At 40.2% G+C, this 137,438-nt stretch overlaps 1 protein-coding gene and 1 non-coding gene across 2 annotated transcripts; both read left to right on the top strand.

Annotated features, from left to right (window-relative positions):
* The first annotated feature begins 16,242 nt into the window (after positions 1-16,242).
* efnb2a (ephrin-B2a) lies at positions 16,243-78,138 on the top strand. Its single transcript, XM_080196883.1, has 5 exons — positions 16,243-16,934; positions 47,004-47,287; positions 67,885-67,977; positions 69,517-69,615; positions 74,802-78,138. Exons 1-5 carry the CDS (start codon positions 16,816-16,818, stop codon positions 75,203-75,205), a joined length of 999 nt encoding a protein of 332 aa, XP_080053009.1. The 5' UTR covers positions 16,243-16,815; the 3' UTR covers positions 75,206-78,138.
* Positions 38,963-39,069, top strand: LOC145349573 (U6 spliceosomal RNA). The gene has a single exon (XR_013888097.1). It is a non-coding gene; the product is annotated as a U6 spliceosomal RNA (small nuclear RNA).
* Positions 78,139-137,438: the final 59,300 nt, after the last annotated feature.

Below are 137,438 nucleotides of genomic sequence, written 5' to 3'. Positions count from 1 at the left end.
GTCATCTTTCACTGACACCATGCATCAAACATATTACTTTAAAGACCATTGTACCTCAAAGCATGACAATCATTAGGGCAAAATATAAATAATTGGCAAAAATAAGCTAAATTGTAACATTTTGAAACATCTGATTGACTAAATCTGAATGAATTTTAAAAATGTTTTTAAAAGTCCTAAATGGAATGAGTAATTAGCAATAATAGTTTAATCAAATTTCTTTTTATTTATCACCCATAAGCTAGCTAAATCAACATATTGTATAATTTGAATAATTTCTTCACAATCTTGAGCTGCTGCCTTTACTTGGGTGACTTTATACAACGGGAAACATCAGAAAAGATAATGAGAAAATTACACCATTCTGGAAAAATAATCTTTTCATTTACCCAGAAAAGTATAATGTGGAGAATGTCCATTATAAATTTTACATACATAGGCCTACTATGACTCAAATTTAGCCTTTCTGATTAATTTTTGATTTGGTATTTGTGCCTTTACATCTAGTTAATGGAACATAAGTTGTTTCAAAAAAAAAGATGGAGTTCAAATTCCTGTACCAAATGGATTTTGATGTAACATGCAAGGTTTGATGGTTGTGGGTTGTTGAATTAATTCAAACTTAATCCTGGTTGATTGTGTATTTTGTATTGGTCCTTTCTGAATATGAGCGGTGTGATTTTCATCTGAGAAATCCCAAGCTACATAAAGGAATGAGTGGATTCAGATGAACGAGTTTTCTTAAAAGAACCAATCAGTTTGAAACACCTGAGACAGATATAAAATATATTTATGCATCTTCAAAATCCGTGTAAATTTAATAGACTCCAAGATATAAGAAATTCAAGGTTAGGAATTATTATGCATTATTTAGACTACAAAGAACCAGATTGTGAGCAAAGTTATTGCTCTGGGATAAAAGGGACAGTAACAGCATGAATACAAAATTGGTTGAGTGACAAGAAACAGAGTAGTAGTAGTTAATAGATGTTTTCAGACTGGAGAAAAGTTTGAAGTAGCATTCCCCAGGGGTCAGTATTGCTCTTCCTGATATATATTGATGACCGAAACCTTGGCATACAGGGAACCATTCAAAATTTGCAGATAATGCAAAATTTAGAAACAATGGGAACTTTAAGGAGGAGAATGGGGAACTTTAAAAAGAATAGACAAATTGGCAGAATGAGTGGACAAGTGTTAGATGTAGTTCAATGCAGAGAAGTGTGAAATGATTCATTTTGGTAGGAAGATAATAGAGATATATTAAAAAGGGTACAATTCTAAAGGGAGTACAAGAGCGGAGAGACCTGGTCGCATATGCACATAATTCATTGAAGGTGGCAGGGCAGGTTGAGAGAGCAGTTAATAAACCATGTAGTATCTTAGGCCTTACTAATAGTTATATTGAGTACAAGAGCAAGGAAATTATACTGAACTAATACAAAACACTAGTTTGGCCTCAACTGGAGGATTGCATCCAGTCCTGGGCACCACACTTTAAGAAAAATGTGACAGCATTAGAGAGAATGCAAAAGAAGATTCAGGAGAATGGTTCAATGGATGAGGAGCTTCAGTTAGGTAGTAAATTAGAAAAGCTGGGATTTTTTCCTTGGAGAAGAGAAGGTTAAAAGGAGATTTCTTAGTGGTATTCAAAATCATGAGGTCTGGACAAAGTAAAAGTATAGGGAAAAGCTGTTCCACTGGTGGAAGGCTCGAGAAGCAGACAACGCAGATTTAAGATAATTGGTAAAAGAAGCAATGGAGACATGAGGAAAAAAATTTTTTGCGCAACCATTTCGAATACTCCTTGTGTCAATTTAAAAGAAAGTTTAGCTTTTTTACTGAATCTTCAATGCCATAATTACATGTCTGTGATATCTACAATCCTGCCACATCCAGTCAGAAATGGTGGTGGCCAATTAATGGGAGGAAGCAGAACCTCAGTGAACATATCCATCCTCAATCATGATGAAATGAAACATCTCGCAGTGCTATTAGATAGGGATTTCCAGAATTTGGACCTGACAGTAATAAAAGGGCTACAATGATGCATTCAAATCCAGGTGGTTGTGACTTGCAGGGGAACCTAGAGATTACTATATTCTACTGCTTTTGTCCTCTAGGCAGTGGAGGTGCTGCTTTGGAAGGTGTTGCCAAAGAAGCCTCAACAAATTGCTCTGGATAGAGTATATCACTGATATACTCAGCACTGATTTGCTGATGACACCAAAGTCGGAGGTGTGGTAGATTGTGAGGAAGGGTGTCGTAGTTTGCAGGGTGACTTAGACAGGTTGCAGAGCTGGGCCGAGAGGTGGCGGATGGAGTTTAACGCGGAGAAGTGTGAGGTAATTCACTTTGGTAGGAATAACAGATGTGTTGAGTATAGGGCTAACGGGAGGACTCTGAATAGTGTGGATGAACAGAGGGATCTAGGTGTATGTGTACATAGATCCCTGAAAGTTGGGAATCAAGTAGATAAGGTTGTTAAGAAGGCATACGGTGTCTTGGCGTTTATTGGTAGGGGGATTGAATTTAGGAGTCGCAGCGTCATGTTGCAACTGTACACAACTCTGGTGTGGCCGCACTTGGAGTATTGTGTGCAGTTCTGGTCCCTACATTATAGGAAGGATGTGGAGGCTTTGGAGAGGGTGCAGAGGAGGTTTACCAGGATGTTGCCTGGTATGGAAGGGAGGTCCTATGAGGAGAGACTGAGGGATTTGGGGTTGTTTTCGCTAGAAAGAAGGCGGCTAAGAGGGGATCTTATTGAAACATATAAGATGATTAGAGGTTTAGATAGGGTGGATAGTGATAGCCTTTTTCCTCGGATGGAGAAAGCTAGCACAAGGGGGCATGGCTTTAAATTAAGGGGGGGTAGTTATAGGACGGATGTCAGGGGTAAGTTCTTTACCCAGAGGGTGGTGAGGGATTGGAATGCCCTGCCTGCTGCAGTTGTAAATGCACCTAGTTTGGGGGCGTTTAAGAGATCCGTGGATAGGTTTATGGATGAAAAGGGATTGGTTTAGGTTAGAGGGTCATTGTTTTTTAACTGGTCAGTGCAACATCGTGGGCCGAAGGGCCTGTTCTGCGCTGTAATGTTCTATGTTCTATCACTGCAGCTATTGTGCACTGGCGGAAGGAGCAGGCATTTTAGATGTTGAATGAACTGGTGGTCAAACCAACTGCTTTGTCTTGGATGGTATGGTATTTCCTGAGTATTGTTGCGGCTGTTTCCATCCAGGCAATTGAAGACTATGGCTTACAGGTTATGGAAAGGCTTAGAGAAGTTGTAAGGTGATCTACTTACCACAGACTACTAAGACTCTGACTTTTTGTTATAACCATAATATGTTGCTGATTCAGTTAAGTTTCTGGTCAATGATGTTGATGGTGGGTTTCAGTGATGGTAATGCCTTCAAATGTTCTGAGGCAGTGGTTAGACTTCCCTGTTGGAGATGAACGTTGCCAATCAACAGCTCAAAACTGATATTTTGGATATGAGCAAAAGTTGTTTCATTATCTAAAGGATTTGAAATTAGAATTGCATGTGGTTGGAGGCCAATCACCTCAGCCACAGGATGTTCCTAAAGGAGTTCCTCAGGGCAGCACACTCACCCTAAACAAGTGCAAAAGATAAAGCTTGAAGTGTTCACAACCATCTTCATTAGGAGGTACAAGTGGATGATCTTTTTTGGCCTCCTCTTTTGGGCCATCACTATCACAGATGCAAATCTTCAGCATAGTAATGAGTGCACTTGGCACAGGAAAGGCTACAGGACTCAACCACATCCCCTCTGTAGTGCTGTGCTTCACAACCAACCATGCTTTTGGTCAAATGTTCTGGGACAACGACAGCATTGGTGCCTAACTAACTATGTGAAAAAAATTCCCTTATTATGCCCTGTTTGTAAAGAGCAGAACGATTTCTATCTAGCCAATTGTGGTGCTGTTAGCTTACTCCTAATGACCAAAGAGTGCAGCATTCACTCACCAATAATCTGCTGATTTTGGTTTCTGTCAGGATCACTTAGCATCAAACGACAATATTTGGTCCAAACATGGATTAAAGACCTGAATTTCACCAGTGAAGTGAGAGTAACATCATTGACATCAAGGTGGCATTTGACGTTATGAGTCAACAACAAAGAGCCTCTGTAAAACCAAAGGGGATCAAGAGGGAAACTGTCCAGTGGCTGAATTCACAACTAGCACTAAGACAGATGATTTCTGTTTCTGACAGCCAATTATCAGTAAATATTCACTTCTCTTCAATGTTAAGGAGAAAGTCATTGATGAGTCATCTGCAAAAATTTAGGGTGAGTGTGCTGCCCTGAGGATCTCTTTCAGGAATATCTTGCGGCTGAGGTGATTGGCCTCCAATCACATTCAATTCTAATTTCAAATCCCTTAGATAATGAAACAACTTTTGCTCATATCCAAAATGTCAGTTTTGAGCTGTTGAGCTATAAAGTGATTGGCAACGTTCATCTCCAACAGGGAAGTCTAACCACTGCCTCAGAACATTTGATGGCATTACCATCACTGAAACCCACCATCAACATCATGTGGGCGATCATTGACCAGAAACTTAACTGAATCAGCAACATATTATGGTTGTAACAAAAAGTCAGAGTCTTAGTAGTCTGTGGTAAGTAGATCATCTCACAACTTCCCTAAGCCTTTCTACAACCTGCAAGTCACATAGTCTCCAATTGCCTGGATGGAAACAGCCGCAACAACACTCAGGAAATACCATACCATCCAAGACAAAGCAGTCGGTTTGGTCGCCAGTTCATTCAACATTTAAAATGCCTGCTCCTTCCACCAGTGCACAATAGCTGCAGTGATTTATCCTATCCAGAGCAATTTGTCAAGGCTTCTTTGACAACACCTTCCAAACCAGCACCTCCACTGCCCAGAGGACAAAAGCAGTAGTTGCAAGGGAATACAATCATCTCTATGTTCGCCTGCAAATCACAACCACCTGGATTTGAATGCATCATTGCAGCTCTTTATTACTGTTGGGTCCAAATCCTAGAAATCCCTACCTAATAGCACTGCGAGAGTACTTTCACCACATGGACTGCAATGATTGAAGAATGTAGCTCCCCATTATCTTCTCTTAGTTAAGAATGAGCATTAAATGTTGGCCTTGCTCATGATGCCCACATCCAAAGAATTAATTTGAAAGAATATATATGAGGGAGATGCCTCGTGGTAGTTATAATTTCTATCTTATTTATATGAAAATGGAAGACCTTGAAGCACTGTAACAATATAGTTCAGCAGAATTAATAAAATAGACCAATTACAATTGATGTTGCATAAGTAGCAAGCACTCTAGATCTATTATATGAGGTATTATATGTAAATAGAATATAAAAATGTGGATTAAAGGAGAGTCCTGGGAATATTTATTTGCATCATGAGCAAGTTTTATAAAATTGTAGGTAAACAGCATACAGTTATGACTGTGAGACCCTTATTTAATATCAGTTAAGTTATAACATATTTTTACTTGATGTTCTGTCATGTGATATATTGCTTCAACAAATCCTCTGCTCGACAGTGATCTGTAAAGCATTGTCATGTTTGGCCTGACGTGACTCATGTTAAGCTTCAGATACTTCATTTCATGTCCTAGACTGCCCATGTACAACAGGTCTATTAGTAGAAGCACACTAGGGCGGTGGGGTGGGGGGGGGGGGGGCGGTGTGCGGGTAACTGTTTAATTGTTGGGCCGCCAGCTGAAATGTAACCTGAATTGCATACTAGTTTTGGTTGAGCTTGTGTGTATTTGCTTACTTGATAGGAGAAGAAGAGAAAACTAGTTTAGCCGGGATTATGTCATTCCTGTCCATTCAAACACCTCCTAGTGCATTGACAAAATAATACCGTGGGACAGCAGTTACGGAGACATTTCAGGTTTGGAATTTCTCAACCTCCTGACTGAACACTGTATAGAAATTTTAGAGGATGGGAAAGATACATAAATTAAAATATTTAATAAAATAATTTGCAATCCTTTTGTCTCACAGTTTGAAAGCCATAAGGTGTACTTTCTGACCTTCCCATGGGAGGCATGACAGCTTGTATTCTTTTGCTGTTATATTTCACACTTGGGTTGCAGCACACAGCAGGCTTCAGCAGTTGTTTATTGATTGTGACAGCCAAGCATCTGACCACATATTCAGTAAGGACTTCTACAATTCAGAATAGCAGGGTTTTTTTCTTACTGGAAAGATGAGCTCTTTCAATTGCATTAAGCTGAACAGGAGGAGCGAGGGATGTAAAAGAAGATCCACTAAGTTGGTATTATTTGATAATCATAGAAGATTATTGATTTGGTTTTGCACTCTGTTGAGGGTGCTGGTCAAATGTGAGGTACGGATATTAACCATTAGAGTGCCCAGCAGCTCCAGGGAATCATGTTCCCAAAGTCAATCATTTCCTTCTGAGATTCATGTCCCAACACACTGGCACTGAAAGATTTCTGGTGTTGCATTCACACATTATTATATTAGTAGCACTCTGACTATAACACTGGTGTTATAGCAATAGAAAATTCCTTTTAATGAAATGCTAAGTAACAACTGCTTTAATAATTTTATTTCTATCCTTCTCCGCTGGAAACAGTGGAGAAGGATAGAAATTGACTCCATCTAACCCCTTCAATTGAACATTGCTATCTAAACTCTTAATTGTCTTTGTTCGAAGGAGAACAAACCCAGCTCTTCTAGACTCTCCATATAACTGAAGTCTCTCATCTCCGGCATCATTCTAGTATACCTGCTTTGCACTCATTCTAAGCCTTGATATCATTCCTAAAGTGTGGCACCTAGAATTGGACACAATACTCCAATTAGGGTCTCACGCATGATTTATAACAATTTAGCATTGTTATGATGCAGGTCAGAAACTCCAAGATGTTTTATAAAGATAGCCTAGATCCTAAGTTTTTGCCTTTGAATTTGACACAGGTGAGCATAACGTGGTTCACTCCTGGTAAGATTCAAGTGACCCACAAGGAAGCTTTTATCAAACAAAGTTTGTTTAAGAGCACAGTTAAAATATAATAAAAAGATTTAGCATAACTTTCAACACTTACAAGAATTATACATGACACAGTATAAACCTTAACAAGAAGCCAACTACAATATTCCAAGTCTAACAACCATCTTATAAACATACACCCATTTCTAGACTTGGCACAAAAAGCAATTATGCTCACATGATGCTAGATTTTGCAGCTTTTTTTAACACCTGTTGTGAATTAGTCCTTTGAATGTTGGATTAAAACTCTGAGGTTCCCAGTCCAAGAACTTTCAGCATACCTCTGGAAAGAGAGAGGGACAGAAACACACTGCTTTTGACCACTAGCAATTCACAGACAGCAGAAGTTCCGACTCCAGAGATAAGGGAAATCAAGAGACACTAGTTTCTGTCTGCAGTTCCAACAACATGAGAAAAATTAAACTAAAACATTGGACTTTTCTGTGTAAAAAACTGTCCCCAGGCAGCATCTGACCTGTTGGTCATGCTCCCCCCAGCAATTCCAAAAGGTTCATAAAATCTCAGGATACCACATCAGGCCAGATTAAGAATAAACAAGAGATCCATTATATTGCTTCAGCAACAATTAGTGGACACCAGCTATGGCAACAATAAAATCTTGTAAAGGAATTGCTTGAAAACCTGCAAAGAAATATGATTAAAATATATTTCTTAAAGGCACAGTACTGTCATAGTTGGCAATGACATTGTTGCCAACTTTATCCATCTCCACATTTTTGAACAGGGGTGCAAACTTTGCAATCATCTATTCTTCTTGCACCATTATCATAACTCAAAAGGATCCAAAGACTGTGGCCAAAGCCTCCATTATCTCTAACCTTACTTTCTTCAGCATCCAAGGATTCACCCGTCTGCACTAGGAACTGTTCTACTTTGAGTGAAGCTAACTTTTAAGTACTTCCTCTGTTTTTTCCACCCTATCCACTTTCTCTACCGCATCCTCCTTTAATATAAAATTGTCAACATACTGTTCATTGGTGAAGGCAAACTAAGTACTCAATTAGTACCTCAACCTTGCACTCTACCTTCTCAAGATCTCCGTTTTAGATCCTAAGTGGCTTCACCCGATCTTTGACTGCCATTTTATTACTTCTATGTTTATGAAAAATGTTAGGATTTCCTTATGTCCCTTTTCAGTTCTTCTCTGCACTTACTGAATTCAGCTTGGTTGTCCACAAAATTAAGAACCTGATATTTATTTTAAACTTTCTTTTCTTTTTATCTTACTCTTTACATTTTTTAGTCTAGTTCCAGCTCAGATGTTTGATATTCAAGGTAAATGTCTCAGTGATCCCAGTGATGGGACCAAAACTGTTCAAAATCTATATCAATGATTTGAGTAGAGGAACTGGATGTTTGGTTGCTATATTTTCTAATAGATAGGAGAGTAGTTGTGAAGAGGGTATAAGAGTCTGAAAAGGGATATAGATACTTAAGTGAGTGGTCAAAAATTTGGCAGCTGGAAAATAACGGTGGGAAAATGTGAACTTGTCCACTTTGGCATGAAGAACAGAAAATTAGTATGTTATTTCAATGGAGAGAGAATGCAGAGCACTACAACACAGAGGGGTCTGAATGCTCAGTACATGAATCACAAAAAGTCAGTATGCAGGTACAGTGAGACAATTGGACTGTTGTCATTTATTGCAAATAGAATGGATATATAAAAGTAGGTAAGTCTTGCTAGAGTTATACAGGGCATTGGTAAGACAACATCTGAAAGTACTGTTTTGATCTCTTTATTTAAGAAGGGATATAATTTTAATAGGAGCAATTCAGAGAAGGTTCACTCAACTGATTCCTGATATAAAGAGGCTATCTAATTGGAAAGGTTGGACAGGTTGGCTTGTAGAGTTTAGAAGAATGAGAGGTGATCTTATTGATACATATAAGGTCCTGGGGGGACTTGACAGGGTCTGTACTGAGAGACTAGAACTACAGGACACACTAGAACTAGGAGATTCAGTTTGAAAATAAGGGGTCTCCTATTTAAGACAGACATGAGGAGAATTTTTTCCCTCACAGAATCATTAGTCTTTGTAATTCACTTCCCCAAAGAGCAATCGAGGCTGCGTCATTGAAAATTTTAAAAGCTGAGTTAAGTAGTTTTTTGTTTGACAAGGGAACCAAAGATTATAGGGGTATTGCAGGAAAATAGACATGAGATCACAATCAGATCAGCTATGATCTTAACATATGGTGGTGTGTGCCCCCATCCAGAGAAACAGTGAGACCACACTTGGAGTACTCTGTACAGCATTTGTCTCCTTATTTAAGGAAGGATCAAAATGCATTGGAAGCAGTTTAGAGAAAGTTCACCAGACTAATATATAGTATGGGTGGATTGTCCTATGAGGAAAGGATGGACAGACTAGGCTTGCATCCACTGGAGAGGCAACTTGATTGAAACATATAAGATCCTGAGGGGTCTTGACAGGTTGGATGTGGAGAGGATATTTCCTCTAATGTGAGAATCTAGAACTTGGGGTCATTGTTTAAAAATTAAGTTCATCCATTTGAAACGGAAATGACACAAAATGTTTTGTTCGAGGGTAGTCTTTGGAACTTTCTTCCTGAAAAGGCAATGTAAGCAAATTCTTTGAATATTTTTAAGGTAGTGGTGGATAGATTCTTGGTAAGCAAGGGATGATAGGTTATTGGAGGATAGGCAGCATGCAGATTTGAGGTTATAATCAGATCAGCCATGATCCTATTTAATAGCAGAGCAGGTGCAAAGAGCCAAATGACCTGTTCCTGCTCTTGCATACAGAACATTTCTAGTCTGGACCCAAACTAGCTACTCTTTGACACCATCCCTTTAGTCATTTATTGTTTTGGCTTGTTACACCCATTCTGCCATTTACTTGGAAATTCTTGACCAATCAAGAATTGTCACCAATTGACAATGAAGACAATGAATAGGAAATGTTTTAGCTGGATTTTCTGTGCCACATGAATAGGTGGCACTGGGAAAGGACAGGGAAGCTTGTTAAACACTTGGCCTGTTCACACAGTTGAAGTCATCATATGAAACATGCTATTTTAGGCTGCAATCCAGAAGTCTGAACCAACCATGAAAATAATTTGCCTCAATGTAGGAAGCTTGATAAAACAAATGACTCAGTTGGCATTATTACTTCCTGGAACAAATTGTGCAGTGATTATATCACAAGCATTATTTTCTCAGTGTAGGTTTCTTCGTACATTAGCAACATGGTCAGTACTGTATTTTGTCATAGACGCCACTACGAACAAATCAATGGATGTAAATTTGATACAAACACTCCATAACATTCTCCCTTAATTTCAACGAAAAGGATAAAAGGGAGTGAATTCTGATATGACTACTAGTTGTACAAACCTCCCAAACTCTAGTTTGGATTATCCTGCAAGTATATATTGACACTCATATGGCCTGGAAACCTAATGCCAATCATCATTTGATAAACATGCAATCATTAAAGCTTCAGATTGGACATCATCCTGAATTAACTGCATGGTGTGTAATGATGCTAATGATGTTTGCCAGGATAGCTATAGTCAATACAAAATAAAACTACCCTACCAATCAAGATAGATACATGGGAGTAATTGCTGGCAAAAGTTATCAACAACTTTTATTTCGTTCATAACTCTTTATGAAGCCTTCAGGAGGTTAATACTACACTGTTTCTGGCAGCCGTCCTCGGTATGTATTCTTCGTGTAACAGGAGCTCACAGCTTCTCTTTCCAGGATACCTGTTAATGGTTGTGGCCTATAGACATCTCACGGTTTTCGAAGCTGCAAAAGATAAGTTATTTTAAAAAATCAGGTGAACCGATTTAAGCTGAGCCAACAAATGACCCCCTCGTGCCTTGGGAAAGGGGATCGTGTTTACATTTTAGTCCTAAAAGCAACAACAGAAGGTGTCTGAAATAACAAGGCGGGGAAAGAGGAGATAATGACAGTGTTCAAAACGAGGTTAATGGACTGTGATAGATTTTAGTCTAGAACGTATCCAAGACATTAATGCTTTGAAATAATGGCCTCTTAAAGTGGAGCCTTCCTTTCTGTTTGGGTTAAGTGACCGTCTGCCGTCTGCTCTTCCGTCCGATCACCATCCGTCCTCTTTGATGAATTCCATGGAAAAAGCATAGCCGCCCTCCAAAATTATTAAATATGGAAACAATTGTTATCAATTTGTATATGATTCCACCAGTGTATGGAATGCATGAACCTTTCATAAAATTGCCCTAAAGAGATTTGCAAACTTGGAAGTGTAAATGATTCTCAGCATTTCCGGGTTAGATCTCAAATCGATTGCTGCTGGCACCATGAAACCGGGTTCACTGAACAGGAAATCCACCTGTGTAACTTTCCAAAACCTGCTCCACCTGTCCGAACTAAACTTACTCTCACGTTTTCACACACTTTCTTTTCCTCATTCCCCCTCTCCTATACATACACACATATTCAGCATCGGTGCATACACTTGGCCTCAAAGATTGCAGGGATTTAGTTTTGGGATTTAAATCACAATCGAGTAATATCACTAAAGAAACATTGGAATTACATTTGAGGTGATAGATGCGAATCTTGTCAAGCGGGTTTCATAAACCTGTTCTTAATAATTTAGACCTGAAAATGGGAGAATACAGGGGTTTATAGGGCTAACTTACTCAGAGTGCCAGCATTGTGCTACATTACGCGATGAACTCACTATCTAAGTTTAAGATTATTTAATAGTGTCACAAGTAGGCTTACATTAACACTGCAATGAAGTTACTATGAAACTTGCTTGTTCGGTACACCGAGAGCGAATGGTCAATGCGCCTAACCAGTTATAATCTATCAAGTTATAATCAATCGGAAATAATCCAGTTATACATTTTAAATAGTCGGGTACGTGAAACCTTGGAGGAAAATAAACATTTTATTTTCTATCACATTGCAACAATAAAACGGATCTGTTAAAAATAAGTTTCTATCTGAGCGGCTTACAGATTTATATGATTTATGAAGATTGTAGATGGTCAAAAATCATCTTTCGCTATAATTTAAGATTTGGGTGTCGACAGACCCCGTTTCACGTGCACTTCATTCCTGAGCTGATCTATAGCAACTTTATTTTATGGAAACCCAGCATTTCAGCATCACAACTTCACAATCCAACTACCCAATGGATTGTTTATTTTAGCAAAACATACTTAGGCTGAATAACATACATGGAAAACATCTCGACAATGTCAGAACAACAGGGATATAAAAGTAAAGGTATTTAGTTTGAATTGGACTTCAATTCTGCGGGGAGTTACATTGAACAATTAAGGCTTGTGATCAAAACATATCAAAATGTTTCATCACCAGTATATTAGAAACTTTTCTTTAATTGTTTGCTTTCTGTTCTAGTTGTGATAGATTTTTGAGAAAACAAAGCATACGGATTATGTTGACCAACTAAAAAAATAATTGAATTGGTATAAAGTAAGTTTAAAATAAATATGACGTTTTGAAAATCCGGAATTGTAATAAGAATTTCTTGTACATCGAGTGGCTTAGATGTTTAGAAAGTGTACTCACTAATTCAGTGTGTTTTGATTTTTAGATTTTAACTGTACTGCCGTGGGTTTATTCATGACAGTATTACTTACTTTGAAATGTAATATCTTACCAACATGCTATCAAACGGTTTTAGAAAGGTTTGTGTTATTCTGACGGGTGTTAAATATTAATTTATGGTACACCACTTTGCATAACAAATGCATTGAGGAAGATTGTGGGAAAATGACGAAATGCAATTTAATAGATTTGCGAGTTTGCTTTGAAATGGGTTTTTGGATCTTGTGCGAAGAGTAAAGGATACGTTTTCGAGATCTCGCCGAGCAGTTACTTTATAGATCGGACGCGGTGGTCAAATTTCCTATTTGTTCGGTTTCACATTGCTGCCAATTCTTCTCGTGGTAAAAGGGAAAGATCAGACACTTTGCAACGCAACTATTTCCGGTACTTCAGAGGCTAAAACTTAAACGGTAGCCGGAAAATATGAACACTTCTGGCGACCTGTTGTGAGAAAAATAAATAGTTGCTTTCTTTTTCAATTTGTGTTTTTCTCTGTGCCAAAATCGATTATTTAAAAATAAATCAACAATTTGCGTTAACTAATGTTTCAATCTTTTCAATAGTAACCGGTCCTCACTGAGTTTCGAATGGGGTTGGACGCTACAGCCGCGACTGTACATAGAAGTTTGTTTTATTGTTTACAAAAACATTTTCTTTAGGTTGCGCTAGGAACTCAGTTCATTCAAACTAACGGGAATGCGAGGCTGTTCTAGTTAAAAAAAGACTTCTAAGAGAACACGGTGCTCTTTACTTCGAAGTTGCATTTGCGCGTAACTGGAGAAGCTAAACGCTTCTCAGGGCGTATTTCCCCTCCCGCGATCCATGTTATTAATTACCGGCAAGAATCGTTTCATCGACCCTCATGATCACCGTGAAAATCACCGCATTAAAATGCTGCAGTAAACGTGTCGACAGCTGTAGTGGTTAAGGGTGATGTTGAAAAGGTTTACGATGGTTTGTAATCCTTTGCTGTTGTTGGGAGACACGCGTGACCATTTCTGTTTAACTCATTTCTTCTCGGGATGGTGGGCGGGATAGACAAACGCTCAGAATGGAAAAGTCAACGCTCCCGCAACTCGGATTTAACGATAACCGGGTTATCACCTCATTGCTGGCGGAAAATGTGAACATGTCCTGGTGTCTATCTATCCAACCTTTTATTCACCATCGCCCCTGTTGATAACAAAGCGTTACTATATCTAATATCGTTGCTTTTAAATTGTCCCTCTCCCCATTGAAAACGCCAAAAAAAGACCTAAAATCTGGGTCAAAGCGACATTCTAGGTGGGAGGGAACTCGTGGGAGAACAAAGCGTGTGCATAGGAAATCACATTGCTTTGGATGGGTCTAATTTCATTGTTCAACATTATCGCATTAATTATGGAGAAAAGTTACAACATTACAACATCCGTCGATCCAACCTGCCGAGGGTTAATTTAGATAAACTAGTACACTGAGTGGACTTTCTTAGAAGAAGTCTTACCTTTATTCATTACTTAAAAGTTATTAACTGGCATTGTAGCATTTGGAATGTGTTTTAGTAAAACGCTAGCTTCCTTTTCTTTTTTTTACATGGGATTTGCAGGAGAATTCAAATTTCATCAGATGAGTCCGAAAACAAAGGAGAATGTTGTTTCATTGATAATTCGTCGCCGTTTGAGATGATTCAATCACCTGCCCAATATTCAGAGTAACACTCTGATCAGATTAGACACTCCATTTTTGTTGCTTGATTTTCTCATTATGAAGTTCATTTACTGTCACAATTCTGAGTCATCAATAAACTCGTTTAAAATAAATTGGATTAATTGCTCAGGATTCCGGACACTCGGGATCTCGTGGCTGTAAATTAGATTATGTCTGGCATCTTGACAATTTGTTTGCTTTATAAAACTAACACGCTCTTCGTACCTATTCCTCCCTTGTCTGACATTTAGTTACAAAATACCCTCATAGAACAATACGGAATCTCTGCAAAAAATAGGTACGGCTTACGTTTCTCACCCCAACGTATACTTTTTCACTTTTCCATTAACTTGCATTTTTCCCACTAAGTGTACATTGTTTTCCCATTAATTGCATCTTCACTTTCTGTTCTCTGATTGCACAGTTATCCTTTTTCATTTGCTCAAATGTCCTATTAATAGAGTTTGGAGATTTACCGCTGCATTAAAAGATTTGCATAAGGGGTTTACGGCACAAACTGATTTACTGGCTAAAACATCAACTTTTTTTCTCTCTAAACTAAACCTGGGGTTCGTTGTTGCGTGCCCAGTTTAACGTCTCACGTTAAATAAACTTGTAGACCAGTCAAACTCATTTCAAAAGATGCCTTGTCCCTTGAAAAGATATCGTCTGAAACGTAACGTATCCAAGACACCGATCTCTTAATGGAATCATTTAAATATTATGTGCAGAATGAACTTCAGAGTCAGAATTTCAGCTTTCCCTGTGATTAGTTCCCACGAATTTCAAAAGTTATATACAATTATCTTAATGGCTTTAAAAGTTCTTCAAGAAGCTAATTGTGCCCGTCAAGTTAAGACGGTCTGCATGATATTTTAGTGAATAGGTATAATCGTGAAAAGTTTGCCGTGACAATGATTATGCCGCGAGAATACATCAAAACTTAGAAGGCAATAAAACCCAGAGGATTTTGATCGCCGGGGTGTTCTTGAGAGAAATGCGCATTTGATCTCTAGTGGGCGCTGTCGATCCATGGAAAAGACCAAAGTTAACCGGGATCCTGACTGGCGCCTTGCATATCATACCTTCACATCACTGCATTTAATGCCCAGCCCAGAATGAAATATATCATTGCCTTTAACCAGCCGTGTAATCCTTTAAACAGAACACAAACGCAAAGAATTATAGCAAATCAATGGATCTTGCATAATTCTTTATTCCTCGGGTTAGGTGCCCATTTATTTATCTTTAGAGTGTATATTTCTCAAGATTTGCACCCCCCCCCCAATTTGTTTAGTGCAAATATGAAATCTTGCCTGTGCAGTCGAGGTCCCAATCCCCAATGCCATGTTACAGGATTGACCAGCCAGAGGAAATTTGTCAGTGAAACAACTTTATGGCAAAATAGAAACTTTATCAGTTCATTGAGGTCAGTATAGTGGATTGTGGAGAATAACAATCCCCACCCGACCACCTCTTTCCCATAAACCCCCTCCGCCCAACCTCCCCCATCAGCACCTTCATCAAATGATAATGAGATTTGTGTTAAACCACAATTTCAATTAGCAAGTGTAAATGAAATAGTGTGAGGGTTTACACAGGGACTATGTTTACTTGCAGTGTTTTTATTTGGTTTACCTGTGCTGTGGGGCTGGCTGACTCAGAATCAGCCTTTCAGGCCAATGTCATAACAATGGAGAGGGGGTTGTGGGGAGGCTTTGATAGACAGCTCCGGGGACCAATGAGAATGCAAATGTGCCTGTCAGTCAGGCTGCAGGTGGCTGTCTGAGCCAATGGGAGGCTGTTTCGGTATTCCCCCAGCTGGTGGCTGGCTGGTATATAAGGTTCCTGCAAAGCGCTGCCTCATCACGTCCTGGACCGTGTAAGTGGCTAAGTGGATCGCTGAGCCAGACAGAAATATCTACACTTACAGACATATATAACACACAGACACGCATAGAGCGCGGTGTGCATACACATCGCTCCACACTTGTGCTTAATATCCCAGCGGACACACTTGGACATATTTCGCCAGCAACAACGATTCATTAAACGAGGAAAGAAAGAAAGGTTTGCCATCACTGAGATTGTGTTTTTTTTTCTCCCCCTCTTGCCTCGTTCTACCGGCTGCGTTGCAAGCAAGTGTCTAAGGTACAAAAACAGAGTTGCAGCGATTTAAAGTAACAGAGCGGACGGGGAATGAGGAGGGCGATCGGAAGAGTGTGAGGGCGAGTTCTCTCCCCCTCCGTTCTGCAGACAACTACTTCAGCGGATCAGCAGCAACAGCGAGCGGAGAGTCCATCCAAAGTTTCGGCCAGGCAGTCTCGGATCAGAAGTGCGCTTTTGGTTAAAATAAAAAAAAGGGATACCGTTCAGACAATTGAGCGAGGGGCCACCCAGCACCGGGATAGCCGTAAAGATATATTTCGATCTCCAACTGGACAAAGTGATCGGTGACGATGGCGATAAGGAACTCGCTTTGGAAATACTATTTGGGAGTTTTGTTCGCTTTATGCAGGATGGCAATATCAAACTGTGAAATTTTGGCACCTATATACTGGAATTCCTCAAATCCCAAGTAAGTGAGCAGCTGATGGTCTTGTTCAGGTTCAACACCTGCAGTTTTGGATGTTTTATTTCTTGTGTTATACACAGAGAACGCAGTACATGGTGGAATCAACTGTACAGCGTAGCTCCCCCCCCCCACACACACACATATCTCGGTGTTACTGTAATCACAAAGGTGTGATCATCCTCACAGTTTAGAAGCGGCTCCTGTGATCTGTGTGTGTGTGTGTGTGTGTTTTGGGGGGGTGGTGGTGAGGGGTGGGGGGAGCGGCTCCTGTGCTCAGTGTGTGTGAGGGTGGATGGGTTTGGGGGGGGTGTGGTGAGGGGTGGGGGGGCGGCTCCTGTGCTCAGTGTGTGTGTGGGGGGGGGGGAGGGAGGAGCTCCTGTAATCAGTGTGTTTGTGGAGGGGTCTCCTATGATCAGTGTGGGGGCAGAGGGAGTTCCTGTGATCAGAATGGAGGAGGAGGGGGCTGCTGTAGTTAGAGTGGGGGGGGTGGAAGAGTGTTGTACCCAGTTAGATGGCTGTTTATACCGAGGGCCGCGATTACAGAAGGATCTCGGGGACTGAGCTATGAATTGTTTGGCCGCGCTCTCAACGCGAGACCAAGGTTGCTTAAAGCTGACTGCTCTGATACATTGAGTTTATATATATATATATATATATCAGAGTGGTGAGGGCAGGTGGGATGTGATGAGCGCTGGGGAAGTAAAGGGAAGCTGGTATCCATATGGATCCAGTCTGTCTCTCTCTCTGGCGAGCCCGGGCTGGGAGAGCAGGAATATGGAGGTGACCAGGAGGGTTGCAATAGGAACCGTGTGGTGCTCTTCCTGGGGGGAGGTTGTGGCGGGGGGAAGCCTCAAAAGACGCGGGTCTGAATCCTAGCATGAGCAAGCAGTCAGATAGAGAGGAGCAGTTGACGTTAGTGGGAGATTGTACTAATGTTGGTCGGGGTGGGTGGCGAGGCGGTGGGGGGATAAAGCGACTCTACCTGTCAGTGTGGTGGACAAGACTCCGCAACCAGCAATAAACCTAGGAGGCTTTGGCCAAGTTTTTCTCTTTAACCCGTAAGGCGATTCTCTGCAGCAAATCAAATCAGTTCCACAAGCCCCGAATTACCCCCAAATCCTCAGGTTAAAAGTTGGTACAGAAACACCGAGTGCGGAGCAAGTTGTCTTATCAGTCCTGCACGGGAGGCACACGCGTTTGGAAATGAAGGCATTGAATAGGAATCAAAATGAAGTAACCCAGCCGCTCGTCCCTCCTGTCCACTCAACCCAAAAATTCCCCTTCCAGCGACTGAAGCTGCTGCGAACGTAATTGGTGCAAGTGCTAAAAGCAAAAAAAAATGAACCCCCACCCCACTCAAAGAAAATGTAAAACCAAACTATAAATTCTAATGTGAATCCCCAAACCTGTCCCGCTGTCAGCCCAGGCTGCTCCCACCCCTATGAATGAGCCTTTTAGATTCCTGTTAGCACTCTATCATTCCAACGCCTGGAAGGAAAGGCAAACAGCTAAAATCGTGTTGGCCCGTGAAGTGTTTTGTCCGTGATCCAGCCTCTTCTGGCGAGCTGTGTTAAACCTTTTCGGCTGGAATTCACTGAGCAAATGTTTGTTTAAAGTGTTAAACTAAATAGAGTGTCCCAGCTACCAAAAAAAGCAGGGCAAGATAAAAAAAACTTGATGACAAATCTAAATAAGCCCAGTTTTGCCTCCACCTTTTTTTCAGACCTGATACTTTCAAAAGAGTGACTCACCCCATCAGCATTTAAAGTTAATAGGGAATTTTCCGAGGTAGTTTTATCGGTTGATGATTTTTTGCATTTTCATCATGAATCTTAAAGCGCCAGACGGAGATTTTTAAAGCACTTGCAGCGTGTTTTATGACAGTTAGTAACAGCTTATTCAATAAAGTGGGAAAATATTCCCTTGTTACCAAATTCTCAAGTCCTAAGTATAACTTTTTTCTTGCTTCTGAACTCGGTCAAGTGCAGACTCTGGAGGTTATTGCCCGAGTTTTAAACGTACATAACGCTGCGAGTTAGTGCGGGGTTAAGACTGCATGTTCCTCTAAATCAGGGATCGATGGAGTCTGATCGAACCTAACAGGGTTTGGATTAGATTTAGGCACACAATAAAAACTGGAACATTGATTGAGAAATCACATTACGGCCTCACCATTTATCTTCAGCCAAGTTGACACTTTCGCTCAATAAAAAAGAAAGCGTTGGGAAGCGAGAAAAAGTTGAGAGTTGCTCTGAATGAGCCATATGGTCCAACAACGTATAAACTAACCTCCGGAAACTGCTCAGGGCGCTTCTGTTCTCTGGTCCCAGACCTACAGAAAAAGATCTCATCAGCATTTCGGAGTGAATCGGCAGGTGCGAACTTTTTTGCTCGGTAGGGTTGGGGGGGTGGGGGGGCGGGGAAGGACTGGTCAATTTAAATTTTAAGAACATAATACAAGTGCTAACTACGTTTGTTGGATTGGAGAATCGATTTGAGAATAATAGGGAGGGGGATACATTTCTCACTCTCCTACTAACCGCTCTTTGAAAACTATAGCTATTTTCCCGGACCATGTAAGTACTCAAGTCTTAACTTTCAACAACTCTGAGAAGACAGATTATCGAAGTAACCCCGTCAGCAGCCACTAGAAGGAAGAAAGTTGCGAGAAGATTTGAATGAATCTTTCTCCAGCTATCTCTCCAAGCGAGCACAGTCACAATCTCCCTAAGAGACAGCAGCAACAGGTAACTGGGTTAATACCTATACTGGATGGTGAAAGAAATATAAACCAGAGCCATAATCATCAAATAGAGACAAATTAAAGTCTGATGCGGAACGTGCTTGAGGCAGTGGAGCATTGCACAAGTACCCGGGGGCATCCTGTGCGAAATGAAACATTTTAGTTACAGCGTGTTGTTGGAACGGTTTGGAACTGAAAATGATCATGGTCATGGCAAATAAGGGAGCCGTGCAGAGCAAATGGTGCTTGCAGTAAACCTGAGAACATTTTCCAATTCTTCTTAAAAATAAATAACACAAAACTCTTTAACTCAGGAATTTTGCGAACGGCGTGTGATTGGAACCTTGCATCCTGTTTGCGAAATTCAAATCTTGGCCTGCATTAATATTTTGCGGTTAAAATGAGTATTCATGTTGCGCCCTGGCGCCTTTGCGTGTCTCAACACATGCCCATGGATGTTTAATAAACCCTTGAACTTTATATAGTCATGTTGATGTACCACTGGCGCGGTTCCTGACAATACATATAAAACAAATAAACTTGAAACTCATTCAAACTGAACTTAGTCTAATTGGTGCACTCAAGTTAGAACCAAAAAAAACTCCTAATGTTAACAAATTAGGAACTCTGGTATTAGTTTTTTTTTTCAAATTTGAAGGACTTCTGATAAAAATGAACGGAAATTTCAGGCGGACGATAAGGTTTATTTCTGAAGCGCCGCATTTTAGTTCATGAGGAGGTGGGGAAGAGATGCAGACCTTTCCAATCCTTACAGAGGTCACTCCTGATGTTTAAAGCAGCAGACCCTTTCACCGAAATCTCAGTCGGTAGCTGTCGTAGCTTTTCTTATATATACTTCTTGGTTTTTGACATTTTTCTTATTTCTGAAAATCATCGTATTTCCCACAACATAGACCGGGGTTGGGGGCTGAACAATCGTCTTCCTTACCGGGGTCAGATTGTACAAAGCATTCTGAGACAATTTTACAATCTAAATCAATAATTTCCCATCAGGATAATTGGAATGTTGCACCTGATGATGCATCACCAATATTTCCTTATTGGGTTTAGAGACTTTTGAGACTCAGACTTATGAGTGGTTGATGGCTTTGTTCAAAGCATAACCATTATGGACCAGGTATCTTAATATATACAGAGTAGCCAGCCTGCTAGGATTTCCCTGGAATCTCCAAGATTAATGACTAATCTCCACGAACACCACTGCCAGTTCAGGAGAAAACAAAATCATAGTGTCATGAAAAAGACCCTTCTGTTGATTACTTATTAAAAAATTGGAGATGGGAGTAAAGACACTTTGATTAAATGGGGCAGTTGATGATACAAAGTGATGAATTGAAACCTGATGCAATATATTCAACTTGAAGTTGGCCAATTTAAGGAGAGTCAAATTTTGCTTTGAAGTTATTGTATTTTCACTGTGTTGTGCATCTGTTTACAAGGGCCTGATCCAAGGTGGCACTTAAAACTGTCTGACAAGGGCAGGCTTGTCAGATCTGCAGTCTGCATTGTAATGAGTCAGAGTGTCTTCATGCATTGCAGGGAACTGATAATTTTCTACAGCTCATTGGTTTGATGCAATAAAATCCCACCAGAGAATGTCCATGTAGTATGTTGAGATTAATGAGCATCCTGTTCATAAATACACTGGTTTAGATGGAGCATTTGCACAAGTACAGGTTCATTGCTTGTTTGCTCACCAGGAAGGAATTTTTGCTAGCTTGATGTAATGTTACTCCAGTGCTTCTGCTGTAATTACAGGAAGCAAGGATCAATTATAGTTAAATTCAGTAATACATGTAACTTATAAGATCCTTATTCCCTAAACTCAATTGTTATCTCCATAACTCTGTTGGAACTCAAAAGAGTTGGAAAGATAATTCACATTTTCAATCAATGATATAATCAGTCATTTATTCCACAAATAGTGAAATAGTGTATTTAAAATTAATTCAAACAAATTTCCACTTTCCAAAAAATGTGAAATAGGTTTCAATATTACTCAAGGGTTTACAATAATTATTTATCATTATGTCCCAGAATTATATTACTTCACTTCAATCCCATTTCATCATAAACTTAACTGCCTTATCACAGTGGCAAGGGTATAGTTTTCTGCTTATTCACCAGTGCTGACAGTCAATGCCAATTGTAGTAGAGAGAACTATACAGCGTTTGTGGTTTGCGTCAGGGGGTTTACTTATACAGAAGGCATAATAAACACACTTAGCACCCTCCAATTACTGTTGCTTTCTCGTTTTTACAACAACACTGATGCTTTAAATCCTCAGAAAATGGGCAGAAACTCCTTAAGTTGGAATTGTTCAACTAGTAACATTATCCAGATACACAAGTGCACAAAAAAGTTATTTTTTCTGGTGTAGGTGTACTGCTTATACATAACCATAGAAAGATTTATATTTTTCATTCACTTTTTCATTGCTGCTTAATGCAGATGATTTGATCAACATGCCAGCTAGGTATTCTGTTCAACCTGTGTTCATAATATACTGAAACAGACCATATTATTGTATCGACTTTAGAACAATGCAAATTACAGCATACATGGAGGTCACTCAGGCCACTTACTATGTGTTCAACTGGAGCTATCCATTTTCATCTAATTTTCCTGGCCCTTTCCTTATAACCTTTTCATTTTTTCTTTCCAAATTCTTATCCAACTCTCTTCTTAATATTGGAATCTATATTTCAATAGTTGCTAAGGTATTCATGTTCTAATGATAATCTTTAAAATAGAAATATACTTGTTGCTTGCCTTTTTTGATCTTTCATTGATATTCTTGAGTTTCTCCTTCCTTGTTATCCATCTGCCAATTAGTAAAATGAATCATTCATTATTCACTTCTTTCTAAACCCTTTGTAATTCTGAAAGCCTCTATCAGACCCCTTTCCTGTGCCAGTGCAAAAGGCCCCAATTTTTAATGATAACCTCTTCTTTCTGGTATAATTCCCTGTTGTACCTTTTCTATAGTACTTATACCTTTCCTACGCGCGGGGGGTGGGGGGTGGAATTGATAAAGAAGGATGTCGCTTTTACTATCACAAATCCTTGTTTCAAATTTCCCTTATCGGTGGAAGTTTTACAGGCCAGCAGGTGGTAGATTAAGAAAGAAAAATGCAGGGACCAAACCAATCTCTTCTGACCAAACAACAGGACATGGTGAACTATAATTATTCATGATTTCAGAAAATTAAAATAAAATGGTAAATCATTGGCATCTTTAGGGATTATAGTGTGCTTTTAAGAGGAGATTTGAGAGAAGCTGTACAGATACCATTAGTGGGATTTCTTTTGAATCTGGCTTGACTACCTCAGTAAAAGATGTTTTTTTCTAATTCCTGTCATAAATAGTGTACTTAGAGGATGTTGGAGAAGGTTGTTATTTGCTCTGTGAATCTCACCGCCACAATTGTGTTTTCTATCTAAAAGCAATTCAAAGAGACGCGAGTAAAATATAATTTCTACCAATTGCCTGTGCACAGCACATTTTACCTCAGCCTGTCTGTTTAGTTCAAATCATCAAAGGTAGGGGCAACACCCTTGATATTTTTCGATAAAAGCAGATTCTGGACAGGATCCAGGTTTACATCATAATAATCCTAACCGCAAAGAAAAAAGACTCGTCATTATTTTAGACATAATATCCCAGCCATTAGTCTCCATGGAGGTCGGGGATAGCGACCAGGCAGTAGCAGCTCATGGCACACAGAGCATGAGAAATGCAAATGCCGACACTGGTACTGAGATGGAAGACTGTGCTTTATGCTCACGTACCCTGAATGGCCAGGCAGTGGATTTAACTTCATTAAAAAGCATGTCACTTTTCAGAGAAAGGACAGCTCTTCGATGACAAGTTATTCCATTTGCATTTTGAAAGCCCATCAGCATCTGTATTATTGAGGCCTTCAAAATTCACAGGCATAATTTAAACTAGAGTATGCTGTGCACTGATGTGGCTATTTGATGGCAGGATGAAATACTGAGATTTAATTTGATTTCAATGAACATATTCTCAGTTCTTGGCCAAGATGAAGTAGCCCAAATGATTCATTCCTGGCTATTATGCTTACTGTTAATTCAGAAAGGCAGTTTTCCCGCAATGCAGTGTCATTTTTAATATTGTTACATTGTCAAACACATTTGGTGACTTGATTCAGTAGATAAATGCAACATTGTGATTAAAATGTCAAGAGATGTGATTTGAGGTAACACTGGAATGTGATCATTAGTTTCTGTTTCCCTGAGTTAGGGAGGATAAAGAGCCAGGGTCCCATAAAAGTCCCTGTTGGAAAAGTTTGAGAAGAGCAGAGATCAGATTATCTGGCATTATGCTTAAAAAAAATTTCCTTCAGTAACCAATTTAAATGATCACATTTTATCCATAATAACCTATAGGTAGCTTCTTTGGTGTAGGTAGAGACATGTAAACTCAATTTTGTCAGTATAATTAAGTTTTCTGGAAAAATAATTCTTTAAAACCATTTTAAAAATCCAGTGGTTCAGGATCTTTGGATCCAAATGTTGTTTAAAAATTAATTTGCTTCCTTATACTTGAGAAAGATCCTTCCTTTGTTATCTTAATTAAATACAAGTTCCAATTCTCAAATTCTAATTATTGCTGAGACCAATCTTTTCTCTTAATGAACCAACATATCCAAGTTCAATTAATAAATTGATTCAAGTTCAAGAGCATCATTGTACAAGGAATACATTGATATAACCAGATTTTAAAAGCGGAAACTACCTCATGCATTGTGACAACTGAAGACACACGAGCCTGGGAATGATCTTGGGTAAAATTATACAGACACTTAACATGGGCTTGCAACAAATTCATCTTTATGCAACATTAAGGGAGACATTACATTGTATAAAATAAGCATGTTCATGCTTTTTTTTAAAACTTGATTGGCTTTGATATAATATGCTACACATTCATACAGCAATATCTTGAGAGCATGTGTAGGCTCATTGGGGAAACCTCTGTTAATTACCTCTAGGGATTATTCTTGTGTCAAGCAGTTTTACATCAAATAGGGTTGATGAGTCCTTTCATACTGATCATTGAACGATACCAACTAATCTCAATGTATTAAACATTTGTAGATAAGCAGCTGTATATTGATTGCATTTGGAATTGGCCACAGAACTTGCATTTATATCAGGACTTTTTCTTTCCTTAAGTACTAAAACAGTAGAAATTTGCTGTCATGTGGTACAATAAGTATATGCACCTTATGTATATTTTTACAATATTCTGTGAAACAATTTGTATACTATATGGATAAATTGAACTCATAAGTACATAAGAACATAAGAACATAAGAAATAGGAGCAGGAGTAGGCCATCTGGCCCTTCGAGCCTGCCCCGCCATTCAATAAGATCATGGCTGATCTGTCGTGGCTCAGTTCCACTTTCCCGCCCTCTCCCCATAACCCTTAATCCCCTCTCTTATCAAAAACCCATCAACCCGCTTCTTAAAAATATTTAGCGAGGCAGCCTCCACCACTTCAACGGGCAGAGAATTCCAGAGATTCACCACCCTTTGAGTGAAGAAGTTCCTCCTCAACTCCGTTCTGAACCGCCCCCCCTTTATCTTGAGGCTGTGCCCCCTAGTCCTACTGTCTTTTTTGAGCGGGAAGAGTCTTTCCACCTCTATCCTATCCATCCCATTCATCATCTTATACGTCTCAATGAGATCTCCCCTCATTCTTCTAAACTCTAACGAGTACAAGCCTAGTTTATTCAGCCTCTCCTCAAGTATGATCCTTGTTTTCTTTTATGGGAAATCTTTAATTCCAGTAGGAACCACCATTATCCAGGATGTAAGCTCCTGCAAAATAATGGTGCATTTGACTCTCCAGGGGTGACAGTAACATGTGATAGGAGGGGCGGGTCAATAAACATAGAACAGTACACTGTTGTCCTCATATCTTTAGTGTTCACAAATTGATTAACACGTCTTGAATTCTGCAGATTTGTATCTGATTTTTAAAAGTGCTGCTATGCTTATTAGAACCAGTCTGATGTGTTATTGTCAGGAGAATTTTAAGTTGTTGCACTCTGATGAAGAAACCAATAATTTGGTAAAAATAAATTGCCACAAAGTACTGAGCATGTAAATCAGCAGGAAATGTGAAACAAAGCCGTAAATACCAATTAAGAGTATAACAAGATGAATCTGTACTTGCTAACAGCAGTCACATTGTTATCGTATTTGTGCTATGTTCTTGTCTGTAAAATTGCATGAGAATGCAGAAGGTTTAGCTGCCTTAAAGCAAAAAAAGTCACGAGAAGCCTGTCTTCACACTTTTACACTCCACCTTCATGCTTAACCCCCGAGGAATTTTAATTTTGGCAAATATGCAATCTATTTCTCAATCCTACCTACCTCCAGATCAATCGTGAGAAAGGCAGTGCACTTAGAGATCTGCCTGACAGTACAATATGTATTAAGGGGTGAAAATGAGTCCATTTGCAACATTTGAGTCTTGACAGTTGAGCTTTTATTGGAAAGACAACCTGCTAGTCTGCTTTTATGTGGAGCGATTTCAATATGATTTATGCATCGAACTGTTGATTGAAATTATGTAACATTGAAGGAATGTGGGTGTAGATCATTCTTTAATTTCTTTCAGTTTGCAAATGAGGGAAGTAACAAAAGTAATTGCGGCTTCATGGAAGTTAGGTCAATCAAAAACTGTCTTGATGTTGGCTGATTTTGAGCTTAGGTAGAAAAGTTAGAGAAACCTTTGAGTTATTGCAATAAAGTTGAGGCTTTACCTCAAATTGGACAGTCGTGATGCATGTTTGTATCACAAACCTTCTGTTGAGGTTTTGCATCTCAAAGAATGATATTTATATGGAAAACCTGCAGAGTGAAGAGTTGACAAACAGGTTTCCCTAACTGCTGAGAGTTAAACTGTAATAGTTTCTTGATAGACATGTTTTCTCAGCCAGTATGCTTAGATTCAAATTATCATAAGGCAGTTCATTGCACTGTATTTTTCTGTTTAACTGGAGTTGAGAATTTAAAAAGTATGTTCGCCAGAAGTAATACTGCATCATGTTCTCCATAGAATCGCTGTAGTGCAGAAGGAGGCCGTTCAGCCCATCAAGTCTGCACTGACTCGCTGAAAGAGCATATAACCAAGACCCACCCCTCACCCTTACCTTACCCAATCTACCTTACCATCTTTGGACACTAAGGGGCAATTTAGCATGGCTAATCCACCAAACTTGCGCATCTTTCTCCCAACACAAAAGCAAAACACTGTGGATGTTGGAAATTTAAAAGAAAAACAGGCTGTAAATACTCAGCAGGCTAAGCAGTGTCTGAGAGGAGAGAAACAAAATAAGTGTTCCAGTTTGATGACCTTTCATCCATCATGACCATATTCCCCTTTTTGATATAAAAGCTTTAGATATAGATTTGACTCTTTTTGACACATTTAAGTGTTTGTTTGCTGATGCATCTATGTGTTTTCTTCAGAGACTTTTTTAAGTGTGGAATCAAAAATTAGGAGAAAGCCATAACACAATCATCTTCTATTTAAAAGGAAATCAGCCCTCAAGTAATTGACAATGAAAGGATTACACTGCAGATTGGAGCTGTAATGTAAATCAAAGGCCTGAATAGAAAGAGCCGGATCTAGCACGATTGAAATAAACAGTCACAAAGACATCAGCTGTAGTAATCTGATCGTTTCTAAAGCAAACTACCAATCCATTCCTTTCTGATTAATAATACAGCAAATGCACCCATTTTATATACAAAATATAAGCGGGAACCAGGAGTTGCCAAGGCAACATATAGATTTTGTTCATGTCCAAACTGACACATCTATCATTGTAATTTGAAAAGGAAAGGAGAGAAGCAGTGTTTAGAGCTGTTGAGCATTTTACTCCATAAGAGAAGGCTGGGATTAGGATATATAAAAGGCCTGTTTTTTGGCTTGGATTGGAGGATGGTAAAGAAAAGCTGCTCAGTTCTTGCTCATTCATTGTGTGTAATATGAAAAAGGTAGATTTAATTTGCTGCTTTATTGAAGTCCTGTATGCCTAACGCTCTAGATTGTACCATGGGCTGGTTAGTTTTTTTTAACTCCTGGCCCAGCAGCAGCTATTCGGTTGGATTAAGCTCGCTTTGAGATTGTTTCTTTCATCTATTTGTGCCACAGACAGGAACATGCTGAGTCGCAACAGAACGCAGGAGGATTGGTAGGGCTGAGGTTATCTGAAAGGAAAACAGAGCGCTTTTGATGCAGCCATCTTTCAGGCACTGGCTTTGGTCTCACACTCCATGAGAGGGGTAAAGATAAACATAGCACATTGTTCTTGCAGCGCTCTGTTAACTATATTTCTGAGTGCTGCTTCTTACCCAGTATAACTGGTCTGATCTTCAGTATCCAAGCCAGCCATTTCCCACCATGATCCCAGTAATATCCAGCTGGTCTCAGGAAATGGGAAGAAGATGCAGTATCAAATGCAGAATCTTTCATAAAAAGACTTTTACGTTCGATATTGAGGAGATTGTGGAAATGGGGAAGTACAAGAAATTCCTGCCAGTGCAAGATGGTTCCTTTTCGTTGACTTTTCAAGAGCCTGTTGTATTCATGCATCTTAATTTTTGTTCCCATGTGGAATACTAAAAAGACTTTGGTAGAAGAGAGCAAATCTGAGTTTGGGAGTATCTTTGTGTTTCACTAGGCAAAACAAGTTTTATTGGCTGTTAATTTGTATTTCAGCTGGACAATTCCATTCTGTGCCATTTGGAAGGAGACTTCTTGATTTGGACCTAATGATAACATGAGGTTGAATTTTGATCGTCAGATTTTAAATAGTTAGTGAAAGTCTTAGAGGTTCTGATGAGGTTTTAAGATTTTGTAGAGTCAGAGATACCTAGCTCAAAAGAGGCATTTCGGTCCATCATGTCTTCACTGGCCATTAAGCACCTATCTATTCTAATTCCATTTTCCAGCACGTGGTCCATTGCTGTGTATGCTATGGCATTTCAAGTGCTCTTCTAAGTGCTTCTTAATGTTTTTGTGTCTCTAGACATGCAAGAAAAGGTCAAGAAAAATTGGGCAAATGCATTCTTGCCAATAATCTTCACTATTTTCCTCCATCCTTTACTGTCCTGAAAATATTGCCGCCTTTGGGAATAGAATGATCACTCTCCAGCTCTTTACTCAAATGAATATCGTTCATCTGTGAGCTTTGGAAATAAATAAGGATGAGAAATTTAGCCAAATCTGATCTGTCCTGACTTAATGTCCACACAGGCATTTGGTGAATGATAATTTGAAGCTGGATGATTTTTGTCATTTTTATTTGGCCTGGCCTACATATAAATCCACAGCAATGGGATTGACTCTTAATGACCAAACAAACCACTCAGCTCAAGGGCAACTAAAGTTGGGTAACAAATGCTGGCCCAGTCAGTGACACCCACATCCCATGAGTGAACAGAAAAAAATCAAAGCTGGGACCTTCTTGTTCTGTACAGTCCACTGAACAAACTCTCGTACGCACCCTCAAATAGAATGCAAACCAATCTCAAGAAGAAATATAATCTTAATGTCACTTTGCCATACCACAAATATGACTTGAACAATCTGCTCAGAATTTTGTTCTGGTTTTGCTCTGAATGAGGTAGCAGTAAAACTAATTCAAGATGGAAATAGAAACAAAACTATTCGTGTAAACAATTTGCCAGGTTGTGAGCTGAGAAACCAAAACTTTCCCATTGTGTCAATGCAACTAAAACGTAGAAATCTATGAACAATGCTGGAATCTGGGGAAGAAATGCTAATCAATAATACCTGTGTATTTAGCACTTCTGATGATTCCTACCCTTCCAAAATTAAACCACTGAGCCTTAAATCCAATGGGATGAAGTAGAAAGGGTCGAGAGCTTCAAGTTTTTAGGTGTCCAGATCACGAACAATCTGTCCTGGTCCCCCATGCCGACACTATAGTCAAGAAAGCCCGCCAATGCCTCTACTTTCTCAGAAGACTAAGGAAATCTGGCATGTCAGCTACGACTCTCTCCAACTTTTACAGATGCACCATGGAAGTATCCTTTCTGGTTGTATCACAGCTTGGTATGGCTCCTGCTTTGCACAACACCATAAGGAGCTACAAACCATCAATGAATGTAGCTCAAACCATCACGCAAACCACCCTCCCATTCATTGACTCTATCTACATTTCCTGCTACCTCAGCAAAGCAGCCAGCATAATTAAGGACCCCACACACCCTGGCCATTCTCTCTCTTCCATCTCCTTCCTCCGGGAAAAAGATACAAAAGTCTGAGGTCAGGTGCCAACCGACTCAAGAACAGCTACTTCCCTGTCAGACTTATGAATGGATTTATCTTGCATTAACTTGATCTTTGTCTACACCCTAGCTATGATGTAACACTACATTTCTGCACTCACTCGTTTCCCTCTCTATGAACGCTGTGTCTTGTCTGTAGATTGCGCAAGAAACAATACTTTTCACTGTTTTTAATACATGTGACAATAATAAATCAAATCAAATTGGCAAAAAGATAGCTGAAAAAGCATCTTGCACTTGTGGAACTTGCTTAGACTTCCACTCCAGTGCAAAAAAAAAGTGAGTTTTCACTCTTAGATAAACTTATCTAAACAGCGAGCATAGATTTTTATCAAAGATTTGCTGATGAATTACCTAATCAAAGATTCAGGCAGCAAAATAGTTATGATTTTAGTCTGTCAGCTAGAACTGAAATATTTCAAATAGTCTCAAAGTTTGAACAAAATAATTTTTAAAAAATGTTGATAAACTAGTTAGCAGATTGCAGCCCGCTGGTGTAATGTTGAAGGCAACATTCTCTTGTGTTAGATATAGAGGCTTCTAAAGCAATACTGCAAGTGATTTGACCTAAAGCATAACATTCTTCTTCCTCTCCCCAGAAAGTTGTGAACTTTGGTGTATTTTCTTGCAGTTTTATAACTCAAAACAATTACATTTTCTCTCAATTTATTAACTATTATTTTCTAAGCCTACACCGTTATATAGAAATTCCATGTGTCTTCAGTTGATGTGATGCAGCAAATGTGATAGGTGATGTGTAGCGATCAGTCTGTTTCTCACCTCTTGCTTTCAGCTCTCATTGCTGGTTAGCAGTGTAACTATTGTGGAAAAACAGAGCTAAGTGTATAAGTCTCTCCTGTTAGTATGTAGCCTCTTCATCAGCCAACCCTATTGTAGTGTCTTCCTGTGACGGCATATGTGAACTGGGGACATTGTGGACCTAGGCTAAACTATAGGGGCCTCAAAGGAGGCCTGACCCTGCTGCCCGTCATAAAAAGGCCCACCGACATATGGTTTTGCCCTGATACCCATGAACCAAACCCCACAAATGTGGATAAATAGCCCCACTCTTGTGCATGTCGTGGGAGAGTAGAAAACTAAGGGAGTAAACCGTAGCAGAAAATCTGAGGTGGAGTCCCTCAGGCAGTAATCTGTCATTTATCAGGCAGTTTTTCTGGCAACTCTGCTGCGGAACAATTGCCAAACAGTAATGATTTCATCTTTCCTTTGGACATTCTTAGCAATGCTAAGAGGGGCCTGATGCTAAGGCAGCTCAGGATATCCATGCTATCTACCAAGACCTGAGCCCTGGAGAGGACACTTCAGCGTCAGGGTTTCCCCAGCTCTCTTGAGTCAGTAGTGACTTTATCGACTGGGTCATATGAGCCAAATGGATGGCCGCGTGCCCAAAGACATGTTGTATGGCAAACTTGCTGTTGGCATGACACTGAGACTGCCCACATCTCCAATGTAAGGAGACTTCAAGTAATTTGAGTCAACCATGGGATATCTTCACTACTCACGAGTGCCTGGCACAACTGGTCAGAAAGAGTGAAGAAAAAGCAGAAGGCAAAAGAAATGACAAGATGGTGGGAAATAGGGTCCGCAGGAAAGAAAAAAAAATCAGTCGACTCAGGACAATTATTTATTCTTGTGGGCTGTGGAGAGGATTGCAACTCAAATGCTTCAGTAGCCACAACAGTACAGATGCTCAGTACAGAAATGATTCACACCATGGGCACAGTCCATCGTCTTCTGAGATGGACGGATGTCTAACTAACCAAATAGAAATTTCCACCCCTTACATCATTTAACATTTGTTAATTTTTATGTGTTTCTCAATGTACTCTTCTCAAAACAACACACACGGTAATTGTCTAGTGACACATTAATTCTATCAGCCGCTTCTGAATTATATCTTATGCATCACTTATTCTCTTGATTACATTTATTCTGAGTCTCTGCAATAGCTAGATTTCAAAGCCGTAGCCAAAATCTTTGTCCTGTAAGCACTGAATGCCGCTTATTCGGTGTGAGATTGGGACCTTATTGCAAAGGAATTAAATAAATTTAATATAGATTGTAACATAGTTAGGAACAGGACTAAGCCAATCATCCCTTCAAGTCTGCTCTGCCGTTCAAAGCAATCATGGCTAACATATCTCAATTCAGCCTTCCTGTACTATCCACCTATCTCTTGGTCCTTGTAGTATTCAAATATCTACTGACCCTGACCATCTGCAATATGCCAAGGTAGAAAATTCCACAGATCTACAACCAAACACATGAGCAAAATATTTATACATGTAAGTTAGTGACACAAGTGCACTTTCATTCAAATATGAAACAGATTTGATTTCTTAGCATTGTGGCCTATAAATCAGTTCTGCCTCTCTACAAGATCACTAGAAAAACAGTAAGATCTACAAATATAAACCTCTTAGTTTGAGTGCTGTATAAAATCTGAGGAAATTCCTGACTCGGGGGTCTCAAAGTTGCATTAGTGAATTCACAAAATGTACAGAGTTTTAGATTTCATCTTTGCTGAAAAAAATGAATGTGCTGCTTAAAATATAAATTCAGAATGACTACCATCCAAAATCAATTACTGTCAAAAACGTATGAATTTTGGGATACAAGCGCTGACTTGACAACTCCTGGTCCACTGTAGGACTACAAGACTTCAAACTTATAAACATTCTAGTCCAGAATACTCCTCTAAAATGGACGGACAGAGCAGAAGGCCTTGAATGTATAATTATATGCTACCCACTCCCTGGTATGTCTTAGGTGCATGATGTGGATATGCACCTGAAGAAGAGGGAAACCTCTCAAAAGCTGGTGAGTTTACTATCAAATAAATCAGCTGGACTTAAACCTGGTGTTGTCAGACTTTTTACCATGTCTTAGGTGCGCCAGCAGTGGAATTTGTTTCATTTCTTCATAGCCACTGCATGTGTCTAGTTACAAGCGCAAATAAGAGAGGCTGAGCACATGCAATAGCTAGTAGGTAAATCAATATTTTCACTACTGGCTTTGCCCAATGTTTATGCACTCCATGGCAAGATGAACAATTTTGCTCACATTTATGTAGATTTGGCACCTCACGAGAACTGAGAAGTAATCATTGGATTCAAATTGTAAATAGTTGATTTACTGTTATTTTCATCTTCATCCTTGCGGACACAGAATTCCATCTGCCGAGAAGCTCCCATATTGGGAACCCGGACCTATATGCCAATGGACATCAAATCAGTAGTATTGTGCTTACTCTGCTTCTTGCAGGTGAGCCTCTGAGGAAGATGTTCCAGATGAAAAATTGCCATTGACTTTAACAATCCTCATTCCCATCCCACCTCATAATGTCACTACAAGATGAAGGAAACAATTGCTTTTGTTTCAATGGTGCCTGAACTGTATCTTTTTTATTATTTCCATTAAACAAAATTAATGGTATTTAAAACCATGAAAATTAGCAAGTTCTGCAGAAATACATTCCCTGTTGGATGGATTCTTTCTGCACTAAGTCACCATCTACTGTGGAACCGCTCGCTGAATTCCTTTTTAATCTTTACTCATGCATATCAAAGGCTGCTTTTCCCAGTATGATGCGGGAAAACATTGTAAGACCTATCCTTTCTGTTTGAACAAATCACATCCAAACAGTTTGTATTAACCTTATTGACTGTGTTTGGTCAGGGGCAGCTCACAAGGTATTTGCTTTGTAGCACGGAGCAAGCCATGTTAAATATCAAAGGGAGTGGCAGTTCTTGCTTCTTGAAATCCTTGTGTTTTCATGTTTTTAGCAGGCCAACTTGAATTTGCCATAATCTTTGAACAACCTTTGAGCCAAGGTTACAATGATGACTAGCAGAATAATCCCCTGGCTCTATTCATTGTCCTCGTCAGATATATCATTGCACACTTCGCTCCATGGTCTTGTCAAAGCAACATGAAGATAAAATGATGTTTGTATCAATGCTATTAGTGATAGCTCTTTCTACCTGAAATGGATGATTTTCAGTGTGATACCTGTATAGGTTATGTTTTTGATAGCATCTGTATGTCATCAATAACAAAGAACTTAAAATTACTATCAAGTTTATTGTCTTAAATATGACTTAAATTGTACAGTATCCAAAATCTCGAGTTACCTTTCAGTTTACAAATTATTTTATGCAGTCGTTTCTCTATACATTTTTAAATCATACACATATATAAAATGATGACTTCAATTGAGACTTAAATTATGACAAATTTTAGTTGTAGCAAGAGCAATGTTATAGACCTTTAAAAACTAACTTAGCTCATGTCTGATTTTTTTCTCTTGTAATTAAAGCAAAAACAATTCTTATAATCTCTGTGGTGAAGGCAGCAACAAATAAAAGTTGCAATGGGAATCCCATTTTAAGTGTCACCCAGTCACTCAAAGACTGGGATGTTTTATGGTCACAAGCATTAATCTTGAAGAGCCAAAACCTTCTGTGTATTTCTAGCTTCAAGCATTTAGTCTTTATTAACCAGCTAAACACACTGAAATAAACTGTTTGGTTTGGCCGAGCAATTTAAGTAAGTGTCTTGGGAATTTTAGGAGTAATTGTTTATGTAAGAACATTTAATAGTTTAATTTTTTTAACCACATTAATAGATTTTTGTCATGTTGAAGAATTCTTGTTGTAATATTAATTTGTATAAATATTTATATAAGTACATTCTTTGAGTCTGTCTCATCACTGGAAATTAATTTGTTTCCGAACTGTTGATAGTCAATGTCTGGAATAATTGTATTGTAACTCATCAAAGTAAACACAGAGCCATTTCACTAGCTGCCACTATATAGTCTAGGCCTTGGGAGCTGTGCCAGGCTGTAGCTTGTTGGAGCTGAAAATGCTGGAATCACGTCCAGACCTATTTCTCCATCAGAGCAGGAGGCTGCTTCCATGCTTGTGTAATACTTTCATTAAGATCCATCTGGCTTCCTTTGCCCTACAACGTTAGACACTTTGTTAAAGGAAAGCTCATTGAAGTCCATGTGGAGTTGTTTGCCCCTCTACACAGTTCGTTAGAAGGCAGCTTTCAGTTCTAGTTATAAGCAGCTATCTATTTACGTTTTGTAAGAGCCTAGCATCTGCTGCCTTTCTGTATAAGCAGCAGTTGGTCTCCCTGACTGGATCAGAGCCTCTGTTCAGAATGTCCAGCTTCGCCTCAGAAGCCTTGTGCTCCTATCACAAATCCACAGCAATCCATTAACTTTCTGGAACGTGGCTTAATATCAGTTGGGAGGTGTCTCACCAGTTTAATTTGCTATGTTACTTCACCTTTGTTAATCCCCTGTTCTTTTAAATTATAATGAAGAGGAACCATAATAAGGATACTAGCTAACAACATTTGGGATTTTTCTTTTGGACAAGGACAACAAATCCTTGTCTTTCAAAGTGACACGTGTTTGATGAAAGCTCCAAAAATAATTGTTGGAATCTTATTTTTGTGGAAGGTGAAGTAATCCAGCTACTTTCTCTCAAGCGTTCGCCTGCTCCTTTCTAGTGCCTTTTGGCAAAAAGGATACCTGGAAACATGACAGTACAAGGGAGAGAATAGTGAAGTGGAGAGTATTTCTTTATCTCTTTATTTGCTTTCTCCATTTTGGTTTTGACAGATTTTTTTTATCCATCTCACTTTATTATCATTCCAATTCTCACTTTGTGTCTTTTCAAACAAAAATAATACTTTCAAGAAGTTATAACTACACACATTTCGTGAATCCTTTTACAATGTAGTTATATGGACAAGGTGGGTAGAGTGTATGAACATGTCAGCATTTGCTTGGAAAGGTTTTGTTCCATGCCATTTATAATTAAATCCAATCACTCCTGCAAAAGTTTGCTATTGTTATTTAAGGGGTGGGGCAGTGGTTAGCACTACTGCCTCACAGCGCGAGGGACCCGGGTTTGATTACACCTTGGATCACTGTCTATGTGGAGTTTGCATGTTTTGATTTGATTTACTGTCACATATAATAGTATACAGTAAAAAGTATTGTTTCTTGCATTCTATACAGACGAAGTGTATGTACATGAAGCAGAAAAGGAGAGGGTGCAGAATGTAGTGTTTCAGTCATAGCTAGGGTGTAGAGAAAGGTCAACTTAATAAGGTAGGTCCATTCAAAAGTCTGATGGCAGCAGGGAAGAAGCTGTTCTTGAGTCAGTTAGTATGTGACCTCAGACTTGTGTATATTTTTCCTGATGAAAGAAGGTGGAAGAGAGAATGTCTGGGTGCGTGGGGTCTTTGATTATGCTGGCTGCTTTTCCGAGGCAGCAGTAAGCATAGTCAGAGTCAATGGATGGGAGGCTGGTTTGCGTGATAGACTGGGTTTCGTCATGACCCTTTGTAGTTTATTGCAGTCTTGGACAGTGCAGGGGCCGTACCAAACTGTGATGCAACCAGAAAGGATGCTTTCTGTGGTGAATCTGTAAAAGTTGGTGAGTGTTGTAGCAGACATGTCAAATTTCCCTGGCCTCCTGAGAAAGTAGAGGCCTGGGTAGGATTGTTGTTGCTGCAGGCTTGATGGGCCAAATGGCCGCCTCATGCATTGTTGGAATTTTATGAAGTCATTTCCTCACATTGTTATGGCCTCTGTTTAATCACTCAGCACAGGTTGGACATTTAATAATAGCACGACTTGTACATTTAAATTCACCATTTTTATTAGACATAAATGGATACAAAATTATGCTCAGAAGACAGTATGCAGAGCAGAGCCTTATGTTTGCCAAGCAAAATGGAACCTTCTGGCTTTGAATTTTGGCCTGTGGTTTGCCGACAGTGATGTTGGGTGATTCTCCCAGACCTCTGCACTGCTCCAGCAGCACAGTGGTTTGGGATTTTTGAGAGCAGGCCGTTTAGCAGGCTTCCCAGAGGGCACCATGGCCTCCGCGTCTCCTGGCTGCTGGATTTTCAATGTTGACAACTCCATGCCAGACTGAATAAATTATGTTAATGTGCACTCTCCTATCATTAGCAGGCCTGGCCCCTGGCACTGCCCAAGGGGGCAAAGTGGCAATGCCCAGTGGGCACGTTGGTACTGCCCACCAGGTATCAATAGTGCAGGAGGGTGTGGCCTGAAAGGGGATGGTGCCTAATGGGCCAGGCTCTCGGGGGGTTAGTTCGGCAGAGGTGGGGGGGTCCCACTGCCACTCTGCACTAGGGATCGTGGACAGAAAGAGGGAGGCCAACAACTGGGGCTGGCCATTGAAGTATTGGGGGGGGTGGAATCGGTAGATCAGGAGTACCGGGACCGGAGGGGGTGGGTTGTGGGGGGGGTGGTTCAGAGCTGGCCTGGACACACCAGTAGGCCAGCGATCAGGAGTGGGGAGGGGGTCTGGGGGTGGGGTGGGGAGGTGGAGAGTATGGGACATTCATTTTGAAAATCCCGCTGACAAAAATCTGGATTTACTCCAGGTTATACGCAAATTTGGCACTTAAAATATTTTTGGGAGAACCCCACCAGTTGAGTTGAGAATGTCTCCATCATTCCAGGACTTGTGTGCAGCATACAAGAGGATTTTGTATTTAATGCAGGCAGAAGTTTCCTGGATATGCCCAAAAAAAGTCAGATTCTGTGCCAAAGTTGCCAATCAGTATCTGTGCCAAAATTACCAATCTCATTCGTCTACATCAGATCGTAAAACCAAGCAGAAATCAGCATAAACAGCTGGGGCCTGAGGAAAATACAGAATTAAATCAATACTTTTTTCATGACATCCCTCATTATCTATGAAAATTTAAATTTAAAGCCATCAAACCACTGTTACATACCTCAGACATCATGGAGGAGAAATTATTTGCATTACGTTCCAATGATACTCCTTGGATCACATTGGTTTCCCGGAACAGGCAATATCATGGCCAGCTACATGTATGGCCCACATTGCGATCCCCATTGATGTTTCTAAATGCCACTAGCTGTACAGGTAGCAGCCCATGCACTGTCCCTGGGAGCTACTATATGTCTACAGCATTACCAGAAGTAGCACTCCACAAACACAATTTAGAGAATAAATTTGGAGTTGCTTTTCAATTTTGAATGTAAATTTTATGATGGCATGAGAAAACAATTGAAGAAATGAGTGCTAGTTGAAGTAAGAATTTTAAAGAAAAGTTGTGAAGCACCATGTATAGGGACTGTGGACGCTGCTAATCTAAATGGTTTAGGTTTGTGTCTACACTAAAAAAAACTAGTATAAGTGCAGGAAAATAGCATGAACTGCTATTTTGTGTGGAGAGATGATTTTAATAAAGGTGGATGTTTTCTACAATCAGTATATGACATTGAGGCATTTCGATGGAGTTTAACAAATGATGTAAAACCTTTGCCCTGAATGTGAGCATTAGGCTGATGTTTTCGTGCAAACCTGCAGAAGACTGGGCGCTTGCCTTTGGGAAATTTTAATTCTGTGAAAAATTTGCTTTCATGCCGAATGACTCTCATTGCAAGTATGCTGCTCACAAACCTGCGTGATTTAAAAATGAACAGCTTACAGAAATAGTTAATCTTCTGCTGTACAGCTTTCTTGTCTCTAATAAGAGCCATGTAAACTCTATCTCCTAGGATCAGTGCTGAAGTATTTATTGGCTATACTGAAGAGAGGGCACCTGACCTCATGAATGTAAATGCAGAATAACTCGATAGGGCTTCAGGAAGGATATTGCAACATGTTCTGGCATTGCTTCATATGCTCCACATTGAAAGCTGTAGTACATTCTTTTAATTGTGGATCAACACTTAAATTCTCTGCAAAAGAGAACACACAGGATTGTCCACCAACAATTTTAGCAGCCAATAAAACAATAAGATGCCTGTCATGACTTCGAAAAGGTCCATGATTTGGACCTGCTGGAATGTGAGGTGTTCGCTTTGGCAGCACTTAAACTAAAATTTGAACGATACAGAGAAGATTAGCATGGCCCCTGTGCAAGGACAACAAAAGATGTCCCTAATTGAGGCCTGTTAAGGCTGTCCAATCATGGAGCTCTACAGAGGTATGGAATGTGCAGTGTCTGGGTCACTGGCACTTGGGGTGAATACTCTGCACTGGGAAGTACCTGCCTGAGTATTGCAAACCATTTGTAAATCAGTTTCGGTGAAGGGACACTGGTCTCTAGTTATTTCAATGTCACTCCTTACAGTTACAAAAATTGTTTCCCCTACCTTCCCCCCACCGCACCAATAATCAGTAAGAATTGTTGAGATTAATTCATTTATTGTGATCAAACCTACTAAATGCTGAAAGGTTCAACATTTCAGAAAATGAAGTGGTAGTTTAAATTACAATTACTGAAAATTTGAAGGGTAACTAGGAAGAAAAAAGATGATACCATGTCTTTTTTTGTTGGAATGCAGCCCCTGAGGAGGAGTGATCCATGATCCCTGGTTAAGCTGCCACTAGCAGACTCTAAAAATAGGACTGACTTCGTACATTGAGTCCCATTTCATTCCCAACTCCCTAACTGTAAAAGATGATGATCCAGATTACCAGTGGTAATTGTTCAAATGCAAATCATATGCTGACAGGTAACTAATTACAGAGAGGCCCACAGTTACGTAATCACCAATGTTAAGCATCTACAGAGACAGTCAAATACACTAATCAGTTGCTACAGCCGGAAATGTTATGATATAGAGATGCTGGCGTTGGACTGGGTCCAACGCCGGCACCTCTACATCTTGACTACCATCGACACCACAAACTGCCGGATCCAAGTGGAGAGGATCCGCAAGAAGATTGCGCATATCGACACACACATCAAGTTTTTACAAAGATGCAAGAAAGCAGATGAGATACCGTCCCCAGTCCGCCGGAAATGTTAACTGAGCTAGAGTTTTACAGGAGTTTGATCTTCCCATTCCATCTTCTATCGGAATAGAAATAGTCTCCTTGTAGCCTCCTGCCTAAATGATGTTACTAAACTAACAAATGTATTTAATAACATATCGTCCATCAGGCCAAATGCATCTTCTGGCAGTTAAAGAGACAATGATTATTTTCTTCAAACAGGCTAGTTTGCTGGTCAGGCATCAGTGTTATGCTATGTTACTGCAATTCAGTATCACAATGCCACATTTAAATTCACTAAACCAGCATTGTTACTTGTCAAACCGACAGAGAGCAGTAGTCTGGCAACAAATTAAAGTGTAGCAGCTGGAGTTGAGGCAACGAGATCAGGAACATAGAAAGTGATCTGTTTGCTGGCCCAGTTCCAAATACTTCTGCAATTGCACTTCAGTTTCGTAAATTTCGGAAGAGTCCATTGAACTCAGATAAAAGCTAATCCCGTTTAGCATCAAATATAATCTAGACAGAAAAATAATTTCCATTTGCATTGGCGGGGGGTTGGATTTTGAGTCTTTCTTGTGCAGGATCGCTGGCGTGGGTGCAAAATCTGGAGAAAATCGGGAAATGTAGTTCTCTTCGGAGAGATCACGTTTCCTGATTTTTTTTTTTTCCCTGCCCCTTGCCAACAGTGCCACGAAGTTTATGTCCATACAGAGTGGGAATCTCATCTAAATAGATTTGAATGATTTATTAACAGCGCCCCCCACCGCGCCCCCCCCCCCCCCCCCCACCCTGCCACCCCGCCACCCCATCCCACTACATGAATTCACCTCATGGTTCACAACAGGTTTGGCCAAACGACATGGTTGGGGGCGCAGAGGTAAGCGTAGCCCCGAGGGCTGGGGGAAGAGGAACATGACTGGTCACTTCCCCGGCACAATTTGGCAATGTCAAGTAGCCCGGCACGGTAGCGTAGTGGTTAGCACTGCTGCTTCACAGCTCCAGGGACCTGGGTTCGATTCCCAGCTCAGGTCACTGGCTGTGTGGAATTTGCATGTTCTCCTCGTGTCTTCGTGGGTTTCCTCCGGGCACTCCGGGTTCCTCCCACAGTCCAAAGATGTGCAGGTTAGGTTGATTGGCCATGCTAAGAAATTGCCCCTTAGTGTCCAGGGATGCGCAGGATTGAAGGATTAGTGGGTATAATATGTAGGGATATGGGGGTAGGGTCTGGGTGGGATTGTGTTCGGTGCAGACTCGATGGGCTAAAGGGCCTCTCTCTGCACTGTAGAGTTCTATGATTCCCATGTCAGCCTGGCAATGCTAACCTGTGCTGGGGTGGGCTGAGTGAGAACCCAATGGATGAGGGGTAAATTTTGTGTGGTCAGGAGTGGGGGAGACAGCAGGGGGAGAGTGGGCACTGAGAGTGATGGGGATGCCAAGGATAGTTGGGGTTGGTGATTGGGAATGCTGGCAGTGTTTGTTAGTGGGGGGGGGAGAGTAGATAGGAATGCCAGCGATGTTTGTGTGCATGTTGGGGGTGGGGTGTGGGTAATGGGAATACTGGTGACAATTGTTTGGGGGGTGGGGGGGAAGTAACGGAGAGAGAGGACCTGATACTGTCTCTGTGGTAGAGCGAGGTAGGGGGTGGGGTTTAGCCTTTTATTCGTGTTTGGGTGCCTTGCCTGCTCTGAGGCTCCGCCCTCCCAGAGCTCACTCATTTCTTTTTTGACTATTCAAAATCGGGAGAGAACTGAGTCTGTGGAGTTGAAGAACTTCGTGCAGGTTATCTGTCAGATCCTGACACCGATAAGATTCCCCCCAATGATTACATAGAATGCCCCAGGACAGAATTGGGTCCCTGTCAAGTCTGAACTGGTGGTGGTCTCCACCTAAAACGCCCTCTCACTCAGTTTCCATTCTCTTTTAAAAGAACAAACAAGGCTGCATTTTGACTTTGTGCTATAGTAAACTGGGTAATAATAGCTAAACAACGGCTCAATTTACATCTCGATTTTTCTTTTCTTTTGCCGTCAATTGTACAGAGTCAAAGCCTACCCCACGGACTCTTTTTCAACAAAAGGTTGGGAACAGAGAATCCAACATTCTTTCCACCTTCCATCTAAGGGTTTTTGTTCTAACCTTTCCTTTCATTCTTATTGCCATTATCCTATTCCCTTTTGTTGCTGTCTTGCCAACCAGTGGAATCTGACCCTAGGCTTTGCTATCAGATGAGTGTGCTACAGGAACTGGGCATTCCAGTTCATGTTGGCATTGATAACCATTTTTGGCACAAGTTGGGTGACATTGTTCAGTTGGTGCCAATGTACCAGTGTTACTAACCTATGTATAAGCTTTCTAATTCTTCACCAATCTTTATTGTAATCAGCATTTGCGTTCTGGCAATTTTCTCATACTGGTTAAGATGAGGAATATTAGTGTAAGGAATGTTTCTGGCATCTAGTATTAGCTTCAAGTATTTCTGGCAGAAGTGTAAAAATAATTCTTCATACTGGGCCTTAGCAGTGATCTTTAATCCCCAACTTTAGAGAGCATTTCAGTAGCTGATATTTTATATTTCTACAACAAGAGGTCCTTTCTACTTCTGAGTTTGCCAGCTTAATGCTGACATGTACTGCATGAACAAAAGTAGGAGCAGGTGAAGGTCACTCAGCCCTCCAGCCTACTCCGCCATTCAATAAGATCATGGCTGATTGTTATCTCAACTCCACATTCTCACCTACACTCATAACCTTTCACCCCCTTGCTTACTAAGAATCTATCCAGCTCAGCCTTAAAAATATTTGAAGACTCTGCTTCCATCGCCTTTTGAGGAAGAGAGTTCCAAAAAACTCTCAACCCTGTGAGAGAAAAGAAGTCAGTTCATCACTGTCTTACATGAGTGACCACTATTTTCAGTGACCTCTACTGAATAGAGCCAATGTTTCGAGTCTGCTTGAGCTTTCGTCAGAGCCTCTGCCATTGAGCTCTGACAAAGGGTCATCTGGACTCAACATTAGCTCTATGCTTTCCCCATAGATGCTGTCAGACCTGCCGAGATTTTCCAGCATTTTCTGTTTTTGTTTCAGATTCCAGCATCTGCAGTATTTTTGTTTTTACCCTTCAGAATCTTGTATGTTTCAATCAAATCACCTTTTACACCTCAACTTCAATGGATAGAAGCCTAGCCTATCCAACCTTTCCTGATAAGACAACCCACCCATTCCAAGTATTAGTCTGGTAAACCTCCTCTGGACTGCTTTCAACATGCCATGGTTTAGGAGTTTATGTGCCATGGCATAAGCACATAAGCGAGGTGGCACGGTAGCACAGTGGTTAGCACTGCTGCTTCACAGCTCCAGGGACCTGGGTTCGATTCCCAGCTCGGGTCACTGTCTGTGTGGAGTTTGCACATTCTCCTCGTGCCTGCGTGGGTTTCCTCCGGGTGCTCCGGTTTCCTCCCACAGCCCAAAGATGTGCAGGTTAGGTTGATTGGCCATGCTAAAATTGCCGCTTAGTGTCCTAAGATGCGTAGGTTAGAGGGATTAGCAGGTTAACCTGTTGGGATATGGGGATAGGGCATGGGTGGGATTGTGTTTGGTGCAGACTCGATGGGCCGAAGGGCCTCTTTCTGCACTGTAGGGTTCTATGGTCTATGGATTGAATGTGTCCAAGTTCCACACCACATGCATCCATTCTTGTGGATTTGAATTCTGGATTTCATAGATAAAATGATAATCTGAACTAACCCACTGAATCACTGACTTCCTGGAACTTGAAGATGAAATAGGAGTCCAGAGCTTAGTGATTATCAAAGAATGTCTTGCTAGCTGTGATCGAATCAACAAAATGAGGTAATCTTTTAAACTAAAAGTAATCTGTAAGTGTTGTCTGGACAGTTATCCCAACACCTCTCACCCTGATTAGATTACAGCTTCCAGTGACAGATTAGATAATCACAAGCCAGACATCCTGATTGCTACTTTTTTGTACTTGCAGTTTGGAGAATCATTTTTAGCATGGCAGTTTCTTTGAGCGATATTTCATGGCAGTGAATGTGAATGAGGAAGGCAAACCCGGATAGTTTTGATCGTCACCATTTTGTTACCAACAGTAACCCATTTAATGGGCTAGTTCTGGCATTAAAATTTTGATTCGGTAATGGGTCTTCTACCACACAGTGATGTTTATCAGTGGTTGCTAACCTCTTGTGTTGCTATCAGCAATGATTTTTATTTTGTAGGCGATTATTAGAATGAACAATCTTCAGCAAACATTATTGAAACAATTGGATTGTTAGAGAGTTAATCAGCACATAATTGTGCATCAGAAAGGCAAGCAGGCAGTTTGATTTAATTATATGAAATGATGCAACTGTAAACTAATTAAAACGGTGGATAAGAGTAATATAATCTAGTCGGCCACTGATGTACAATTTTCCGTGAGCTAACATTTTTGAATGGAAGAATGTGACACTGCTTCCCCTGCCACTTGTTTCCGTACCTCTGATTAAGGTATGGTAGACAATTTAATATAGATTGTGTGCTCAGCACTCAGATTTTGATATCTCACACATTGCCACATGATGATATCATTTTGGAAGCTGACTTGGAGCAGAGGAGATTAGATCCTCCATTAAAAGAAGTCCCAGTATAAGATTGTATCAGGCTATAATACTAATTAAAAATTGTGGAGCATAACATGAAGATACAAGGAACCCTCCCATTGCTTGGCATTAAGTGCTTCCCATGTGATATGAAATTACTGTGATTCAGCACCGTTCTCAGCGCACTGGGAAATTTAAGCCTTTTATCAATTCATAGATTCCTCTTTCTCACTTAAATCAAATTAGCCTTGAATATGTTGATTCTAAGCAGGAAAAGCCTTGCAAAACTGATCCTGATTTTGATTTCTTACGCTGCAGTTAATGGAATGATTTTCGTCATGTGTTTGATCATAATATCCTTTCGAGGATTCCAATTTTATTTCCAAAGTGAGAAATAATCCTTAAAATATAGCTGCATTGTTGGATAATTTCATAAACAAAGACATTTGTGATTTGTAAGATTTTAATGCTGTGCAGGGATATTGCAGCATTAACCAGCAGTCTAAAACAAAAATAGAACAAGGTAGCTTAAACTGAAGTATGTCAATGAAGTAAACTTCATTGCGTTTTGTTTTGTGTGATTAATGCAGACCAGCATGGAACACAAGGTTTCCAGGATTTACAATAGTTAAATCCAGAAACAGTTGGACCCAATTTGAACCCATTTAAAACCCAGTATTAAAATTGGACCCAATATCATCAGTGATGAACAAGTAGGTTTCACGTGGACAGAGAGCAGGTTTCTATGGCTTCTGCATCTCAAAGTATCCACCATCAAGATTGGCTACATTTGTTGCCAATGATGTTTTGATTTGGCGATAATTGCACTGAAAACTCAGGGTAAAAGGATGTACAATTGGACAAAACTGATTCAGCATTTTGCCTAAGATGTAAATTGAGTAGTAATCAAGCAGTGCAATGTTCCAAACGTAACTTCAACCAGTCAGTGTGAGCACTGTCCCAACAACAATACCATCCATTCGCTTAGCATCTTTAATGTAAAATGCCCCAAGGTGCTTGACAGAATGTCATCAGACAAAATTTGGCCCTGAGTCACAGAAGACGTACTAGCAAAGGTTGGTCTAAGGAGTAGGTCTGAAGGAGCACCTTAGAAAAGGAGTGAAATATAGAGATACAGAGAAGTTTAGTGAGAAAATCCCAGGACTTGTGGCTTGAACAACTTAAGACATAACAATGGTGGGGCAATAAAAATTGGAGATATGCAAGAGGCATGGAGGAATGCAGAAATCTGAGGATTCTAGGCCTGGAAGAAGTTAGAGGTAGGGACTATTCAGAGTTCAGATAATGGGCAATTCTGTAACATCATCTGGTAGTCTGGAACATGCACAGAGGGATAATTTAATTGGATCATCTAAAACCTATACATTCCTACACAGTGCGGTCAATTGTTGTGCAAGGTAAAGGGTATGGAAAGTAACAAACACTAACACACCTCTCATTGTGAAGTGATTCACTCCTACTAGTCTCCATTCTGTAAAACAGAATATGATTAAATTGGAGAAGATGAATCCCTTTAGGAGACATTCAAAATGCTTAATATGCAATTAAACTTACAGGAGAAATAGATTAAGAAGTGACTAAGGGTGCTGACTAATGGTTAAAATGTTCCTTTGTGTTGTAACCTTTGACAAGCTCTGGAGTTTTTCTTGTGTACAGCTATGGTTAAATCCTTTATAACATTGTATAATTCCATACAGCAAAGGCACTTTGCTCTGGACCTTGAGGAAATTGTACCAATAGCAAAAGGTTTAAGGAGCTGCTTCCAATTATTAACTCAAGCAAACATATCTAAAAGTAAGGCTTGGTAATGGTGAACATATATGAGTGCTGAAAGTGCAATTTATGAAAAATGCTCCCAAGACAAGTCTGGCCCATATACCAGGATGTACTTTCATGAATAAAATAAATTGCACAACATATCCTTTATTCCAATTTCTAAAATCCTTTTGGGTGGAACCTTTTTAAGGAATGGAACTGTTTTGAAAGGTGTTCCCCAGTTCAATTCTAACTTAGGAGACCTCGCCAAAATGTAGCTTAACTTTTGCCTTTTGTTCGAGGATCTGCTTTCACCACCTTGCTTTTGCACAATGGCAATCTGTAAAATTATAATACTGAAGAAAAGAAAAACATATTTCTCAAATTTTATTTTTTGAATTGCTTATGTTTATAACACTGTTATTAACGTGACAAGTGAACTTAAAATGCATAAATACAAGTTAACTATTTGGAGTGGGGAAATTAGGGTGGAGGGGGTTTGTTGGTTTAAAAGGGACCCTATCCAACAAAAAGAGTTCAATGGAAAATATTTTTCTTTGCTTTCATTTAATATTCCCTCCATGTACGTTGTTATTGCAGCCAGTTACTTATCAAGTTCCAGCTTCCTGCAAAAACTTGGGGAAAAAAATCCTTTGCAAAACAGAATATTTGTATATGTTCTTTGGCAAACACACACTTATTTACATGTTCTTCTCTTGTGTTTCCATTTTTAGGTTTCTACCAAGCAAAGGCCTGGTGATGTACCCACAGATAGGAGACAAACTGGACATTATTTGTCCCAAGGTGGATTCGAGGATTACTGGACAATATGAATACTTTAAACTGTACCTGGTGTCAAAAGACCAAGCTGACAGCTGTAATGCTGTGCCCAGCCCCACACCATTACTCAATTGCAACAAGCCAGATCAAGATGTCAAGTTTACCATCAAGTTTCAGGAATTTAGCCCTAACCTCTGGGGACTGGAATTCAAAAAATATGAGGACTATTATATTATTTGTAAGTACTCTCAATTTTGTATCTTGCCATACTAACTTTGAATTATTTACAAACACTTTAAAAAATCAAAAAGAAAGACCTGAAAGAACTTGCATCTTTTATTATCATCCCCAAACACCTCACAGCCAGTGAAGTTCATTTGAAGTGCAGTCATTGTCGGAAACCTGATAGCCAATTTGTGTTCAGTAAGGGCAAGTACCAATGAACCAAATGACCAGCAAATATGACTTCTGGGGGTATTAGAAGATAATTATTGACCAGGACACTGGGAAAAGCACATCTGCTCTTCAGTATTTCGACTAATAGGAGCCTTTGAGATTTATGATAAAAGCTGGAATTCTCTGTCCTCGTATGTCCGACTACCAGTGAAAACGGAGATTTTGGCACTGAGCCAAACCTCTGTTCACAGCAGCGGTACTGGATAATTCCAGCCACAGGTGAGGTTAGAGAATTCCAGCCATAGTTTTTTTGCTGTTTGGTTTTCCACCCCATTCGTTTGAACTTTTCTGCCTCTGTCAGTTCCCAGTATTGCTGTAAATCATTGTGTACATCCAGCTGATTCTACAAATAAGCTGTTATATTCCTTTTGCAATCCACATTAAGTTAACAGCTCACTTTGTTTATATAAACTTAGGAAATTAATAAAAAGGTCATTACCTTATACCCAAATGTGCTAAGGGAATAAAACAGGCACAGTGGGCCAAGATGGATGGCAGCTTATTCCACACGTTAATCACTTAAGGTGTAAACGAATGTCTTGCCTGAAAAATGCCTCATGCTGAATTTCAATCCTTGTTAAAATGTGAACAGAATTTTCTTCTGTTTACAACTTAACCACTAATTCTAAAGTAGAAGTCTACTTACTGCCTTAGGTCTTGGCTGTTTAAAACAATGTGAACAGGGACTGAGCACAAAGAGAAGTAATATTCAAACATCAGAAATCTTTAACCAAAACCAACTGACTATAATAAAATATGGAATTATATATATAGCAATAAATAATTAAGTCCTAATGTCAACGTTAAGTATTAATTTCTTCAGTTTTAAAAACAATCTTGACATTACTAATATTTACAATTTCAAGATAGAATTGGGTGAGAAGTAATTTTACCCATAAGCTAAAACAATGCTGCAATTAATAAAACAATGCCAGAGCAACACATTTCTTACATCGGAAATTATTGACAAAGAAGTGTTCTTCAAATCCTTGGTGAGGCCCTGCTGGAGGATCAACTTTGGAATGATATTTGGATCACAAATGCTAAGAATATTAAAATGTCGGGTACAAGCTAAGTTAAACTAAACATTTCCTTCCATGAACCATGTATTACCTACCTTACCATTGGCTCTGTCTGACCCATTTTAACTCGCTGACGGAAACTTTGCATGGAAACTCAATGATTCTTATTTATTAAATACAATAACCTACACTTGTATAGCATATTTAACATTGTAAAACATGCGAAGGAGTTTTACGAAACTGTGAGACAGAAATGGACCTGAGCCAAAGAAGGAGACGTTAGGAGAGGTGAGCAAAAACTTGGTCAGCGGGGTAAAATTGACAGAGGGCCCGAAAGGAAGAGAGGGAGTTGGAGGGATATTGAGAAGGAATTCTAGGGTATGAGGAAGTATTGCAATGTCAGAAGTGCCATCTTTTGGATAAGTAATTGAACCGAGCTCTATCGGCCCGCTTGGGTGAAAGATCTCATGGCAACATTTATAATAGAGCAGGAGAATCCTCTCCCCATTGTCCTGGTCAACATCTATCCTTAACAAAACTAAAATCTGGTCATTTATCTGATTTCTGGTTTGTGGGATCTTGTGTGTGCAAACTTGCTGCTGTCTTTTCATATACTACAACAGTGACTATACTTCAAAAGTGTTTCTTCGATGATAAAATACTTTGGGATGTCCTGATGGCATGAAAGGTGTTATATAAACTCAGACACTTCTTTCTTTTTCACCCTAGCAATATATTGCCCCGATTCCAACTGTAGTTATCCTTGCAACTCTTAATCTGAACAAAATATTTTCAGCTGTACGAGAAAGAATTCCATTTGGCTATTTGAGAAAATAAGAGTATGAGAATATAATCAAGGTGTTCGGCACTCTTTTGATGATTTAGGATGTGTTTACTGTTGAAATTTAAGACAAGCTGAAGAAGAATGTTGATACGATCTTTAAAATTTACTTACCAACATTTTCAAACTTGCAGTTCAATTTCTTTTCCACTTCTTTTAATGAACATTTGCGTTCATGGTAGAACATGAAGTATGCAACTATACGGTTTTAATTAGGATAGAGCAATGAAGAGTTGAATATGAGTATACTTCACAGCATTTTGCTTGTACAGCATGTCTATTAATAGCCTATAAGCAATGCTTCTCACACTCCTCCTGTAGCTGTATGTCATGCTTTGTATAAATTCCCATGCTGGCGAGCTGTCTGTTTTCCTAATCAGTCCTAAATTTATATATGAAACAACCTTATAACAATCTGGATTTAACAAGCTGAGTCCTGGTTTGTCCTTGGCTCACAAATTACCAAGGCTGTGAAATTGGCCTTTAGAGTTTCTCCTAGCCTTGCTCAGTCTCCAGTTACAGCACCTTCATTAGTTTACAGTCCTTTCATTGCTCTAGCAGGACACATTTCTGACTCTGGGACTAAAAATGACGGAGCATGCAAATACGTTGGTCAGCAAGTAGACCTCATTAGTTCAACTTACAGTTGGATGATGATTACTAGCTATGACAGTATTCAGAACATGTAACATTTTGAAGTGTTGTATGAAGGGTTGTCTGATGGTGCCTGACTTAATTAATGGAACCTGGTGACTGCACAAAACCAAACCCTAGAGCTAACCCAATCCTAAAATTGGGAGACTGGTGAAAACTTTTCATTTATCCTTTCATTTGTTGATGGGTCCCAGCGGACACAGGCCAAATCAACCAATTCCAGTGATGATTTTAAAGATATCCTGGCCTTGGCTTGAAGCAAGAGACACTTGACATACAGCTCATGATAAGGCTTTAAGCTTCTATCTTGCACAAAACATTTAAATGCTCTCATTTAGGCAGCACAGTGATAAGGAATAGCCTTTATATGATGTGAGGAATTATACTTATTTCTTAGGAGAACTAATGACAGGAAATATTTTTAGGCATGGATAGAAAGCTTTAAGTAGAAACTGCTGTACTAATGTGAAGTTCATGAAAAACTGATAATGAAAAGAATGTGGGCATTATTTGGAGCGTAAAATTGTTTCTCAAGTACATTTTTATGTAACTGGCTACATTTTAAATTCAGTGACATCCGTTAGGTTAAGGACTGCCAGCACAGATGAAAAAAAGTACATAAAAATATAGAAAGTAAGACTTACAGTTATGCTTTCACAACCTCAGGCATTCTGAAGTGCTTTACAGCTAGTGAAATGTAGACCCTCATAATGTAGCCAATTTGCACACAAATAATAATCAAATCTGTTTTTTAGTGATATTTGTTGAGGGATTGTTCAGGGAAGAACTCCCTGTTGTTCCTCAAATAGAACATAGACTATTTTACTCTCATCTGGCAGGGCAGAGTGTCAGCTCAATGACTTCAAAAGATGGCACCTTTGACATTGCAGCGCTCCCTCAGTACTGAACTAGAATGCCAGTCTGAGTTATATATTGAAGTCTCTGGAATGGAATTTAAACTACAGCTTCTGACTCTGAGGCCACTACTACTAAGCAACAGATAAAAATGACTAAAGCAAATAAAAACCTGCAGACTCTTGTGGCTGACACCTTTGGAGATCTATAGAATTTACTGGCGTTATTTTGTAGTGGAAATTGATCATTTGGAGTTTAAGTGGTGATATGTTATTGTCCAGAATCATGCTAAATGGTGGTCAATTTTAACTCACTTTGCACCCAAGTGTCAGAAATCAGGCAACTACAATGAAATGGGGACATATCAATCCCTTTCCTGCCATGATCAGGCCAACAATTGTAAGTTGTAATGGCAAGGTCATGCAATGCACATTCTCAGACACTACATTAAATACATATGCAGGCAGCCAGAGTTGGAAAAGGCACAGCAATGTTGGGTTTTTACTGTTTTTATTGTTTTTGAGGCATGTATGTTCCACCTGAGGCTGTAAGGAAGCTATCAGCCTCTCATATTTTGGGCTTCCCAGCCCCTCTCAGCCAGGATTGCCCTCTGTAAGAACTTGCCTTGTGCCAGGGACAATTTTCCCCTGTCCTTGGTAGCCTTCTGATGTTCGACATTAACAGGTTGGTAACTGATTCCTGCTAAGTCCCTGGCTCTTCTGGTCAGCAAATGAGTACGTGATACCTTAATCAGATCCTGCTGCTAAAATTGACAGAACCTTCCTGCTTCTGATCCCTCAACGTTCACTCTTCCATCACCCCCAGGAGTTAAAATCAAGTCCCATTTTGTTTTAGACAATTCACAAATACTGTTAGAGAAAATGCGTAGGGTCGCAATGAAAGTGGAATATAGACCTGCCTTATAGGGAATGATGAAATTGGTCATAACTTAAACTACTCTGGAAAACTGATCAAGGTGTATGGCTGGCAATTAAGGTTGTCAGATCCAACTAATTAAGCATGAAGCATTTCCACACATTGTGACACTAGAGGTGGCTGAGTTTGACATCTCTTTCTAAAAGTGAAAGCTCTGCACTGTTCCATTAAATATATGGTCAATGCTTCAAAATTAACAAAGTCCAACTGGAAAAATCCATTCAACTTGGATGTCAAACTGAACAAAACTAATGATTCCACATAACATAATAAGAACATAAGAACATAAGAATTAGGAGCAGGAGTAGGCCATCCAGCCCCTCGAGCCTGCCCCTCCATTCAATAAGATTATGGCTGATCTGTCGTGGCTCAGTTCCACTTTCCTGCCCTCTCCCCATAACCCTTAATCCCCTTGCCTATCAAAAACCTATCTACCCGCGTCTTAAATATATTCAGCGAGGCAGCCTCTACCACTTCAACGGGCCGAGAATTCCAGAGATTCACCACCCTTTGAGTGAAGAAGTTCCTCCTCAACTCCGTTCTAAACTGCCCCCCCCCCTTATCTTGAGGCTGTGCCCTCTAGTCCTACTGTCCTTTCTGAGTGGGAAGAGTCTCTCCACCTCTATCTTATCCACCCCATTCATCATCTTATGTCTCAATGAGATTTCCCCTCATTCTTCTAAACTCTTCCGAGTACAAGCCTAGTTTATTCAGCCTCTCCTTATAGTTCAACCCCCTCAACTCCGGTATCAGCCTAGACAAAGGTAAGAAATGAGGATGTAAAGAAAGCAGAACGTTGCCTCAATTCTCTTCTTCAATCATTTTCTGTGAGAAGAAATTTACTTGAAGTCTCCAAATTATGTTTCTTATTAGCTTACCATTGTATCATTAATAAAACGAATAACATCAATCAACCTGTTCACATGACATCTGGGGCCATATTTTATAGCCCTGTCATAGCAAGGACAAAGGTGGAAAATGTACGAACCATTCAAAGCTCCATTGACCTCAGCAGGACCGTAAAATCTCAGTGGTGGGAGGGTCTGTAAAATTCACGCCTGGTTTCACCCTTAGTAAAATTGGACGACATGTAGAACAGTTGGCCGACTGGGTCATATCAATTTGCCATCAGGTGACTTCAATTAAAATTACTCCTTACCTGTTGTTGGCTGATGTCATTCATTTTATTAATGATACAAAGGTGAACTAATAAGAAACATAGTTTGGAGACTTCAGATAAATTTCTTGCAGAAAATGATTGAAGAGGAGAATTGATGCAACCTTCTGCTTTCTTTACTTCCTCATTTCTTTTCTTTGTGGAATCCTTAGTTTTGTTCAGGTTGACATACAAGTTGAATGGATTTTTTCCAGTTGAACTTTGTTAATTTTGAAGCATTGACCATATATTTAATGGAACAGTGCAGAGTTTGCAGCTTTAGATATTGAAAGAGATGTCAAACTCAGCCACCCCTAGTGTCACAATATGTGGAAATGCTCCATGCTTAATTAGTTGGATTTTACAACCTTAATTGCCAACCATACACCTTGATCAGATATGTTTTCCGCAATGCTGTAATGATCAGAGTGACAGGACCCCTAGAGATGACATTGAAAAAAAAGATCTGCACTCGCAGTAGTTGAAGAAATATCCCAGAGATGTAGTGAGATGTGGTTGATTTAGTCATCCACTGAAGATGACAATGCAACATTCTGATATATGCAAACATCATCTGTTTAAATACAACGTAAAGACAGCTACATGATATCAATGGCAGTTTGTGTTGTACAAACATTATATTGTTGTCTTTGATCTAAAAACGCACGACAAACACATGTTTTATTGAAGCAGACAAGTGGAAAATTACTCTAGATTCCCACCGAGAAAAGATTCTCCTTGTAAAGCAGTAAGGTTCATCAGTGGGGCACAACCTGACTGTGGCACTTTATTAACTTTACTGGAGGACTGTTTGTAGTCAAAGCAAATAGCTTCATGTACATCATGGTTTTAAAACCAGCTATTGTGCGGGAGAGCGATGTGTTTTCTCATTAGTTATGTTGTATTCCAAACTGTCAGTCGGCATTAACTCAGTGAATGTAGACATCGACTAACCAAGGGATGACCTCCCGCTTAAAATGCTACATTTTGCCTGATTGGAGTCTACAGGGTAATCATTGGGTCATTAATATCATTGCTTGTGTTTGTGACTGGATGGTTTTCAAAAGTAAAAACCACTGGATTGAAACTGGTTGATTTTCATGCTTCAGAATTATTTTCTAATTAACCCTTTGATGACCAACTGGTCTTTAATTTCTATGTAGAAGCCCAAATCATTATCAGATTACAAAGTTACTGATTCAAATGACTCTAGAGCATTAAAGGTATGGATTTTCAGAAATGCCTGGCTCTAGATGATCAAATTCAAGGATTTGTGATCCATTGCTTTCCAACTATTCATTTTATAATTGGGAAACTGTGGGTAAGGAGAGCTTGATTTTCTGATTCACTTTCTTCTGTAATTAATTTGGGTATATGTATTTTTTATAAATGATAATCTGTGCATTTGTTTCCAAAATAGCAAAACTGGTCACAAGATAAATATTTGGGACTTGATTTTGCACCACATGAAACAAACACATAGGGTGGGATTTTCCAGCCACACTTGCCCTGAAACCAGAAAATCCACCCCCCCTCCCTGAGGTCAATGGACATTTCTATGGTTTGCCTCCTGCCCGCTACAATTCCTGTGGCAGGCGGAATGGGAAAATTCACCCTGTTGACATTGAACATACTCAGCAAAATAAACGTGTCTGTTATTCATGCATTAACCCACTTCTTTTAAACATGTTATTGCCTTCATTGTAAACAAACAGAACAAGATAAAGCATTTATTAGTATCCCACAGCGTGATTTCAGTGTCTTTACTGTAGAGAGAGAGAGATGATTTCAATCGTTATCTTGTAAAACATAATCCTCGTAACCTTATCTTTACTTTTGGTCATCAATATATGTTCAGTCAGGAGAATCATTCAAGGCGGAACTGGGTCAATTTTTTAACTCAGTATGAAATGATGGATTATGGATGACTTGAGTGTATGAGAGGAAATGGGCAGAATAGATTTTGAGATCTTAGTTTTTATTCTGTAGTGTCTGTAATACAATTCTGATGAAGCAACTAGGTACACTTTCAGATTGTGCACTCTAGTCCATGAACAGTTACAATTTGGAGTTTCAGAGCATGGCATTGAAATAGACAGAACTGGTTTCCATCTTTATACATGCCCTAAGTGCACACAGTCTGTCTAAGACCCCCCTGCTAAGAAACAACTCGGCTGTGGTTCACTTAAGCTTATCAGGGCTCCTGCTAATGAGAAAAATATTCCCTAGGAGACTTGGAATCAAGCACTGAATTTGACTATCAGTTTGTGCTAACGTAGTTTGCACGGTTGTTAGAATGACCACCGTCACATCAATACTGTCACATTCAAATGGACTCCTGTTGCAATGTCAAAGATGACAGTGGAGAATGTAGTACTCCTTTCAATCAGCACATATGCTGTTGAGTAAATTACTGGTACAATAATAGAATCACACGCTTAGAGAATTTGCCAACTTGTGCATTTAACCACAATGCTTAGCTTAAACCTTGATGGTTGCTGGCTCCCTCCCTCATGAATCCTTCTCCGCTGCTGATAACATTGAACAACGTAGGCCATGGAATTCTGTATTTCCCATCCTAATGCTGCCTGTAGTCAGCCAGCAGGAGGTGTGGTTGAAGCAGGACAAATGATCACTGCCAGCCCTTCTTCTCAAAAGCGGCTGTTTCTGTGAAGCATTTCATTTAGCAGCCAAACCGACAGCTAAGAATCTAAAGTGGAACTAAAAATCAGACCCATTGTGTGAAAGGAACAATGATTGTATCTTGTCATTTTAGCCTAAGAATGAACTGTAACATTGGAAGGAACTTATCTTAAATCTACAACAGCATCTCTTTCCTGTTTAGCCATCAGCCAAGACAAGTTGGACTGTATCATCTAAAGAATAAGAGCCTAGAAATTCTGGCATCTTATCGGCAGAGAAGTAGTGCCATCTGTGTTGGACAAGGCATTGGAGATGAAGCCTGAGGTCATTTATCAGGAATCAGGATTAATTTCACTCCTGCATTTTGAAGCTATAATGTAAAAGATTAAATAACGCATTGGAAATGGCAAAGTGCTGCCTGTTCCTTTTTTTGTGACAATTACTTTATACAGGGTACTATGTTTCTAAAAGATGATTGGTTACTTTGGCTCCTCTCTCTCCTTTAGGGAGGCAGCGCTGTTTGTAAAGAAACAAAACAATAGTTTTGAGCTGATAAGTACATTACCTTTTAATTTCAAAAGTCCAAACTCCTTTGCCACAGTGAAAATACTGTCAGTGTGTAACTGCTGCTAGTATTTGATCCTTCCTGAGAGCTATAGGGTGTTGTAACAGGCATGGGAAGTGTCCTTCTCAACACACTTTCTCTTTGCCATGGGCAACGTTTGAAGCTTGTATTTTGGAAGACAATCATAGCCCCTAGAATCTGTGCTCATTAAATCGAGACACTCGAGTTTAAAGAATTCCTTGTCGTCCTTGAAGGACCTGGGCATAATGTGAGACAATTACTGCGGAGCTTGTTGCTTCCATTTCAGATAAGTGGCCTTATTGATGAAGGGGGTGGGGGAGGTGGATACTATATTCTCATGCTTACCAGTAGAACGTTAGTCTTTGTGAGCTGATTTAAAAAAAACCTGCCAGCATTAGGAATATTCATAGGCACCCACCATGCTTTTGTTTAACAGTAAAGGGAAATCTCCCAGATGGAGAAAGACGACTGCATAAAACTTGACATGGCACTGACCTTTCCTGTTAGTTAGACAAATCAAGTTACCCCCGTCAAGCGACCCACTGTGTTAAAGGCTCTGTGGTGTCTTATAAAATAACGAAACATATGAGAGCTGGAAAATCTTTAATTCTTTTAGTTTTCGTGTTCATTTTTATTTGACTGGCAAAAGTTTTTCCTATCTAAATGAAGATGTCGATTAAAGTACCCCTCTTGAGATGCAGCAGTATTCTGACAACGGTCCCATCTTGCTCAATGTTTAGGGACTGTGTAAAAAAGGCAAAAATGTTGGATCAATGCCAATGCATTTTATGATAGTTAATAAGTGTCATAACTCAAGGAGGCACATTAAAAGTACTGCTGACACTCGAATGTATCATAATTAATTTGGTTGTGAAAAAACATTAGATCCACTGCTAGTTGATGTTTTATTAGGTGCATGGCTAATTAGCAAAAAGCATTAAACTAGAAAGGGTCCTCATTTGTGCCTTCCACAGTCTTAAATAGAGAATAGAAATTTGGTTCCTTTGCCGCCAACAGAGTGGAGATTCCTTTAGCATTCTTCAGCAAAATGTTCTATTCAGCAATTCATCAGTAGCATGTAATCCAGTTACTCCACACCTAGTCCCGGTCCCTATAAAATTATTTTTACATCATCACAGGCCAAACAGAAGTGCATTTTGTGGGACACACAAAGAAAATAGAAACGTGTTTTCTTTTATTCATCAGGAAAAAGTGAAAAGGGATTACAAGTGGTGCAGCTCAATGGGGCCTTTTTCCACAGTCTGCTTTACAAAGGACTGATTTTTGGGGGAGGAGCCCTTGTCCTTCCTGCTCCTTGTTGCAGCAAGCTTAAATGTTACATTTGATTTATTTCCACCTTTTGTGTGTTTAAAAAGCTGGAGTATTGTCCTTGAGATGTCATGAGAAGCTGATGTTAGATAAATAAATGTCGTTTTACCAAAACCACATTTGATCTGTGATCCATAAGTCAATTTGATAAATGTAAAAACCCATCAACTGCTGATCTGTGTCTTGAGCTTGACTAACGCACAAGACTAATGATTGATAGAATACAAACCACTAAGCACAGAAATTTGAACAAGGGCTCGGCTTTCCTTTTGGATTTTCTTGGGTGAATAAGTGAATGCTGTGATTTTTATTCTTTTGGGCTGGTCTCGAACGAATTAATAGTTGCAGATTTGCTCTTAACTGATAGCATTCCAGTTTTTTTTGAAGAAACTCATTGCTATATTTATTTCCATGCCTGTATAACAGCAAGCTTTGAATGTGACTCTACGGGCTTGATTTTTCACTCTCAAGGCAGGAAGCAGGAGTTGGGAAAGTTATGAGCTCGGCTCACCTGCCTCTGTGTGTTGACCTGGAAATATGTTTGGAGGCGGCCACATGGGTTGTTGAGGGCAGAGTCAGGCTTTTTTCGAGGGCTGTGGGACTTTGTCCCAGTTCAAGTAAAACCAGAAAGGTCCTCCAGCCCTCATCCATCACACCTGCTAAGCCCTACGTACTCCACATCACAAACATGCCACCTCATGCCCTCCACAGCAGCCCTCCACACATCCCCCCCCCCAACACTGTTTCATGTACAAGTCAGCTGTACTTCAGTAATCAGTGGTAATCTTTACTGAACTGGTTAGAAGTGAGAGCCTACAGTACTTGCCACATGGCAGAGTCACACAATTATGATAGTCCAGTTAGTTAGGTAATGCAGGTTTGCATTTCAAATCCAAATATCCCCTTTTCATATAAAAAAAGATAGACATCCTATTTTTTCCTAGCGAGCAAAAGATATATTTGCACGTATGACTGTGAGCTACCCACGCTACATCCGCTGTTCTCATGCATTAACAACTGTTTGTTTTATTAGCCAATCTCTGAATATGCAGTGCATAGTCTTTAAACCATGTAGATTTCTTAATGGAATGCATGCATGTTGACATTGACTGTTTCGCTGTGTGATGTTCTTTGTCCAGATTGTGCCATTTCTATGGCCCTTGTTGACTTGGTGACTTGTTGTTCCATTGTGGGACTCATGGATTTCTGTGATTAATGCTAGTGCGCTACTCAGCTGGTGAGATCCCTCCTTCCTGGCCATCCATTTGCTGCAAAGGAATTGCTTTGCTAGTTTGGATATGCCTGCAGCTAGGCTAGTTCATATGCTCGTGCACGCCACGATGTATGATCAAGATAACTGTATCCCTATGCATTCTCTGAGGGCTGACTCCCATTGAGTGCATTGAAAGTTTGCACCTGCCTGTTTGGCAGTCTTGTGAAACTGAAATTTGTCCTTCTGTAATTTCACTTTGATCTTTTCACTCACCTCTGTTAATACCTCTGTTTTCAGGAGTTTTTTTTGCTGTTGAAAGAGTAGTTTGCATGTGGACAGGACTATTTTCTTGTAGAATTACTTCATTGACTTTCAGTTGGTGCATTTCATTGCACTGGCAAGGCCTACAACCAGCTTATGGGTTACTTGAATATTGTCTTCCTTTTCCTGGGGTTTTCCATCTCCCTTGCTTTGAGATCTCTTTCTGCTCCTTCCTTGGAGTCTTTTAGTGGCCCTTTCTCTGTTGGCATATTCAAGGTTACCAGCCCAAGCTTTAGACATGCTCCAGCTGAGATGAGTGGTTGTTGCATCCCATCTATTATCTGGAAGATACTAAGACCTCTTCCTTACCATTGCATTAAGTTGTCAGACTAATTCACCTTAGTATGAGCCTTGTACCATCAAACAGCCTCTAATCTTACTTTCAAGCATTTCATTTTGGATCTGCACGTTGAGCCACTTCACACAGCCACTTCATCTGATCATCATTGTAACAGTCACAAACCACTTGTTGCGTATTGACTTGACTGACACAATCATGTTGTGTTGTGTATAGTTCTTCCTCAGACTCAGCTGCTGATAACTCTCTAGTGACCATCTGTGTAGGCTTCTTCTGCTTTTTTCTGGTCAAATATTCGTGTGTAGAATGATTTTGCTTCTCACTTTCCCCATATCGGACAATTCTTCTTTAACTCTGTGTGCAGTGCTCTGCACTATTTTCATCCTGCACTTTGTCTGCGATTGCTCAGCTTTTTCGGCTTGCACCATCTCTCAGCATAATGCATCTCCTGATCTGCTCTGTCAGACATATGCTTTAGTTGTTGATTCACAACTTCTGTGTATTGATCTATGCTTTTGTCAGTTTCTCGTCTTTTAGTAAATTTGCTCTCAACAAGGGGTCTCTCTCACCGCGGACCAATCGATCCTTAATCAGATCATCTTTTAGCCATTCAAGTTCATTTGATTCTGTTAGCTGAATTAGTGCTATGACTTTTAATAGTCTCATCTTTATTCTGAACTCTAATATTGAACACATTTAATATGCATTTAAAGTTTTCAAAAGTTTCCATTTTCTTTGTTCCCTGGTATACACTTTGTAACAGTCCGCCCCCAGCAGTGTTAACAGTATAGCTACTTTTATCTTTTCCAGCTTGTTAATTAAGCCTGTTGCAATTTCATAATTTTGCCTTTCTAAATGGAAGAACTACCAATTCTGCCACATCACTGTTCATTTTGACTAGAGATGGAATTGGAAAGTTTGCCATGATTTTCTTAGTTTTTGGCCTATTCTGCCAAATGCACCTTCCTGCATTCTTGGGTTCCCTGCTTCTTTTGAAAGTTTCAAACCATTTTTTGCCACTATCTACTGACATGTTTCATGTATCAGGATGGCTGTACTACTTCAATTGGTAATCAGTGAGAGTCTTTATTGAACTGGCTGGAAATGGCAGCCTCATGACAGTCACATAGCTATGGCAAGCTAGTACAAGTCAGGTAATACAAGATTGCAGTTTCCAAAACCCAAATGCCCCTCTTAAGAAATTATGCACCCTATGGCTCTTCGTGCCCCCGATATCAAGTTATGCCACTCCAAGTAATCCCTTTGGCCCTTTATGCTTCGCATGCCAAGCTATTTCACTTCTATGCCTATTCATTCACTATACACTGTACAGAACCAATGAACCATTAGTGGCAATAGGATGTGTAAAACAAACCCTTTAAAAAGAAATCTGCCATTCATTGATAATTTTCATTTTAAAAAAAAAAATTCCTTTTTACTGCAGAGCAACAAATGTGTCAATCATCCAGACTCTTAAAAGTAATAATTGCAGGAACTGCAAGCACTTGAAACCTCTACTCCCTTGTGTAAATAAACATTGTGAACTTGACAGCATGGATCAGAAAATCAGAGCTGTCAGCCAAACAATGTTTTCTTTGCGGCTTTGGTGTTCCACTGCTGCAACAGATTTCTGGGCTTTCAGCAAAGTCTCATGGTATCCTCAGCTGGGATGTGGAAATACCGGCAGTGGATTGGGGTGGGCACAGTAAGAACTTTCACAAAATCAAACTAAAGTCCAATAGATTTATTTGGAATCACGAGCTTTCGGAGCACTGTTCCTTCCCCATAGAATCACAGAAAGAATCATAGAAACCCTTCAGTGCAGAAAGAGGCCATTTGGCCCATCGAGTCTGTACCAACCACAATCCCACAGGCCCTATCCCCATATCCCTACATATTTACCCACTAATCCCTCTAACCTATGCATCTATGGACATTAAGGAACAATTTTAGCATGGCTAATCAGCCTTTCCCCAGGTGAGTTGCTGTTCTCATCTGAGTCCAGACAACCAAATTTTACACAATGTGATCCCAAAAACAGCAAAAAGGTAATGTCCAGCTAATCTGTGAGTTGAGGGGTAAATACTGGGCAAGACACCAACAAGATGGCCGCACGGTAGCACAGTGGTTAGCACTGCTGCTTCACAGCTCCAGGGACCTGGGTTCGATTCCCGGCTTGGGTCACTGCCTGTGTGGAGTTTGCACATTCTCCTCGTGTCTGTGTAGGTTTCCTCTGGGTGCCCCAGTTTCCTCCCACAGTTTAAAAATGTGCGAGTTAGGTTGATTGGCCATGCTAAAATTTGCCCCTTAGTGTCCTGAAATCCGTAGGTTAGAGGGATTAGCGGGTAAATATGTAGGGATATGGAGGTAGGGCCTGGGTGGGATTGTGGTTGGTGCAGACTCAACGGGCCCAATGGCCTCTTTCTCCACTGTAGGGTTTCTATGATTCTAAAAGAACTTCACTGCTGTCCTTCGAAGGGAAACTGTTGGATCTTTTCTGTCCATCTGAGCAAACAGATGGGGCCTCATCATTAAAGGACAGGACATGTCAGTGCAGCCCTCCATCAGCACTAGTGTGCCAGCATAGACTTTGTGCTGAATTCTCTGGAGTGGGATTGGAGCCCATAACTAACCTTCAGAAGTCCAAGGTAAGAGTGCTACCAATGCAGTCACAGCTGACACTTTTAAGTTGACTTCAACCAGCTAATCTGTGCGCTGTGTAATTGCTCAGGGGATTTTCTTTTAAGGCCTTTTACTTGAGCTTCATGCTACTGTATGGCAATAATTGATCAAATGCTAACTTCAGTGGGCCAATCTGCAGTCGTGAATTGCTTATGAATGTTCACGATGCGTTCACCTTCCTGAACAAGTGTTAATGCTACACAGATTCTCTCAGCTAAGTTCTACATGGATATCATCAGAGAATTCATTTGAGAAAAAGTGAGTTAAAAATAGATAAAAAGGAGCCATAGGCTGACTCTCCAGCTGGAGATTTTCAAATTTAATTTTGTTAAAAAAATAAGCCTTTTGTAATGCAAACTATTTCCATTGAATTTTCTCTTCCTCTCCCCTGCTTTTAATTTGCCTGCTGTGAATAGTGTGAACTGGCTTGAGCTACTCATTCCTTTTGAAAGAAAGTATCCGTTCTCCTGTGATTATTTTAGGGGAGAGTGAGAACCTCTTTGCTGCATTTCAGCCAGTGTTGTCTCTAAAACACTACTAAAATCTTTGAGTTCTGGCCTCTTATAATTGGCAGGGCCAATACTGAATTCACAAAGGCAAATGCACCTTGGATTGAACTGTTAAATTGTGAGGAAATGGGGGCAAGGCTTAAGGCTGCATATTGTGTGAACTACCAGCAGCAGGTAGAATACCGTGGCTGATCTGGGTCAAGATGAAAAAGTCAACGCATTAGTGGCTTTGCCTTCTATTGATGAGATACTGGAGGAAGAAGCAGGGCTGAATCTGCTATTCCTGTTCGAGCTCTGATAACTGGCAGTGAATACGACACTATCGGCACAAATCCAACAGCTTAATTCATCATGTGATTAAAGCAAAGCAATGTTACTGACCTGATAGACCAGAGATGGCTGAGACCATGCTCTATATGAAGTACAGTCAGTCCCTGGAGAAGCAGCGTAATAATGATCAAATGAAGACATATTAAAATGTAATATAACTTCCCTTCCGTTGAGCTTTGGGAAAATATCAAATCCAGAAGCGGCACTTGTGTAAGTGCATTCAGCTTCTACTCATTAATTCATGTCATCAGCCTATTTTTAAACTTGTGCACAATTTTGATGATAGCCTTGTAACAGTGGCTATAGTCCTTGCTATTTTTGACAGGTGCCACAGCTAGATAAACATTATGAAGCCAATAGTGACATTGTTCTCCTTGGAATTGTGGTGCAAATCATTCTATCCCCAACTCTATCCTCACCATTCTGAATATAAATCTCTATTCCTTTCCATCAAGGTTGTTATTAGATCCTTGTGTGTACGAGCACCACCATCATAGGGAGATATAAAGTGAAAACATAGCACGCACTAGCAAAAACAAGGTATAGCTGCTTTCAGTTTAGGTTACTTTGGCAACCTTTGAAAGCCATGCATTAGTCTGATGGTGTATGCTGGTTTAATGCAGTCGTGACTCAGACAGGAAAGATGCTGTTGTATGCCTGATCTATTGACTGTCAGATTATCTTCACTCAATGTTGCAAGTTATTGTCATTCAATATTTGTTTGGACTAAAATAACAGTCAGATTTTGATATATTGATTAAAAACATGGAGTAGGCAGTAACCTGCTCTGCAAATGTAGCATTTCTAGCTCCTCAGCACCATTTTCCTTATACAAAGCTGTTGAGATTTAGCTGGATGAGCAGGCAGAACTCTCAACCTGAAAATCTTCCATCCAGCACTTTTTCCAAATTCTGTATTGCAGAAACAATGAGAAATTATTTTGAGATTTTATTATTACTGCAAGGTAGCACTCAGCTGTCATTTACAGCTGATGGATAGAGGCTCAAGTTTCCCATAATCCTACACAGACCACTCATGGAATTAAGCAGTTCCAGGACATACAATCAAATGCTAGTTTCAGTTTATTTTGACTGCAAGAAGGTGCAGTGCTGTTCCCTGTGAAATATGGATTCGCCTTGAGAAGCTAATGATTTTTTCTCAAGCCACTCCAGTGTCACATTTTACCCTGTAGAATAGGACGCAATATGAACTTGTTGGCACTTAGAAGCCAAAACCACAGAGGGTTAATTTACAATATTTGTTTTCAAAGCTGTTTTTCAAACAACATGTTGTGTTACACAGTTAACCTGGGAGGCGGTTTGCTGTTGAAAGGTGTTTTCAAGTTGAGAAACAAAACTTCAAAAAAGGCAGAGGTAGGGGGTGATGCAGTCGGTGTGTGCTTAGCGATCAACCTCCTACAGCTGCAGTCTATCGAGAATACTTTGCAGTTGCTCTTGTGTTTGACTTACACACACAGCTTTCAACAGGTACTAATGACATGAAGCTCTGGCATCCTGAGCATCACCAGCTGATTTGTCTCTTTTAGTAAGCATAAAGTGCAGGTTTGCAGTGGGAAGCTTTGCTTACAGCTTGACCTTGTGCAGCTGGAGGTGTGAGGTGATAGCTTGACAGCCCCTATGAATGTTTCAAATAATTTCCTCAAGCATCCTTGGCTAATTGTCAGATTAATTATGTGGATTGGGTTGTGATGTGGCTCCAGCAAGGACTCAGACTAACTTCAGCCAACAGTCTCTTTATTCTTTATCCAACATGAGTTTTGAATTCATTATGGATTCCATCCGCATTCCCTCCCCCCCCCAACTCCCACCCTAGAAATTTCATGGGGAAAATGCATTGAGAAACTAGACATCATCTGAAGCAAACTTCACGGATCCTTTGAGATTGTTGAATGTAGAATTGTTCATTTTTTTTGTCACTTGACCTCAAAAACATGCCAAATTATGCTGCACTTTCTACCAATAATTCTTTCATACATTTTAAATAGAGTGCAATCAAGCAATCTTGCCAAGGTGGTTACTTTGCATACTGGCAGCCTGAGCAAAGCACAGTTGTGTTTCTCTGCCCGATCCCATTTCACAGCCAACGCATGGTAACTAATTGAGATGACAGGCTTTAGGTTGTGTCTGTGACGCCAACTAGGATGAAGGGAGGAGGGACAGGTTGGATTAAGGAGGGGGTTTGGGGCAGGCTGAATGATAGTGGCGAGTGAAGCAAAACTATGGCTTCCAGAATTAACTTGTATCAATAACCTACAAGCATTTAAATGTATTTGTCTGAAATTTGGTGGAGATGGTAACAATTTAACCTGGCGGATGCCTGCATGGAAAGTAATTTTAGTCAGGCCTGTTAACTGTTTGCATGCAAGTATTCCAAAATAATTTGGTGATCAGTATATGCAGAATAATTAGATATGTGAAGGGTACATCAAAGCCCAATATAAAATAATTAAGCACTGTAACTGTTTTTAATTGTGTTCTTTCATTTTTATATTTGTTGTAACTGTTGCCCCTTACATTCTTCTATACTGCCAAGAAGGCTCCCATTTGTCCCAGTTTATGGGAAAATGATAAGTTTTCTTCATTAATTGTTAATTGAGCCTGGTCACATGCATATAGGTGCCCTCTCGTGGCTCAGTTCATTAGCTAACCTATGACAAATGGCCTCAGTTAGGAATTCACCCCATTCACCCTGCCATACCAACCTCATTACCTCCATGTTAAACTTAGTTTAATTTAACCTTTCACCTGCTTTTAACCTATAGTTGCCCCTTGATCTGCATTTCTTGGAATCTACATTTGGAAATTGGTGCTAGTGCCTCTACACCTCTTATCATTCTTAGAAAAATGAATCTAGCCTAATCACATAGCTTCAGTTGGCTTAGACATACATGTTCAATGTGACAATTGCCAACAATGTTCACAGGTGAACTCTTAACTAATTTATGACATTTGCTTGTCTACTTTGTAAATGGGCTAACAGCATTAAAATAATGCGATGTCATGGAAGTGTGCTAAACCTGCTAGCATTCAAAGGGAATTTCTAGGTCATAGTTTGTATTCTTCATATCACTGGTGTTCAGAAAAATGAGATGTTTGCATTGAAACAGGTAAAATTCTTATGGGGCTTGATAGGTTAAATGTTGAGAACATGCTTCCCCTGGCTGGGGAATTTAAAACATGGGGTCACGGTCTCAAACTAAAGGGTTGACAATTTAGGACTGAGATGAAGAGAATTTTCTTCATTCAAATGATTGTTGATTTTTTGAATTCTTTAGCCCAGAGAGCTATGAAAATTCACGTCAGATACATTTTTGGATACCAGTGGAATTAACGGACACAGGAGTGGTATAGGACAGTGAATTTGAGGTAGATTAGCCATAACCTTATTGAATAACGGAACAGGCTTGAAGGGCCATATTGCTGACTCTTCCTATTAATATATTTATAGAATGAACTGAGTTTTAATAAAGTCCTTGAAGGTGTTATTTGGGTGTATCCATGCAAGTGCACCCAAAGATAATTAAATCTTCCCTTATAATCCAAATAAAAAGAATTCTACTTCATTTTTTTAATTGTAATTTTTTGTTTGAACAGTGAGCCCTTCTAACACAGTGCTTTGAAGTTATTGTATTGGAAGGGAAATTAATTAGTTTAAATAGGTTCATTTATTAATCCAAAGTGTTCAGCGAGCTTGTAATTTCAACAGCATGCACTAATTCAGCAACCTCACATTGTCAGGTGCTTTTCCTGCCACTCTAGGCTCAATGGTATTTTCAGCACTGTTTCCATTAAAAAATGTCAAAACTGTGATTTTGTCTGCTCTACAAGTAAACAGAAGACCCTGCAGCACTACCTGAAGAAGAGCAGGAGTGTTTTCCTCAGTGTCTTGGCAAACATTTATATCTGGACCAATTTCACTAAAACAAATGATTTCGTTATTTACTTTATTGCTGTTTCTGGGAGCTTGCTGTGTACAAATTGGCTACCACATTACAACAGTGATTTTCATTTCAAAATTACTTTTGTGGCTGCAAAATGCTCTGGGACAATCTGAGATTGTGAAAAAGTGCAAATTATCTCTTCCTGTTTAAATGTCTTGCTTGAAAAAATGGATATGTAGAACACAAAATGAATATCAAATTCTTGTGCTATTTTGTAAAAAAAACTAATGAGGGAAATTTACTTCGGGATAATACATTTTATATTGTTTTATGTTTGTTATTCAAGCTTTGTAGTATTTGTTCCACCCCTTTTTATTTCTGTTCTGAGGTTTGTAGATAGTAAACTGAAGTCTGATCCTGTTTAAAAACCAACACTTCTTTTCCTAGGCCCCCAAATAGATTGATTTCTTATTTTTGATCAACAAACTGAAAGGGTCACGTTTCAATAAAGATTTACTTTGGTATCTGAATGTTTTTCAAATAACTAATATAGTCTTTGGAATTAGTTTTATTGCTTGGTTTCACCTGTCTAGCTATTGTAGGTGTACACCTGTAATCAAATGGCCAGGTGGAGTGGCAGATAACATCTTTATTAGCATTTCCAGAGCCCTGTGCTTGCTCTATGTTTGGGTGCAGTTTTAACAGTGATGTCCTTGGTGTTTTAGTCTAATAGGTCATAAAAACCGCTTCCAACATTGACGGGCCAGATTTACACACAAAATTGTTTCATGTTATTGATCTTTCCATCTAAAAGCTATATGTCTCCACAATTCTCCAAATCTGTTGATGTGGTGCCACATTACAGGCCTATTCTTAACCGTCTTTTAGAAGATTAGATTTCGATAGCTGATGGATTACTGTGTTATCTTAAGTGAATGGGGGAGGGGTAGGAAGTGGAAGTATTAAATAAAATGTTCCAATGTTCAGGTTTGTGAATGTAATTGTAATATGTAAACTAAAAGTGACTTTGTTTGAAAAATACAGGATTTCTGCAGATATTGGATTGAATTTTGACGATTATACCTTTTTGCATTTTTTTTCAGCAACATCAAATGGTACTTTGGAAGGGCTGGAAAATCGAGAAGGCGGTGTCTGCCAGACAAAAGCCATGAAGCTTATAATGAAAGTTGGACAAGGTAAGCACTATCTCATCTTTCCCAAAGACAAGAACAATCATCTCTTTTCTCCATTTAGCTACAAACTGTTCATAACCATTATGACAAGAGGCACAATGCAGTCTCTTCATTATTGTGAAAATATGCTGGCATCGGAAGTGAAGAGTACCCAATGCTTAATCGTTGTCCAGTAATGGTTCTGGAGTTTCTGAATCTGTCTGTTATAAAAGGATTAGGAGTGATCTGAAAGCTTGTTCTAAATTTGAATTGATATTTGCACTGTAAAATGAATTAAAATAATGTCCCTTCCTTTAGGCCAGTGAAACCAAGACATCAACTTAAGGCTACTGTGTTTTTAATTTCCGGAAAAAACACTTTACATTTTTCTGTTACGTGAAGATTTGAGAAATCAATTGAAGTTTTCAAATTAGAAGAATAGAAATTATACAATACAGACTTGCATTTATCTTTAACATGAAGCAGATATTGCTAGAGACTGGAGACTTATTTGATTAAATATTTTGAACGTAACTAAATAAGAAGATTACTTCTCCCTTTATAACATCACTAGTTTCTGGTAAATGGAAATTAATTCTGTTTCATCTAACACACTTTTAGTTTCTAAAAACAGTATGTGTTGACATTATAAATCTCCCTTACAGCTTGTATCATACACCTATGTTAGTGTAGTGTCCATTTAGCATTCAGTCAGCACCCACTATTCAATTGAATTACCACCGACAAAGTCTTTGCTTGATATTGGTTGGCTTCTCTATGGCTGTTCCAGATATTTGAGTGGTCAGCATTTAAAACTGCCTAGTACCTGCAGTCATGATCTGGAGATGCCGGCATTGGACTGGTGTAAACACAGTAAGAAGTCTCACAACACCACGTTAAACTCCAATAGGTTTATTTGGTAGCAAACGCCACTAGGTTTCAGACCACTGCTCCTTCAACACTCTGAAAACTAGTGGCATTTGCTACCAAATTAACCTGTTGGATTTTAACCTGACATTGTGAGGCTTCTTTCTAGTATTTGCAGTGCCATCAGGCTTAGTTTAGACCTAAGAAAGGGTCAATTTAAACGGTGATGATTGCTTCTCCCTCAGGGGTTGTGTATACAAGAGCATCTTAAAAAGATAAACCAAGCAGAACAGTGTTGCTACAAAAGTGAAAGTTTTAAATCACTTTGTTATCAGGTCAAATACATGTGCATTGCAATGAATTGCTTATCACCTCATTTTGCCAGGACAGAAAATGCACTCACATTTTGTTATCACTAGAAATTCTGCTGGTTCATTTGATTAAGTCCTAAGCTATAAATAAAGTTTTTTAAAAGAATATTACTGTTCATCAAAGTGACTTCCATAGTCTTAAGCCAGTAAAGCTAAAAGCAAACAGATTTCCTCCAATCATGGCACCTGGAGTCTGCAATACCTTAATGTGGGTTGCTTGAGAAGTAAAACATCAGTGTTGAGGGATGTTCCCCTTTGTCTGACTGAGGAAGGTATCTCAACGTTACGGTTTGTAATTGAAACAACCTTTTTAAAAACTTTTTAGATGCAAATTCTGTGGGAGGAAACGAAAAACCAACCAGCGCTCCTGAAAAAGGACGGGATGGCATCACAACCAAGCCCACCCAAAAGACCGAGAGTGAAGGTAACCATCTAGTAGAAGCTGATTATAAGGAAGATACCTCACCTGTGAGCTGGAGTTGTGGAACTTCTTCCATCTGCCTGAAAAGCCCATGTCATGTACAAGTGAAACATGAGGGTCATTGGCAAAAGTGAACAAATGGCAGGAGTCCTTTGTGGCGATTATGAGGAGCATGACTCCTGTTTGAGACTTAAGCGCATCTTTATACCATAAGATACAGGAGCAGAATTAGGCCATTTGGCCCATTGAGTACACTCCGCTATTCGATCATGGCTGATATGTTTCTCAACCCCATTCTCTCACCTTTTCCCCATAACCTTTGACCCCCTTACCAATCAAGAACCTATCTCTGTCTTAAATACTCTAAATGAACCAGCCTCCTCAGCCTTCTGTTGCAATGAATTCCACAGATCATCACCCTCTGACTGAAGAAATTCCTCCTCTCAGTTCTAAAGGGTTGTCCCTTTACTCTGATGCTGTGCCCTCGGATTCTAGTCTCTCCTACTAATGGAGACATCGTCTCCATGTCCACTCTATCCAGGCCTTTCAGTATTCAGTAGGTTTCAATGAGATTCCCCCTACCCCTCAGCCTTCTAAGCTCCATTGGGTACAGACCTAGAGTTCTCAAACACTTCTCATATGACAAGCCTTTCATTCCTCGGATCCTTCTCGTGAACCTCTTCTGGACCCTACGAGCCACAACTGTTCACTACTTAGTTTGGCTCAATTTTGCATGCATGTGAAGTGCTGCTCAAATGGGACATTTGCACTCTGGTTCAGGCTAATCAGTCCATCGTCAGTTACAGCCACACTTGTCTGCTGTTTCCCCATAGGCTTGCAAATGTTTCTATTTCAAGTATACATAAACATTCCTTTTGAAAGTTACTATTCAATCTACTTCCATCATTCTGTCGGGGAGTGCATTTCAGATCAGAGTTTGCTGTGGAAAAAAAATTCATCTCTTGATTCTGAAGATCTTACATCTGTGTCCTCTGGGTTACCCAGCCTCCTATGAGTGGAAACAGCTTCTCCTTATCTGTTGTGTCAAATTTCCTGATCATTTTGAGCATTCCTTATAAGTTTCCCCTTAACCTTCTGGGCTCTTAAGAAGAATAATGGCAGCTTCTCCAGTCTCTCCAGATAGCATGAGGGATTTCAGTTATCGTTTGGGCAAATCTCCTCTCCACCCTTTCCAAGGTCTTAACCTCCTTCTTAAAGTGTGCTACCCAGAATTTGATGCAATACTCCAGCTGAGGCTTAACTGGTGATTTATGAAGGTTTAGCATAACTAACTTACTTTTGCACTCAATGCTGCTATTTATAAAGCCAAGAAGTCAGCATGTTTTCTTAACAGATTTCTCAGCTGTCCTCCCACCTGCCAAAATTTGTGTATGTGAACACCCATCTCTTTCTGTTCCTGCACTGCACCAAAATCGTAACATCTATTTTACATTGCTTCTCCTCATTCTTTCTTGCAAAATGTCCCCACTTCTCTGCATTAAATTTCATGTGTCTACTCATTTCACCAGCCTGCCTATGTTCACCTGAAGTTGGCTACAATTTTACACAGTCAGCTACAGCGTTTGAAAATATACCTCCAATGTCTAAGTCATTATTATATATCAAAAAGAATGTATTGATCCACACTCATTTCCCTCCAGTTTGAAAAACAACCATTCATGATCGCTTTCTGCTTTCTGTCACTTAGCCAATTTTGTTTCCATGCTACCAGCATCCATGGGTTTTAGTTTTGCTAACAAGCCTATTATGCAGCGCTTTAACAAATAATTTTGAAAGTGTATATACATGTGTCTGTTTTCATCAACCCTCTTTTTATTTCATTGAAAGACCCAATCAAGTCTGGCAGACAGACTTTGCCTTTAACAAATCCGTGTTTGTTGTCATTTATTAACCTGTGTTTCTGTGGAAGTGTGTTACATAATCAACTGCCTAGGACAGTGACCCAGGTACTTAGTTATTTTAAATGCCTGTTTGTGGTCAATCCAAAAGGCTTCTTACTAAAAATCACCTGGTGCTTTTCAAACACACAACTTCACTCAAGTGAGGTAGCACTGTACAAAACATTCAGCTCTAAAGGATAAAATTAATGTACCATTGTGCAATAAGCAGTATAAACAGCAGTAAATTTAATGTTGTTCAATATTGTATCTTCAACAATCATTAACTAGGACCATGAAAAGTGACAAGAGTGTACCACATCACTCCTTTCACAAGGTAGCTGCAGTGTATTGTAAACTATTGTAGGCCGATCTTTTCACAGCACCCAGAACTCTGTCATAATTAGTGCCATTTTTTGCACTTGGGTCAGTTGTCTCTGCTACAGTTACTTCATTCTGATTGCCTGTTCTTGACAAACTCCTTTACTCCTAATCCTTTTAGATTTTCTGTCTTTCAGTGTTGCAGCAAAACGAGCAACCATGTTTGCAATATAGCTGCATTAAAATTAAAGAATGTAATGTCCTAATTTGCATCCTGGAGAGTTTAGGTGTTGAATAATTCCAGATGTTTGACAGATTGAGAGATTCTATGTACTGTGCTTTCAAGAGAGGAACACCTTTAATTTCTTCCTGTTCTTCTTCCTCCGTGTGTCAGACTAGCACTCAGCTGCAGCTTACAAGAATCAGTTTAATGTAAACATGATTGATTCCATCATTTCTATTAGCATGCCTTGCTTTGCCTCAGTTTCAGGAGTCTGTTACAGACCTGCTAAGTAGAATTTTTTCAGAAGGGTTCATGTTGCTGTCTCTGGCTGTCAGTTTTTTCAGCAGAAGGTGGCATGGCCATGGGTGTATATTACAATTTCTCAAAGCTGTGACTCCCCACAGGGATCTGTTTATTATTTCAAGAATTTAAATCCATGTTTCAGACCTGTGAGCTTGCTTTACCTCAGTGTGTCAGTAAATCAATCAACTTTTTAGATAAGGTAGTACCCTCTGTTTCTGTGAATGACCAGACTCCAGGCAGATTATTGATGAATTTAGTATCTGTATGAGTTTTATTTTTATTGTAGATCGAAAGTAGCCAAATACTTGAGGACGCGTCTCAGACTATAACTCTACCTTGGCAACATAAGTCCCCTTCTGCCCTGTAGCTCAGAAAATTAGCTCAGTTTCTGGGGTAATTGCATCATTCCAGCAAAGCGATTGTCTACTAGTAGCAGCGTTTGCTAACCGTGCTGCCCCCATGTGAGAAGCCTCATGATACCAAGTCACCAATTATTAACCAATAAATCTAATTGAATATTATTTTTAAATAAAATACTGGAAACCTGAAATAAAAGCAAAAAAAAATGCTGGAAATACTCAGCAGATCTGGCAACATCTGTGGAGAGAGAATTAAGACTAATGATTAAGGTCGATGATCTTTCCATCAGGAGACCTTTTCATCAGAAGGTTCAAATAGGTTCATTGGGTAGTACATCTAGTAGTCTGTTTACAAATTGAAATATTGCCATTTTGTCTCTCCAAGTCTATTTGACTAATACTATAGAGGTCATTAATGTTCTGTACTTCACAGAACTGAAGGCTGCAATTAACCCAGCAGCCAGTCTTTTGGCGAATAGAATTGCAGATTTCCACTGTGCTTTGTGCTCCCTTATTTCACTCCTGAATGGCCCAACTCTAACCTTAAGGCTATGCCCCCTTATTCCAGACTCCTCTATCATTTATCAGTCCTGTCGAGTCCTTTTATAATTTAAAACAACTTGGTTAGATCACTCCTCAGTTTTCCATATTCAAGAAAATACAGCCATTTCCTGTGGGACTCCTATTCTTCATCAATCTTTCATTAGTCTTAAAATCTTCTCAGAGCCAGAAGATTGCTTTTGTTTTCTCTCTTGTCCTTCTCAGTTAGGCTCTTCATCTAGTCTTTGCAGTAAACAGAAACTGTGGAACTTGCAGCCCACCAAAATAGAACATTCCCTGATTTCAGTGAAGCCAATGGTGAAGTGCAACAGATGTAAGCTTCTGGAAGAAGGTCGTCTGGTTACCAGCGCAACCCATTTGATGACACCAAGACATTTAAAGGAAGGGCAGATGGAGAAATTTCATTGTAAATAAATTCTCACTGAAGTAGAGAAGGAGCAGATCCAGCCTGACAGAGGAAATCCAGAGAAGTGGATTTACAAAGATCGAACCTCAATACTGGCTATAAAGTTTTGATTCACAAAGGAAAAATGGCCATGTAAATTAATTTTATGGTCAGTCGGATTTGAAATTGCAAGCTAGATAAATACAGCAAGGCTTCTGAGTTTAAAAAAAAACGCTTGAAAACACAGTCTTGTTCCTGAATGAATAGTCTGGCTTGTTTATCAGCATGTGGAATGACTAATACGTTCAGCACCAGCAGCAAAGGGGCTGCAGCTAGTCAGACAGTATGACTAGGGACAATTGTCTTAAGGATTTACATTTTCTTACTCTTACCATACTGCCTCAGGCAAGCCTGCATCTGTTTCAAGTGAAGCTGTCAGCTCCATTTTTTTGCTACCGACTGATGAAGATTTATTAATAAAAGAAAGGGTCCAGGGATAATATGGCGTATGTTATTTTAAATATTCATTACTGACCACTAGTCCTATTTGGATAATCAATAGATAAGCTCATTTCCTTAAGTCTATTGTTTTTGAAGACCAAAGTCTCTTTGTTTTGATGGTCTGCTAAATCAATTGTTAAAAGAAATACTTTGTGCATTAATTTAGCAGTTACTTAATGATTATATATCGGATGGGATTTCCCTGTCTCGCCGGTGTCAACAGGATTTCCCATTGTTCGCACCTTCTGCCACCAGGAAACCTGCAGCAGTGGTGGAAGTTGGGGGGTGGAGGGGGGGTCACTATCAGCGAGACCTGAGGATTCCACCAACAGCAATGGTCAGCAAATCCTGCCAGTGATCTTTGCAAGCTCTTCCTCCTTCAACAACTTGTTTAACAGCAGAATCACCAAACCTGCCTCATCACACAGATTGCTGGTTTGTTGCTTTAAATAATAACAAAATGGATGCCCTGAAATATTTGGAAACACGGAGACTGCAACTTTGATTATTTTTCGACAGTCAAAGTTTTATTTAACAACATTTAATCCTAGGAATGAAATTATAATTCTGAGAGATGATTTAAAAAAAAAACTTTTGTTGTGAGCCAAATTATTCAAACAGTTCTTCTTTGCTTTCAGGTGGGACGCACTCTTTGAGTAAACCTTCAACTGCACCCAGGGACCCGGACCAGGGCAGATTCCTCAGCCACGACGTGGCTTTATTTGCAGGCATTGGATCGGGCTGTGTAATCTTCATCATCATCATCATCATGTTGGTGGTCCTGCTGTTAAAGTATAAGAGGCGGCACAGAAAGCATTCCCCGCAGCACACCACCACTCTGTCTCTTAGCACACTGGCCACCCCCAAACGGGGAGGCAACAACAATGGCTCTGAACCCAGTGACATTATCATTCCATTAAGGACTGCAGACAGCGCCTTCTGTCCTCACTATGAAAAAGTCAGTGGAGACTACGGACATCCTGTGTATATAGTTCAGGAGATGCCGCCACAGAGCCCAGCGAATATATACTACAAAGTCTGAGCTGTCAGAAACTGAGGGATCCTGAAGAAAATTCTTGGCCTGTTGCATACCTGGGTCTTCTGCTGAAATTAGTGGTGACTTTACTTTGCACCAGGATTGACTTTAAATATGTAGGAGAATTAAAGGGGAAAATGAAAGCTTTGCAGGAAATTCAGCTGAAGAGAAAGTTGGTTAGTATGTATGGTCTGTGTAGGAATCTGCTTACAATAAAATAACAGGAGCAGCAAGCTGGAGAAAAGTTGAGTCAGGGACTCAACCAAACTGTTCCACCTTTTACTCTGACCATTAATTTCTGGACCATATGCTCCAAACATACCAGGAAGCAAGAGGCAAAGGGATGTTTGAACTATCTATCACTGTATTTATAACTAGTAACATTTTAAGCTTTGGATATTCAGCAATAGAAAATAGTCAGTCTCCACTTTCCCTGGACTGTTGTTATCTTTTATAATAACCGGATTTCATAAATCCACCTCTGTCTTTGTTCGGTGCTTTTGATTTTTATTCCCTCTTATTGTTTTCCTGTTACCAGTATTACTTGTTAACCTGAAGGCCACTTTGCCTTCAAACACAATCACTGTAACATCAGGAAACTTCTCGAACGTACCACGACATTAACTTGAATCAAACATCCTAGTCACCAGTGGTAGTATTCGCAAAAGCAGCCAAATATAATCAGTCATCCAAAAGATGATAAATCCTGTCCACGTACATGCAGAAATCCTTCCAGTCATACATAGCACACATTAGTAATGAACAGGAGACAAAGGAGTTCATCTGTGACATTTAACTGCATTCGCAGTTGTATGCTGCTGCCTTTTTGAATCTGAAAGTGTAGAGATATAGATTATTTAGGGAGCATTTTGGTACTAAAAGTTCCATTATGTAGACTGGTAGACATGGTGACAAGCACAGTGCTGTAGGGCTGCACTTTAAATGAGCTAAAATAATTATTATGAGCAAAACTGAACTAGAGAGAGAAAAATGAAAGGCCTCCATCTGCGTGGTGCTTTGAGATATTAAAGGGAAGGGTGCACATCAGTGAAAAGACACTAGTGGGCCAGGGATGATGTTTTTCAAGAACAGTGGTACAGACAGACTGAGGAAATAAATTGCCTTACAGTTTGCTTTGTATGAATAGACTGTGGAGCAGTCTCCATATTACATGGTACAGCTTCTCTTACTGTTGCTGCCAACTTCAATGACCTTTAAGGCCTTACCCTTGAATTACTCTTGAGACAAAAAAAATCAAATACTCTACCTAAAATAGGGAAAGAAGAAGAAGGAACTGAAAGATCAGATAGCAGACATGGAGAGCAGAATAATGCGGGCCAATTTTTGTAGTCAGAACTGCTCAGTAAGAATGCACAGTCAGCAGATGAAGATCATTTGAATATTAGACTATCTGGATGGTCATAACATTGCCACAAAATGTTTGGACACTTGCCTCTGGGAATGGAATCATGTTTCTATAAATAACAAATAAAAATAGAATCTTCTTAAGACTTGTAAAATAACATAAGCTGAGAAATCTCTTCTGCTTTATATTTCCAAGAACTGAAGGGCTTTTCAGCCTTGATCTATTCAGTTAACACACAGGCCTAATTTTTAGAAAATATTTTTCTTCAATTAATATTAAACAGTAGTAGCCTGGCACTGGGAATGTCTTTTTCATTCCTGTGGTGACTTGCAGGCTGTGTTATTAGTTACTGCGTGGCCCTGTCCAAACTGTGATATCATGTAGTTTAAAATTCAAAGGATGTGCTGTGTGAAAAGACTGGGCTCAGGCATCCCAAAAGGGAACCCACAGAATGGTTGCCCAGCCTAATCCTTGAGCCTGAAAATTACATTGGCGACAAAAGTGAAACACTTTGCATGTACTTAGATCGTTGCCACGGCAATGAAGTACATTATATGTGCATCTGATTTTCCGCTATTTCCATGTAAAGTGTGCTTTTTGTAGGCCTTCGGGACAAGAGACATATTAGCAGAAACACTTCTCAGTTATAGGAGATTTTGTTTGTTCTTTATGAAATACTTTATGGGTATTCTATGCCTGGCCTTTTTTTCTTTCATTTTAAACCAGATTCTGAAAACAGCAGGTGAATTTCCAATTTCAAAAAAAAAGTCCAACGTGAAAGATTGATGGGATTTCTGGTTTATGAAAGGTGCAGTGGTTGTGTGTCCAGTGTAGAGTAGGGCACTTTACACTGACCCCATATAGTTTGTCTTACTCGCCCCCTCCCCACCAAGAGAATGCCACTGTAACTGTCTTGCAGACACATTCATCCCTATCACCTGGTTTTAGAATTTGCACCACACAGTAAACTGATGCTAGTTGTGAAGCTGTAAATATGTGGAATATTTTAATGTATAACGATTTGGGCAGGGAGGGAGGGGAGAGTTAAAATAGCCTTATTCACCTTTTTAGCAACAGAAGTTCACAGCAGAGCATGACTTAATTTTCCTTAAAGTAAAATGTTTGTGTAAATAGAAGATTTTTTTTAAACAAATTCTAAGGAGGATGTTTTGTATAAAATCTGAATTTTTTGCAATGTATTTTTAGCTATAGCTTGTTTCCAAGGCAGTGTCATTCCCCTTTTGCACTGTTTAAAAATGGAGAAAAAAGAACATTGGTAAGGTTACCAAATTGACCGCTGCATATTTGTGCCATGAATATTTATTTAATTGTTTCTTTGTCCAGTTTGTACACACAGTATTATGCTTGCTTTATAAATATTGAATGTTGCTTTCTCCTCATCTTTTCCCTTTTCCGTCTGCTTTTTCAACCATTTTCTTTTTTGGAGCAGATTTAATTTTCACCTTCACTCCCCCGCAGTCCAAGGAAAAGCGAACAAAATTAAAATCACATTCCATAAGTCTGTTACAAACTGAAATTGTTTTTAAATAAAAGACTTTTTTTCCTATGGAAATTTGCCTGGGGTTCAATTTTTTTCTTCCTTCCTTCTACTTCCTGAAATCTAGCAAAAACAAAGGTCTTTTAAAATGGCTCATTACGTTTCGAATAAAATGCAGGAGATTGAATTATGAAGTTGTGTTTTCAGTGCCCTTGGGTCAAAGAGGGAAAATTCAGCCAGAGTTCCCCTTTCTGGTTGCTAATGTGTCGAAAGTGTACTTGCAAATCAGGTGAGGAGGAGATTGGCTTGTCTCTAACACCCACTCCTCACTCAGTGCCTCTTGATACTTGCTGTCAAGGCTCATGAATACAAGTTGCATTTGTATAATGCTTTTAACATCAAAAAATATGCTTGAAAGAGACTTGATCAGTAACACAAATTGGACACTGAATCAAAGAAAGGAAGGGGTGACCAAGAACTTGGTCAAAGCGGTGGACCTTAAGGAGGATCCAAAAGGAGGACAACGGCAGAAACATTTATCAAAGGAATTCCAGTGTTTGGGGCTTAAAAGATTGAAAAGCTGAGCTGGGAAGATAATTAATAATTAGAACATTTCCCAGCATGAGAGTCAGCAGAGCAAATTCTTTAATTCTTCCTGACACTGTTCCATTTCCATGAAAAGAGAAATAATTGTGAGTATTTCTCCTAGTTTTCCAATTAAGTCAAATGGATAAAAATTGCTGCAGGCACACCCAAATTTCTCATGATTTCCCAGCATGTGCTGTTCTGAAGAAGAACATTAATCCGGAAAAGGAGGGTTAAAAAAAATTTTTGTTTATGCAGGGCCTCACTGAACATGTCCTTCACTTGTACCTTCTGTCTGGAGGTATGTGACTTGTGGAGTGTTCCACAATTTGAGATTTGTGAGGATGTAGCGAGTAGAATGTTCAAGTCTCACTTGGGAATTTGATGGCAACAGAAGATGTGTCAATTACTAGTCCAATAACTAGGTTGATTATCAACCTGAAGATCCTTCCACTGCCTGTGGCAGGCAGAAACATTGGGAATTTCCTGGTCAGCCTGAACCCGCAGAAGGCAATGGCAAACTACTGCAGTGCTTTGCCAAGCATCATCATGCACCAACACATTGAAGTCCGTGGTCGTCAACAACCTGTTAGGGCATAGTACCTGAAGCGAGAGGAGAAAGCTAGTAAAGTAGATAAATGGAAACCCGTAGATTTGGAATTCCAAAAGGCACTTGATAAAATGCCACATAAACATTTAATATGTACGATAAGGGCTTATGGGTTTTGGGATAACATAGTAGCAAAGTTGGAGGATTAGTGAACAGACAAGAAGCGAGGTATAGGGATAAATGAAAATTTTTCAAGTTGGAGGGCTATAACTATCAGGAGTGCAACAAAGAACAGAACTGTGGCCTTAGCTACTTACACTTAATATTAATGACAGATGGAGATTCAGAGATTTTTGCATCTGAGGTTTCTGATGCTATCAAGCTGGGTGGAATGTAAGCTGTGAGGAGGACACAAAGGCTGCAAAGAAATATAGAAAGGATTAGTGAGTGGAAAACAAGTTGGCAGATGGAGTATAATGTAAAAAAGAATGAGGTTATTCATTTTGGCAGTAAATAAAGCAGAATTTTTAAAACACTTCAAATATGCAACTGCAAATACTCATAGATGTTTGGGTGTACTCATTCAAGGAACATAGGAAGTTAGCAAACAGGTCTAAGCAGAAATTTGGAAGACAAATGATATGTTGTCTGTTATTCCAAGGTGATTGAAGTACAAGAATAAGGAAACCTTGCCACAATTATTTAGCATTTTTGTGATACCACCTCCAGAGGATTGTGTGCAGTTTTGATCTCCATATCTAATAAAGAATACGCACACATGGAGGTGGTAGAGTGAAGATTAATTATGTTAGTTCCTGGGATGGAGAATTATTCTATGATAAAATGCTGAGTAAATTGAGGGCTATTCTCTTTAATTTACAAGAACAAAAAGTGATCTCAATGAAGCATTCTGAAGAGGTTTGAAAGTATCGACACAGGTGATTTCCCCTGGCTGGGGAATTTAGAATGTGGAGATGCTGGCGTTGGACTGGGGTAAACACAGTAAGTAGAATCACAACACCAGGTTAAAGCCCAACAGGTTTATTTGGTAGTGGTGATTACTACCAATTAAACCTGTTGGACTTTAACCTGGTGTTGTGAGACTTCTTACTGGAGAATTTAGAACACAGACATGGTCTCAGGAAAAGGATTCAATCATCTGGGAGCTAGATAAGAAATTTCTTTACTCAGAGGGTGGTGAATCTTTGGAATTTTCAACTCCAATGAGTTGTGGATGTTCCATCATTGAATACATTCACGGTTGAGATTGTTCGATTTTTGACATTTCACAGAATCAAGGGATGTGGAGGTAGGGCAGGAAACTGGAGTTGAGATAGAAGATCAAGCATGATCATATTGAATGTCAGAACAGACTTTTATCGAATGATCTACTCCTGTACCTATTTTCTAAGTTCTTAACTTTTTAATACCTTTACAATGAGTCAGCTGTAGATACTATTATAATGGAAGAGTAGAAACTGAAATGCCCCAGCTTTATTCACGTCTGTATGGAGGGCCTTCATATATGGCGGTGAAATTGAGGACTACTTAACCTTACAAATGCAAAGCACCTGAATCTGATTGACCAGTAGCTTTGAAACTTGAGTTTTGCGGTCTCATGATTGAAGTGAATCTTGAATTAGCCGTTACTTAAAGAAAGACTTTCTACTTTTCTCCGAGTGACACTGACTCAGGCACGTACCATGCTACCTCCACTCGCTTACCTCAGCGACCTCTATGTGTTGTGTGAACTTTGAGACTCTCAGGGCGTTTCAGCCATGGAGGGCATTGCAGTCAAGCCTGATATTATTCTCGCTAAGATCCAAAACATGCAGGATTTACTGGATAAACTATCCGGAACAGGAATGCTGCCTGATTATGCCCTCCTTAAACCAGGCATCCTGAGGCCCATTTGTGATGCTGTGCTGAAATTGGTTAACTGAGAACAGACCTTGGATTCTTTTTAATCTGCATAGGTACTGACTGGAAAATTCTCAGGGAACTGATATATAATAATGAATCATTCTTGGAATAATTCTACAACATTGCCCAAAATTCTCTTTACATTTTTCAAAGCATTCTGAAAACATTTATATGTTCCCTGTTTCAACTTTTCATAAGCAAGGTTCCTTGGTTTTTAAATAGCTGTCAGAGCAATCTAAAAGGAAAATCTCCAGAATTATTTTGCAGTGTCATTCTCACAACTGCTCTATTTATGCCAAATTTGTGATTCAGAACACTGTGCTCCTCACCTAATATCGACAGTGCATTGAGTGTTGAGTCAGATTAACAGAGGGAATGTCAGGATGTAGGAGAGCAGGCAAGGTGGAACAGCAAGTATTTTAACTCATTATGTCATTTGCAACTAGAGATCAATGGGCAAAAGAAGACATGTAGGCTGACTGCTAGTCTTCAGAGATCAGGCTATTATTTACTAACAAATAAATCTATCATGTATTTATCATCTTGAGTAATTAAAACACATTCAAGTGTTTATTCAGGATCAGTGATGATTCCTGTGGGCTAAGAACATCCTGCTTTATTTTTTTCAGCTTTTGCAAATGCCTCTTCATTCTCTAACATTTAATCAGATCACCCTCATTACAAGCTGTCGCAATTTTAAAGAGCATTATTGCCCTGCAAGCTTATAAGAATATTTGACCCTGTCATTTACAAAGATGTTGGGGGCCTGACTGTAACTGTGAAACTGCACTCCAGTGAAATTGGCATTGAGAAAAGAAGGCGGAAAAGAAAGGACTGAAAGTTAGACTTTACATTTGCATTTGAAGATGCACTTACAGTGCAATGACATCACCAAAACAGTTTCGTTATAAATATAGCTCTGTGCTGCTTCGAGTGTTGTCATGGCAAAGGGAGTGACACTCAGCCTCTCCAGAAAAGAACCACTCCAGGAATCCCATGTTAAAACGTCAGAGTTAGTGCTTTGGACTCTTTTCTCTCTCTGTATGCAAAGTATAAAAAAAAATCACCCTCAAACAATAATATGGGAATGACCAGATTTTTTGCAACGTTCACTGAGGGGTAAATGTTGGCCAGGGCATTTTCTAGAAGCATGCTTTTCACTTTTCTTCAAGATCTAAGGGATTGTTTGTGTCCACTTGGGAGAGCAGACTCATCTCAACTACCTCCACTACCATTGAGTTTTGCGCTCACTTGTCTGGAATGGGATTTGAACCAATAATCTTCTACTCAGAGACAAAAGCGGTATCAATGTCTTCATATTAGGCAGTCCCTAATATGGTTGGGAATGACTTGCTTCTGAGATGGCTGATAAGTCCAATGTGCGACGTGCAAACTCTGTCACATGTGGGACAGGCAGTGTTGGGTAGATGGGCTGTTTGGATTGTTTCCAATAAAGTGTCTGAATGTGTTTGTTGCCCTCCCGAACAAACCTTCTCTTTTGTTGTCATTCAAAAACCAGGGTCTCCGAGGAGTTGGCAAGGATGTTTGATTTCTTCGGGGATGCTTTGAAGAAATCCCTGAAGCATTCCGCTATGGTCCTGGGGGTCTTCCTCCATGAACAAACTTTGAGTAGAGTAGTTGTTTCAGGAACTGGCTCAAAGGAGGATAGGAAAGGGTATTAAATATTCCTGGGTATCAGGTGTTCAGAAAATATAGGAAAGGAAGAAAAGCAGGAGGAGTAGCTCTATTGGTTAAGGAGAGAATTGCAGCGCTAGAGAAAGAGGATGTTCCAGAACAAAGTCAATTTGGCTGGAGCTAAGGAACAAGAAGAGCACTATTGCATTATTAGATGTATTCTACAGCCCACCAACTAATGAGAAGGATGTAATAGAGGAAGAAATCAACAGGAAATTACAGAAAGATATAAACATTATAGAGTAGATGTAATGTATATGTCTTCTATAGGTATACAAATAGCATAAGGGTGGTAAAAGGATTGATTAGGAACTCAACGGGGAATTTACACATGGAGGCAAAGAGAAGGGCTGACTTATAAAATGATTATTTTGCATCAACCTTCACCAAGGAGTTAAATGCCATCCTTGGCATGGTAACTGAGAAGGAAATTCTGTCTTAGAAGGGTTTAACACTGATAAGGAGGATATTTTGGACAGATTGTTGGTACTGAAAGTTGACAAGGCACTGAGACTGGATGAAATGCATCCAAGAATATTGAAGAAAGTGAGAGTGAAAATTACATTGGTCATAATCTTTCAATTTCCCTTAGACTCAGGGGCGGTGCCAGAAGAGTAGAGAATTGCAGATATTGCACCCTTGTTCAAAATAGATTATAAGGATAAGCCAAGCAAAAGCTGACCAGTCAATTTAACTTCAGCAGTGGACAAGCTTCTAGAAACAATTATTCAGGATAGAATTAGTAACCATGTGGAAAAACGTGGGCTGATTAGGAAAAGCCAGCATGGATTTCCAAAGGGGGCGTTTAACTAACTTGTTGGAGTTTTTTGAAGAGGTACCAGAATGGGTCGAAGATGGTAATATTGTTGATGTGGTGTACATGGGCTTTCAAAAGCACTCAATGCAGTGCCATAGAATGGACCTGAGCGCAAAGTTATATCTCATGGTATAAAAGGAACAGTAGCAACATGGATGCACAAGAGTATTGGTCAATGGATATTTTTTGGGTTGGAGGAAGATTTATAGTAAAGTTCCCTAGGAGTCAGTGTTGGCACCCTTGCTTTTTCTGATATATATTAACATATCTAGATCTTGGTGTGCAGAGGACAACTTCACAATTTGCAATTGACATGAAATTTGAAAGCATTGTAAATTGTAAAGAGTAGAGGGTAGAACTTCAGAATGACATAGACAAGTTGGTGGAGAGAACAGATAGGTAGCAGATGAAGTTCAACGTGGAAAAGTGTGAGGTGATGCAGTTTACTAGGAAGAACATGGTCAGGCAATATAAAATAAAGGACAAAATTCTTAAAATGATGCAGGAGCAAAGTTAAAGTTTGTTTATTAGCCACAAGTAAGGCTTACATTAACACTACAATGAAGTTACTTTGGAATTCCCCTAGTCGCCACACTCCAGTGCCTGTTCTGGTCAATACACCTAACCAGCACGTCTTTTGGACTGTGGGAGGAAACCGGAGCATCCGGAGGAAACCCACACAGACACGGGGAGAGACCTGGGGTTCCACTTACATAAAGTCATAGAATGATTACTGCACAGAAAATGATCATTCGGTCTCCCATTTAGTGCTGGTCTTTTGAAGGAACAATTCGCCTGGTGCCTTTTCCCTGAAACTATGCAAATCTTTCCTTTTCAAATAATGATCCAGTTCCTTTTTGAAAGCCTCAATAGACTCTTCCTCTACCACACTCACAGGTAGTGCATTCCAGATCCCAACCATTCGCTGCACAAAGAAGGTTTTCCCCATGATAGCCTTGTTTCTTTAGACAATTACCTTAAATCTGCGCCCTGTGGTTTGTGATCCTTTCACCAATGGAAACAGATTCATCCTACCATTAAACTGTGGGCAGTAGTCATGACCTCAGAGACAGAACCTGGCCAAAGAGGGTCGTTAAATATTGGCCTGCAATTTGAAGAGGGAACTGTCAATATTAAAGTAAGAAACTTCAAACAAAAATGTAACTTTAGGTGGCAGCCTTCAATGATCTCTTCAAGGATTAATAGCTATGATGCATGTAGACCAGGTGATCATTTATAGAAGCTTGCTGCATTCAGAACAACCTAATTTCTCATTTGCACTCTTAAGCTAGGTATTGGGCCATTATTGCTTATTCAATGGGCCTATATGCTTGTTTTAGGTAGTTCCTTTACATGTCTGAACCTATATGAAAATAGGCTTGATTCTAATGTTTTACAAGTGTAAAAAATTTGCACTCTAAATTAGGACTTTTGGCAGTTCTTTTCTAGGTGAATAGTGGGTCCAAATTTATTCATTGAGTGTCTTTATAGAGGATATCTCATCTGCAGTACCATGCTAAAAACTGAACAGTGACAGAGAATGATTGGTATCCCCAATAACAGTGGTGGCAATATTGAAGGATTTGTTCTGAGCTACACATACCAAGATGATCCCAGATTCAATTCTTGGTCCAAATACCTGGGCCAGATTTTCAAATGCTCATAGATTGGGACCTGGTGTATACACAATTTCAAAATTGTGATAGGTTTTAAAAATTACTGGAAGGCTGTAAGTACTGCTGGTTAGGCCAAAATTTGTCGCCCTTCTCTGACTGCACTTAAGAAGGTGGGGCTGAGAAGCCTTCTTGAACTGCTGCAGTGCGTCTGGTATAGGTACACCCACAGTGCTGTTAGGAAGGAAATTCAATGTTTTTGACCCAGCCACAGGGAAGCATTGGTGATATAGTTCCAAGTCAGGATGGTGAAAGGCTTTGAGGGAAATTTGCAGGTAATTGTATTCCCATATGTCCACACTCCCCTTGTCCTTTTAGGTGGTAGAGATGAAGAGCCCAGACTTACATTTGTTTATTGAAACAGTTGCACATAATAGAAAACATTGCTTGATTGGAAGCTTTTTTTCTTAAATCTGTTGTAGTAAAAACAATCACTCCAAATCTGTGAGCTTTTGAGTAAATAAGGGCTTTATTTTACAAGCATATGCAGGAGAGAGAACCATAACCTATCATGGTACCTCTGCCACTGATACAGGGTTTGCAGCACATATTTATAGTTCTTGTCTTCATTATGATATTTTTCATTAATTTCTTAACTAATCCTACTTTTCTATCAGTAGGTGTTCCCATTATCTCACCCTTTAGCCTTGGGTAAGGCCTTCAGTTTCCCCTTATCTCCTTCTTGTCCTGTTCAGCAATGAATATTTGTGAAAGCTGTTATTGTTATAACTGCTGGGTAACCAGTTCTTTAACTCGTCTTGGCAAGAATCCCATCATGCTTATAGTATTGGCTAAATTTCCCATCATGCCTGGAAGGAGTTCTCACTGCATTTGTCTATTATAAAGTTAATAAGGCACATTTTAAATATACATGTCAACAAAATAATTTTATTTACGCCGCTTCAGATCTATTTTGTCAATGACTCAATGTTTATTTACACAAGATAAAGAGATGTCAAATGTCTATACTTTCTGCTGTTGATATTTTAAATGCCTGTTTGTTTGACACTTTAATAGGGTTGTAATAACAGCAGTTATTTAAAGGAAGTTCTTAATGGTTGTGTTATTTAAGTCTTTCTACAAATGCCATTGTTACTATGGGGTTTATTTGTGTGGTGGAAGCTGCCTCGCTAAATATTTTTAAGATGCGGGTTGATGGGTTTTTGATAAGCGAGGGGATTAAGGGTTATGGGGAGAGGGCGGGAATGTGGAACTGAGCCATGACAGATCAGCCATGATCTTATTGAATGGCGGGGCAGGCTCGAAGGGCTAGATGGCCTACTCCTGCTCCTATTTCTTATGTTCTTATGTTCTTATATACTGCGTGGATGGGCATGGAAGTGCTATGAATTAGCGTGGAGGTATGAGAGACCATTCGGGGTGGGTAGGGAGCATAAGTTAATGCAAGTTTTCATGGATGGTGCATGGGGAATGAGTGAGGTGGTAAGAGGATATGAGTGGAGAGGGCTAGAGGGCTTAATATTAAAAAAATAAACTGAGATGAAGTCCTAGAGAACTGAAGCGGACGTTTTAAACAGGCTGCTTTGACACTCAGCAGCCACTTTGCTGAACTGTTTCCGTGAATTGAAGGCCTGACTCCCACTCACAAGCGCTCCTCCATAAAGAAAATGATGCCTTTTAAGACATATTTTCCTGAGGCAGGCACACTGAGCCAGAAAAATTTTCTGACCCCCACTACCCTCCCCTCCAGCCCTACATTTCAAAGTTCTTTGTGTGTTATAAAGTGCTGCAAGATGTCCTGAGATCGCGAAAGGTGCTTTGTAAGTGTGAGTTCTTATCTTTTTCTTTCTATTAAATTAATAGAATCCCTGAAATCTACTTTCAAGTAAAACATGTGGCAGTAAATTTGATTTGATTTTATTTATTATTGTCACATAAATTAGTATACAGTGAAAAGTATTGTCTCTTGCGCGCTAAACAGACAAAACATTCCGTTCATAGGGAAGGAAAGGAGAAAGTGCAGAATGTAATGTTACAGATATAGCTAGGGCGTAGACAAAGATCAACTCAAAGCAGATAGCTCAGACTTTTAAGGGTGAGATGACATTACAAATACCGCACCTGGTTACTCATCTATTAAATATTAGGAGAGCAATTTGATCAGCGATGACCTTTAAAGATGTTTACTTTGAATTGTGCACATCGCAGCAGTTTAATGAAACTGTTAAATTAACCTTCTCTCAAATGGGAAAGATTGTTTCAAACTCAATGTACTGATCACTGGGAACAGAAAGAAATGAGCAAGTATTACGTCAGGACAACAAATCTCTTGAAGGTTGTTACATTTTTAAGCTGTGAGATTTAAATACTTTTAGCTGTTCGTTATGGGTGCTTCACATAAAGCAGCTGTAGTTGTTAGTACTGCAAGTTTACTACTAACATGTAGATAATGTGTAAGAAATACAGAGGCCATTTTGAAACAGCAATCATGAGCGAATGAATGCTCCCGTTCTGCCACTGCACCACATATGGATGAAGGAGGATGGTGGAGTGAAAAGATGGATAACATTGCTACTTCTCTCTCTCTCTCGTTCCCATGGACGTTACAGATTGAGGATGGATTTTGGATAGGAGCCATGCCAAATAGCGATGGTTCTGATCATTGGTGCCAAGGCAAGCAGGAGATTGCGAGAGCACCAGGGCCAGCCCAGACATGACTCTACACCACAGGAAGTGGACCCAGAAGATCAGGTGGTTGCTGCAGAGGCTCAGTTGCTGGCTGCCCATCAGGCTGACAAGGGGGCAAAAGAGAGTGATACTATAGACCTTGGGTCTACAAAAGGTACTGGTCTTTTGAGGAGCTGTTGGACTACATGTGCCTCAGTAGACTACGTCTGCAAATGGAGAAGGTGTGGTACCTGTGCCAGGTTGTCAATCACCTGGCACTGTGAGGATGACACCCTGGTGGCTGTAAGTATGACCATCCTCTACAACTTTTTTGCCATTGACTCTAGCGGGCACCTGTGAGGGTGACGCATCACAGAGATTCCAACTTTCAAGAGCTCAAGTTTCTGAAGATATACTTCCTGCACATATGGTCATCTACATCACAGAAACTTTTATATTTTTCTTAAAACACTTGCTTAGCTGGGCCTCTTGTTGCCTGGGATCCACCAGTGGACAGTTCTGTTTTGCAAGTTCAGCATATGGTGAGAGTTGTGAGACTTGTCATCAAAATCATGCCAAAGAACCCTGACATTTGAATATTTACCCAACACTGTCTGTTGGCAATCTGAAACCCAAACATTAAATTAGCAGCAGAATGAACAAAAAGAAACAAGTCTGTCCTAATTTTATACCAGCCCGCATGACCCATTCTGGAAGGTTGTTAATTTGATTCTCACCCCAGAGACTTGAGACTTGGAATGAGAGTGTGGTACCACAGGATCTTTCATTTTTGGGAGTACAATTTTTCAGGTGAGATGTTAGAAAAAAGAAAACTTGCTAATTAAGTGATTTTGAAGTGTTGTCGCTGTTGTAATGTAAAAATGGCAGCCAACTGGCAACACATCAAGCTCCAACAAACAGCAATCTGATAGCAACCAAATAACCTGCTTTTTCATTGTCGATTGAGGGATGAATGTTGGCAGGACACCAGAATAACTCGCATTCTCTTCTTCAGAATAGCTTCGCGGGATCATTTATGCCCAACTGGGAGGGAAGTCAGGCCTGCATTTAACATCTCTTGAAGCCCAACGGAATGTGAAAAATGATGTGATACCTCAATCAATATCATCGATTATCTGGTCATTGTCACAATGTTGTTTTCACACCTTATTGTGTGCCAATTGGCTATCATGTTTCCCACATTACAACAGTGACTGTGCCTCAAAAACACATTGTTGGCTCTGAGGTGCTTTGACACGCGTGGAAGTCATGAAACATGCAATATCGATGCAAGTTCTTTACTTCTTTAATTGGCAGTGATGCAATGATAAGGGAGTCTTGTGCCACATCACTACCTCTGGACTGGAAGCTCTACATTCAAATGTCACTTCATGACTTGATGGCCATGATAGGTGCATTTATAATGTGTTTAAAAGGCTTGACTCTCAGCCCGTAAATTCTTCTGATGGCAGATAGTAAGAGTCTCCTGATTAGCCACACTGCAGAAGGCAATGGCAAATGACTGCATTACTTTGACAAACTTAATCATGGACCAATTTATTAGAGGCCCTTTGTCACCAATGTCTCTTGGGACATGGTGTCTGAAGGAGGAAGAAATGCAAGGATGGAATTATTCAGAAGTCATTACAATGTTTTTACTGCGAGTGACTGAACTCAATATGAATGACTACTGGTCATCTGGCTGATGATGACCTGGGATGTGAGATCTGGAAATCCATTTTGGAGCAATTCCATCCCCTCAGGCTAATTTGATGAATTTGGTATCATCGACAAATTTTGATACCCCCTCCTCTTGTGCCAATGCCCAAATCATTTATATAAAGTAAAAACAGAAGAGAGGGCCCAGCACAGAGCTCTGTGGCTTAGCATTACAAACACTCCCCATACCCAAAAACATATGCATTAGTCACATTCTATCTTTTCCGTAGCTCTGCCTTCCGGCTATCAATGTGATGAAATTTCCTTGAGTAACATCTGGTTCAATCTCCAAAACAAATTTCTTATGTGGCGCCTTATCAAATGCCCTCTGAAATTCATATATTACGATACCCACTGCATTCCCTTCATACAGACTCAGGCCACAATATAATTAGAACCAGATTTGTATATGGCTGAGTATAAAAAAAAGCAGCAGGAGTAATAAAATAAATGAGGCTAGATGATATTGGATGGGAGATGGCACTGGATGATTACAAAACATTAAATGCAATAAAAGTATTTTAAAAAGGTCAAAATGTTGCTTCTGGGAGATACTGGCCTATTTGCTTGACATTTACAGTCGGAAAACACAACTTTATTCTGTAGATAGGAATTGAAGAGCATCTAATGGGTTAAGGCAATAAATCAGAACTAATGTTTTCATGAAGAACAGGTAATGTTTAACAAAATATTGGAACCCTTGGAGAACAGAGTTGAGTATTGAAGCTATTTTGAACTTTAACTTTAAAAAGAGGCCGACAAAATCCCTCACAAGTGAATTGTGGCTATAATGAAAGCTCACAGTATGAAAAACAACTTCTGAGCACAATAATGCAGTGGGTGCAGTAGGAAATAAAGAATTCTAATCACATGTAGTGATTTTAATTGATTAACCTCGGACAGTAAATTTCAGGGATCTTGTGGATCACAATAAAAACAACATTTCTCAAGAAATGAACAGTATCCTCTCTGGCTTTGTCAGGGCTCTTCCTCCGGAGACTGTCAGAGGTAATGGCTATTAGATGGGAAGTTAAACAGAGGTCCCAATTGTTTTTTTTCGGGTAATGCAAGACTACCGCATATAATATTTAATCAGTAGCACTAAAACTGATTTTCTAGTCTATCTTGGCTTTGTTTGTGGAACTTTGCTATGTGTAAATTAATGGTAATGTTGCCCTTATTAACAAAGGGTACTAGACTTTAAATGTACTTAATTGACTGATGAGACAGCCTGAGGTTGTGAGAGATGGCAAATGAACTCAACTTCATTTTTTATTACAGAGGCAGTGTATGTAAAATTATGAATGACACTAATTAGGAAAGCAGAATGTTCATAGGGGATGGAGATTCTCCAAAATTGACCATTTGGTCATGTCCCAGATCACCATCACACAGCTTGCAAAATATGTCACAGCATCAGCAAATTCAACACACTGGGATTCCATGCTGCAGAATCCAGGTTTTAAAATGGGCCTGAACTTTATGGCGTTGAAACCAGTGTGTGGAGATCCAGAATCTCACGCAAAATCATTTGAGAGGATATTGTCCCAACATCACTGCACCGTTATGTGATATTACAGTCAATGGGCACACACGAACGTTGGTAGCATGCCCACTGACAATTAAAGGGGCAATTAGAGAAATTAAAAAGGCAATTCACTGGGATTTTACATAGCTGATGTAATTTCATGCTGGTCACTCGGCCAGACCGCCATCACGTTTTAAATTAAAACTTATCCTGGCTAGGTTAAAAGGTGACCACGGTCTTGACAAATTGAGCATGTAGGAATATGTCTGTGAGTTGGTTGGAGGTGGTTTCCAATCAGTTGACTGTATTTTCTCTGAAGGACACTTCGGTTTAATAGCTGAGTCATGCTGGTCACTGATGCTCTTCTCAGTCATTCACTTCTGGATTGACAAAGCCAGCTAGAATCTGTGAGCAAGATGCTTCACTGCAACTGCTGGGTTTCTCCGCAGCCAGGGAGCCACAGAAAAAAAGTAAAGTAAAAGTAAAGTTTATTTATTAGTCACAAGCAATGCTTACATTAATACTGCAATGAAGTTACTGTGAAATTCCCCTAGTTGCCACACTCCAGTGCCTGTTCGGGTCAATGCACGTAACCAGTATGATTTTCCGAATGTGGGAGGAAAACAGAGCACAGGGAGAATGTACAAACTCCACACAGACAATGATCCAAGCCAGTAATCGAATCTGGGTCCTTGGTGCTGTGAAGCAGCAATGCTAACCACTGTGCTACTGTGCCAGCCCAAAATTGAATTCAAATTCCATCATCTGCTGTGGCAGGACTTGAACTTGAATCCCCAGAGAATTAGCTGATTTTTCTGGATTCGTAGTCTAGTGATAATACTATTAGGCCATTGTCAACCCCAGAATACAGAGGTAAGCCGGGTGGCTTCATCAGTAGAAAGGGTTTTACTGCCTGAACATCCAGCTTGTTTAAACATAAGCCTCAGGTTGCCTGGCAGCAAAAATGATGCATAAAACTGCGACACTGCCAGAGGCCAAGGCCATTCATGACTCCAGCTCGATTGGTTGATTGGCTCCAATGAATCAAAGGCTATCCCCTTAAAGGGTGGCTCATCACACTGCTCAGACACCCAAGGGCAGAACTGAAGGGTAGATACAACCAAAGTCATGTCTCTACAAGGGCAATAATTGAGAGGATTATTGGGCTACGCAAGATGAGATCCTGCTGCCTGAAACAATCGGGAGAGCACTTCAATATCATCCAGGGCACATTTCACCTGTTCTCATTGTCTGCTGAGCTTTGTAAGCCATTCAGTCCAAGGGAAATTTGGAATGGGCAACAAATGCTGGCCTAGCCAATGATGCCCATGAATGAATGAAAAAAACAGCTTTGTGCATACTAGTTTGCAAATTAATGGCCGGATAATAGGTCACATAGGGAGTTCAGTTGTAATATATATTGAACATAATTTACAGAAACCTCTGACTGTGTCCACAGCTGGGATTCTCCGGTACCGCTGCAGTGACTGAAGTTTTGACTGAGCACCAAGCTGTCCATTTTCGCTGGCAGCTGAGTGGGAACGAATCCCACAGATATCTTTAGCCCAGAATGGTATTTGAATTCACCATCCTGAAACTGAACAACACTTTTCCCAGGGCAACAAGGATAAGTGCAGCCACCAGACTCCCATCCTAGGGAAGAGTCCTGAGGTCAAGTTCTTCCCCTCAGGGGCGCATACGAACACCACTTACTGCCATGCTCCCCCTCTTGGTGTACAAGGCACCTGGTCCAGGTTTGTCGGGACCTGCACCAATGCCCACCCAATGAATGCCCTGCTGGGAGGGAGGGAGGTGCATGGTGGGAGTGCATTGAATCAAGCTTCCTGTCCACTAATTACAGCCCTCTAATGTTCATTAGCAGTTTTGCATAATCAATGGGTTCCTGCCCACTTTGGATGGGAACCTGATTGGGGTCAGTAGCGCTGGTGGGAGCATCATGATGGGTTTGTCACTGGCAGGAATCCTGTTTTAGACTTTGGGATTTCCACCAGGGGCTGTCTGTCCCTCGTCCATCCAGGCCATGATTTCAACATAACCTGCCCATTGAGAACAAAGCAGCTTTGAATCTGGCGCTTGATATTAGATCCCGACCTGTTTCACTCTCTGTTGGTATCATAGTGTAAAAAATGTTCCTGCTGGTCAGCTTAGGTTAACATTGGGTTTAAATACTCAGCTGGAGTGAATTTAAAATGAACCCATTAACTCCCAATCTTCATGAGTGGTGATGAGTAGTAGCAAGGAATGCATCTCAGAAAAAAATGGCAAACTCGCCAGCAATTTTTAAGGATGGGATCCCACTTCATGTCACTTCCCATGTGAAGCATGGAATTCCTTAATCAATCCAGCTTTTCTTCTCCTTCCTAAATATTGAAACAAAAGCTTACTTTTACTGAGATAATTTATTTCTGGATCAGAATATTTGCCTTGTTTTCTTTAGAATCATTTTGTTTTCATTCTGATGCATGAAATCTAACATTTCAATGTTAAAATGCCAGCAGGGTGATCCCTACCAATGGTTCAGGACTGAGTTATGAATTAAGTTTGGAAAAATATGGGTTCTTCAGCCCTGTGAGGAGTTAAATGAATTAGGACCTTTGGCTGTTCTTAAGATACTAAGTTGAATATTAAATGTTAAATCTGAGTCACAGTTGCAGGACATGTGAACAAATTGGTTAAAGACAAGTACAGGACACAACTCCAGGCTGCTACCTCATGCAGTACCCAGCGACTTCCACCTTTCAGAAGTGATATCTTTCATATGAGGTGTTAAGTTACAAAATGTAAACAGAATGTTTATCAGATTTGGCAGCATTTGTGGAGAAAGAAAGAGTCGGATGTTGTGTTTTTCCAGCATTTTCTGTTTTTGATTCAGTTTGCCAGTATCCACAGTATTTTCCTTTTATTATTATGTTAAATCATGATTCTGTGTATCTTCTTGGGTGGACATAAGAATGCTATAACATTATTTGAACAACAGGGGATTTCACCCAGTGTTCTGGTCAACACTTATTCCGCAACCACACAGCAGATTAACTGGTCATTTATTTCAATGTTGCATTGAAATATGCAAAATGTTTCTGCTGCTCTCAGTTTTAAATCTATGGTGGCTCTTTCTAAACCCCCAAATATTAGAAATAGTCTGTTACCATATACACTGTGCCACACTTCCCTAACTGTAAACATATATGTTATGTTGCCCTGTAAACTGCACTATTCTGACAAAGAGTCCTTTCCAATTCCTTTGTATTTGTACTTCCTCATACCAAGCAGCATCATTGTTATGCCTGCGTTGTTCTTTCTTGAATGCTTCAATAGCCTTCTGTTTGTGGGTTCTTAAATTTGCAAATTGGAAATAGAATTTACCCACAAAACAACAGTAACTGAGCTCCAGAAGCAATCTATTAGCTCTGAATTCCTTTCAGTTGGGAAAAACGTGAGATAATTATTACAAGTTATTTCATCCCTTCCCTTGTGAACACACATTTCTTCATACAGTGACACATACTTGGAATGGTCTTCTGGTGAGATAGTTGAGGTAAAAACTTGGACCTCAAGAGGCATTTAGATTCTGTGATGGGAGGAAAGTACAGATGATGACTTTTCTCAGCTGTGTTTACTCTTTATTATGATCCCCATGAAGTGATGTAACCAATATAACAACATTTCCTGAATAAGGCCCAAATGAAGAAACTACCAACGAGATTTCACTTTTTGTAACTTTTACTTTAACATAAATCAGAGCCAATATAAATTAAACATGAATTAACGGGCAAATAATATTTCAAACAAAAAGGTAAATTTAACTGTGAATTGTCAATACAACAACGATGCACCTTACAGAACTACAAGCATCCACATCATACCCTGCAGTTATGTAACAGTATGTAGCTAAATAGCTCCACAATATTGTGTTCCTCATTCATGCAGGGTAGGCAGGAGCTCTATCTGATGGTAGTTTTCACTTTCAAGTTTCACAGGTACAGTTATCAACAGCCTTCTCTCCCTCAAGTCATGACAGTCTTAGTGGTGTAGATTTCCAGAGTTCCTTTTCAAACTACCAACCAATTGTACTGGTTCACTGTTAGGCTGCTTCCAGCAAAACACCCAGATCCTTGGTATCTCTGAGCTATTCATGCAACCTTCATGGTTTTAGATCTTTTTTGTCCACATGCACAGTATCTCACGAGCTGCTCCACCTGTACATTGATTACCTTTTGCACCCAGCTCTCCTTTGTGGTTACTAATCACACGTTATTTATATATTAAGTTCCTTCGTGTTGATACACTATCCAGCACCAGAGTCACCAGGTCACATGGTCACATCCAAGAAAATTACAATTGTTCCTTAACAGTTGAAGCAAACTCCTAAAAGTCATTTTCAAACAGGCTTAAAACCAATTACATATTTCACAGGCATTTTAAACCAATTACAGATTTTTCTTACTGTACTGCTTCTGGGTCAAAGGTAATTGTAATTACACTAATACAATACCATGAACTTGTTTTCATCATAGAATGTGAATGAACCTACATTCTGTTACACAATTGACTCATTGACAGCACTCCGACATGAGTCAGATGGTCATAGGTTCAAACCCCACTTTAGAGAGTTGAGCATATAATCCAGCTGACACTCAAGACAGTACTAAAGTTATGCTATACTGTTGGAAATGTTGGCTTTTGGATGAGGCTTTAAATTGAAGACCTGTCTGTCATCTCAAGTGGATATAAAAACTCCCATCGAACTATCTAGAGGAGATGAGGGGAGTTCCTCATAATGTTCTGGCCAATATTTATCCTCAGTTTATATTACTATTCAGTCATGTTTTCATTGCTGTTTGTGGGATCTTATCTCAATTGGTTACTGAATTCCCTACCTTACAATCATTACATTTGGATGTAAAATGCTCTGGGACATGTGAAAGGTAACATAAAAAGGCAAAAGCTTTTCTTTGCTTTGTTACAGACAGGGGAGAGATGATTAGGTGGTTCCTCCTTTTTCCCACCTCATAATGTGTTTTTAATAAATGATTTAGCCACTTTGAATGCTGTGAGTCTCAAGAACTGGTGCAAAAGAGGCTTTTTTGAAAAAAAAGCATAAATTTTTATTTCTCAACACCTAAAAGTAATTGCAACAGCCCCACAACACACTCTCACACACATACAAGAAAAAGTGGTTATAAAAGATATCACAGTAAATTAGTGTACTAAGAGTCCAAAGAAATCACAATGCTATTACCTTTCAAGATGCAAACTAGAAACATAGCAGGCTTGTTTCTTTTGGTTACTGAGATTTAACAGATTTTGGACATTCCTGGCAATAATTTCACAGTGGCTTATTTCTTGAAACAGTATCAGCACAATCTTACCTGCTGTTTATGCTAGGCTCCCACTGCAGTGATGTTGGAGAATTCGGGGTCAGGCAAATCTCTATTCACCACAACGGGACGGGAAAATCCCACTGGCGTGAATGGTGTAAGACTCCAGCCTAGGTTTCTGGCTTTTCTCCAGTTGAAGTTGAGTCAAGGTCCTGTAGCAAAAATACAATCTATAGGTAAAAGGATTATCCTATTTCTGTGACCGTCAGGGGACTTCAGGCATTGTCCTTTCTTTGCTGGTTGGGAACTCTTCCCTCTGTAGTCTCTTTATCTCCCAGACTAACTAACATCTACTCTCAAGATGTGTGTTAATGAAGTGTCTTATCATAAGCTGGTTTCTGCTAGATGACCATGGTGTTCCCATTGTCAACAAATGGTCCCTGACAACATTGGCACCGATGCAAAAGTGGTTTTGAATGTCAGCCACTTGCACCCCTTTGCACTAGAGTGGTTTTTACTTCAAAGTCCTTCTGTTAAATTTTATTCTGCAATCACTTATTCTGTATGGCCATTGTACATCAATTTCTATAGACTTAGACAATACTAGCTATTAACTCCACAGGAGAAATCCGTTGCATTTTTAATGTCTCATCAATGGAATATCCCAAAGAGGTTGTTTAAATTTTAATGTCTTCACCAGACAAGCATGTTACTTCCAAAATTCAGCAGTTTCATGAATATTTGCAGACAAGTAGGGAGGCTATGTGATCCCTATGAATCCAACTTGTCTCATGGTAAATTGTCCATTTTCCATTCTGCTATCAGAAGTGCCCATTTTTTCATAAATTCCCAGACTTGACATCTTTTGGAGTAAATTATTATTGCATTACAAAATTTTGGCAGGTGAATACAATGCTTGGAAAACAGCTTAAAATAGGAGCCATTTGGGAACAATAGTACAATGGAACGATGACCCACTCCCTCCATTCATTAGCATTGTCCACTAAATGGGGTTGTTCTTGGATCTACATTTTCTGATCATCTTTGAATGTGGTTATTTAGATGCCTATTTTCTTCCAAAACCATAAGCAGACTTAATACAAAGAAACTTGTCTGTAGCTGAATATTTTATCCCTTTTACATTGAATCATAGAATCATATAACGCAGAACAAGGCCACTTGTCCCATTAAGCCCATAGCAGCTGTTTGAAGGAACTAACCCATTAGCTCTACTATTCTTTCCATAGTCTTGCAACTTTCTCCTTTTCAATTATATATTAAATTCCCCTTTGAAAGTTTCTTTTTAATTTTCTTCTACCTCGCTTTCAGAGAACACATTCAAGATTATAACAACTCACTATGTGAAAGCAAATCTCCTCTTCTCCCCACTGGTTTATTTTACAAGTTACCTTAAATCTATGTCCTGTGGTTATCAAACCTCCATAACAAATCAAGAAGTTCAGCTGATTATGTTGCTGGTGGCACAAATGTAACTTTTAATATTGCCGATTTTGGCAACTCACTAATTGCTGGTCCTGATTTGACTTTCATTAAATCGTATTGATTCAATGATTATTAACTACAGTTTGGAGTCAGCATTTCAAGCATTAAACCAGCAACTAGAGGATCTCCAGTTGAGAGTATTGGTGGATTTTATTGATATCCTTCATTAATGGCCTTAAATTTGTCACAGATTACAAAGAACAAAGAACAACCCAGCATGGGAAACAGACCCTTTGGCCCAACGAGCCCGCGCCGCCATCTTAACAAAGCATTTTCCTACACCTACCTTGCCCCATGTGTGTGCGAATGGTACCCCCATTGGAAACCAGATTCAGGGGAGAATAGTGTCGGGTCAATTTGGTACACCAATCAGCCTAAGAGCACATCTTTGGTGTGTGGGAGGAAACCGGAGCACCCGGAGGGAGCCCACGCAACCACAGGGAGAATGCGCAAATTACCTAGAGAAAAATCCTGAAACATGTGATGTGTTGTGAGAAAAGCTGTTACATTGAATACTGTGTGCTGACACAAGAATGCAGTATAAAACGTGTTGCTGATATCTCCTTACTCCCTTCAGCAACATAATGATATTGAAAATTTGTTTCAACATGTAATCGTTTTAAAGGTTTTGCTTCAGTGGGCAATTTGTGACATTGATTTTCCACTCACACTGCATTATTTAAACTTGCATAGCCAGGATAGAAACGTAATCTGACCTAATTATGTTAGTGGAATATCAGAAACACTGTCTATTTCAGAAAGAAAGTGTCAGAGCCACTAATCTGCTCAATATAGACTGATAACAATGTCACAAACAGAAGCTGGGCCAAACATTTTATTAAAGTTTGAACTAGTGAAATAAACTAGATGCAAAATGAATTTAAAATTGTTCATGCCAATACTTAGCTGTCAGCCACATCACTAAAATAGATTATCAGGTCATTGTCACATTACTGTTTGTGGGGACTTTTCTGTGTACAAATGACTTGTCACATTTCTTACATTAAAATAGAGACAATGTTTCAGATGTATTTAATTAGCTGGAAGGCATTTGGAACATCCGCAGGAGTAGGAAGGAGTTAAATGATTGCAAGTTCTTATTTTTCTTCTTTAAAATAGTTAACCTTGTTTTGTTTTTAAAATATTTTTGAAGCACTATTGGTACATTAGTACATACATGTTTTGTACATTTGATGCTGGCAAGATGGTATTTAGTGTCCATATCTAATTGTTCTGAGGACGTGACACGGGTGCTCTTTGTAGTGATTAATTTTTATAATTGAATGGTTGATTTCCTTCCATGAAGGACATTAGTGAACACAGTAAAAAGTCTGACAACACCAGGTTTAAGTCCAACCGATTTATTTGATAGTAAATTCAAATAAATCGGTTGGACTTAAACCTGGTGTTGTCAGACTTTTTACTGTGTTTACCCCAGTCCAACACCAGCATATCCACATCATGGACATTAGTGAACCATTGGATTTCACAGTAATTTTTGCCAATCCACAAATGATCATATTTACTGAATCACCGAACCACAGAATTGTTACAGGGTAGATAGAGGCCATTTGCCCCAAAGTATATGCACTGACTCTCTGTAACTCAGTTCCATTCTGCCACCCCCTCCCTGTAACTGTGACATTCTTTTCAAGTAACAGTCTAATTTTCTTTTGAATGCTTCATTTGAACTTAACACCACCATTCTCTCAGGCAGAGTATTGCAGACCCAACCACTTGCTGCCTGAAGAATTTTTTCCTCATATCACTATTGCTTCTTTTATTAATTACTTTGAATTGGTGTCCTCTTTTCATGAGTGTGAGCAGTTTCTTCCTATCTATTCTGTCCTGATGCCCTCATGTTTTTTAATAACTCTATCAAATCTTTCCTCAGCCTTCTTTTCGCCAAGGAAAACAGTCCTAATTTCTCCAATCTATCTTCTTAACTGAAGATCCTCATCCCGAAGCAGCAATACTTACCAACCAAATAAATTACTGCATTCCTGTGTAGTTCGACCTCGATTTCTATTTCCAAATTCTAGCAGTACATTGCTATTATGCCATTTAAACTAAGGGGCCGTGATTTAAACTGACTCAAAACATGGGCATTTACATAATTAAAATTAGACCCATGCCCTTTGGTTTATTATTTCTCTCTCTGAACTTATTTACTCTCATTACCACTACTGAGCCTTATACACTGGGAAGATCTCCATTTGGAGACTTACGGTCCATGCTAAATCAGCTGATCTTAGCGCTGTAGTGGTGTAGGGACGTAATCTACATACGGGATCTGGACACCCAGGAAATCAATCCTTTCCTGATTGCCTTCTATTGGGCCCTCCTACAATGCACATGTGTATGAACATCAGATGAGCAGAGAATGAAATTCAGGTGGGAAACTTTTCATGGTCAAAATAGACATCTTATGCTCAATGCTTCAAGTCACCTGTGAAGAACAGCCTCTTGGATAAAACTCTGCAGAACTGCTGCCATTGATGCAGCTGGCCCCAGCAAGAGTCATCATAAACTACGGAAAGTAGGTCAAGAAGATGCACCAAACTATAGTGGTGTACTATCAGAATCACTCAAGGATAAAAGTTTAAATGGATATTTCTAACTTGACAGCTTCCTGGCACAATGTAATGCACAGATTCTTCTTACCCAATCTCACTTTAAATTGAACTATTCATCGTTTTCACTGACTCATTGTGTTTACAGAAAAGCTCTTATAGTCCATTAAGCATAATCAGTGTGCAATTACCATTAAAGTTAACTTTTGTTCATAATGTGGCTCATTTTTAATAAGACCTGAATGGGATTGCTGCTGCATTGACACTGCCTGCATGTATGTACATGTGCATATATTATATATGGTCATGTGCCTGTCCATGTGTACATTTTTTAGTGCATGCGTAACAGAAGATAGAAAAATCTTGCATTTATATAGTACTGTTCAGGACCTCAGGGAATCCGAAAACACATTACAGACAATAAAGTGCAGGCATGTTGCAATGTAGGAAGTGCTGGAGGCAATTTGTACATTTAAAAGATCAGATAATTTGTTGTATTTTAGGCATTGATTGAGAGAAAAATATTGGCCAGGGCACTGGGAGAACTCTCATGCTTTCTGTCACTAATGGCATGGTATCTTTTTCTAACTGAGAGGCTAGATGAAGCCATGGTTAATATCTTATCAGAAATAAGACATCTCTGACAGTTTAGTACTCTCTCAGTGATGCTTTGAATGTTAGCCTCAGTTATGTGCTGCAGTCTCTAAAATAGAGTTTCAGCCCCCAATTTTGTGACATAGAGGCAAAATTGCTCCCGCTGGCCAACAAGCTGACAAGTGGGTTTGCATTTGAGTGCGTATATTTGCATATTTGTTCATTCATGTTTCAACATGCAGGTAACTGAGATTGCTAGTTGCTGTATGACAGGTCATATGAGTTAATTAAAATGCTTGCTTAAAGGGAATACTGTTGAACAAATAATTCATTGCCTGTACTTCCTTCTCACAAAACTATTTGTATGAAGTTATTGAATATGACACCATTCCTAGAGTAATTATTTTGATATAATTGTGCCTCCAACAATATACGAAGCGGAAACAGGGAAATGGCACATAATTGTTTTAATACCACCTACTAAGGCATTGAGTTTCTTCAGGCCATTTCAACTGGGAATAACAGACTCAACTGGTAGCCATGGCCTAGATGTGCATCATCAATTTTCCCATTGACTGTCCCGGTATGAGACACAGGGAAAGCTTCAATCTCAGGTTGGAATGTCTTAGCATTTTGCAATGGGAGCTGGCACCTTTTTTTTTAATCATTCACAGGACATGGAGCAGGCCAGCATTTAATGCCCATCCCCTGTTGCCCTTAGAGGGTAATTGAGAGTTAACTGTTGTGGTTCTGGAGTCACATGTAGGCCAGACCAGTAAGAAGAGCAGATTTCCTTCCCTAAACAATATTAGTGAACCAGATAGGTTTTTCTGACAATTAACAATGATTTCATGGTCATCAGTAGATTTTCAATTCCACATGTTTTTAATTCAGTTCAAATTCTACTATCTGCTGTGGTGGGATTTGAACCAAGGTCCCCAGAACATTAGCTGAGTTTCTGGATTAATAGTCTAACAATAATATCACCAGGCCATTGCCTCCCCTTCTGTTGCTAGGTGGCACATACCCTGATAAAAATGGAAAAGTTAAAAGCTTCTGACTGCTGGATCTACTTTGGAAACATATGCTGCAACTTTATAAGACCCTTGTCAGACCCCACTTGGAGTACTATGCGCATTTCTGGTCGCCTCACTACAGGAAGGATGTGGAAGCTATTGAGAGGGTGCAGAGGAGATTTACAAGGATGTTGCCTGGATTGGGTGGCATGCCTTATAAGGACAGGTTGAGGGAGCTAGGTCTTTTCTCCCTGGAGAGACGAAGGTTGAGAGGCGACCTGATAGAGGTTTATAAGATGTTGAGAGGTATAGATAGGGTGGATTCTTGGAGGCTATTTCCCAGGGCTGAAATGGTCGCTACAAGAGGTCACAGGTAAGGTGCTGGGGAGCAGGTACAGAGCGGATGTCAGAGGTAAGTTTTTCACTCAGAGGGTGGTGAGTGAGTGGAATCGGCTGCCATCAGTGGTGGTAGAGGTGAACTCGTTGGGATCTTTTAAGAGAATTCTGGATGAGTACATGGGATTTAATGGGATTGAGAGTTATAGATAGGCCTGGTAGGTATGGATATGATCGGTACAACTTGTGGGCCGAAGGGCCTGTTTGTGCTGTCGTGTTCTATGTTCTATATGACAGAGTGGGAAGTTGTAGTGGGTGCTGTTGGTGAAATTGGTCTTGTGCAGTCGCACAAAAAATGCGAAGTAATTCACTGACTTGTTTCACACTCTTTTTGTTCCAACTTACTGCAGAATAACGTATTTCCATCTTTAACATCAACATTCTGGCACCAATGTATATTATATAGAATAAAATAATCATGAGAATGGCATCTGGATGGTAAGGTGATTCCTATGTTCTTTTGGCCATGTAAAGTGCATTAACTGCTCTTTCACAGATTGTGACAGTAACTCTCAAATACACCATGGCTTTCCTATGGTTCAATATTTCAAACCTTCACTGTGAACATCAGCTATCTTGGAACACTATAGTTTTCCTTCAACCCTCCCCTCAGCTTTTTCCTTTTCCACTTCATCAAACAGTATATAACGGCTCATGTTCAGAACAAGAGTATATATGGTTTCTTTTTCATGATGCACAGATCAGTAAGCATTGTCTCAGTGAGTACATTCCAACTGCTGGGTCGGAAGGTTGTGGGTTTGAGACATGCTACAGATAGCCCTGGAAAGTGGAGACCAAAACTCTGACCTCTGAGTACTGCTATCTAGCTGCGTACTCATGTTTGATGTGAATGGAGAAGTGACACTCCCCCATTGCATCCAGCTTGTTCCCCAGTCAGGCCAATGATTTATTCACCTAAACAGTGGATGCAGAGCACAGAACAAGATCTATTGGACATAAAGCACCGGAAGAAATGGTTTGCCTCATTAGACATTGAAGGGAAGAAAAAGAAGTCACAGGGAGATGGTAGACACTCATTCGTTCACCCTGTATTAACAGTTATAGTTACAGGGATAAACTTCAATTAGCAAAGATACAGGGGGTGATTTTCCAGCCCTGTTCTATACAAGTGCAAATCCCGTTATGGCGGGAAGCTATTGCAAGAAGGATGACAGGATTTGGACCTGGGAGATCTCAGAATGAGGTCTTCCCTGCCTACTCCTTCACTGGTGACATCATCAGTTTCACACTCAGTGAGGGTGTGAATCTGGATATCATTCACTTAAAGGTATTTACATATTCAGAACCAGCTTAATGCCACATCTTCCACGAATATGTTCCCACTCGCCGTCATGATGTCATACTGGTGGGAATCATTACTAGTTTCCAAATACGGAGATTAGATGTGATGACAATGCTAGGGGCTTGGAAGCCAGTGTAGCCCCAGGTGGTCAGAGACATGGCAAGGTAGTGCGCTGGCATTGCCCCCTGACACCCTGACAAGGGGGCTTGATCAAGTCACCCTCATGCCTATGGGGGAAGTGGTGGGATGATCCATTATTTGAGTGGTGGGGAGGGAGAATGCCTCTCTTTGTTGAGGGGTTGGCAGTGCTGCCCTCATCAGCAGGGGGCACCATTTCAGATTTTGACAAGAAGGAGGACCCGACCATGAATGATAAGATTGGGGCAACATTTAAAAAGGGCACCTCGATCTCTGAACAGCAGGGTTAGCCAGCGGCTTTCTCAGGATGTATAGATTTCCATCCATCAGATGAAGGAGTCCTGCCTGACGGATATTCCCAGCAGCAACACAATTCATTCCTGTTTTCACGCCAGCGGGAGCACTTCAAGTGAATCATTTTTGCCACTTTTTGGGAAAATTCGTCCACATTTTCAAAACTCAGCTGTAGTGAGTGGCCTTCTGGAGTAGTTGAGGTGAATAGAAGTAATGTACTTGAGGGAAAACTAAATAAGTACACGAGAGGTAATGGAATAGAAGGACATGGTGATGAGGGAATTGAAATATATAGAGTAGGAGGAAGCACGTGTGGAACACAAACTTTGGTACAGATTAGTTGGAAGACTGGTTGGAAACAGTGGCCTGTTGCTGTGATGTAAAATCTTTGTACTTCCCTGCAGAATGTTTGTGCACTGATTCACTGACAGCGCGTTGCAAGTTTTACTGAAAGTTGCGAGCATACAGACAATGAAGAACAGGAAAAGATCCACAGATCCATCCAACTGTGACACTTTGTGCACCACTATATATACAATCCTTATCCTGAGCTCCCATTCCATCCAAAAACCCAGCAGTCTCTGGTGAGATGAAAACAAGGATATAAATTCAGTTAAGTTAAGGCCAAAGATCTTAAATTCCTCTCCGCTCCCTTATGTGATGAAAACCAGTCCAAGAGACCACTTTTCCCTGATTAATGTTTATACAGTCATACAGTACTGACTTCCTTTAGGAGGTGATCCACTGTCACACAACCCTTTTAACAGTGACTGATGAGCAAATTTATTTGACATTAACATGGATGAACGGAGCCAGGAAAGGAAGGAGTGACATTCACGATATTAGGTAATTTGCATTTGCATTTGCAACAATGGGTTTGTAAAATCCATGCTCACGTTTTTATAAAAAATGAAAGATTTGCCGGACAATTTTTCTTTTAGAAAGGCTCTAACGCCAACCACAAATGGTGAGATTTCCAACCGGTGTGCATTTTGAGGTGGCTTTCCCTGTAATTGAGTAAGTACCTGGGTATACGCAGATGTTGAATGTTAAAGTGCATGCTTAATTGAAGGGTTGCAGTCACTGGAAATAACAAACAAATTGATGGAGACAAATAATATTGATTGTCCCATATTTATACCATCACCTGGATTCCTTGACTAGACAGTTTATCAGCAAAATGTATTTTACAGACAATACTTAGATGTAGTACAGTATAAGAGTGTAGTCCTTATTATATTCCATAGGACTTACAACAGTTAACAAGCTGTTCCAGCTGTGCTCACCTCAAAATTGGAAAATCCCACCCAAAGTCAATGGACCTTTGTATCGTCTGCACCACCAAAACACACACACAGCTGCTACAAATCCTATGGCAGGCGGGACGGGATAATTCTCTCCAACATGTTCACAAATATCCTAGTCCCACTCTTCCTCTCCTTTGAAAGTTGCCATTGAATATGCTTCCACCAGCTTTGCTAGCCAAGCATTTCAGATTGCAACAACTCTTAGTTCTTTTGACAAACCCTTACTACTGGATTATTCAATCTTGAAAAACTTTTCATAATTCTGAACACATCGGATTTCTCCTTACCCTATCCCATGCTGAGCAGGTCAAATCTATTAAAAACTAATTAGGTTTCCGCCATTATCATTGAACCAAAATGGCACTTCCAAAGTAGCAAGGCATCCTAGTTGAGCTTGACAAAGGTAACATATCTCTTTTTGTCTTCCATGACCTGTATTTGTTACAACTGATCACAAAATTCTGCTCTAATGCCTCACCACCATTTTCTGGTTGGGTGGAACTGAACCTGTCTGATTTTGTCCAGTCATAGCCAGAGAATCATCTGCAATGACTTTTGTTCCAGTTCTCGTACTGTTACGTCTGGGGTCCCCCAAGAACCTATCCTTGATGCCTCATTGACATCATCTGAAAATACTGCATCAGTTTCCTCATGTACTGTATGCTGCTGATATTCACTCTACCTCACCATCACTTCTCTCAATCCCTTCTCTCTTTCTCTCTCTAAACTGTCAGACTGCTTGCCTGACATTCAGTATTAGATGAGTAGAAATTTCCTTCAATTAAATGTTGGGAAGACTGAAGCCGTTTTCTTTGGTCCTTGTCAGAAACTTCATTCCCTTGCCACTGACTCCATCCCTTTCACTAAACTGCCTGTGGCTGAACCAAACTGTTCAAAGCCATTGTGTCATACTTGACCAGCAGATGAGTACCTGACCTCGCATCCACACCACTCATAAAAATATCTATTTCTAGCTCTGTAACTCTCGACTCCGCCCAGCATCAGCCTATCTGCTGCTGAAATCCTCAACCATGTCTTTGTTGCCTTTTTATTTGATTATTCCAATGTATGCCTGACCAGTCTCCTTCATTCTACCTGCCACAAACTTGAGGGCATTAAAACTCTGATGCCCAAGTCCACTCATCCCCTCTCTGCTTGCTGATTTAATTTTTTTTTCCTCATTGTGGGACATGGTGTGAATGTTTGACCAGCATTTATTGCCTATCCCTAGTTGCCCTTGTTCAGTGGGCAGTTGAAAGTCAACCACATTACTGTGAATCTGGTGTCACATGTAGGCCAGATCAGGTTAGGATGGCAGATTTCCTTCCCTAAAGGACATTAGTGAACCAGATGGGTTTTTCTGGTAATTGAAAATGGCCTCATGGCCATCAGTATATTCCTAATTTCAGATTTTTTTTATTGAATTCAAATTCTGCCATCTGCAGTGGCAAGATTTGAACCTGGGTCCCCAGAACATTAGCTGAGTTTCTGGATTAATAGGCTGAAATAATGCCACTATGCCATTGCTTCCCCATTGCCTCTAATTGGCTAAGGCCTCAGTTTTAAAATTATTATTTTCATTTTCAAGTTATTCCATAACCTCAATCTTCCCTTTCTCAGTCATCTACTTCACCCATACAACTACCTGAATCTCTGCGCTTATTTTGGATCTTTGAACATTCCTGATTTCAGTCACTCCATCATTGGCAACTGTGCCTTCAGTTGGTTGCATCCTAATTTTTGAAATGCCTTCACCCCTCTACTTTACTTATATCAAGTATTTGGTCATCTAATCCAGTATCTCCTTATGCAGTGTCAAATTTAATTCCTTATTACTTTTGCAAAAGCATTTTATTATGTTCAAGACACCACATGTTATTAATTATGGGACTAATATCAAGTTTTAACTTATTACAATAATAATGACTTTCAATGCAATTTAACCCCCTTAGTGAAATTGTAGTCTTTTAAACTAGGTTTATTTAAATTTAACAAGTTTCACTTTTTGGATTGATTTTAAAAGTGCTTATTTTAAAACTCTGTGATGGGTGGGATTTTCTTCCCTTCCCTTCTGGAGGGATCTTCCAGTCTTACCAAAGGTGACAGCCCCATACAAGCCTCCCTGGTGGCAGGCAGATGAGTCATGCGAAATGTCCTATACTTTAGCAGGACTAAAAGATCCCACTAGCAGCCAATGCCAAGCTATCTCCGCCATGGAAAAACATGTCATGGGGAGACCAGAAAATACTGGCACTGAGTTCTGATCACCAATTGCTTCCTCCCTTGAGAAATCATGTAAATGGATAATTTGTGCTGTTCCTTCCTGTTACATCACACAATATTTCATCTTTGTTTTTATTATAAACCGCTCTTAATAAACATTGCTGTAACACCTCATTGGTGACTCAAGAATTATAAGCTTTATTATAGATCCTTGTTTATTGATCAATCCAAAACAGATTAAGGTGATTCTGCCAAGGTAGTGTGCATTGAATATATTACTGGATTAATAATCTGCAAAGCATGAATTCAAATCCCACCAGTTTGAGAAGTTGAATTCTCTTTTTCCTTAAAAACTCTGAAAAAACTGACAAGGGAGCTTACCTATCATCCCTATGGCCTCTGCCATGCACCAGTAATTCCTTCCAAAATCTCTCTGCCTCTCCACCTGTCCTCCTTGAAACCCATCTGTTTGACTAAGTTGTCGATCCTTATTCTCATATATTTTTATTTGATTTGGCATCAGATTTTGTTTAATTTCACTCCTGTGAAATGGCCTGAGAGATTTTGCTACTGGAAAGGCGCTATGCAAATTCAACTCAGTGCAGACACAATGGGCTGAATGGTGTCATTCTATACTATGACCTTTCTATGGTCTACCTTTATCATGCTTATCAACCAAAAATGCTCTGAAGTAGCCTTGTATTTATCTTACATTCCATAAGGAGAAAGCTGTGGTTAATGTGTTGAATATGGCCAATTATTCTTTCTGTGGAATTATTCTATGGAACAAACATACAAATTTATTATGCAATGCACTGTCTAGGTGCTTTTTTTTCCACATCCTCTATAGCGTACAAATGAGCTCATTACATTCCACACCTTCTAACTGTCGGTGTAAAACAAAAGTCAATTAATAGGAAATAGGAGTTGAAACTTGCAAGGTAACTGTACAAGCGAGTGCACCAAGGAACAATGAAACAGGGATAGTCTGTTTTTTCCTTCTCTCAATCCTAGATTTAAAATTAACAATTGATTGAGCATCAATTACTATTCTATTATCCTTTACGTGCCAAAATTTTCCTAATTTTTTTTCTGAAAGGTTTGACTCTAATTTTTAGACAACCTCACCTAATTCTAGAGCAGCCAATCAGCAAAAGAAATTCTCCCTCTGTGTTCCAGTCAATATCTTGAATTGATCAAATCACCTCTTAACCATCTAGATCCTAGCGAATACAACCCTAGTTTGTGTAATCTTGACTTGTAATTTAACCCTTAGACCAGGTATCATTGGTTGCACTCTCTCCAAGTCCATTATACCCTTTTAAACATGTGGTGCCCAGAACTTCTCAAAGTAATCCAGGCTTGATTTGATTTGATTTATTACTGTTATATGTATTGGTAAACAGTGAAAAGTATTATTTCTCGCATGCTATATAGATGAAGCATACCATTCACAGGGAAGGAAAGGAGACAGTGCAGAATGTTTTATTACAGACATAGCTAGGCTGTAGAGAAAGATCAACTTAATGCAAAGAAGATCCATTCTTTTTGGCTGCATCACAGCTTGGTACGGCTCCTGCACTGCCCAACACTGCAAGAACCTACTAAAGATCGTGAATGTAGCCCAATCCATCACGCAAACCAGCCTCCCATCCATTGACTCTGTTTACACTTCCCGATGCCTTGGCAAAGCAGCCAGCATAATTAAGGATCCTACGCACTGTGGACATTCTCTCTTCCACCTTCTTCCGTTGAGAAAAAGATACAAAAGTCCGAGGTTACATACCAACCAACTCAAGAACAGCTTCTTCCCCGCTGCTGAATGAACCTACCTTGCATTAAGTTGATCTTTTGCTGCACCCTTGCTATGACTGTAACACTTCATTCTGCACTGTCTCGTTTCCTTCTCTATGAATAATATACTCTGTCATATAGCGTGCAAGACTTTTCACTGTATGCTAATATATGTGACAATAATAAATCAAATCAAATCAAAGTCTGATGGACGCAGGGAAGAAACTGTTCTTGAGTCGGTTGGTATGTGTCCTCAGACTTTTGTATCTTTTTCCTGACAGAAGAAGGTGGAAGAGAATATGTCCAGGATGCATGGGACCCTTAATTATGCTCGCTGCTTTGCTGAGGCAGTGGGAAGTATAGATGGTGTCAATGGGTCGGAGGCTGGTTTGAGTGATGGACTGGGCTTCGTTCACAATCCTTTGTAGTTTCTTGTGGACTTGGATAAAGCAGATCCAGAACCAAGCTGTGATACAACCAGAAAGGATGCTTTCTATGGTGCATCTGTAAAAGTTGGTGAGAGTCATAGCAGACCTACCAAATTTCCTTAATCTTCTGAGAAAGTAGAGGCATTGGTGGGCTTTCTTAACTATAGTGTTGGCATGGGGGTCCAGAACAGGTTGTTGGTGATTTGGAAACCTAAAAACTTGAAACTCTTGATCATTTCTACTTTGTTCCCATTGATGTAGACAGGGGCATGTCCTCCACTCTGCTTCCTAAAGTCAATGACTATCTCTATTTTGTTGACATTGAGGGAGAGATTATTGTCGTCACACCAGATTCTCAATCTCATTCCTGTACTTCATCTCATCATTGTTTGCAATCCAACCCACTATGGTGGTGTCATCAGCAAACTTGAGAATCAAGTTGGAGGGGAATTTGTCTATACAGTCATAGGTGTATAAGGAGTATAGTAAGGGGCTGAGGACACAGCCTTGTGGGGCAGTGCTGTTGAAGATGATCATGGAGAAGGCATTGTTCCCTATTCTTACTGATTGCAGTCTGTGGGTGGTGTGGTCTGACCAGAACCTTTGACAGTGGTGGCACAAATTCATGGACCATAATCCTCTCAATATAAGACCAGCATTTCTATTAACCTTTTTGATTATTTTCTGTACCTGTCCATGATGTTTTAATTATCTGTATGCATGGATCCTTGAGGTTCTTTGGACCGCCACTATTTTTAGCTCTTCACCATTTAGAAATAAACACAGTGCTGAGCTTTGACTATCAGAGCAGAAATCAAGCTTTCAGACACAAAGGTCAAGTGGCTCTACAAGATATTTTGTCTGTTAAATTAATAGATGCAATTTCTGCACAGCTTATTTATTCTGCACCAGACTTCTCACTAAGCACTGCCAGTAAGATACAATGTGAGCACAGTTTCATTAGATTTGCCCTCCAATGTAAAGAAAAGTCCATTATATGTGCAGTAAAAATTGGACCTCATTGGGCAAAGGGGATCGACTACAGGATGCAACATTTCTGGGCTAGATCCGTATTTGTGTCTTTGGTGTTGGCATTTTACTAAAGGCAAGTTTGCAGACAACCCAACTGGCCACTCTAAACTAACCGTGGACCCCTTGAGTCTGTCAATAAGAATTTAAATAACTTGTCTGCGTCAAGACAGTCAGGTGTAGGATTTGCTTTGCTTGGTTCTTCTGGCCTAGCCAGTGGCTTTTGAAGTGAAGCTGGAGGCCACTATTCTGAGTGTAAATTAAATTTAGTAAACCTATCTTCCTATGGAGCCAGAGTGAGAATGAGTCTCTGAAACATAACTCTGTGAAGGTCAAAATGTTAACTCTGTTTCTCTTTTCACAGGTTCTGCCAGACTTGCTGCGTGTTTTTTGAGCATTTCTGCTTTTATTCAAGTACCATGTGCCATTCATTTATAGAACTGGAGGGATCTGGCAGTGCAAGGTCATATTTTGGATGGCAAAACCAATTCCATGGACACAAGGGTCGCTGTCAGCCTTTCCTTTTCAGTAAAAGATGTATGCCCCTGCTTGTTCTTTCAGCTGTCCCTCTCCTGGAAGATGGCTCCCACTGAGACCGACAATGGTCATTTTATTGCCTGGGTTCAATTCCCTGCTCGGGTCACTCTCTGAGTGGAGTTTTCACATTCCCCTCGTGTCTGCGTGGGTTTCCTCTGGGTGCTTCAGTTTCCTCCCATAGTCCAAAGATGTGCAGGTTAGGTTGATTGGCCATGCTAAGAAATTGCCTCTTAGTGTCCAGGGATGCATAGGTTAGAGGGATTAGTGGGTAAAATATGTAGGGATATGGGGATAGGGCCTGGGTGGGATTGTGTTCAGTGCAGACTTGATGGGCCGAAGGGCCTCTTTCTGCACTCTAGGGTTCTATGATTCTAATCTATGATTCTGTGATAGCTCACCTCATACGATTGCAGTTTTTTTCTAGATGGTCATTCTAGGGATTATCCGAGAGTGTCCTAACACTCCAAGTTGCAAAGTTTAGCATTTTCCTTCTTTGACCACAAAGGTGGTGATCCTGCTGGGTTTGGATATCCTGTAGGAATACTGTGGGTCAGCCTATTTTTGGGGCATCTTCTCTGGTGTTCTGCCCTTTTGGGGTGAATTACTGAACAGAACTGCTGCCTAAAGATACATCTGTCACACTACAGGTGTCCATCGATGTTCATGTATCTGTTTCTTGTGTCCTGATTTTTAACAAGGGTTTCTCAACAGAGTCCAAAGGTCCACAACCCTGTTTCCATCACCAATTCTCCATCATCAAAGGTTTTGGCAAATAGACCCTGTGGAAGCCTGTGCATGATGTCATTTAATGTGGGGAACTTGGTGCATCATCATTGTCCGCATGACCTTGATAGGTCAGTGGTCAGATTTTGATGATGTGTCAAACTACAGTGACTGGGACTACTTTGTTGCTACAGCCTTCTGATGGATGCACAGCCTCCCTTCACCTGTTTTGCCATTAAAGGCTCTTATCCGCATTTTCTCTGGTACTTCATCCCAACCTTGCTGCCATGGATGCCCTTGACACGATCTCCGAATGTCATTGATCAAGAAATCGTCGGAAAGTACATAGCTCCCTGCCACATCAATGTGACAATTCTTATGGGTGAGGCCTGGGCACACACAGCAGACTGGGCAGCTCACCAGAATTATTTAAATGAGCTATATATAGACTCAGCTTCAGGCCTACCTCTTTGGACTCAGCGATCTCTTCCTACTTCCAGCTCAAATGGGCCTAGCAATGACAATTAAATTCTAATCTCTGCATCCTTTATTTTTTATTAAGGTTTTAAATAAGAGCACGTTTTTTTAAAAGCTTTAAAGTTGATTTCCTTTCCAGTAATAGAATATTGGCTGCTGCTGGGGAAAGAAACTTTATCTTGCATGAGAAAGAAAACTAATGAAAAGGCTGAGGTCAGAGGTTACAATAAGCTAAGCAGAGCCCAGAAATCTCCTTTAATAAGTTCAGCTTTAATGATAAGCAAAGGAGGAATATATTCTGTTAAACCGTCTCATGATCCTGAAGATTTTAAAAGGAGATATACAAGTAGTAAAGGTGTTTCTCAGCTTTTTAGCCTTGTAATATTTTATACTTTGTAATATTTAAAGTAGCAGAAAAGCAGAGTTTTTTTCATATGGTGCTGTTCTTTATATGACATTATACTCTGGCCAGTGACATAATGAATTAGAACAGTTTCCATACATGATGGGTAGGATTTTCCATGTCCCCTGTGACGTGCTTCGCAGTGGCAGAGATGGCCCACCAATGGCCAGCGGTGGGATCTTCTTGTCCTGCTGCTGTCAACAGGGTTTCCCATTGTATGCACCGTAAGTTGCCAGGAAACGCCGGCAGGATTCACTATTGGCAGGACTGGAAGGTCCCGCCAGCAGGAATGGCCATAAAATTCCAGCTAAAGTCTCAGAAATAGAATTCAGTGTTTAATAATAAGGATAAAATAGACAAATCTAGCAACTGATGTTGTCAATGGCACTTTCTAACCAAAACGATTAACTATATAAAATTATCATAAACTTAACCTCAAAACCTAACCCCAATTCCTGATCTTAACCACTAGCCATAAGTACAACCATAAGTTCTAACGTCAACTACTAAATATAAAACACTAAACCCTCACTCTAATCCCAATTCCTAACCTCAACTGTGCTTTAATCCTGAAACCTAACTTCCTATAAACTAAATCTAAATCCTTCATCAATCATTCAGCAGTCAATACCCTGAGGCAGTATAGCTTCTGTTTTCACTGCAACGTCGTCAATGACAGAGATTGGCTGTGTTGTCAAAAGTGAATGTGATGATATCAGCATTGCAAAGCTGACTGCAGGGTCAGTTCTCGTATCTTCATCACTGATGCAGGTTAGCAGTGGTCACTCTTTAACAATGGGCTCAATTTTCTGAGAGTACCCTAACAGTGAATCCATTGATTTGAATGTTAAATTGCAGGTACCATTTTCTGATATACATTATTAGGTGTATTCAGGAAAGAACATCCAATGCTGACTCCAGGAGTGCTAAAACAAATCAAAGAGTAGAATCTCCATGGGGATTCTGTTGCTGGTGCGTTGGCAAAAACCCTCTACAACTGGCATAAACTCGCTACGCTGTTTCTCTGGGGTTTCTGTCAATCTTCTGTCAAAATCACAGCTATTGACCTTGCAGGTGGCAAGTTCAGACACAACTCCTCATCAGTGAAACAAGTGTTCAGGTATAAAATTGATGAATTTGGAAGTAACCTATTGGAATGTACTTTCTGCTTAAACATTAAACTTCATAAATACAAGGTCTATCTCACTAAAAGAAGCCAATGAATATTGCTTCCTTTCATTTTCACCCTGTCTCATTTTATCCTTATCTTGTATATTTCTGAGTTTGTATCTGCTCTCGCTCCCTTATCCATCATCATTGGTCCCTCAGTCTTTTGCTCCTCTGTCTGTGCCACCATTCTCACCATGGGTCCCTAAGTGTTTACCCAGACAGGGGGCTCTGCTGCTCTGCTTTGAACCACAGCATTGCATACTTCTCAGAATGCATGCATGTGCATCAACTCACAATGGAAAAACTGGGGATAAATGTTCTTCCAATCTTGAACTGTCAGGGTATCTTCTGAATGCTTGGTTTAAGCGATAACAAGCTGAGATGAAATTCTATTTTCATTTGTTTAACATTGTTTTAATGAGTTTATTCTAAATTTGATCAACACCTTTATTTAAAAAAGGAGAATCATAGGAATACTATAATGTGTCCAGTATTAACACGAAAGAGTGTGATTTCAAATTCCTTACTGAATCTGTCTAACACAACCCATGAGCCTATTACATGCTGTCATCACTAAGTAGTTAGCTTTTCAGTGAACAACTCAGTTCTGTCATGCAGTTATTATTTTTATTGATAAAGTTCTACTGAGTTTTCTTTCCTTGTTTCTATTGCAGTTCAGCTCACTTAAGTGAGGCAGTACTTAAGTTCTTTGCTGGCATAAATTTGATCCAGGAGGTGCAACAGGAAGCTCGGATAAAGAAAGCCCTCGTAATTGAAAGCTATTCCCCATCAAGACTATAAATGCATTTCTAGTCATGTGTAATGTGCTGATTTGGCACAGTGTTATCTAAGTGGCCTCATGTAACATTTAAATGCTGATCTTAAAGTGAAGACTGAGAACATCTGGAAAGATGTACACTTTAACGTTAAAGCATTTCCACTGTATACAGCAAATCAAGTCTGAGCCCATCCACAGACACTTCTTCCCACACCCATATACCTCTAGGCAAATAATGGGGATGAATGACTTCATTCTGTTTAAAATGTGGCTTAATCCATCACCTCAGGGCCCAGCAGTTATTTTCTTTTGTCAACATTTGATATAAAATCTAATGTTAAGTCTGGACTTGTAATTTGATTGTACACGGGGGCTAAATCCAGGCCAGTACACTGTCTATTTTACCACCAAAGTAACCAGAGAATGACTGGTCCACACTCTGTCTGAAGACTTCATGCATAGCTTCAGTATTCTAGTTGCTGGCCTAAGGCCTTGCTTGACCTCACCAATATTGAAGCAATGTCTCATGTCAATGGACAACTAACACAGGCAAAATGGGAATGCTTACTGGCCACAAGGCAGGTCAGAGGGATCATCAAAGATGATACCATTGACAGAAGCCTGCTAAGAGCCTGCATGACCTGACACGAAGGCAGCTACATGGCTAGCTGTGCTGAACAATACTTTTTCTTTAAAAAGAAAGAAAGCTAAAAAAAAGATTAGCCTGTTTCAGAACAAAGCACCTATCAAGCTAAATGACAGCACTTGAATGGACAAACACGTGATGTTATTTATTGGCAGTTTGAAGCAACAATTCAGAGTCACTAACTGGAGATTTACTGTTGGTGAAAGCAAAGATTACTTTGATATTAGGCAACATGTCAAACAAATCTTACAGTGACTCTGCAGTCTTGCTTTATTCTGAAATCTCATTTCATACCAAACCACCCACACTTGGTTATCACTCATTTTCCAACACAAGAGACAACTGAACTAAAGTTGCTTTCAGCAGGATGCTTTGGTTTGTTTAGTCTTGTATTGCTTTTAAGTAAACATGCGTCGAGTGTGCATATAGCATATATTGCTAGACATGAAAGGACCACAGTCCATTTAATTTACTATCTTGCCAACCCTGTCATTGCCTGATACAATGATAATGGAGTTAACTAATCACTGTAATTAATCTTTTATCTATTAGACAACAATAAGCCCAGACACGAGGTAAGAAAAACCTCAGATTTGGAGAATTTTGAAAATCATAGGCCCAAGGTCACCTTTTTCTTTTAAGCCTGCAATATTTACCGCATGCCATGTTTTAAATTACTCATACATTCATACTCAAAAATATAATTTTCTGAAAGAAATCTGTCTGCTTTGCATTTGAATGAATCAATACTAACTACTTCCTTCATCTCCCAGGAGAGGCCGTTCCACAGGTTTACCACTCGCTCACGGAAGTAATATTTCAAGCAGAGTATGTTAAGGTTGGCCTTCTTCATCACACATCAGCACTGTCTTTTTTATATTGCAGTTGGGTTAAATGTTTAAATGTGTCCTTACAACAGATGACAAAACTCTGCACCTAGCTCTCTGTTTACTTTGGGCCTATGGCAACACTTCACCTTGGCCCTTAGCAGGCATGATTATTCGAATAATAGTAGTGCTATCCATTGTGACCAGCCTGCTAATCCTTCTGGTGTGGCTTCTTTCAACCCATATCACTTTGAGCATGGGAGTGAGTCTTTTGTTCGGTTGTAGCCTCTGAGTGAGAACGTGCAGTGTTCAAACAAGTTCCAAATAGTCCTGGTGAATGAGGCCAGAATGTCAGATCTTAATTCTAGCATGCTCATACAGGCAACCCATGGATTTATGAAAAAATGGACCCGTTACTTTGAAAATAATGGGGAATGGACAATCTGCTTTGAAAATATGTGGAGTTGAGAGGTCAGATGATCTCCCTTCTTGTCTGCAAATATACATGGAAATGCACAAGGTTGGAATTTAGCCTGTTTGTCTGTACAGCATTCCACCTTTTGGAATATTCCATTGAGAAAATAGTAACAGATCTTTCCTATGGATTTAATGCCTGCTGCTAATTCACAATAGCCCTAAAGACATCTTGGCAGTAGGCTGGAATTCTATAAAATGGTGGTGTGGAGAAACCCAATTTGTCATAAGGAGATGCAAATAGCTGAAGCTCAAACAGGATTGTGCATCAATTTTTAAATCATCAGGGACCATTTGTGTGGACAATGGGAAAATAGATGCTATGGTCACCTGACAGAAGCCAGGTTGTGATAAGGGACAATTATTAACATACATTTTGAGATAGCCAGAGTCAGTCAATTTGGGAGATGAGGGGCCCGATTTTACCATTTTGATTCGAAGTGCTGAATCCGGGCGCAATTCAGATTCGACTTGGAAAACTGTTCCCAGGTGCCTCCATATGCACTTAGCCTGAAAAAAAAAATCACGGGTCTGAATTGCGTTGTGGGTGGAGTTTATTGCACCTGAGTCTCTGCAACTCTGATTGGAGCTTTCACCTGCGTATGTGCAATGAAAAAAAAATTTGAAAAACGTGCCCCTGTCACATTGCTCCCAGGTCGCAAAAATCGGATAAAGCGGCCCGGGAGCGATGGCCCCCACAGACGTCGCTCCACCCCCACAACATAACTGTCCCCCTTATCCACCCACCCTCTGCTACCCAGACAGATCGCAACCCCCTGACCCCCTTCCCCCTCCACTGAACGACTGCAGAGAGGCAGTGGATGCCTTTGCCATGCTCACCCCCACCACAACCCGCCCCCACCCTCCCACAAAAGACAATGATCTGGCCTGTTTCCTCCACCTCCCCCCCACCAGAGAACTAGCTGGCTTCCCTCCTTCCCCTCCACCAGAGAGCGTTCTGGCCCCCCTTCCACCCCCCCCCACCAGAAAACGATCTGGCCCTCCCCCCCACCCCCCAACCAGAGAATGATCTAGCCTGCCTCCCTCCCTCCACCCTACCACCAATCTAAGAGAATCGCTGGAAGCTCTGAACTTAACCTTTTCAGAAGCTGGAGCGCCCAAAACTGACCTTTGCCCAGTATATCTGTTTCACACTGAATCTGGACAGGCAAACATGATGGTAAAAGGGGAAATGCAGGTAAGATTGGGCATTCAGCTCATTAAGTCATTGTGGGCACTTTCGGGCCTTGGTAACGTGGGCATCTGCGCACATGCAGGCGCGGTTTGCCAAATCGCCTCACGCCCAACTTTATCAAGCTTTCTCACCTGTTTTCGGGCGCGACGTAATGGTAAAATCGGGCCCAAGGAGACTCAAAGGGAATACATCCAGCTCAGCAGATCAACAACCCTGTCTTAAAACTAAGTAAGAAGTCTGACAACACCAGGTTTAAGTCCAAACGATTTATCTGATAGTAAACTCATGAGCTTTCGAGGTTTCCCTCTTTGTCAGGTGAATGGAGAGTTCTGGCCTCAGACAGAGCATATAACAGCACAGACAGTTTACAGATTACTGATTAGAATGCGAATCTTTACACCTAACCTGCTATTCAAGTCTTAAAGTGGCTGACAATGTGAGTGGAAGGAGCACTGAGCACAGGTTAAAGAGATGTGTATTGTCTAAATTGACCCAGAGTCTGAGAAGTGGGGCTAGCCGTTTACCTACTAATTTGAAGAAACAAGCCAGATCTAGCTTGATTCTTCAATTTTGGTTAACATCTGCAGTTCACTACATTTGGTGGATATAGGGAGCCCATCATTTCATGGTTTGTTGGAGTTCATAAAATCCACCTTCCACATTGATTAAACTCCTTATTGACTGTTATAAAGCTGGTTATAGAAGTGGAAAAGGCATTCCTATTGTGGCTTGTCAGTTTGTAAATAAGTCTGGAACCCTCTCTATGAGGGTGGTGACATTGGAGATGATGAGCATTGTTAGAAGGAAGTTGGATGCACGCTTGAGGACTTTAAACCTGCAGGACTTTGGAGATAGAGCAGGATAATGGGGATAATTGGATTGCTCTACATGGAGCCAGCATCATCTTGGTGGGCCAAATGGTCCCTTTCTGTGCTGTAATGACTCTGTGACTCCATGAATCCTCCAACTAAGCATTTGCATCAAGTGTGAAAACATAAAAACAACTTTGACCACGAAATATTGCATTTGAATTGCGTCCAAACCAATCCCATCATGAAATGTTCTTTCGCTTACTGCTTACCACAACACTTTGCAGATGTATCCCTTTAATGTATTTCAGTGAAGCAGTTTCTCATGAACCTTTTTTTTTCACTTGCTCCTCTTGTAAATGATTTCTAGTGCCTCTGCTGACATATTGCGCTGTTTTTGGATGGAGGGGCCGGCAGTGATGGGTGGATGGATGCTTCAATCCAAATTTACCAAATTGGACAAATAAAGGTGTCCCCTCATGAAATAATTTCACAAGTACATATTAACAAAATAATTGCAAGTACTGGAAAAGCAGTAGAAGATGAAGATGAAGGCATGTAAAATTGCCAGCTCCAACACACCCCTTCTTGATGAGCTCAATGCATTTTATGCCCATTTTGAACAAGAGGTCAGCGAGAGCATGCCCTCCACCCTTGAAGACCTGGATGAACCTGTTTTGGGGTCACCATTGTAGATGTCAGAGCAGCTTTCTTGTAGGTCAACCCATGGAAAGCAATTTGCCCGGATGGGGTACCCAGACTGCACTCAGTTCGTGTGCAGATCAGCTGGCGGAGGTATTCACAGACATCTTCAACCTCTCTTTACGACAAGCTGAGGTCCGTGTCTACTCTAAGAAGATGACCATCATCCTGGCACCTAAGAAAAACCAAGCAGCGTGCCTTAATGACTATCAGCCGGTGGCTCTGACATCCATCATTATGAAGTGCTTTGAAAGTTAGTCATGGCATGAATCAATTCCAGCCTCCCAAACTATCTGGATCCACTACAGTTTACCTACTGCCGCAACAGGTCCACAGCAGAGCCATCTCCCTGGCCCTGCACTCAACCCTGGAACACCTAAATAACAAGGACACTATTTATTGACTACAGCTCAGTCTTCATCACTATTATTCCCACAAAACTCATCTCCAAATTCCGTGGCCATGGCTGCAGCACCTCCCTCTGCAACTGGATCCTGAGCTTCCTAACTCACAGATCACAATCAGTAAGGTTAGGCAACAACACCTCCTCCACGATCATTCTCATCACTGGTGCCCCACAAGGCTGTGTTCTCAGCCCCCTGCTATACTCCTTATACACCAAGCTGTGATACAACCAGAAAGTTCGATATGACTTTGTGGCCAAATTCCCCTCCAATTCGATTTTCAAGTTTGCTGACAACACCACTGTAGCGTGTCGGATCTCAAACAATGACGAGATAGAGGACAGGAATGAGATAGAGAATCTGGTGAACTGGTGCGGCAACAATAAACTCCCTCAATGTCAACAAAACGAAGGAGATTGTCATCGACTTCAGGAAGCGTAAAGGAGAAAATGCCCCTGTCTACATCAATGGGGATGAGGTAGGAATGGTCAAGAGCTTCAAGTTTTTAGGTAGATCATCAACAATCTGTCCTGGTTCCCCCCCCATGCTGACACTATAGTTAAGAAAGCCCACCAACGTCTCTACTCTCTCAGAAGACTAAGGAAATTTGGCATGTCAGCTACAACTGTCACCAACTTTTACAGATGCACCATAGAAAGCATTCTTTCTGGTTGTATCACAGCTTGGTATAGCTCCTGCTCTGTCCAAGACTGCAAGGAACTACAAAAGGTCGTGAATAGAGCCCAATCCATCACGCAAACCAGCCCCCCATCCATTGACTTTGTCTACATTTTCTGCTGCCTCGGCAAAGAAGCCAGCATAATTAAGGACCCCACACAGTCGGACACTCTCTCTTCCGCCTTCTTCCTTTGGGAAAAAGATACAAAAGTCTGAGGTCACATGCCAACGATTCAAGAACAACTTCTCCCCTGCTGCTGTCAGACTTTTGAATGGACTTACCTTGCATTAAGTTGATCTTTCTCTACACCCTAGCTATGACTGTAACACTACATTCTGCACTATCTTGTCTCCTTCTTTATGAATGGTATGTTTTGTCTGTATAGCGTGCAAGAAACAATACTTTTCACTGTATGTTAATACATGTGACATAATAAATCAAATCAAATCAAACCAAAACCGTTAATGAAACTCAGGGTATCAACAGGTGTAGTTTTGCTGTTCCCTAAGTATTATGCATAGCTATTGTACACAACTTATATTCAATTGCGGCAGGCACATCACTCAAATATGTTGCACAAGTCTCACCGATGCACATCCTCTCTCTTGCAAAACCAAGTGGCCTATATTCAGAGGCAACAGTGCTTAACAACTAGAGCTACATGATATGACCCCATAGAGGAGATGATGCTTTCCATCATTGGTGTGTCCAAGACAGAGACTGTGGCCACAAGTGGGATGTGTGTCCAAGGCAGAGGCTGTGGCCACAAGTGGGACTATAACTGCTGAAGGTGACATATGTTTGTATGTAATCCTCCTCCTTGCATCCCACTCTCCTTCCTCCCGCAATCTGTTCTGATTCAGAAGTTGCAGATGGTATAACCATGAACCTTTTTCTTTCCCTCCCTTTGCTGTTGCCGCAATGATACAATTCTGTGCTTATGCTTTCAGATTCCCAAGAACTACAATGGACTAGCACAGGTTGAACACTATTCTTCTGCCAGGATAGTGGACATTCACTGCCATGATGTGTTGCGTGTGGTTGAACACTAAATGAACATTCATTCACCTTTGAAATTGTGGTACATCTCAGCAATTAGATGCACGACCCATTAAGCTATATGTACGGAGTTGAAGGCACACTACACCATGGGCGACTCAATATCCTGGCACAGGCACACTGCTTGCTTCTCTCTATTCAGAAAGAACATATGCCCACTTTCCTGGCACAAAGAGCCTCTGTCTCTGTCACCTCTCTGACACAGCAATGGAACGTGAGCTGGGAGATATTATATCTTTTCCACACTGGAAAGATCCTAACACAAAGAAATTCAGGATCATGATCACTTTCACAGCCATTGGCAGTGGCACCTTCACCCTGCTCTGAGATTGCTGGTCTGCTTCCAAGAGGTGTCCAAGTTCTTCACGCGTCTCCTCTGTTAACCACAGATATGCACACACTGCTCCTGACTTAAATGGAGGGAAGAAAAGTGTTCACTGAAGACCACTGGTAAATAAGGCCATCTGCTGAAAGCCCTTCTGTGCCTCGTCTTCCTTCCTCTGGGTGTGGCTTATCCTCTTCTTTTCTGTCTCCGTTCCTTCTCCCTCTGCTGCAGCTGATGGCAGCCACTAAGATACTCCACATTAAGGGTTAAGGGCCCATGGAACTTCAACTAAGAACTTAACCATGTGCAAGACCATTCATAGCCTCTTGATTTCACCAAATGTAACCAATTCCACAAACTACCTAACATTTCCAAATGATTAATGAGCAATGTATTTGCATGTAGTTCATGAGCACTTTAAACAACATTGGAAGGGATTGATGGAAGGGATCTGTCCTGTTGCTATGTTTAGCTGTCCATGTTTAGGTGAGAATTGATGAAAGTGGCGAGATTAAGAATGGAAGCACTGATTTTGAATTATCTGCTGACTGATATTCTCTGCATACTTTGAAAAATGTATTAGTGTCACAAGTAGGCTTATATTGAAACTGCAATGAATTTACTGTGAAAATCCCCTCATTGCCATATTCCAGCCCCTGTTCAGACACACCAAGGGAAGAATTTAGAATGGTCAATGCACCTAACTAGCAGGTCTTTCAGATTGTGGGAAGAAACCAGAGTACCTGCAGGAAACCACACAGACCCGGGAGAACTTGCAGATTCCACACAAACAGTGACCCAAACTGGGAGTCAAACCTGGGTTCCTGGCACTGTGAGGCAGCAGTGCTAATCACTGTGCTGCCCATGCACACTTTCATCATCTGCACTATTTTCCTCACCAAGATGGTGTTTGACATGGCTTGTGTCAGAAGTGAGCATGAACAGCAAGGATGTGTTTTGGTATGAAAGCAGCACCTGTAGTGTTAATTAGTGATGGGCAATAAATACTGGCCTTGTCAGTGACACTCATATCCCATGAATAAAAAAAAGCTTTTCATCGTCTGATGAATATGACAGAGCTAAAAGTCTATTTTACAAATCATTACTATTACTGTAAGGTTTTCTTCATGTTGTATTTTGGGAAATGGATGCCAAGATCACAAGTACTGTTGGATTTTCTGTCTCAGATTCTCAACTTATAATCCCAGTAGGTGAAGCTCTGTGCTAGAGTGTGAATTTATAAAAACGTACCATTAATTTTTAAAAGTATGCACTAATTGTATATTTTTACATTACACTCTGCTCCAGTGCAAAGTTTCTCACAGTGGGACTGAAAAGAATAAACGATTTTTATTTGTTTCATGGTGGTTGGTAGATTTTCTCACCTGCTCAGTGAAGGGAAGCAGCTTTTCTCTGGTTATATTTTCTCCGTGGAATATTTATGCCAATCAACTTAGTTAAGATACAGATAATAGATATTTGAACTTTTACAGAATCCTGCCTTCAAAATATGAGTGAGCATGTGCTAATACAAAACTTCTGATTCAAATAATGTATTTGAATGTATTCTTCATTTTGATGGTCGTGCTTTTGTCAACATAATTCTTGTCATGAATATGCATGCATGTGGAAATGAGCCTGTAGATTTAGACATTTTTATGGCTTACTCTCAAATGGCTCTGTTGTCCAAAGGGCCTTCAACCCATTCAGCAATTCAACTTTATTCTTTTGGACTAGTCGCAGAGGCTAAGCTTTGAATTAGATTCATGCTGCTCATTAGCTCTGTTGCCCTCTTGTAAGTAATACTCCAGCAGTTCCCCAGACATGTGGAGGTAGCAAAGGTTTTTCGTTACATGGCGAATATTCTGGTTGATTCTGTATGTTTAACATGCAGTAATGATCACAATGAAAATCGTAAATGTGAGTGATGAGTTAGTTTCAATGTATTTGCATGTTATTTTTTCATGAATAATTTTATTTTCAGGTTAAATGTTAACCATAGAATTCCTTACTACTTTATATTCTGTTCGTCCTACAATTAAATGTTTAGATCCCAAGTTTGGTGTTGTGTATCTACCTCAATTCCCATCCACTGCAGTCTACACTTAGAAATAATTTAGCATGATTCTTTTTTGGAGGACCAATGTGCTGCTGTTGTGTTGCTTTTATTAACATCAAATTTGCAATGCAGAACCAGGACATGAGTAATGAAAAAGAAAATTAACTTTTCCAACAAGTCTTGCTCCTCTTGTTTTTGGTATATGGTCAGGCTGTGATGTGGGACTGTGGTGACTTTTATATTAATATTGCAGCATCAAAGCAAAACAGAACCCTTTCTTACTGGCACTGCCATTATAGCATGAACACCATAATGTTCATTCTCAGAAATGCCACTCCCAGTGGTGGGACTTGCTCAAGAGGAACACAGATTGGGGAATGGAACACCAAACTAAGCATGCCTAATTTTTAGCTTTTCTGTTAATTTAAACAAACTTCTAAAAATGTAACCCCAGGTGTCAGTAAACCTGTGTCTTGTTGAGAAAAACTGGGATTACTGCATAAAACTTCTCTGACTTCAAGTGAAATTGTTAGATAAAAAACATCTTTTATATCGCTGAGAAATTGAAGCCCTTTGAGAAAGAAACGGCACATCAGCTGTTTTTTGACTTAGCATCGGTTACACGTACACTGGTAAGCTGTCTTGTGAATCTATCAAGGAAAAGAACAATCCCTAACAGTCCCTCATGCTTAAAGTGTTGTACGTCCTAGAATCTCATTGTCTTTATATCCTTTGTATTACAGTTCACAACTAACAGGGACTTTACAATGCATTTTATGATAGAATTATATTGCCTGTTAATTTTTGTCACTGTAGCCTGTGTGGTTTCTGTTTGGTAAGTACTTGAACCGGTTATGTTTGTAGACATGTGGATGTATTAGTGAAAAACAATAACTCTTAGTCAATTTTAAACACAGTGATGATTTGTTTCTTTCTCCTCTCAAGTCTGTGAAGGATGACATCAGATTTCACGCTCTTTCCCCCTTTACCGCACCCTCTCTGAGTTACCTTGGTGACAGAGTTGCTAGGGATTACACAGTGGGAGTTGTAAAGGCCAAAGAAGATCAGAGCTTTGTCATTCTCCATTCAAAGGCAATTGTCCCTGAAAAATGTGAAGTGCTTCAATATCTGAAGGCCTGGGTACTGATATAAAGGCAGACAGCTACTCCAAGTAAAAACTCATAATTAACTTGGTGTTCACCAATAGATCGCTCATTAATGGGTATTTCATGAAGTGGACAATTCTCAGGCATTCATCGTGTAATACCCACAGAAGTATTAAACAATGTAGCTCCCCAACATTCCAGGGTAATTGTTGAAATTTATTTCATGCACCCCCCTGTCAAACACTTGAGACTCACATTCCCAAGTCTCTCTCAGACGAAATTGCATGCATCTTCAGACTGCATAAAAATAATGTGATTCCTGTTAATATTCACTGCCATATGGTCCTTTCTGGAGATCTTTCTAAGTCTATTTTTTTTTATTGTTGAAGGATTTATATTAAATCTATGCATGAAAAGAAGTGGTGGTGGTCCCGGGTGAAAGAGCTACTCCCAGGGTCTCCATCCTACATCTCCATCCCGGATCTATCTTCCTTTTTTGCCACCTGCTGTTTTTTTTTAAGATGCCATAAAAACTGCTTCCTGACTCGGTCTTTCATTAAAGCTGTGGTATGTCTTTTTATCAGCTTCAAAACCAGAAAAATGCTTCTCTACCTCTGCTTGTATGAGGCTTTTGATATTTTGAATTCTACGTAAAATGGAGAGATTTCTTTCACCATCTGTTACCTCAGGCTACGGAGAAACATGGAGCTTCAATAAAAGTCAAGTTGTTTCTCAACATTCGCAGGAAACTGTTTGATACATTTACTGCATGTCATGAGGGGACACGAGGAATCAACAGAATTTCTTGATGTTTGTATTTAAAATTCTTGCCTTGGCCAGCGGTGAGGAGGCCTTGCGGCTTCAGTGACAAATTTGTGTGCAATAAGGGAAATGAATATGAATTTGTCCAGCTGAATTTTCCTGTTGTGTTTTCCTTTCCTACTGAGTTCATGTTCAGCAGCAGGAGTGCCATTGAAGATTTCAGATGCATACTTTTTATAAGATCATGAGAAATAGGAGTATAAATAGACCATTCTGCCCATTGAACCAGCTCCTCTATTCAATCAGATTATACCTGGTCTAATCGTGGCCTTAACTCTATTTTTTTGCTATTCTCCATAATTCTAAATTCCAAAACAGCGCAAAGTATTCCAGATGTGGTCTAACCAATGCCCTGAATAGTTGTTACAAAACTTCACTACTTTTATATTCCATCACCCTAGCAATAAATATGACCATTTAATTTGCCTTCCCAATTATTTGCTGCACCTATGTGCTAACCTTTTGCAGTTCATTTACAAATACACCCAGGTCTCACCCAGGTCTACAAGACTGTAGCATTCTGTAGTGTCTCTCTATTTAAATAATATTCTGCTTGCTCTTCGTGCCATAATGGGAAATCTTGCATTTTCACACATAATACTCACGGTACCCAAATTTTTGCCCATCCACTTAACCTGTTATATCACTTTGCAGACTCTCCATTAACCCCCTCACAATTATTCTTACTTCTGTTTGTGTCATCAACATATTAAAGACTGTCCTTTAATCCAAGTCATTAATATGGATTGTAAATTGTTGAGGCCACATCCACTGGTCTCTGCAGCACTCTACTTTGCTAACCAGGAAATGACCCTTATATCCCAACTATCTTGTTGGTTAGCCAATCCTCTATCCATGCTAATATAAGGATTAAAACCATGAACTCTTTCTTGTGCTCTTTTACATGGTACCTTATCAAATGTCTTTTGGAAATCCAAATACATCGACTGCTTTATCCAACTTGCTTGTTACATCCTTTTACTGTATATTCTTCTTCATTTTGATAGCATCCTTAACTTAATTAAGTAGCCATGGATGGTGAATTCTTCTCATAACACCTTTCTCTCTCAATGAATATATCTTTGTTAAAAATGAGAAAATATCTTCTTAAATGTCTTCCACTGCTTCGCTATTATTTTAACTTTTAACCTATTCCTACATCCCACTTTCACCAATTCTATATTCAAACTCTTTTAGATGCCTTTATTTAAGTTTCAGGCACTAATTTCAGATCCAAATTTCTCACCCTCCAACTGAATGAGAAATTCTACAATGTTATGATCACTCTTACCCAGAAGATCCTTTATTATAATGTCACTAATTAATCTTATCTCATTGTGCATTACCAGTTCTAAAATAGCCTGATCCCTGATTGGTTCTAGAATGTATTGTTCTTAGACACTCTACTGAATGCACAATGAACTCATCTGACAGGTTACTTTTGCCAATTTTATTTGTTGAGTCTATATGAAGATTAATATCTCCCATGATTACTGCAATACTTTTCATACAAACCTGCATTATTTATTGATTTATTCCCTGTACTATAGTGTAGTTACTGTTAGTAGGCCTATAATCTACTCCCAAAGTGACTTATTTCATTTGTCCTTTCTTATCACTACCTAAACTGATTCTACACCTAGATCCTCCAACCAAAGTAATTTCTCACTACTATGCTGATCTCATCCTTTATTAACATAGCCACCATACCTCCTTTTCCTTTTCTTCCTGTCTTTCTGAAATGCCAAATGCCCTTGAACATTTAGGTCCCCGCCATCATCATTTTGCAAACACTTTGACCTTTTTGCTGATGCACTCATATGTTTGTATTTCTTGTCACTTCATACATCAGAGTGGTTACTATTATCCATACCGCTACTCTACACTATTGCCTTATCCTTTTTCTTTAACTTCCAAATCTCCTCTCATGTGAATCATTCCCCCACTATTTTGTCTCTACGGCACTGGTTATATGATTCACCAGACACTGGTCCCAGCACAGTTCCGTGGAAGGCACAGATCTCACTTTTACCGGTACTGGTACCAATGCCCCAGTGATTAAAATCCATTTCTCCCACACCAACTTTGAGCTACATATTCAATTCCCTAATCTTAATTACCCTGTGACAATTTGCTCATGGCTCAGATAGTAATCCAGAGATTATTACTTTTGTTGTTCTGCTTTTCAATTTAATCCCTGGCTGCTCAGAAAAATCTTACCTTTGATGTTGGTCCCTACATGGATTGTAACATGTGGATTGTTCTCCTCTCACTCTAGTTGCCTCTCCAGCCATGAGGGGATGTCCTCAACATGACACCAGGCAACACAGCCTTTGAGCTTTATGCTCCTGGCTACAGAGATCAGTATTATCCTCCTAACTGTGCTATCTATATTCCTTTAGACACCTGCTATTTCAATGGCACTTGCAGCACAATGCTGTGGTCAGTTTGCTTGTCCTCCCCGAAGTCCCTGCACTCATCCATACGAGTTGCAAAGATCTTGAAGCTGTTGGAAAATAGCAAAGGCTGAAGCTTCTCCGTTGCTATCTATTAGATCTTCCATGACTTTCTCCCTCACAGTCAAACCCTCCTGTCCCTGACTACAGACAAAATTCAAAGACCAAAAGCCTAAAGAACGTGACTGACTCTTGGATCAAGCTAGCCAGGTAAATTTCCTCCTCCCTGATGCATTGCAGTGCCTGAAGTTTGGACTTCAACTCATCAAATCAACGGGCCCGATTTTACCATTTGGAGTCTAAGGGCCGGATCTGGGCGTAATAAAAATCTGAGCCTGGAATCCTTTTTGTAGTGCGCCCATATACTTTTTTCCAGCTCCGGTCCGGTCCGTGCTGTGGGTGGGGCTTAGCGCTGCCAGAACTGCATGCACAGTTTGAAAAAATTTGAAAAAGTTCGCCCAGGTCGCAAAAGGGAAAAAAGCAGAAAGTGGAATGAGCGTCTCTCCGACACAGATCATCTTCTGGGGTGGGGGGGTGGATAGACAGCAGCTCTCTGACACAGATCATCCTCGGGGTGGGCGGGGGGATAAAGAGCGGCTCTCTGACACAGATCATCCTCTGGGGTGGTGGAGGGGGCGCGGGGTGCAGGGTGCAGGTCGCTTACAGCGCGGATCTGGAACGGACCAGAAGAAGGTCAAGTGGGATTTGGTGGGAGAGTTGGGCGCACGGTTCATTAAATTGATTTAAATGATGCATTTAAATCGCCAGGCTGCCCGATTCAGCCGCGGACCGGATCTGCGCCTGAATCAGGTGTCGGTAAAGCCGTGATCTGCTCGGATTCAGATGCAGATCGCTTTAAAGGCCCGACACCCGAATTTACCATGATTTAGGCGCAAATTTTTGGTAAAATCAGGCCCAAAGTTTCACACCCAAGGGAACTTAATGCAGATATTGTTGCTGTGGATCACACAGGTGGCCTCAGCTACAACACATCCTTTGCCCTGCCACTTTTGTTGTGTTTAATTCGAATTAGGATTCAAGTTCAGAAATGTCATACAACTGTGATGTGTAGTTATACAAAGTAGTTGAACTTGTTAAGATATAAATTTAACACTTATATCTCCCCAGTATTGGGGAGATTCTGGGAAGTAGTATCTCCCCAATACCATTGGGAGTAGTGCTCCATTTCCCATTTACATTGCCTTGTTCTCTTTGCCCTTGAATCAAATGTATCACTTGTGTCAGAGAGGAATCAATATTGCCAGGCTCTGGCTTAAATTCAGCGTTTTGTTCCAAATTGAATAAAATGCTACGACAGGAAAATCTCCGTTATCCAGTATGCTGAAATGGAAGGAGCTGTTTAATCAAATATGTCAATGAACATATTTAATTCACCGGTGCTTCAATGTTTTCAGCCAACAATAAAGCTTCAAGGTGATCATGTGGGTGTTGAAGTTTTGAGAGGTGCTCAAGTGTGCGAATTGAGTGTGTGGCGCCAAGGGGAGATGATGTTGCAGAGCAGTGGGAGGCTGAAAACAGAGCAAGAACAGGCCATCAATAGCTATTAATGGTGACTTTTCAACATCTCCAATCAAGAACAAACCTGGCCCCCGAATTCCAGTTAAAAGAGAATTCTGGTTACTCGTGCAGGATAAGACGTTTTTTTTCTTGAATGGAGCCATCCCTTGATTCAGAGGCGCAACGGTATAAATCCCATCCAAAATGCAAACCAGTATCACTAACCCAGCAACCTCACTGTTGCCTTGGAAATGCCTTTTCTGATATCCGACTGCTGGCATCTGTCCAGTCAGCACAGCAACACTTTGTCTATTATGATCTTCCATCACAACACCTTATACTGACCCGAGCGCTGGCTCCCACAGAAAGTTGTATTGCCAAATGTTTGCATGAGGTGTGGCATTACAGTTCCATCACTGTGTGCAAACAGAATGACGAATGTGGTCATATTAACTTGTACACTCTCACACTGCATGTAGACTACCACAAATAAAAAGCCAGTAGGTCCAATCAATAAAGTTCATACACAAACCTTTAACACTCTCATAGTATGTTCCTGTTATTCTCATGCAGAATTCACAGGGACGATTCTCCCGTTGCGACCCACAACTTTTATGGCGTGTTGAGGTGGGAGATGCGCATCGTCGGCCTTGTTCCAGGATTTACGCAAGTGCCGGGAATGCAGGCACATCTCCCAGAGCCAAAGACCAGACCACACTGGAAACCGATAGGAAGAAAGGTAAGTGATTGGAATCCTTTTTTAATGTACTTTAAATGCATTTTAAATGTCATTATTGGGAACTTGCTTGTCCTGATTGAATCTCCCACCCCGCCAGAGTACTTCATTCTGGCGGGCTTTAGGTTAGCTCGCCACGTCTGGGAACTAGCGAGAGTCCCTGTCGGAATGAAAGGTGAACAATCGGGGCCCCTGGGGAAGGTGGGGGGGTGGTCGGGTGGTATGGGCACCCTGGCAGTGCCAGCCTGTGCACCCGGCATCAGCATTGCCCAAGGGGCAAAGTGCCCATGACCAGGGGGTACCTTGGCATTGTCCACCGAGCATCGGGCTATTGTGGATGGGACATAGGGGTGATCGGTGGAGATGGTGGGGGGGGGGTCCTGTGCCACTGTACATGGCGATTAGTCTGGGATGGAGGGAGGGCAGCGAGTGGTGCACACTGGAGGGGGATGTGGGGTGATGGTGTTCTGCTGGAGGAGGGATCTGCCTCCCTGGGGAGCATCTGACCCTGGAATGGGGGGGGGTCAGTGGGGGGTGGGGGAGGTCTGCTGGGGTGAGGGGGTGGGTGGATCGCCACTGATTGGGGTGCCTGGGCTAGATATTGGGGCGCTCTGGGATGGGGGGGAGGTGGTGTCAGGTCTGACCAGGGTATTTATTGTTGTGGGGCCAGCGATCGAGCTGGCTAGCAAACAGGGAGACTGCCAGATCGGGAGCACTGCGCATGCACAGAGTTCCAGAACTGTCAGAGTCTGGCGAGAATAGATACCCCCCCACCCCGGGTTTTTAATGATATTCACAGTTGTGACCTCTGCATTGCACAGAGTGGGGAGATTCGAGTGGAAAGTTGATCTGAGAAAACAGTTGTGATCTAGAACAGTTCTCCCACCAATTCAGCATGTTTGGGAGAAACCCACCCCCCCATGAGTTTAAATTAAACAGCACGCAGAAGAATGTTAAGTTTTCTGACTGTGCGTCAAACATTTACACGACAATCCGAATTGGCACACCGAGTTTACAATTTGAAGCAGCTCAGAGCAGTTCAGTGGAACTAAAACATTGACTATAAGTGCCTTTAAAAGTATCATAATATCGTAGACAGTTACAGCACAAAAGGAGGCCATTTGGCCTGTTGTATCTGTTAGATTGTCTGCAACAGTGATTCAAGTAATCCCACACTCTGCTTTTTACCATAGCCATGCGTTTTTTCTTTCTAGATAATTATCCAATTCTCTCTCAATCCATCTGCTAATGGGAAGAGTTTCTTCCTATCTACTCTGAGAAGGCCTTTGCTGACTTTGAAAAAAATTGGCTTTCACAAATTGAAATAAGGCAGCAAACATGTATCATGAAGGGAACAATTGGGAAGGTGCCAGAAAGGCTGGTTTGAGGGTAGATTTTGAGGAGATCATAAAAGAAAGCGGGGAGAGATGAAAAGATAAAGGCATGTTGAGAGAGAGTTTTAGAGAGTGGAGTCATTAATAATCAGGCAAAGGCAGGTCTGCACAAAGGGCGAGGGTCAGAGGCCCTTAAAATGCTCACAATGGGGGGGCATGAAAATCTTGAAGTGGAGATTATGCGGGGTAGGGCATGAAGGGATTTGAGAAAAATGATGGGAGAGAACAGGAAGTCAGTCCAGTTAGGGCTAATCATAGGATAGAATTTTGGGAGGTGGGGGCAGCTTTCATTTTGATGAGTTTGAGTTTATGGGAGATGAGAGATATGAAGGCAGTGGAACAATCCAAGTCAGAAACATAGAAACTGGGAGCAGGAGTAGACCATTCAGCCCTTCAAGCCTGCCCCACCATTCATTATGATTATGGCTGATTATCCAACTCAACAGCCTGATCCCACCTTCCCCCCATATCTTTTCATCCACTTCACCCCAACAGCTGTATCTAATTCCTTCTTGAAAACTTACAAAGTTTTGTCCTCAACTGTTCTTTGTGGTAGCGAATATCATAGGCTTACTACTCTCTGGGTGGTGAAAAAAAATTCCTCCACCTCAGTCCTAAAAGGTTTACCCAGTACCTTAGACTATTATCTCTAGTTCTGGACACACCACCATTGGGATCATCATTCAGAGCAATGGTCATCACCATCATTACTCTGTCTAATCTTGTTAGGATTTTATATGTTTCTTTGAGATCCACCCCCCCCCCCATTTTTTGAACTCCAGTGAAGATAATCCTACTCGTCTCAAACTCTCCTCATATGAAAGTCCCTCCATCCCTGAAACCTTTGCTGCATTCCCTCTATAGTAAGAACATCCTCCCTCGGATAAGCAGACCAAAACTACACACAATATTCCAGTGTGGCCTCACCAAGACTCTGTATAAGTGCAGCAAGATATTGTTGCTCCTATACTTAAATCCTTTCACTATGAAGGCCAACATACCAGTTGCCTTCTTTACTGCTTAATGCACCTGCATGCTTCTTCATCAACTGGTGTACACCTAGGTTTTGTTGTACATTTCCCTCTCTCAATTTATAACCATCCAGATCTGCCCTCCTGTTTTTGCTACCAAAGTGATAATCTCACATTAATCCACATTATGTTGCATCTGCCATGCATTTGCCCACTCACTCAGCTTGTCCAAATCACACTGAAGCATCTCTGCATCCTCCTCCCAGCTCAGTCTCCAACCCAGCTTTGTGTCATCTGCAAATCAGGACAGGAATTTGGTGGCAGTGGAAAGCCAGAAGGGCAGTCCAGATGAACTGTGTTAGGTGGAAGTGGCCAGTGATGGTTGTGCATTTGAAGATTAGCTTAGGCTTGAAAAAGGTGGTAACATTTTGCACAATCTGTTCAAACAAAGCAAATGGAGTGAATTGGGTTGGATTTTGTTCTCTGTGAGAAATAAACAGCGTCGGCTGTTAACTACACATTTGCAGAAAGACTGTCAGTGGGATCTTGTGCTAGAATGTGCTGCAAATTGAAATTCCAAAATGGAGCAGCACTCTCTACAAGGGATTTGTATAAACAGAGAATGCAACTGTAGATCTCTTAATCAATCAGATTGGAGAATTGCTACTGAGCAACACAGAAGACCATAAGGCCATAAAACATAGGAGCAGAATTAGGCCACGCAGCTCATCGAGTCTGCTCTGCCATTTAATCATGGCTGATATTTTTCTCATCGCCATTCTTTTCCCCATAACCCCGATCTGCTTATTAATCAAGAACCTATCTACCTCTGTCTTAAAGACACTCAATGGCCTGGCCTCCACAGCAAAGAGTTCCACAAATTCACCACTCTCTGGCTGAAGAAATTCCTCCTCACCTCTGTTCTAAAGGATTGTCCCTTTAGCCTGAGGTTGTGCACTCTGGTTCTAGTTTTCCCTACTAGTGAAAACATCCTCTCCATGTCCACCCTATCCAGGGTGTATTCACAGCATTCTGTAAGTTTTAATAAGATTCCCCCTTTATCCATCTAAACTCCAACGAGTACAGATCCAGAGTCCTCAACTGTTCCTCGTACAACAAGCTCTTCATTCCAGGGATCATTCTTGCCACCCTCCTCTGGACCCCTTCCAAGGCCAGCACATCCTCCTTTAGATATGGGGCCCAAAACAGCTCACAATTCTCCAAATGGAGTTTGACCAGAGCTATATACAACCTCAGAAGTACATCGCTGCTCTTGTATTCTAGCCCTCTCGACATGAATGCTAACATTGCATTTGCCTTCCTAACTGCCGACTGAACCTACATGTTAACCTTCAGAGAATCTTGAACAAGGACTTCCAAGTCCCTTTCTGATTTCCTAAGCATTTTCCCATTTAGAAAATAGTCGATGCCTCCATTCCTCCTTCCGAAGTGCATAACCTCACACTTTTCCACATTGTATTCTATCTGCCACTTCTTTGCCCACTTTCCTAACTTGTCCAAGTCTTTCTGCAACCCTCCCGCTTCCTCAATACTATATGCATGTTTCTTCATCGACTAGTCTCTACATATCTTTGTATCATCTGCAAACTTAGCAACAGTGCCTTCAGTTCCTTCCTCCACATCATTAATGTATATTGTGAAAAGTCGTATTCCCAGCACTGAGCCTTGAGGCACACCACTAGTCACTGGTTGCCATCCTGAAGTGTGAGTTAGAATTCAACATCAAATCAGTTCCGGCAACCCAAATAGGGGTAAAGAAATTTTAAGAGTTACAGATAAATGTAATAAAAGAAAATAAAGTCCTATTAAAAAGAATATTTAAAAAGTCTCCAACAATGATTAAAATACGAAGGAGTGGACTTATTGGAGTTATTTTTCAGTGTCCATGTGGATGTTTGGCTGTAATTAAGATTTACCCTCCTGTTAAAAAATTACTCACAGTGGAATGGACAGGATCTAATTTTTCTGACAATTCAGTATCAGGCTGTTCAATGTATTTGAACAATGAATCAGATATAAGATAATGTTAGAGCATATGGAGGAGTAGGGCCCATCAGACAGCAAAGTCCAGACTTACGCAGTTGTCAGGATGGTTTGCCTGACTCACTGTTTGATAACAGTAAGTGCTAACAATGTCAACGTTATTTCCACAGCAGAATTTGGCCTATGCTTTGCTGCGGTTGGGTGGAGTGGCTGAAAATTGTGCTTTTAATTTTCCAGGTAAGTGAAATGGAATCTCAAATTCACAAACCACAATGATGTCAAAAGTAAAAGGTGAGGCCATTCATTCCATTGGATCTGCGCAGGCAATATGCTAGAGCAATGCAAAGCTAATCTCACCATCCTTCTGTCTCTTCTATATCTTGTGCTTTTGTTTGTTTGCTGCTACTGTAAATGGTTTTTACCCGCTGAAGTAGGATTGACAAATCTAGACAAGCCCAGGGATTTAGTTGGATCATGCTTAGCTGCAATGTTTATAAACCAAAAAATTGTGAATCCTCAGTTCTGAAGGATATGCTTTTGTTTGAATTTTCTCCAAGTTTAAATTATTTGGGCTTTCTGTGCAGATCTATTTTTAATTTGAATTGGATTCCATTATAAAGGCAGCTAATGTGGTAGTACTTACATCCTTATACACTTTTGACACCGTTTCTACAAACTCACAGAGTGCTTGAAATGCCAATATGTCATTTTGAGAGCCTTGTTAAGGGACTATAAAGAAAGATTTCTTTTAAATAAAAGGTTTTCACTGTGGCTGAACACACCTGGGACTATATTTGTTTTCCTTTGATACGATTAGTAAAAACGCAGATATGAGTTTTCAGAAAGTGGCATACTGCCAATGGAAAACTCAAAGATACTTGCTTGGTGTTCTCTGAACATTTCTCCAAATCAAAAATGAATTCAAAAATTGTAATGGAATGTGAGGGGGTAAAGCAGCTTTTTACTTGTTATGGCCTGAAAAGAAATGATTTCCCTAAAAGTTCATTCAGAATAATGAAGGGTGGCAAATGATCAGGGAGGGTATATTCAGCTATGGTGACTGCAATCCAGTGTTGTTGACTCTCAATTACTCTCTGAAATGGCCAAGAAAGCCACTCACTCAGTTGTATCGAACCACTACAAACTGCAGAAGATCCACCTAAAGTCTTCCAAGAGAAACTAGGGACCGGTGACAAATACTGGCCTTTGCAGTGACACCCATATTCCAGGAGTGAATTTTAAAATAAAGCTTGAGGGCAGGCCTAGAGTTTAAAAGCATGGATTTTTAAGTGCGATTATAGCAATGACTGAAGTAAACATGACGCAGGAGTTTTGTTTGATTTCAACTTATGCATGTCACAACCACTGTGAATGCAATGCAATAGGAGGAGTTGAGGGCAATCTAAATGTGCGGGAAGCATGGGAGAAACTGGGCTCGCAGCCAACAGTTATATTGCAACAGTTAATTAACTAGCTGTGGAAGAGAAATAGGTGTAGTCTTTGGTAAGAGATTGGGAATGAGATGCACTATTTGATTGAAGACAACTGCAGGGACAGTGTGTGATTTACTGCACAGAAGTAGCAGTGAAGTTCACCTCACCTTTCCTTGCTCAGATTTCTTTGAGGCACCAACTAAAGTTTATTTATCAGTGTCACAAGTAGGCTTACATTAACACTACAATGAAGCTACTGTGAAAATCCCCTAATCGCCATACCCCAGCACATGTTTGGGTACACTGAGGGAGAATTTAGCATGGCCAGTGCACCTAACTAACATATCTTTTGGACTGTGGGAGGAAACCGGAGCACCTGGAAGAAACCCAAGCAGACACGGGGGGAACGCACAGACTCCACACAGACAGTGACCCAAACCGGGAATCGAACCTGTGTCCCTGGCTCTATGAGGCAGCAGTGCTAACCACTGTGCCACCATGATGATAACCAGGGGACAGCTCAGGAATCGGTCACGTTGCTCTGCATAAATCTACAATGTAGATGACAGAAGCATTGCACTCAGCTACATAAAGCTCTGAAACAACCAATCAG

Source organism: Carcharhinus amblyrhynchos, chromosome 10 (genome assembly GCF_965287045.1).
Source record: "Carcharhinus amblyrhynchos chromosome 10, sCarAmb.v2.hapA, whole genome shotgun sequence".
Classification (NCBI taxonomy): Eukaryota; Metazoa; Chordata; class Chondrichthyes; order Carcharhiniformes; family Carcharhinidae; genus Carcharhinus; species Carcharhinus amblyrhynchos.
This window is presented reverse-complemented; position numbering and strand designations above follow the sequence as displayed.

Bases quoted from the DNA above. Each gene is read 5' to 3' on its own strand.
- efnb2a (XM_080196883.1), top strand. From the start codon at position 16,816: ATGGCGATAAGGAACTCGCTTTGGAAATACTATTTGGGAGTTTTGTTC. The intron at 16,935-47,003 runs GTAAGTGAGCAG...TTCCATTTTTAG, and splicing joins TGGAATTCCTCAAATCCCAA to GTTTCTACCAAGCAAAGGCC. The intron at 69,616-74,801 runs GTAACCATCTAG...CTTTGCTTTCAG, and splicing joins CCAAAAGACCGAGAGTGAAG to GTGGGACGCACTCTTTGAGT.